At 45.4% G+C, this 101,309-nt stretch overlaps 2 protein-coding genes across 2 annotated transcripts; one reads left to right on the top strand and one right to left on the bottom strand.

Annotated features, from left to right (window-relative positions):
• Positions 1-4,415: 4,415 nt before the first annotated feature.
• Positions 4,416-86,274, bottom strand: SVOP (SV2 related protein). Its single transcript, XM_033956002.1, has 16 exons — positions 86,237-86,274; positions 83,988-84,148; positions 68,092-68,177; positions 66,010-66,108; positions 63,311-63,382; positions 51,628-51,752; positions 41,982-42,045; positions 40,539-40,664; positions 35,531-35,659; positions 32,113-32,186; positions 25,395-25,471; positions 14,915-15,022; positions 14,274-14,385; positions 13,098-13,179; positions 8,585-8,674; positions 4,416-5,142 (listed from the first exon to the last, which is right to left on the bottom strand). The coding sequence occupies exons 1-16, from the start codon at positions 86,272-86,274 to the stop codon at positions 4,936-4,938; spliced, it is 1,650 nt and encodes a 549-aa protein (XP_033811893.1). The 3' UTR covers positions 4,416-4,935.
• Positions 86,275-96,163: 9,889 nt separating this feature from the next.
• On the top strand, positions 96,164-100,917 carry LOC117364649. Its single transcript, XM_033954077.1, has 2 exons — positions 96,164-96,486; positions 98,902-100,917. Exons 1-2 carry the CDS (start codon positions 96,213-96,215, stop codon positions 99,900-99,902), a joined length of 1,275 nt encoding a protein of 424 aa, XP_033809968.1. The 5' UTR covers positions 96,164-96,212; the 3' UTR covers positions 99,903-100,917.
• Positions 100,918-101,309: the final 392 nt, after the last annotated feature.

The raw sequence follows: 101,309 nt of genomic DNA on the forward strand, positions 1-101,309 counted from the left end.
GAGAATTTATTAGCAAGGAAATCTAAAAGGAGAAATTAGGGTCTTACCTGCTAATTTACTTTCTTTTAGACTCTCCAGACTGACATAGGTTAATCTTACAAGTGGGTTATATCTCATCATGACCAGCAGGTGGAGACTGAGACAAAACTTTGGAATGGTACTTAATAGGTTACACCCCCTAATTACCTCAGTCTGCCGAATAGCCAAGCAGAAGTAAGAACTGTAAACAGAAATAAACAAGACTCTGAACAGGAGACAACTAATACACCTAAATGCTGTTGGAAAATGCAAAGGAGAGATCCCAGCAAGAAAATATCGCCACAGCATGCCAGCTATACCAGCCGAGCCACAGCTGCTGTTCTTTAATTCTCCCCGGCCCTAGAAAAATACTAGAACCCGCAGAAAAAACAAAATCTGCACATGCAACAGTCACAAGAACAACATGACAATAGACAGGGTGGGGTCCTATGCCGGTCTGGAGAGGCTAAAATAAAGTAAATTAGCAGGTAAGAACCTAATTTCTCCTTCTTTAGCAACTCTCCAGACTGGCATAGGTTAATCTTACAAGCAGGACGTACCAAAGCAGTCCCCATCATGGGTGGGACCCCTGAAGGGCCGACACCAGAACATGCTCACCGAACATCACGCCCTGATGCGCCTGAATGTTCACACGGTAGTGTCTGACAAAGGAATGCAAGGAAGACCAAACAGCAGCCTTACAAATGTCTACTGGAGGCACTAGCCCATGAAGCCACCTGAACCCGAGTGGAAAGAGTTTTGAGAAATTCCAGAACAGGCTTTTTGTAAAGAAGATATGTGGAAGCAATAGTCTCCTTGAGCCAGCGCGCAATGGTAGCCTTGGAAGCACCATCCCCCATACGAGGACCCGCTAAAAAGACAAAGAAATGATCTGATTTTCTAATCTCCTGAGTCCTTTGGACATATGAGCGAAGAAACATCCAACTTGCACAACTGATTCTGCTCTGACATGAAAAGGAGAAACTATCTTAGGCAGAAAGGAAGGAACAGTCTGCAAACTAACCTGCTCCCTAGAAACCTCCAGGAACGGAGACCAACAAGAGAAAGCCTGCAACTCAGAAACATGTCTAGCTGAAGAAATTGACACAAAAAAAGACCACTTTAAGAATAAGGTCCTTCAATGTGTAGGCCCCCAAAGGCTCGAAAGGTGGGCGCACCAGCACAGACAAGACCAGAGTAAGATCCCAAGAAGGAACAGGCGGTCTAACAGGAGGCTTGAGCAACTTGGCCGCCCGCAAGAAGTGAATGACATCAGGAACGGCAGTCAGATGCTGACCCTGTAACAACTCCCAAAAGGCTGACAAGGCCGCAAGCTGAACCCGAAGAGAAGACCAAGTCAGGTCCCTGTCCAGGCCATCCTGCAAAAACTCTAAGATGTTAGGCAGGGAAGTGTGAAAAGAGACCTCTCCACGTGCAGAATACCACTCCTCAAATATATGCCAAAACCCGCATATAAGCTCGAGAACAGAACTCCAAGATGCTCCAGGCACTGAGATGGGGGGTCAACCAACTTTTGGAAAGGTTGACAACCTAGCCCATCAACTGCAGGAACTCCACCACCCGAGCCGTGACCCGAGTGCTCTCCTGCAACGACTTCGCTTGAAGCAACCAGTCGTCCAGGCAGGGATGAACTAGAATGCCCTCTCTGCACAATGCTGCCGCGATTATCACCATAACCTAAGTGAACATCCTTGGAGCTGTGGCCAGACCTAAAGTAAGCGCACAGTACTGAAAGTGCTGACCCAAGATCGCAAAGCGAAGGAAAACGCTGATGGGAGGCCCTGAATGGACCATGCAAGTAAGCTTTCAGTGTCTCCATGTGAAAAGAAGGAACCCTGAGAGCCTTGTTGACCCCTTTCAAAACTAAGATGGGTCGCTAAGTCCCCTTTTTCTTGGGCACCACAAACTAAACCAAGTATCTGCTGGAGAAACACTCCTGAGTAGGGACTGGAACTACTGCTTTGAGATCTTTGAAAGGTCTGGCAAAAAGCCTGCTTGTTCCACGGTACCTGACAATGCAAAGCTAGAAAAAGATCTGGCAAGGAGTGAGCAAACTCCAGGGCATAACTGTCCCGAATCACCTCCAAGACCCAGTGATCGGATGTGATTTCTGCCCATTTTGGAGGAAAAAAAAAAAAAAAATTGCACAGCCGGGCATCCACCAGAATCAGAGGGGGCGCCGGCAAGGAGTCATTGGGCAGGACAGGGAGCGGGAACAGCGGCAGAGGGATTCTGAGCTCCTTGACGTGTCCCCCGAAAGTACTGCAGGCGCTGAAAGAAAATGACCCCTGGAAAACCCAGAAGAGGGCGGTATCTGCAGAACCCCCGCAAACGTCCCCGAGCAGTGCCAGCCCTAACAGCCGGGCGAGCACGGTCTTCAGGCAGGCGGGGTACTTTACAGTCTGTTAGAGTCTGTGACCAACTTATCGAAAAACCTCTCCAAACAAAAAAGACCTCCCTAAAGAGAAATTTAGTAAGTTTTTAGTCTTGGACGCCGCAACCGCCGACCAAGCGTGAATCCACAAGGTACGATGAGCGGTCACCCCAAAAACCATAGACTTGGAGGACGTCAGCACCAAGTGCTAGAGGGCGTCTGAGAGGAAAGAGGCTGCCATCTGAATCTTTGCCACTTCCTGATCCACGAAGGAACAGTCATCAGACTCATGGTCAAGGACACGCTCGACCCACCGATAAATGGCCCAAGCTATGAGCCCCTCACAAATAGCCGCCTAGACACCCAAGGCAGAGACATTAAAATTGTGCTTAAGAATGGTCTCCATCATATGCTCCCCAGAGTCCTGTAAGGCAGAACAGCACTCTATGGGCTCAGTATGCCACTTAGCAATAGCTGAGACCACCGCGTCCACCACTGGCATCTTCAAGGTAGCCCTATCCCCCTCCTGGATGGGATACAAACGAGGCCTGGAGCTCGCAAACCGAAACGGCTGCTCCGGCGTATTCCACTGCGCCAGAATAATATCCCGAATATCCTGAAACATAGGAAAAGAGCGGGACGCAGAGCAGATCCCCTAAAGAAGAGGGTTCTTCACACGCGAGGTCTCAGGTGGCGCCTACTCAAAGTGCAACACCGAGGAGACCTGAATCAGAACTGGGAGCTCGTCCCTCTGAATAAAAAGGTGCACTACGAACGCCTCCTCGCTGGTAGATGGGAAAAAAACAGAGTCCCCGGTACCAGCGGCTGTCCCTTCGAGAGGATCCTGGAGGTCTCCTCCTCATGCATTGGTTAAAACGCTCCTCAAAATAAGTCCTCGTCCCAGACCAACTGCAGGTGCCTGGATGAGGGAGGAGGAGGGGGGACACAAAAGAGCTAAGGGGTCAAAACAGCGTGGGGTACAGAGAGAACAACCCCCCTCCCAAGACCCCCGGGGCACAAGCAGGACCCCTGGCAGCACCATGGGACTCCCTGCCACAGCAGGGGACCCAGCTGAAACCTATCGCTGTTATACCAAAACAGGGAGAAGGTCACCTGAGGCTACATACAAGATGGAGGGGCTTCCTGACAAAAAAAAACCGTGAAAATTGTGCCAAAAATAACCCCTCCAGGGCCTGTAGCGGCTGGGAAGCCTGAACTGTCCCAGCCGCTGAAGCAGGCAAGACGGCATCAGCCGTGAGAGAAAACAGCTGAGAGGAAATCCCCAGCCACTTCAGTGGTAAGGGAATCCTTTTTACCCTTACTGTCGGCGGCTGAGGAAATCCCTCCGTGGGCAGCAGGGGAAAACCGGGCTTCCCTGCAACCTCTGCTGGATCTCGAGGCATTAGCGGCGGGGAGCCCTGGACGTCAGCACCCACTACCGACGAGGCTTCTCCACCGCACCGGCCTGAACAGCTGTTTTCAGGCCTGCTGCAAGTGCCTTGCATCTGGAGCACAATGAAGACTTTTTCCCTTGCAAAGTGCTTATTGCTCCATGCGCGACCTAGCTAAAAAAAGTGCCAGTTAGTTGAAAAAATACAGTAATTTACAGCATATTTAAAGGAAAAGCAATCTAATCTAATCTAACCCTTCAGACAGACTCCACTGGCTCTCAAAGCAGTATGCCTTGCTTGATTTAGGGGGCAAGGCTTACTGCTGAGGCACCTCTAAAAAATGTTGGGGAGATGGAGGAATGGGGGGAGGGACCCCGCTCGAGACCCGCCGGGTTAGACATCCCTGAGGTCGGATGGATCCCCAAACAGGGCCCACCCAAGCTCAGTCCAGCACAAAAACAGGGACTAGGAGTCCTGAACAAATTCCAACAGCCCTACAGAAGGGAGATGGGTACAACTCACACCTGCTGGAGACTGAGAGAAGACTGAGGTAATTAGGGGGAGTAACCTATTAAGTACCATTCCAAAGTTTTGTCTCAGTCTCCACCTGCTGGTCATGATGAGATATAACCCGCTTGTAAGATTAACCTATGCCGGTCTGGAGAGTTGCTAAAGAACATCTGTTTGCTACTTTCAAAGCTTTTTTTTATGACTGAAAAGTGCAAGGCAGGCATCTAGTAAATATTCCCTTTTTTTTTTTTTTTTTCAGAGGATAGAAACCACCATGTTTAATGGCAGTATATTACACAAGTTCCGTTCACAGCCAGCGCTGAATTTCATTCAGATAACTAGCCGCTTCCGACTGGATATTTTAAGCTGTGAAGCTGACGGTGCACACACAACGAACTATGAAAATGTTTGGTTTCAAACTGGAATAATACCCAGAGCAATTATCCCCCTGTACACAGCTACATTTACATGTGAGAGAGCACATGGTATGGAGGCCACAATTTTCTTAAGTTCATATCAAATGCCCTGATACTTTGATGGGTGGCACTGGCAGTGGGAACGTGGTCAGCATTTTGGGTTTCTATGAAACTTGCCATTCGCTTTTCTATGGTTGCTGTTTTCTCAGTCTTGTGATCCAGAGTTTGAGTGGATTATGCCAGTATTGTGGGTCCCTCTTCCTTCCATTTCCTGCCCCCACTCCCGGTGGCTGGACTCCTGCAGGCCGCGGCCTTTCGTTTCGATGGGGAGGAAGCAGGACGCCATGGCTGCTAACATGCAGCATCCGCTGTAGACCACCAAGGTTAAATACACAGAGGATTCCAGCATCACCTACGGGAAACGAGAAAGAATGGGACAATATTGGGGTATCATGCCCTAAGATTTGTGTGAGTCATTTATGTTTTACTTTGACTGGAAATACACTAGTTTTCTATTCCATCATCTTCCCATATAGGGATCGTCTGTGTTTATCCCCCACCTTTTTTGAATTTCTTCATCATTTTCATCACCACCACCTCCCGCAGAAGAGCATTTCAGGCATCCACCTCCTTCTCCATAAAAAAGTATTTGTTGATGTTACTTTTTTTCTCTCTCCCCCCCCCCCCCCCCCCGTATAGTTACACTTATAGACAGTGCCTTAGCTAGCTATGTGTAGCCGGGGAAGGAAGCCTGGGAGCCAAAATTGCAGCATGTCCATTGGTTCCCCTAGCTGATGACTCAAAAGCGGATGGGGGTCAAAGCGCAACAGAAACATTTGGGGACATGTCACACAGAGCACTTTTGCAGCTTTCTACTTTCCTGCTTACAGATTGCACGTCCAATACCCACTCTGTGCGGTATACAAAACATTTAAAAAATTGCAAACTATACAGAAAAGTCCAAAGTGAAATCAACAGCTCCTAACCTCGCCCACTAGAGAGGGATGTGGAGGACAAAGATTCATCCCCATCCCCTCACTGAACTGCTTTTTTCTCAAATCTATCTGCTTTACCCATGTCTTCCCTTCCTGTCCCATCTATCGATGTGCACCATTTCCTCCCTCCCTCTGCCCTTCCCTTCCCCTGCCCTTCCCATCCCTATGAACCATCTTCTCCCTATTTCTTCTCCCCTAGTCCCATGTATCCATAAACAGCATTTCTTCCATCTCTTTTCCTTTCCCCATCCATTTCTGTGCATCATCTCCTCCCTCTCTCTCTCCCTTTCCCTTCCATTACTGTACACCATCTCTTACCTCTCTTTCCCTGTGTTCTCATATATCTGTCTTCCCCTTTGCCCCCCTTCCCCCCAGTCTGTCATCTTTCTCCTCTCCTGCCTACAGTATGGCATCTCTCGTCCACTTCCCTTCCCTAGTCTGGAAACTCCTCTCCTCTTCCCTTCCTTGGTCTGGTCTGGCATTTCCTGTCCCACCTCTCCCCTCTCCTCTCCTCTGGTCTCACTCCTCTCCTCTCCCCCTAGGTCTTTCTCCTATCCTCCTGCTCTGTCTCCTCTCCTGTTGTCTAGGTCTGGCATCTCTTTTTCTTCTCTCCACTCCCCTCCCCTTGTCTGGTAGCTCTCCTCCCCCTTCCCCACAGGTACTTTAGAAACCTAGTAGCCTCTTCAGGAGCAAGAAAGATCCCCCATTTTTCTTGTCCTCTACCACCGCTGCACCCACCATAATAGAGTTTCAAAATGGCTGCCAAGACTTCATGCAGCAGCCTCACGAGATTCACAGAAGTCTCACAAGGCTGCCGTATGAAGTCTCAGCAGCTATTTTGAAACTATTAACAGAAGGTACAGTGGCAGTAGAGGGCAAGAAAGACTGGGGATCTTTTCTGACCCTGAAGAGCCTACTAGACCACTAGGTTTTTAAGGTACATGTGAGGAGGGTGGCCTGTTCCCCATTACCGTGAGATTGCTGCGGTAATGGTTACCATTCCTACGGCAATACCATGCAACAGTCTACCGATACTATGGTAATACTGGGCATTCTTTGGACACGGTCCTCGTTAAGTGGTAACTATAGTTGTCACCGCAGTAATGGTTCCCATGTCACTCTCTATTGCCCACCCTCTCAAAAGCATATACAGAATAGGTGGGCTTTCAAACCTTCCTTAAAACCACCCAGCTCCCATTCCTTTGTAAAGCCACAAGATCATTCCACCACATTCTGAGAAAGGCCTGTGGCCATGGTAAGATTTCCTCATGAACTCTGTATATCTGAAATAACTAACAGGCAGTCCCCCTGTGAACTCAAAGACCTCCCCCGGATATAAATGGCTAGTCTTGATGGGTGCCTGACCATGCAAAATCTTGAAAACCAACATGAGGACTTCAAATTGAATTCAGAATTGAATGGGCAGTCATAGCATTTTGATTAAAACTTGCAGTAACATTGTCCGATTGTTTTAATCCTGTAATTGGCTTTGCTCTGGTTTTTGGACCGATTGGAGATAGTGCACATGCCTCTGGGGTTAACCAACTTACAGCTGACCAACCACAGTAAAATTAAGGATCTTGCAACCTGCTCTAAGTTTTGTTCCACAACAGGGCGCAACTGCCAAATATGTCACTAAGATAGGAGAGAAGCAAAACAAGAAGACCCGATGTTCCACAGAAAAAGCGGTCAGCTTTTGTTGCGTTCTCCACATCAGATCTTCCAGACTGGGAAATCTACTCCATAATATCCACATCTTATTAACAACCGGACCCTTGAAAAAGGCTTTGTTAGCCGAAATACGGTTGATGTGGATATATTTTTTTTATCACCGATCAAAGATATTTTGAAGAAATAAAGGAAAGTCAAGAACATTGTGCTTCGTCCATCCAAACCTCCAAATCATAATGGGACACTTTGAGAACCAGACCAATACCACGTCCCTAACTGGAGGGGAACTGTGTCTTTAACTATACCATGTTTTGTCATAGCAATGGTTAGGGCAGCGCACGTCAATCTTTCTGTGGCCCCCAACCCCAATTCACACGACTATAGAAAGCATGCGACCTCTCAGGCAGTATAGACTACGAACATACTATGGACTCTCCGTCCAAGTCGCAATACCAAATGTGGATTCAATGACCCCCATCTGGGTCATAATCTACAGTTTGGGAAGATCTGGTTTAAGGGGTCTTTACAGCTAGTGCAGGTTTTACCACACGGTAGACATTAATGCAGACCCATGCTAACGTCTACCATAGGGTTACCAGATTTTACATATGTAAAATCCAGGCCTCTAGACCCGCCCTCAGGCCCACCCAGTTCCACCCCGTTACGCCCATACCATGCCCCAGTCACAGCCTCACCCCTAGCCCCACTCCCCCCTCAGCCTGTTCGTCTTGGTCAGGAAGGCATCCGTGCATGAGCGGATGCTCCTCCCGATACGATTTGCTTTTCAAAACCTGGACAAAGTACTTTGACTTAAAGTGGAATAGAAATTTTTAAAATAAATTAAATAAATAACATCCGTGCTTCCCAAACCTTGTGTGGTCAACCCCATGATTACAGCCAAATAAAACTGGGTGGCTCCCTTGGAGGTGCAGAATAATGTTGCATCATTGGAGAATCCACTTGGACATTCATATTCTGAGGTGGATGTCCTTTCATGACCCCCCCAAATGTGGATTTTGTGATCTCATTTGGGGTCCCGACCAACAGTTTAGGAAGCTCTGGATTAGACATTTGTTATATATTCTTTAGATGTTTTTCTGAATTTTGACCTTTTATGCACTGCATAATGCATTATCTGTTTGTTTGAATCTCATTTTTCTTATGTTTGATAAAGATGGCTCTTTCTACCTGTGCAATGAACGGGGTTATCAAAGCTCCAACCCGAGCCATTCCGCTGCAGGTTCCCAAGCCCAAAGCCCGAGTAGCCGTTGGGTAAACCTGTGAAATGGAGTACAAATGCACCAAGTAAGTATTCTCCAGAACATTCCCGCTTCACCACTGATGGGGGAGGGGCAAGAAAAGCCACTGGCATGAATTCTGCCATCCCGCCCTTTCTGATTTAATCAGGGTTAACCCTACTATTGACCTATGAGTTTATACAAATGAGGCCCTCATGGAGTCTCTAAACATCCCACATGCCACCCCTGGCTTTGATTCAAATTGATCTTGTTGAAGAATGAGCATCCTTTGACTAACTGGCTTGGTGAGTTATCATTAAGAAAATCAAAACAGGTATTGGGAATGCAAGGCAGTACCTACAAGGGGGGGGGGGATTGGATTCTTAAGTTAAGCAAACTGACACAGATGGAATACCTTGCTGCTAAGCATTATAGACATTATAAGAATAGCCTTACTGGGTCAGACCAATGGTCCATCAAGCCCAGTAGCCCGTTCTCACAGTGGCCAATCCAGGTCACTAGTACCTGGCCAAAACCTAAGGCGTAGCATATTCCATGCTACCAATATAGAGCAAGCAGTGGCCTCCCCCATGTCTTTCTCAATAACAGACTATGGACTTTTCCTCCAGGAACTTGTCCAAACCTTTCTTAAAACCAGCTACGCTATCCGCTCTTACCACATCCTCTGGCAACGCGTTCCAGGCTTGGTGAAAAATCTTTGCATTCCTTTGAACTTTTTTGTGAGCTGTTGATGGGGAGCAGAGAAGGGGGGAGGGGGAATAGTGGGCACTCTGAAGAACCACTGAGTGTCTGCCTTAAGGGGACGTGTTGTTGAGTGGGATGGGGAGGGATTGAAAGTGGATGGTCATTCTTACACTAGGGTTTATAAGGCCATGCTGCCTTCTACTTTGTCTATCATTTTATTCTGTTGTATAGAGAGATTTTGTGTATTAGATGAGAGATTTTACAGTGCGAGACTTATGCTTATCTCTGATACTGTGTTCTGCCTTGGTAATTGTTATATGCTTTAAACGACAATAAAAATTTTATTGAGAAGAAAATCAAAATAGAAACACTCTGAAAATGAAAAAAATGGACATGACACAGTAATAAGGATAAATGCAACTTTTATAACATCAACTGGCAAAGTACAAAACAGTTTGTATGTCACTTGTGTGAACAGCGGATCTAAGAGGGAGAATATGGCTCAGGGGTGAGTGCAAGAATGGTTCCAAAACAGCAGAATTTTCATGTAAATTTCACAACGTTTTGGATAGATGGCTTCTGTAAATGTAAATTGTTATTAGTAACACATTTTTTTTAAAAAAAATGACTTGGGAAGACAGTTTTGGTACACCGCAATGTTGCAAAAAAATATGTCTTTCAGTGGTGCACTTTGGGCTCAGACCCCCCCCCTCCCCTCCCCATCAGGCTATGCTACTGATTCTCTGGACTTGGCTTTCACTCTCTGGGCCAGCCAGGGTTAGATATACTGCAAAGTCAGCTTCACAACCCCTGAATGGTGGCAGCTGGGGAAAGAGACAGTGCTCAAGAGTGACTGGAACTAAGGTACACGAGTAGGGTTACTAGATGGCCACGGAAATCCAGACATGTCCTCTTTTTAAAGGACTGTCCGGGTGCCCAGAGGGATTTCCAAAACCCAGAAGTTTGTCCTGAGCTCGGGGCTGTGTCTGAAGGCCCTCTGCACATGCACGGATGTCGATACGATGATGTCATATGCACATGCGCATAGAGTTACCAGATTTTACATCCGTATAATCTGGACCCCTAGACCTGCCCCTAGGCCCGCCCAGTTTCACCCATACCCCGCCCCGTTACGCCCCAGCTCTGCCCCCAGCCTCCCTATCCTCATCTAAAAACATACCTTTTCCTGAAATTAAACTCGGACAAAACAAAATTCCTATTACTTGAAAAGGACAAAACCCCATCCATAACAGAACTAAAAATAAACACCACCAAATACCCCATACAGCCCTCTCTCAAAATCCTTGGAGTGTCGATAGATAGATGCTGCACAATGCAGATCCAAATCAACAAAACCACTCAAAAAGCATTTTTCACCATGCGCAACCTACGAAAAATAAGAAAATTTTTCGAAAAAGATCATTCCAGGATCATAGTCCAATCCCTTGTCCTAGGACTAGTGGACTTTTGCAATATTTATTTAATGGTATAGCACAAAAAGAAATCAGACGTCTTCAGATTATTCAGAATACAGCCATCAGACTTATCACAAAAGCTAAAAAATTCGACCATATAACTCCTCTTCTTAAGGAAGCTCACTGGCTTCCAGTAGCTCACAGAATAACTTACAAACTTTGTCTGCTCACATTTAAATCTCTTCTGTTTAAAACTCCGGCCTTCATTCATAAACTATTAATTCCTTATTCCTCCAATAGAGAACCCTAAGATCAGACCAACAGCACTTATTAATGATTCCATCATTAAAAACAATAAATACGCGCCGTCAGTATATTTTCTCGGTGACGGCTCCCCAAACTTGGAATTCTCTTCCCATCTATTTACGTGAAGAACTTAATCTAGACAAATTTAAAAACAAACTGAAAACTTTTTTATTTAACGATGCATTTGTTATCTGATTTATAGTTTTCTTTTTAACATCATCCAACTACTTTTGTTTCTATTTCTCTTTTCTTCACATATTCAACTATTTTTATCCCATCCTTTTTGTGTTTTCCTTATTTGGTTCCCCACTTTGCTCAATTACATTGTAACTTCTTCCCCTACCTTCCTTTTGTTTCCAGTTTGTTCAGTTATCGTCTAGTCTTGTCAGTTTTTAATTATTTTTAATTATTTTATTTTGTAACTTTATTAATGTGTAAATCGCCTTGAATATTGAAAAGGCGATTAAACAAATAAATAATAAACTTGAAACTTGAAACTTGATATCCTCTACCTTCCTTGTCCCACAATCTTGATAAACCAACTACAGACCATTCAAAACACAGCCCTCAGGCTGATCTATTCACTCGGAAAATTTGACCATATCACCAATGCCTACCTAGACTCACACGGGCTACCGATACGAGCTCGAATCCAATTCAAATTCTATTGTCTCTTATTCAAAGCCACAAACGGAACTGCACCCACCTATCTCAACCACCGTCTAAATCATAACAGCAAATCCAGACCAAGAAGAACCCGGACCCTATTCTTCTACCCACCACTCAAGGGAACTCAGCGCAAAAAAATGTACGACGGCCTCCTAGCGACGCAGGCAGCGAAGCTGGACCCCTCCTTCTTCAACCTGCTGACAACTACAAGTGACTTTAAATCATTCCGAAAAGAAATCAAAACTCTGCTTTTCAAAAAAACTATACAACCTTCTTATCCCGGCCCTCGCTTCCTCCCCCCCTCCACGCAACTACCAGCTAACCTCCTCCCTTCTACTATTATCAGCCCTATGACCCTATCAAGAAACCAACCCTAAACCTCTTCTTCCCTTCTAGTGATCCTAAACTCTCCCCTTTGCCTTACTATTCAACGCCCCCAATCTGTAATTCCCCTGCATCCACTGTATAAGCGTCCCCTAAATGGCAACTTCCTGGAAATGTCCAGCTATCTTATACTGTAATCCTCTTAGAACTGCAAGGTACAGGCAGAATAGAAGTCACTAATGTAATGTAATGTAATGAAGTACCTAGGTAGTTGATCTGCACAAACGCTCCAATCAATCTCTCCCATCTCAATCACTCCCATATCAGCTGATCTCTTAAACTGTTAGCCAATAATCTCCAACTGTGTAATTTCCACTCAATTTGTAGCAGCTTTCTAATCATTGCAAATCGCATAGAACTTCACGGTACTGCGGTATATAAACTGTTATTATTATTATTACTACCTGTTTGTCGGGCGCATGCCATCACCACGTTGCATCCACGCACCTCCCGACGCAACAAAGTGCCGTGTTTTGAAAAGCCGTCCAGACCCCCGGACATGTCCTCAAAAGGAGGACATGTCCGGGGAAATCCGTTCGTCTAGTAACCCTACATGCACGAGATATCATTGCGCTGAAGTTCGCATATGCGCCGATGCCCTCCAGATCTCAGGGAAGGAGACAGGAGGCTCGGAGGGGGGGGGGGGGGCAGGGCTGGGGGGCGGAACGGGATGGAGCTGGAAGTGGAATGGGGTGGGGCCATGTGTCATTTTTTAAAAGAGGCAATCTGTTAACCCTATGAGTACCACATTCTGGAGGGAATGGTAGAATGTGGCTCCCAGCCAAGGATGGCATGGCAGTAATCCAGGCTATGGAAGGCCACAGGAAAGGGGGGCAGTGCCCTAGATACTTGCAAAAAGGACTGCAGTGCCAATAAAAGTCAATACTGGTTGAGCAGAAAGATCAAAGGACCAGGAGAGAACTGCCAGGTCAAAAATACCATTAAAAAACTCCCTAAACTAATCACAAATAAAGCAACTCTTACCTCAGGAGTATACACATAAGCAGCCTGGAATCCTCCGGAGATGAAAGCTCTTGCGATGAATAATAAAACAGTGAGCACATTCCTAAAGGAGAACAGAACCGTTTGTGTCACAAAATGGCTGACAGGAAGCAGGAAAATGCCAGAAGGAGGCTGCCTCCAGGGTCCTAGTGACCTTATCAGAAAGCTTAAATACAAAGGTCATATCTTCAGAACCTCAAGGTGCAAACGTTTTCACGTGAATACAGAAGTTATGGATTTATTTGAGGCCTTTTGCAGCAGCTCAAGGCCATTTACATTCAGATACAGAAGGCACTTGCCCTTCCTTAAAGGAGCAAATCTAATATCTACCCGAGGTAATGGAGATTTATGTGACATGCCCAAGATCACAAGGAATACAATTTATAAAACCATCGATATAAGCCAAAATAACACTGAAGGTGATTGTTTATCTTTTTTTTTTTTTTCTTATTTCATTTATCCTATAAACGGGAACATTCAGGGTTCTTTCAAAGAGAAAGGCAATTCTTTTCTCTTACTCCTATTAACATCACTGGCTTGAACCCATCCTCCCTATCTTAATCCTGACTTATAAATTTAATCTTTTATTTCTTCAATCATAACTCTATAATCTTTAATTAATTTATGTTAAAATACCTAACTGAGTTACTATTACTTTCTGATAAACTCAATATTTTAAAATACTTAATTCCTAAAAACTTAATAATTTATTGATATTTAGGACTATTTAAACCTCACAGTTAATTTCAAAAACTCAGAACTGATCACAAGGAGCCACTGTAGCTTCTCTGGCTCTCAACCCACTGTTCTGTTAGGCTACTACCTTGTTTCCCTGGAAATAAGACAGTGTCTTATAGTAATTTTGGGCCCAAAAATTCACTAGGGCTTATTTTCGGGGTAGGTCTTATTTTCGGGGAAACACGATAGCATAGACACTACTAAACAAAATTTGGGTTCAGTTTCAGCTTCAATGAGTTGTCTAAAATGAGGATGCCAATATAATGCATATAATGGTGACTATTTTATACGGAAAGCCTAAAAATCAGAACCTGTTTGCAGCCCTCGCTGAGAACCTCCATCCTAGCTTTGTTAACTATGGCCAAGTGCACGGATCACCACTGGTTGCAGTATTTGTTATCTCCCAGTTTCTGTGCCCACCTTCCAACACAGAGAAACAGCAGAAGAGCACAGAATGAGAAAACCAGGAAGGACAGGGCCATCGTTTTCTTGCGACCTAGCCGATCGATGATCCATAAAGTCACTAAAACACCTGCCGAAGAAGAGGGAGAAAAATATAGCTGCTCAAAATGAGATAAACTAGGAGAATCAAAAAAAAAAAATAACGGCATGATATCCAGTGACACATATCAGTACAGAGCGGTTGAAAATTCTTACAGAACACCCCAGCTAGGGTTACCAGACTGGATTTTCCCCGGACATGTCCTCCTTTTAAGGACATGTCCGGAGGTCCGGACGGCTTTTCAAATCACGTCGGGCGGGGAGGAAGTCCGTGCACGCGTGGATGCCACTGCCGCGTGACATGTCTGGGGAAATCCGGACGTCTGGTAAACCCTACGCTCGTAGGAACTCTGTGAGTGTTGGGAGCAGCACAAAGATTCAGCACACCGGCCTGCGCTAAAACCCACTTTTGCAGTTTTGTAAAAGGAGGGGGATGTTAAAACAGTACCAAAATAATAGTGTCAGCCTTCAGCAGAGTTCCATTTATAAACTGTTGAAGATATGTAAGGCCCCTGGCTAATTTTGCCTTCCAGCGATGACACCCCAAATGAAGGGCCTACCTGGAAACTCGGATAAGGTGGTCCAGAGAAGATCCGTGTAGTCTTTCTCTGTTAAAAATTCACAAGCAAGGCTACATTTGGCTTTCACCGTCTTCTTCCTATTTGAGACTGTAGGAGGGTAAAAGAAGTGTTACTCTTTGGCTTAGGAAAACTGTCCCTAGTGGGATGTGAGTCTGGAATAAAACTGCCCAATCTGCAAAGAAGTTTCAATCGAAAGCATTAAGGGGTCCTTTTACGAAGGTGCGCTAGCGTTTTTAGCGCATGCTAGAATGCCGCACACTAACCCCACGCTACACGGAAAATACTAACGCCAGCTCTATGGAGGCGTTAACGTGTAGTGCACACGCTAAAACTGCTAGCGCACCTTCGTAAAAGGAGCCCTAAATGATCTACTAGGGGATTTCGATCCTGGATTCTTGTGCATTACGGAATTGTGGATCGCAAAAGATGATTTATTTACACAAAATGAACTCTGTTCCCATGGTTATCAAGGCGTCTTCTCTTCCAGAAATTGCCGGAAAGGAGGAGGCCTGGCACTTCTCTACAAATCATTCTTTGACGTACAGCTCCCCGAAAAGGGTAGCGACACATCACTGGAATATATGCTAGCCACAGTCAACGATGAGCTCCATTACCACCCATTGGGTATTTTGTTACTATAACATCCACCAATCCCTTGTAATAAATCCTCCAAAGTTGTTTTTGAGACCAGAACAAGCGTTTCCTAAAATTTAAAAGATTACTGATTATTGGTGATATTAATTTCCACCTAGACAACAACACTAGTAAGGATGCAATTGAATTCAACAACTTTCTCACCTCTCTGGGCTTTCCCTCTCCTGAGTCCTCTCCAACCCATGAAAAGGGGCACACTCTAGACACCGTCAGTTTCCTTGGCCTTACTGATTACAAAACTTTAGCCGAAGTGTTCATTGGAAAGAAGTCCTTTGGTCCGACTACTTTTTAGGTACCTTCTGTCTCCCCATTTTTATGTCTCACCTTGGGGTTCAACCTCATGCCTCAAAATCTATTACCTTCCACAAAAAAATTGCAAATGAACAGTTCTGGTCCCAATTTCTTAATCAGTTTTCCTTCTATCCTAAGCCTGATGCTCCCAGAAGCCAACTGGCACAACTGGGTAAATCTCTCTGAGACTACCTACTACTCTCTCGCTCCTCTATCTACTAAGACAGTCTCCTACTCCCGTAAGGCCCCCTGGTATTTTCCGTGCCACAGCGAACTGAAGCAAAAATGCCGAGTACTGGAGCGTAAATGGAAAAAATCGAAATCCCCTGCGGATAGACAGTCTTGGAGGGACAGTATTAGTTTCTATAATACAGTATTAAAAAAAGTAAAGAAGAATTTCTAGAGTGATAAAATCATCATATTCACTAACCAAAGCAATACATTGTTTAACATTAGAGAATGACACGGGGAGCGATCCCCGCAGCGAACCGCTGCGTGGCTGCGGTTTGGCTGCGGGTTATGGTGACCTCATTAGCAAATCGCCGCAGACGCGGGGACAAATCCTTTCACCGCCCGCAAAAACGGTGAATAGATTTGTCCCCGCAGGCCAATGTCCCCCCTTCTAGGAACCGCTATTTACCTGTGTTTCACCGTGCTCCTCATTTGTCAGATCAACCCTTCCTGCCAATAGAACCCGCCCCCCCCCCCGACGATCGCCCTCAGCCCTTCATGCCGACAGAACCAGCCCTCCCCAACGATCGCGGCAGGAGGGTACCCATCCCCTCCTGCCTACCCCAACAGCCCCCCCGACGATCGCAGCAGGAGGATATCCAACCCCTCCTGCCAGCTCCCCAACAGCCCCCCTATGATCACTGGTAGGAGGGTGCTCAACCCCTCCTGCCGGCACCCCCAACGGCCCCCTATATCGCCAATAGGAGGGTGCCCAACCCCTCCTGCCGGACCCTCCCCCAACAAACCCCGCCATCCCGAAACACCACCCTTAGTCTTACTTTCCAAGTTGGACCGGACAGCTCCTCGCTCGTCTGGCCAGCAGGCCTGCCTCCGTCCAAATGAGGCGGGCCCGCCCCTCCCCTCCCCTGCCTAACCCACAGGATCCTAGGGCCTGATTGGCCCAAGCACCTAAGGCCTCTCCTATAGCGGGAGTGGCTTTAGGTGCCTAGACCAATCAGGCCCTAGGATCCTGTGGGTTGGGCAGGGTAGGGGCGGGCCCGCCTCATTTGGACGGAGGCAAGCCTGCTGGCCATACGTGTGAGGAGCCGTCCGGTCCAACTTGGAAAGTAAGACTAAGGGGGTTCCGGGGGGGGGGGGTTTGGTGGGGGGGGGGGTCCAGCAGGAGGGGTTGGGTACCCTCCTGCCGGCGATCTTAGGGGAGGCCATTGGGAGGACCGGCAGGAGGGGTTGGGTACCCTTCTGCTGCGATTGTCGGGAGGGCCGTTGGGGGGGGTCTACAGGAGGGGTTGGGTGCCCTCCTGCCGTGATCGCTGGGGGGAGGGGAGACTTGCAGCCGTAGCCGCGGTCACTATGCTAATCACGGCAGGGAGATCTTTGCCGCGATTAGGTACAGCGGCCGCGTCTACTTACCATGTAGGCTAACATTGTAAGCATTTAAAGTACATGTCGTGTTTGTTTTTGCATTGCTAGCCCCAGGGGTGATGGAAGATTAGTGATTGAAAAACTGTATGAAAAATAACTATTTTAAATTTAGTGATCAAAATGTGTCAGTTTTGAGAATTTATATTAATTAATTTTTTCTCTGCGTGTTTTGTTTTTGTATAGTTATCTAATATAATAAAATGGTAGACGCGCATGCGCACTAAAAAAATCGTGTTCCCTGAGCTGTCCCGTTTTTTTTAGTGCGCATGCGCGGGTTGTACGTCACCAGTCAATCCCCTCCACAGGTGCAGTGCTGAGGTCCCGCCTCCGCCCTACACGGCGCCGCCAGACCCGGCCCTATACTGAGATCCGCGATCGGGTTGCCATGGAAACCCCGCCGCAGCCTCGCGGCTAGGTAGGGGGACAACAATCGCGCTTATGTTCAAGCCGCCGCCACGACTCCTCTCTCGAACCGCACCAGGATCGAGAGAGGAGCTGCGGCGGGGGCTTGAGCATAAGCGCCATTGTTATCCCCCTACCTAGCAGGCGGCCTTCCTCACCCGGCCCCACCGTTCCTTCCCTTCAGTTCAGCTCCGCCTATGTTAAAAGGAGCTGCTTTGAAATTGGAGCCCTGCCGCCATCGTAACACGTTCCCTTTGCCGCGGTCCCATATGTCAGAGAAGGAGCGGGACCAAGGCAGAGGGGAAAGTGCTACGGCAGTGGCAGGCCTCCGATTTCGACGCGGCTCCTTTTAACATTGGTGGAGCTGCACTGCACTTGATGGAGGGAGGGAAGGAAAGGTGGTTGTGCGCTGTTGAGCCCCTCTTTGCCCTCAGACTCTCTCCTAACTGCTCCCTCCTGTCTCAGACCACTGGGGGGAGGTGCCTGTCTTCAGCTGCAGGGATGGAGGGAGGGAAGAAGAAAGAAGGGGCCCTGGCAAGCGAGTTATCAAAAGCCAACCATAGCCTGGGACCCCTACATGGTATGAATAATGACCAGACAACAAAAGGTAAGAAAAATAATTTTATTTTCTGTTTTGTGATTACAATATGTCGGATTTGAAATGTGTCTTGAGGGAGGCTGCTGCCACGGCTTTGACCAGAGGGGTACCATTTTCGTGGGAGCCGGTCTTCGGAGAGGCTGGGGACGGATGCGGGAGGGGCTGCCGCTGCGAAGGGCTTTGGTGGGGGAGCCAGCCAGACCGCAAGTGTGGGGACGTTGTAAGCGCGGATTGGTCAAGGAGCCGCCGCTGCTGAGGCTTTGAAATTGCTCTCCCACCGTCACTCCCTCCCGCCCCGGCTCTGCCTCTGCCCCTGCCCAAGTTCAAAAGAAGGAGACATCTAGCACCCGTTAATCTAACGGGCTTAAACACTAGTTAACTAATATTTAACTAAGTTTTAAAGTTTTAAAGTTTTAAAGAATGTTTCCTTTATACGTAAATAAAGAAAAGTATATAAAATCGTACCCGTTTGAGGCTTTTATGTATGCAGCGGTGACGGTGACGGGGCGGTGAATGGGGTTGCAGTGGCGGTGACGGGGCGGTGCAGAGGATGGTGAGACGGGGACGGGGCGGTGACGGGGACCAATTTTTTCACCGTGTCATTCTCTATTTAACATCCTGGCGCTCCTTAACCTCTAAAAATGACTCCTCTATACTCCCCTCCTCTCCAGCTGTGGACGACCTAGCAAAATTTTTAAATGAAAAGGTTGCTACTATAAGAAGCTCTTTTCCATCAGCAGTCACTTACAATTCTCTGGTGCTCAGCGACACTAACCCTATCCTAGTAGACAGATCCTGGACAGTCTTTGAGCATGTATCCGAAGCCCAGGTTTCAAAATTGTGCCACAAATTAAGATCTTGCAAATGTGCCCTGGACTGTTTCCTCCTTACCTATACGAGAAAATTCCCATGCAGGCTACTTCATCTCTTACCAGCCTTATCAACTCTGCCTTACTATCAGGCCTATTTTCTGTAGAAATGGGATACATTGCCCTGATCCCATTACTGAAAAAAGCCGATCTAGACCCATCTTCACCGTCTAGCTATCATCCTATAGCGAATATTCCTCTCCTGACCAAAATGCTAGAGTCTATCATATCTACACAGCTCTCATCTTATTTAGAGAGATTCTCCATTCTCTTACCTTGCCAATATGGCTTCAGAGTGACCCAATTTCAGCACTGAATCCCTACTGGCCTCATTAACTTCAAAGGTTCAACAACTACACTCTTGTAATAAGTTTGCAATTCTATTACAATTTGATCTATCTGCGGCCTTTGATGTTGTCCACCACGATATTCTAATTTACCAACTTTCTGAGAGAGGCATCGATTCCACAGTCTTAGACTGGTTCTTGAAATTCTTACGATCTTGCTCATATACTGTTAATACGAATGGCACCATGTCATCTTCTTGGAAGCTGTTATGTGGAGTCCCGCAGGGATCACTTCTGTCCTCTATTCTTTTCAACATCTATATGTCTACTTTGAAACTTTTCCAACTATCTCCCTTTGAAATATTATATATATATGCAGATGACTTCCTTGTCCTTCTTGAGATAGATTCGAATCTTACAAACCTCACTGAAAATATAATAGCATGCATAACGAAGCTCCAATCCTGGGCCCTCACTGTACAAATGAAGCTGAATGAGTCCAAAACAAAATTACTTTGGCTTGGCCCAAAATTAGATCAGCTACCCACGCTCATTTCATTACCTTCTGGTCCCACACTGCTGATTGAATTCTCAAGTAAAGTTTTGGGCATCTTTATTGACTCTATACTTTCATTTAATGACCATCTCAACTCTCTGGTAAAAAAATATTTTTTTAGTCTCCACATGTTGAGAAAAGTGAGATCCTGCTTCCACCAACAACATTTTGCTGTCCTTGTACAATCAATCATTCTTTCCAGGCTGGACTTTTGTAACTCCATCTATTTAAGTCTAACCACGAAAAGTCTTCAAAGACTTCAGCAGATCCAGAACACTGCGGCTAGGTTGATCTTCGCAAAAAAGTAAATTTGATCATGTTTCCCTGCTTCTGTCAAAACTTCACTGGCTTCCAGTAATTTCTAGGGTTCACTTTAAATGTGCCTGCCTAACATTCAAGATCTTGTATGGCATTCTTCCTCCTCTAATTCCACTATCTTGGAATTCTACGAGACCTGACACTATCAGATCCATTCAAAAACTAAAACTATCTTTCCCCTCGTTAAAAGGCGTTATCTATGCTGGAAAATTAGGGAAATCTCTTTTCTTCAAAATCACTGAGTTTGGAATAATCCTTCCTGCCCTGCTGCGGAATCTGGGCTCCTTCCAATTATTCCGAAAGCATCTGAAAACTTGGCTATTCTCAAAAATGTAAATCTCGCTACCCTCTTTATAATCACTAATTCTTATGTTTTTCCTTGCTTATATTAAAGTTCCTGTAAACCGTGCCGAGCGGTATCTCTACGGAGAGGATGCGGTATATAAACTTAAGGCTTAGGGCTCCTTTTACAAAGGTGCGCTAGCGTTTTTAACGCACGCACCGGATTAGTGCGCGGTAGCTGAAAATCTACTGCCTGCTCAAAAGGAGGCGGTAGCGGCTAGCGCACATGGCAATTTAGCGCGCGCTATTCCACGCGTTAAGGCCCTAGCGCACCTTCATAAAAGGAGCCCTTAGTTTAGTTTAGTTATACTATAACAGAACAACAAGAAAATTGACCCTGGTCCCTCCACAGAAAGTAATGTCGAAGAAACAAAGAAATTGTGGAGAGTCGATGTCCAAGATGAGGGCTTTATTCAAACAAATAAATAAATAATCCACGTAAAAATGTCAAGGGCCTGAACCTCTGGGAAACGTCTGGACCCCACACGGTCCGTGTTTCGACAATGTGGTCTTCTTCAGGGGTCCCTAAGTGGTCCTAAATGCAGGCATGTGGATTAAATAACGAATGTAAATGTATCTCCACAGCATTGAGCATTTATGTTCGTTATTTAATCCACATGCCTGCATTTAGGACCACTTAGGGACCCCTGAAGAAGACCACATTGTCGAAACACGGACCGTGTGGGGTCCAGACATTTCCCAGAGGTTCAGGCCCTTGACATTTTTACGTGGATTATTTATTTATTTGTTTGAATAAAGCTCTCATCTTGGACATCGACTCTCCACGATTTCTTTGTTTCTTCGAGTTAGACTATAAAACGTGTGGAGGGGCATAATAAAAAAAACGTCCAAGTCCCCTTTTGGCCTAAGGCCTTAAACGTTGAAAGTAGAAGCAAGGAAAATGTCCATTATCTAAAAAAAACTCAAAAAGGAGGTTTTTAAAAATAATGGCCTGCCTCTATGTTCAGCTGTTTAAACGCCCAGACCACCACTACGTCTAAACTTTATACCATATAATCAACCTAAAAAAAGCCTAAGTCCCAAATGCTCAAAAAAAGGACTTTTAGGTGAAGGAGGAGCCAGTCCTTTGCCTAAAAGCTGGATTCTGTAACCGGTGTCTGTCAAAAACAACGCCGGTTACAGAATCCATTTCCCCCCCCTCCCCCTTTACAACGATCCGGGCAGGAGAGAGTTCAAGCCCTCCTGCCCCGTCGAACCATGACACCCTCCCCAACAACGATCGGGGCACAAGGGAACCCAAGCCCTCTTGCCCCGGTGAGCCGCGACCCCCCCCCCCACCGCCGACATCAGGCCAGGAGGGAGCCCAAGCCCTCCTGGCCCTGCAACACCCCGCCGACATCGGGCCAGGAGGGAGCCCAACCCCTCCTGCTCAGGTGACCACCCATTCCCCCACCCCCACTAAGATCCGGGCAGGAGGGATCCCAGGCTCTCCTGCCCCGACGCAACCCCCTTATGACCGCTCCCCCGAACCCCTGATCGGCCCGCCAAAAACCTCCCCCACCCTCCAACCCCGCAACCCCCCTGACCCCCCTGACCCCCCGTACCTGAAAATCGTTGGCCGGACAGACAGGTGCCAAGTCCGTCTGTCCGGCAGGCCAGCCATCCTTTGAATGGATAACCTTAGGGCCTGATTGGCGCAGGTGGCTCAAACCCCACCCACAGGTGGGGCCTGAGACGCCTGGGCCAACTGGAATAGACCCAGTAGCCTTAGGCCCCTCCTGTGGGTGGGGCCTTAGGCACATGGCTCCCTCCTGGCCCGATGTCGGCGGGGGGGGGGGTTTGTGGCTCACTGGACCAAGAGGGCTTGGGCTCCCTCCTGGCCAGATCAGATCAGGGGAGGGGTGGATTGCTGCAGGAGAGATGGGTCATCTCTCCTGCTGCTTTAGCGATCCCAAGTGCCTGTTTTGACACAATCTAAGTCAAAACGTATAAGTGCCGACTAGGCAACCTGCCCAAACTTTTGGTTATACCTGCTGTACGCCTAGGTGTAGATCGGCCCACCTCCCGCCCTTTCCCCTCCTCTAAAAATGCCTCTTTTTGCTCTATGCATTTAAAGGCAGGGGAAAGGCCTAAGCTGGTTTTAGATACGTCTAAAACCAGCTTTGATTATGGGTACTTGGACGATCAGGCTTTTTGATCGTCCAAGTACCCATTTAGGCCACTTTTTAGACTTTTTTTTAAATTATGAGCCCCCTAGTACATGAAGGGGCATAATCAGAAAAGTGCGTAAGTCTGAGATTGGACATTTTATGCAAAAGAACAACAAACTTAACAGGAAAAATGTCCATTTTCAAAGCTGCCAAACGTCTATCTTTTATTTTTGAAAATGAGCAAGGTATAAGTTTTGGTCCTTAGGATGTCTACCTTTTGTGCCCATTTTCAAAAATAAAAATGTCCACGCAAAAAACGTACAAAAGCAAGTTTGGTAGACGTACCCACCAACTACCTTGGAAGGAATCAGCATCAGCTGAGCCGGTTTGGGGGGATTCCTGGCAGCTCATCTGATGGGGATTCCCCCTGTCAGGATCAGCTGAGCCACGGAGCCCTATACCTCTCCCCCTGATATCCCCACATCCCCCCTCACACCCCGACATCCCCATAATATCCCTGACATCCCCCTGATATCCTGTACCTCCCCCAACATCTCTGCTCCCCTCCCACATCCCCCTACATTCCTGGACCCCCCTCCCACATCCAATCAGGGCCTTCGTCCCCTCCCACTACATCCCAAGATTCAATGGGAGGGGGGATGCCCTTCATTGTAGCACATGGCCCTGTAGGCAGGAGGGAGTGAGCTTCCCTCCTGCCTTTTGCACTTCCAAAGGTACGGGGGGAGGGTTCCGGGGATGTGGGAGGGGGGCCTAGGAATGTTGGGGGGGATGTGGGAGGGGCGGGGATGTCGGGGGAGGTACGGGATAGGGGGATGTCGGAATGTGAGGGGGAATGTGGGGGATGTCAAGATGTGAGGGGCAGGCCTGACGGCACTCTACTGCCATGCAGGGGCACCTGGGTTTGATTCATAGCTCAGATCTTCCTATTCACAGCCCCTGCAAGAAGCGAGCCTCACTCATCAGGGTAAATGGTCCCCATCCAAGGACCATGCAGGGCCATACATCCAGGTTTCGGAGGCTCCAAATATGGTAACCATAGGGTTACCAGATGGCCGGTAAAACCCAGACACGCCCTCTTTTAGAGAATTGTCTGGGTGCCTGGACTGATTTCCAAAACCCGGCAGTTTGTCCGCATTTTGGAAGGTCCCACGCTCGGGGGCCACGTCTGGAGATCCTCCGAGCAAGCACAGATGTTTGGAGGCCCTCCAGACGCAGCCCGGACTTGAGGAAGAAGAGATAAGGTTGGGGCGGGGCCAGGGGCAGAACAGGGTGGGCCATGTGTCCTCTTTTTTTTTTTCATTAAGAAATCTGGTAACCCCCAAAGGGACTGATTCGGTGGTTCCCAAACCTGTCCTGGGGGACCCCCAGCCAGTCAGGTTTTCAAGATATCCCTAATGAATATGTATGAGAGAGATTTGCATATAATGGAAGTGACAGGTATGCAAATCTCTCTCATGCATATTCATTAGGGATATCTTGAAAACCCGACTGGCTGGGGGTCCCCCTGGACAGGGTTTGGGAACCACTGGACTGATTTGAAACGTGTTAAAAAAAGAAAACCAACTCTTGCAGATCTGTGAATATACTGTAAGCTCATTTCTCTGTGAAAATCCAGGACCAGCAGGGACTGTGGAACCAACAGGGCATGGGTGGCCTGCGACTGCTTTGTAGCAGATACACAGCACACGTGGTACAGTAAAAAGAATCCAGTTTAGCTTGGTTTATTCAAATACCTGATGCACTGCCTTTCCAAATATGGCAAGCTAGTCTATATAAAATCAAAGGACAAATCACATACAATCAACACACAAACACAGGGGTCCTTTTATTAAGGCCCGCTAACCGATTGAGCGTGCGCTAAAAATTAGCGGGCGCTAAATCAGTTAACGCGCCTTAGTAAAAGGACCCCACAGTTAACTAAACATAGGGCTCCTTTTATCAAGCCGCGCTAGCGGGGTTAACGCGCGCGACGTTTCATCAGGTGTTAACCCCCGCGCTGGCCTAAAAACTACCGCCTGCTCAGGGGAGGCGGTTGCGGCAAGCGTGGCCGGCGGTTTAGCGCGCGGTATTACCCGCGTTAAACCGCTAACGCGGCTTGATAAAAGGAGCCCATAATACATAATTTGATAAAAATGTGTCCCTTCCTCAGCCCCGTTCCTGTTCCCCACAGCTAAAAGTTTCCCAGTGTGCAAACTCTTGGCAGAGTGGGGTGTGGGCGGGGGTGGGGTGGGGGTGGAATCACCATTTTCAACTTACTGAATTTACCCAAGTAACGACTCTTATCATCTGGGCATATTAATTTGAAAAAATGCTTTTTCCATACCAAAAATAAAATAAAGTTACTTTCCAATGTAAGCCAAGGTGTTTACTGATGAAACAAAAGATATTGTACTCACTGCTACACACATCACCCGCTTGAAACAACTCTGTAGTTAATAGAACTAGTCCATAATAAGAAAATGCATTGGAAAACCTGGAACAGAGCAGACACATGTAAGCGGAATGAGACATGAAGCTAGAACAAGTGACATACCGTAAGTCAGGAGTGTCCAATGTCGGTCCTCGAGGGCTGCAGTCCAGTCGGATTTTCAGGATTTCCTCAGTGAATATACATGAGGTCTATTTGCATGCACTGCTTTCATTGTATGCTAATAGATCTCATGCATATTCATTGGGGAAATCCTGAAAACCCGACTGGATTGCGGCCCTCGAGGACCGACATTGGACACCCCTGCTGTAAGTGAAACCCCTCTAGGAAGCGGTTTTCAACAGGAGGATATGATTTGTGCGTTAAACTGGCTGGCCTTTTGGTTTGTGCAATTTCTCTAAGTTTTGATGAGACACTCTGCAAATAGGCTGTCAGTGAAATGTTTGTTTTTTTTCTCTTCTCCATAGTGACCTGCGCTCGAGAGGAGGGGGAAGGGCTTTCCTGAGGACAGAGTAAATAGTGAGCGATTTCTCCACTCAAGGGAAGAATTCTGTGAAACCAGGATGAAGGCCACAGATAGCGTTACCATATTTGCTAAGTCAAAAAAATGAGGACACCTGGCCTGCCCACCCTATTCCATTCCACTCCTGCCTTCCACTAGTCTCGCCTCTAAACTGCCCTCCCCCCCCCCCCAAGCACAGCCTCTCTCTCTCCAGCCCCTCACTCGGGCCACCCTGGAGTTGGGTATGGCTTTTGTGAGTCTCCCCGCCCCCAGTACCTTCTCCAGTGCTTCAATTTTAAAACTTTGAGTGGCAGGCAGTGTTAGCCATGTGATCCTTTTGCCATCGGCCTGCACCGGAAGCCTTCAATCTGCAGCATTTCCTGTTCCCGCCTAGGTGGGACGCTGCAGAGTGAAGGTTTCCAGGACAGGCCTATGGCAGAAAGATCACATCGCTAATGCTGCCGGCTGCCCAAAGTTTTTAAATAAGTTAGCTATCTTATTCCTGTAGAATAGCTTGCACAGATCGGAAATTTATTAATAAAATAGTAAAATTTTTAACTATAGTGTATCCTCAGTGTGACTGTGAAAGCTATAATTCTGAAGCTCTAGGCTTATATCGATCAGCAGGCTTTATTACAAACCATGCCTCACACCATCATAGTGAAATTAACACAAAAGTGTTCTCAATGTGAAAAAAATATTTTTGTTTATATATTATTTCCAATATGTCAAGCCATTATAAGCTCAAAAACGGAATCAAAATCTGTACTTAGGTCAGTCTGTGCCCCATTAAAGTTCCTCGTTGTTTTCACAATAAGTCTTTTATGAGATTAAATGCTCGGGTAGGTCCCAAAAGTTAACTGGAATTTTTCTGGCTCAACCAAGCCTAGTTTCAGGGAAACGTCTCTTCCTCAGGAGCCTTCCACCTGTCAACAATTTGACCTTGAGCCCCACCCCCTAAAGGCCCTGATGGCACTACTCTGAATCTGGTTGGTTAAGCAGGCAACAGACAGACGCTGCTCAGCCAATCAAATTCAGATCAGTACTATCAGGGCCTTCAGGGGGTTTGGAGAATCCCCAGCCTAAGAGCCCTGCTTTGGTTTTCTTTTTGTCTGTTACAGTTTGACTGGTTGAGCAGGCTGCCTACTCAACAAATCAAACTGCATCAATCAAAAAGTAAACAAACAAACAAAAAAAAGCAGGGCTGTAGAGCTGAGAATTCACTGCACACCACTGTCCCAAACCCAGGGATGCTCCTGAGGGGGCATTATCTAAGCTAAAGGAACTCTTATTGTCTACTCCAGTGTTTTTCAACCGCTGTTCCGCGGCACACTAGTGTGCCGCGAGATGTTGCCTGGTGTGCCGCAGGGCCGCCGGGCCCGGAGCTGACAGGGGGCCCGAGGCAGGGGCGCCAGTAGCTCGCCAAGGCAAAGTGAGTCGATCACCCAGGACTCACTTTGTCTTGGCGATCTAATCTATCGAGCCGATAAGTCTTCTTCTCCCCGACGTCAATTCTACAGTCGGAGAGGAAGTTCGGGCCAGCCAATCGCTGCCTGGCTGGGCGGAACTTCCTTTCCGATTGTAGAATTGACGTCAGGGAGAGCATGCGTCGGCGTCGGCTTTGGGGCCTGTTATCCATTGGTGGGTCCTGTTCCCCGATGGCAGCAGCAGTGGCAGTGGCTTGGGGAACGGCAGGGAGAAAGAAAGAAAGGGGGCAGGCAGGGAAACAGAAGGAAAGAAGAGAAACAGAAAAAAAGAAAGAAAGGTCAGGGAGAGAGGAAGAAAAAGTTGGGGGAGGGAATGAGGTGTGGAGGAGAGAAAGCATACAGGCTGATAGAAGGGAAGAAAGATTGGATGCACAGTCAGAAGAAGAAAGTGCAACCAGAAATCACCAGACAAGGTAGGAAAAATGATTTTATTTTAAATTTAGCAAAGTGGAGGCAGTTTTCAAAGGAATTTGCCCAAATAACTTAATAGTTAACTGGGTAAATTCCCAGAGATGAAAACTTCCCTTCACTTACTATGCACAGTTCTGAATTTATATCTGCTGTCTATATTTTACAATATGGTCACCTTTTACTAAACCGCAATAGTGGTTTTTAGCGCAGGGAGCCTATGAGCGTCAAGAGCAGCGCTGGGCATTCAGCGCAGCTCCCTGCGCTAAAAACTGCTATTGTGGTTTAATAAAAAGGATGGAGGGTATATTTGTCTATTTTTGTATGCTATAAAAACCAAATACAGAGAGAGACTGAGAGCTGTTGACGAAGAGCTACGTGTGTGTCTTTCTTCGATTCCAGCCAGAATATCAGCTTTGTGTTCAGCCAAACAGGCCCAGGTTTCGCACTGAATAAAGTATTTTATAATTTTTATTTCGTAATAAAGTAATTATAAAATACTTTCTTTGTGTTTATTTGATTCCTATTCAAGAGAATTACTTTATATATAGTCAATATAGGCAGAGAGTTAAATTTTTTAACATTTTCTAATGGTGGTGTGCCTCGTGATTTTTTTCATGAAACAAGTGTGCCTTTGCCCAAAAAAGGTTGAAAAACACTGGTCTACTCATCCTTCAAACTAGTAACCATGGTAATTATAAAATGTATTTTTCAACATATATATTTAGAGGAAAAGTTATCAAGCTGCTTTAGGCCTTTAAGTTGCATTATTTGCCCCTTATATGGAAACATGAGCTCTAGACAATACCAGTCAGGGCAGGAGCAATTGTGGATCACTCCTGCCTGATGGCCACTGGACCACCAATGAAAATAATGGTAGGCCCTCTGAGGAGTGGGAGGCCTTGGATTAAGGTTGCCAGATTTCCTCCATTAAAAAAGAAGACGCCTGGTCCTGCCCCGTTCCAACCCCTAGACCCGCCCCGCCCCCACACGAACGTCCCCGGGCTCGGGACCACATCTGGAGGGCGTCTGTGCATGTGTGGATGTTGACAAAATGACATCACGGCTGTGCGCGCATGTGTATGATGTCATTGTGCCGATGTCCATGCGTGCTCAGATGTCCTCCAGATGTGGCCCTAAGGTCGGGGACTTCCAAAACCGGGACAAACTGCCAGGTTTTGGAAATCCCTCTGGGCGTCAGGACGGTCCTCTAAAAAGAGGACACGTCCGGGTTTTCTCAGTCATCTGGTAACCCTAGCTTGGATGTAAGATTTGTAACACAGGAGCATTAGGTACCTATATAATATAGCGCAGTAGAATCGGGTCGCAGGTTTGATACCCAGCGCTCCTGGACCACTGGAATAATGCTGCACGCAACCGTTATTCATTTGCCATGGTAGTCAACAACCTGTGGGACTGTTATATGCAGGTTGCTGACTCCCACTGCACCGTGATAACTCCCTCCCTTAGTGTGTAATGAAAACACATTACAAGCAGAGAAACGTTTTGGTTTGGTTTAGGGCAGTGGTTCCCAAGCCCTGTCCTGGGGGACCCCCAGCCAGTCGGGTTTTCAAGATATCCCTAATGAATATGCATGAGAGAGATTTGCATATAATAGAAGCGACAGGTATTCAAATCTCTCTCATGCATATTCATTAGGGATATCTTGAAAACCCGACTGGCTGGGGGTCCCCCAGGACAGGGTTTGGGAACCACTGGTTTAGGGGTTGAGAAGGCAACATCACAGCCTCTAAGCCACAGGTGTCAAAGTCGGTCCTCGAGGGCCGGAATCCAGTCGGGTTTTCAGGATTTCCCCAATGAATATGCATGAGATCTATGTGCATGCACTGCTTTCAATGCATATTCATTGGGGAAATCCTGAAAACCCGACTGGATTCCGGCCCTCGAGGAGGGACTTTGACACCTCTGCTCTAAGCCAATCAGATGATATTAGCCAATGCCAGCTTAATAGATTCAGTACTTAAAGTGTTGGAAATGATGGAAAAGAACCTGCCCAATATGGATTATAGTTTATTTGAGATGTGCGTTTCATGGTTTGAATTTTTTCAGCTCATTGTAATTGTTATCCTATGTCCTGTGCTTCATCTTGAGTCTATCTGGATAGAAAGATGATTATTCCAAATTAAGAAATTACTTTATTCTTTGGCCACCCTGGGAATGTCATGTGTCACATCTCAGGCCAGGGGAGAATTACTATCTGTCAGGTTAGGCCACACTTAATTAAAATAATATTTAGGAAACCTTTTCACTTGCATGGCCAAGAATCTAATCTAATCTTCTATTTCTGTGTCGCACATACCTAAGCAGAATGCGGTCCACAGGGATTTCTGCACCTGGGCAGTTTTACTTTGTACATGGGTACAAAAGTAACCACATATTTTGCCCTGTGTTGTATCTGTGGGCAACAGAATAGGTCCAAAAACAGAGGAACAAAACTCCACAGAAAAAGCAGAACAAAAATGACTCAAAATGTCGCATAAAATAATTTATTAATTCTTGTACTTCTTATTGACTCAACACGGGCCTGTGTTTTGGCACAACTGCCTACATCGGGAGTCTACCACATTTCAGAATAAAAAGAAAGAGGAGAAACCAAATATAATAATTATTATATAATAATATAAAATAATTTTATAATCAATTCTGAAAATTAATAAAACATAAAAGAAAATGCAATAACACTCTTATTAAACTAATAAATAACGCAAATATAACCCCCTCTTTTATGAAACCATAGTGCTGTTTTTAATTCCTGTGAGCATTGGAGCTGTTACCACCGCAGCCGTCACTAAAAAAACATGCTACCGTTTTATAAAATGGGAGGGGGGAGGGGTTAAATTAATAACCATCTATAAATAAAAACCTCATACATGAATGATCTGAGGAAACTGTGATGGATATAGATTTGAAAATTCATAGCTGCCTTTTCTTGAAGAGATTCACCCAAAGCAGGCTCCTTTCACTAAGGTGCGTTAGGGCCTTAAAGCACAGAATAGCACATGCTAAATTGCTGCGTGCGCTAGACCTTAACGTCAGCAATGAGCTGGCGTTATTCTAGAAGCGTACTGCGTGGTGTAGCGTGCGGTAATTTTGTGCGTGCGCTAAAAACGCTATCGCAGCTTAGTAAAAGGATCTCTCAATTGATATATTGGACAGAAGAAGTCTTGAAAAACAGTTTATGAAATGAAAGATTGACTGCAATAATATATATATATATGGAGTTTTTTTCGGACCAGTGATGATACAAGTGGCTTAGGATACTGTTTAGTCCCGGCTACTCGTGGATAAGGCCCGTTTTCTATATTTATTATTATTTTGGTTTTCTGTCTGCTGTTTGATGATTGAGTGTGAGTGGGTTTTTCTGGTAAACGAATACACGCTATGTTTCTATAACCATAAAGCTCTATGACATCACAATGCAGGTGTAAAGGGCCTTAGCCAATAGGGAGAGGAGGAGATAGTGGATGCTGGGGCTGGCCCATTTGGCCCTTATCTGCCATCATGTTTCTATGTTTCTGTTACCATAAAGCTCTATGACATCACAATGCAGGTGTAAAGAGCCTTAGCCAATAGGGAGAGGAGGAGATAGTGGATGCTGGGGATGGCTCATTTGGCCTTTATCTGCCATCATGTTTCTGTGTTTCTGTATCTACCAACTCCAGTGGTAATGCAGAATGTCTTATTTTAGTGTTTCCTTCTGTTAAGGATCTGAAATAAGGTGTTTCACGGTAGCTGTTTTGCTTATCAGACAGTTAAGATTTGGATCTCCTTACCCTTATATAATAATAATAATTTTTTATATAATAATTTATATTCCGCATATCCTACAATTCCTTAACTATCCCAGCAGGCTCCCACTCTATCTAATGTACCTGGGGCAATGGGGATTAAGTGACTTGCCCAAGGAGAAATGTGGGATTTGAACCCACAACCTCAGGGTGCCGAGGCTGTAGCTCTAACCACTGCACCACACACTCCCATTAGATATCCATTCTAGCTCTTCCTATTTACAATTTTGTGAACAATTCATTTGGGGTTTTTTTTAGAGGGGAGGGGGGGTTTGGTTTGAGAATGTTATTAGGATCTTAGTTTGTTAACTAAGTTGTACAGTATTTCCTGTAATCAGCTTCTTTTTGTTATCTTGCCCTGAACCTGTGTATAGGGATAAAGTTGGCTACAAAAACATAACATAACATAGTAATATTCATTCCCTACAGATCTAACTGGGAAACAAGGCTGAAAATTCTTACACTCTGTCACCTACTTACCATATAAACCAAAGTAACAATGTTGTTCTTCTAAACTGAGGTGTGAAAAGGTCCCTTATTTTTCCTCGATCTTCCTATTTCAAGTGAAAAATAGAGAAAGAAAAATATTCCATTTGTTTGGTCATTTCTATGGAAAATTAGCACTAGACTAGAGCGAGACTTTCAGGATGGGTCTAAGCCAGGAGTAGGCAATTCTGGTCCTCGAGAGCCGGAGCCAGGTCAGGTTTTCAGGATATCCAAAATAAATATCCATGAAATAGATTTGCATCTCAAGGAGGTAGTGAATACAGATCCATCTCATACATATTCATTGTGGATATCCTGAAAATCTGACCTGGCTATGGCTCTTGAGGACCGGAATTGCCTACCCCTGGTCTATGTAGACTCTACTGGCCAAAATTGTAAAGGTTTGTGGAGGAAATGATGGACTGAGTCAAACACCAACACTTTGCAGACCTGATTCTGTTTCCGATCTAAAGTTAGAATGTAATGGCTCTCAAAAGCTTAGTTCTGGTGAAAATAGCCAAAATAAACAAATAAAATCAAGAACAGAATAAACACTTTAGAGCTAATAAGTCTAGAACTGCCTGGTATCAGCGAAAAGTGTGTTTTATGACTCCAGGGTGAATCTGTTGCTTGTTACAGGTTTCTCACTGCATCTTGTTAAGTAAAAACAGACATTTCAGCCATCATGCTGTGGCTTTTTTCAGGGTATGAACATAAGAACATAAGAATAGCCTTACTGGATCAGACCAATGGTCCATCAAGCCCAGTAGCCCGTTCTCACAGTGGCCAATCCAGGTCAATAGTACCTGGTCAAAACCCAAGGAGTAGCAATATTCCTTGCTACCAAACCAGGGCAAGCAATAGCTTCCCCCATGTAGCAACATTCCGGAACCCCAAAGAGTATCAAGATTCCATTCAGAATTTCAAAGAATAGCAAGATTCCAGAATCCCACACAATAGCAACATTCCATGTTACCAATCCAGGGCAAGCAGTAGCTTTCCTCTTGTTTTTCTCAATAACAGGCTATGGACTTTTCCTCCAGGAACTTGTCCAAACCTTTCTTGAAACCAGCTATGTTATCCGCTCTTACCACATCCTCTGGCAACGCATACCAGAGCTTAACTAGTCTCTGAGTGTATGGGTGAAGGGATGTTTAGAGGCATATGGGGGAGCATAGGATCCAGCTCTGTGGGTGCTCGAGCACCCACAATATTAAGCAAACATTTTGACTGTGTTCAGGAAGAAATCATTTCCATTGGGTTTAGCATCCCCAATCATTCTGAAAAGTTGGCTCCTGTGTGGGGAAGAGTTATGCCCAGTGGTGTAATGATAGTGAGGGGCACTCCTCCGAGCCCTTTTCTCCGACCTCCCCACTGCTTGCCCTGGATCGGTAGCATGGAATGTTGCTACTCTTTGGGTTTTTGCCAGGTACTAGTGACCTGGATTGGCCACCGTGAGAACGGGCTACTGGGCTTGATGGACCATTGGTCTGACCCAGTAAGGCTATTCTTATGATCTTATGTGAGCCAAGTATAGGATAATTAAGTCATTGTAACATCACTGATGAAGTTGGCTATGAGGCATTATGACGTCATAATCTCAGCTCTGGAATGTTGCCCTCATTGGGGTTCCAGAATCTTGCTATTCTTTGAGATGCTGGAATGTTGCTACTCCTTGGGTTTTGGCCAGGTACTAATGACCTGGATTGGCTACCGTGAGAACGGGCTACTGGGCTTGATGGACCGTTGGTCTAGCTCAGTAAAGCTATTCTTATGTTCCTGACCCCCCCCCCCCCCCACCCATGCCACGCGAACACTCCTTCACTTTCCCTGTACCTCTTTAACTTTTCCGGCACAAGAAGAATCACGGACTTGCTGCCCATGTTGGCTCTCTTGCCGACATCACTTCCTAGGCACATGCGGCAGGGAGAGGAGTGGGAAGGAACGGGGGCGGAGACGAGGGCGGGTGAAGATAAGAACAGAGCTTACAAGGACAGGTGGTAACAGGGACAGAGCTCACCGGGATGGGGTGGGGATGGAGTCAACTCTGTGGGGACGGAGACAAGTTTGACCCTATGTCATTCTCTACATCAATCCCCCTGAAGGCCCTGACAGTACTAATCTGAATTTGATTGGCTGAGCAGCATCTGCTTGTTGTCGGCTCAACCAATCAAATTCAAAGCAGTTCCTTCAGGGCCTTTAGGGGGTGGGGGTGAATCCCCCTAAGGCCCTCATCACATGCCACTGCTTCAAACCCTGCTAAAATTTCAGAAAAATGTTTTGAAGTCCATTTTTTTATTTTATAAAAGCCTTTTGAAATATGCTGCTCAGCTTGTTTTCCTAATTTATTTCTGTGAGTCATGAAGCCTTAGAAAATTGTTGTCATATCCATTCATTGTCATTTCTTATCTTTGGTTTAATCTATGGAGCATTTTTTTTAAATTGTCACTTATACAATTAATGTTGCCTGCAATGCAGCAAGATCAAGCGCTAAAGACAAACAGCCTCTGATCTATTCAAATCCAGACTGAAAGCCCATTTATTCAATGCTGCTCTAAATTTATTTTTATTTTATTTTTTCAATTTTCTATACCATTCTCTCAGAACGGTTTACATGGGTTTATTCAGGTAGTCAAGCATTTTCCCTGTCTCTCCTGGCAGGCTCACAATCTACCTAATGTACATGGGGCAATGGGGGGATTAAGTGACTTGCCCAGGGTCACAAGGAGCAGCGTGGGTTTGGACCCATAACCTCAGGATGCTGAGGCTGTAGCTTTAACCATTGTGCCACTCTAGAAATCAAAATGTAGTATAAAAGAACCAAGTATAGGACAATCAAGCCATTGTGACATCACTGCTGAGGTTGGCTCTTAGGCACTGGTGGAATGAGGCATTATGATGTCAGAATACCAGCTCTGGTTATCTGAGGCTGAAACTTTTCACACTATTTATTCATTCAATTTTCTATACTATTCTCCCAAGGGAGCTCAGAACAGTTACATTAATTTATTCAGGTACTCAAGTATTTTTCCCAGTCTGTCCTGGTGGGTTCACAATCTATCTAATGTACCTGGGGCAATGGGGGGGATTAAGTGACTTGCCCAGGGTCACAAAGAGCCGTGTGGGTTTGAACCCACAACCCTAGGGTGTTGAGGCTGTAGGTTTAACCACTGTGCCACACTCTCCCTAAATCCTACCCCTACCAACATAATCTATTTGTCATCCCCTCAATATCCCCTGCCACCTCTCCAGCCCCCTCCAATTCCCTTCATGTTCTGACTCCTATGGGTCTGTCATAATTAGATTGGAAGCTCTTCTGAGCAGGGACCGTCCCTTACATGCACAATAATAAATTGTGGTGGCTGCACTTGATAATTCAGCGTCAGTGTGGTAAAACTGCGAGGTCACTTACCTGTCTGGAAACAATCAATTTTCCCAGAGGCATCGGCGCTCCATTTTCTGTAGCTATGCGCTTTAAGGTAGCAATGGCCTTTTCTTGGTTACCAGATAATACATCGTATCTTGCGCTTTCAGGCAACCACTACAAGAACGAGAGCAATAAATGCGCATGGTAAAGTGAGTAGGCCTTTGTGTGCAATGCAGTCAGCTACACCGACCTCTGTGTTGCCTTTAGTGCTGGGCTTTAGGGCCTCCCCTATCCTCAAACATGAACACTAATCTAATCTAATTTCCATCTTATATACCGGAGCATTCCAGCAAGGACTCGAGCCGGTTAACAAAGTTTAATAGAACATAATCTAAAACAATAATGAGGCAAAAAGAAGTAACTCCCAAGTCCGGTCCTCGAGATCTACTGGCAGGCCAGGTTTTCAGGATATCCACAGTGAATATGCATGAGAGAGATATTTGCATACCAAGTAGGCGAGTGCAGGCAAATCTCTCTCATGCATATTCATGGATATCCTGAAAACCTGGCTTGCCAGTAGATCCCAAGGACTGGACTTGGGCAGCCCTGCCATAGGGTTTCTTTTGCCATTTTCTCAGCAACCACTTTGAATTTCAACAATAAATTTTACACATTTATTTAGTCATCACACTTACATATTACTATTAATATAGCATACAGCGCGAGCTAAATCGATTAGTGCGCCTTAGTAAAAGGACCCCTTAATTATCTTAAGCTATGCTGATGTTATTGACAGTGGCATAGCGAGGGTGACCAGCGCCCCTCTCCTGCCCTCTTCCCCGCTTCACCTCCTGTCACGCACGCCCCTTCCCCGTACCTCATTAACTTGGGCGCGAACAGCGATGAACTTGCTGCTCGCGCCGGCTTCAGAGCTCTCGGAAGTGACGTCAGTGAAAGTGCCAAAGCCGGTAACACATTTGTTGCTGTTCGCGCCGAAGTTAATAAGGTACGGGGAAGGGGCGCGGGCGCCCGCACTCGGCAGGGGGAGGCGTGGGAAGGGCGGAGAGGAGGAAGGTGCCGGCGCCTCGAGGAAGACCGCGTCTGGGGCGGACCGCACTCCTTCTTACTACGCCACTGGTTACTGACATTTTAGCGATTTTGGGTGTGTTAAAAATGTTCAAGCTAAAACACAGTAAAATAATATCACCCAAATGATAGAATTAACAATCCCCCCCCCCTCCTTTCATCAAGCCGCGCTAGAGCTTTTGAGTGCAGGCTGGCGAGGTAAGTGCTCTGACCATCACAGGTATTGTTTAAACGTCGGAGCATTTACCACGCTGGCTCACGCTAGAAGCCTCTAGCGCTGCCTGATAACAGGGGCCCAAAGCGTCCGAATTTTTCAATCACTGTGAATGCTCAAAACGTCCACCCTCCCCCAGCCTTAATTGAAAGAGGGAGGGGCTAAGTAGAATTGAAGGGAAGAGGAGAGGGATGTGTGAGGTAGACCGGTCCCCGTCAGATCAGCTGCTGTGCTCGAGTTCGGCAATAGTTTACGGATTTGGGTAGAGTTTGTGATAGGCCTTCAACATTGCTCCCCAGACAAATGTATAAGTCACTGTGTCATCATTAACAGAAAGCTGGTACCCCCCCCCTTTTTTTTTTTTTTTTTTTAAATAATGGTTTTAAAGTTAAGCCTTACGAGATCATTGCATTTCCCAACAGAGCGGCCATGCTCTTATGAGTGATTACGATCATCTATTTTGCCCAATCTGATAACTGGTTTGAACATTTTAACTATAAGAAGACAGTTGTGATAGGGCGCTCTACATTGAGAATCAGACTCCTGAGGCAGGCCTTACGGCCGAAACACATACGTTTCGGGTCTTGATTTTGAATAAAGACTTTGAGCACCACAGGTCGCCCTCTCTGTTTTCTTTGCTTTTACAGCGCAAACATTTTTGAATGCATGAAAACTGCTGGCTTTAGTCATGCTAAAAAGTCTGCAACTTCGCCGTGTTTTAAGATAATCCCATTCCACTCGGTATAGAGAGTTGCAGCAAATAAAGCTGTAAAATGTCATTAACGCTTCAAGTGGTTGCTGAGAAAACTGCACACAAAAAAAAAAACCTCTAGGAGGTTTCTTTTTTATTACCTCACCCTGTAGACATGTGCAGGGTGAGGCAAAGAGAAGGCAGCCATTTCTGAGTTTTCCATGGAGGAGTTTTCCATGGAAGAAGCAGCGAAACAGAATGCTCTGTCGGGCAGTGGATATGTTTGCATAATAATGAGATAAGTGGATTTCTTTTACACTTGTACGCATGTAAAAAAAAATCTACAATGTCTTATATTACATAGTCCTAGAAAATTTATTTGAATCACTGGCGAGTCTTCAGAGAGATTGTTTTGAAACTTATGGAATAACTTTATGAACAATTTAACTGAACAATTTAAAGAATTTATACTTCCCTTTTTTTTTGGGTTACTATTTTAAGGATCTATTTGGGTTTGGGCACACAGAATGAAATGTGATGTAAAGGAGAGGTCAGTGGGCGGAACCCTGTTTGGGACAACCCAAAGGAAGACTGTAGGGTGGAGCCAGAATTCATGGTTGAATTCACTCCTTATTTTTCTGTGTAAATATTTTTTTTCCACAGATTTTAAACGCACTGTTGTGAATAAGTGTTTATTAGTGGTAATTCCAATTGTGAATAACAATCTATTGAGAGGGTTTTTGAAGTTGAGGTTTAGTGCATATCCTCCCTGAAGCTTTTGTAGGGTATTTATGGTACATGATAATTTTATAACAGGGTGCCTGGGCAGAAAACTGACACAGACCCTTATACTTAAAGCTGCCTATGTGTTGATGCCCCATTTAGAATATTGTGTACAATTCTGGAGGGTGCACCTTCAAAAAGATATAAATAGGATGGAGTCGGTCCAGAGGAAGGCTACTAAAATGGTGTGTGGTCTTCGTCATAAGGGGTATGGGGGACAGACTTCAAGGTCTCAGTTGGGTGCAGATCCCAGAGCTTCCTTTATAGCAGTGTGTCGCAAACTTTATGAAGCCACAGCACACTAAACCGGTGGCCGTAGTGTGAGGGCATCTGGAAGTGCGCAGACACTGATGCGATGATGTCATTCACACGCATGACATTATCATGTCGACATTCGCACGAAGGTCCTCCAGACGGGGCCCTGAGCTGCTGGTGGGGAGGTGCTGGAAGGGAACAAATCTTCTCGTTCTCTAAGATCCTCTTCATCACAATTGCTCTCAGTCCCTTCGTTAAAAGTCATAGGCACAAGGCGAAATGATATATTTTCTGTAAAAGCCCCTACATTGTGGAACTCCCTCCCAAATTTCATTAAAAACGAAACTGACCTTGTTGCGTTTAAGAAAATCTTAAAAACGTACTTATTTCAAGACGCGTTTGACATATGAAATATCACTTTTTAAGTTCCAATATTCTTCCCATCTCATCCTAACCCATTATTACCCAATGTGTTTTCCCTTTGATGTCAATTTCTAACAAAGAACAACATTGTAACTTTTCCCCTTTCCTCCCACCCCCTCCTGTTCGTCTAATTTTGTCTGTCTTCTGAATGACTATTGTAAATTAAATGTATTACCACATTCTGATGGTTTTTAACACTGTACATTGCTTAGATATTGTTATAAGCGATTCATCAAATAAAGGTCAAACTTGAAACTTGAAACTTGAAGAGGCGCGGAGAGGCGCTGGCTGACTGCCTACAGGACGTGCCTCTCACCATGAGATTTAACAGTAATAAGTATTGATGTTACAAATTACAATCCTCAAAAATGCAATCTAAATGCTGCCAAAGTGCCTTCGGGACAGTAAGGGAATTTTTTAAGTACCTTCTTACTTCTCATTTATAATCTTAATGTATATTTTCTTCAAACCGCTTAGAACCTAACGAATGTAGCGGTATATAAGAAATAAATTACATTACATTACATTACATGAAAAAAATATAGCATATGATTGCTAGTGAATCACCTCAGGGTCTTCAAAATGCCAGCTGGGTCACAAGACTCCCCATTAATCCCATTGGTTTATTATTTATCCTAAACGCTACCTATGTCTTGTTTCGTTTTTTCATTATTGTTCGCTTTTGCATTTTTTTATTTTTTGTATACATATAAACTGCTAAATACACTCCAATTCGTCAAGAACATGCACTTAAGCTTGCTTTGCAGCAACACCTCTTCAGTTTAACAACAATCTGAATAATGAGTGATATATTTATGCAAAAAAAATACAAAAACTAAGAATAATGAAAAAACGAAATAAGACGTGGGTACTGTTTAGGATAAATAATAAACCAAAGGGACTAATGAGGAGTCTTGGGACCCAGCTGGCATTCTGAAGACCCCGAGGGGATTCACTAGCAATCATATGCTATATTTTTACATGCACTTTGGTGGCATTTAGATCGTCTCACCATGAGAGGCACGTTCTGTAGGCAGTCAGCCAGCGTTGGCGCCTCTCCTAATCCCTGGCGTCTCGTGACACACCTGGAATTTTGGGCGGCACACAGTTTGCGATACACTTCTTTATAGAATACCATAGATATCAAAACCAGTTCAAAAGTATCCAGTATAAAGGGCTCTATTTCAGAAGCTTTAGGACAAATTCGTTTCTGGATAGAAAAGGGGGAAAATCACCTGCAAGTCTGAAAGGAAAACTCGCCCTCAGGTTAGAAGAGCAAGACGATCCGAAAAGAAGAGCAATTAGCTCTACGGGTCAACAGACTAAGGGCGCCTTTTACTAAGCTGCGCTAGCGGTTTTAGCGCGCACTTAGCACACGCTGCATTGCCGCGCGGGCTAGACGCTAACGCCACCATTGAGCTGGTGTTAGTTTTTACGCATAGCACGGGGGGGGGGCAGCGCGCGCAAACCTGCAGCGCGCCCTAAAAACCCTAGCGTACCTTAGTAAAAGGAACCCTGAGTGAAAATCGACACCGTTTTATGTAAAAGTATGGCTCTGAATGGAATGCAAGACTGCGCCGGCAGACACAAAGAATACCTACAAAGCATAACACTGCAAAGACCATGAGTGGCAGAGCTGACAGGACGAGCAACCAGCGCCAGCCAAGAGTGGGCATCACGAAGATAGCAAGGAGCACCTCGAACACCGTGCCAATCGCCCAAAAGACCTGCCGAAACAAAACAGATAGTTTTAGATAGCTCTCTCAAGCCGCAAACAACAGGTGCCTATAGCATACCTATATTTCTGGCATTTAGGGTCTTTGTAGAAATGCACCCAGCAGCGCTTAGTGACATGGAAGTCCAGCGCTGCCCCTAAACATTCCCCTTTCTGGGCTTCACTGTCACTAGGTGCAGCTAGGCACCATGGACCCAGATGCAGGTTCAGAGGTCGCCAAGTGTTTTTAATTAGTATTTAATGGTGCAAAGCAATACCTCTCAGAATAGGGTTACCAGATGTCCGGGAAAACCTGGACATTTCCTTTTTTTTTAGAAAACCCGGTAGTTTGTCCGGTTTTGGAAAGCCCCGACCTCCTGGCCACGTAAAAAGGGCCTCTGAACATGGGCGGCTAAATATATGAATAAATAAATAAATAAAAACCTTCAGCTCAGCTCAGCTCAGCCAGAAGGGGTAATTCTTAATAATAATAATAATTCTATTTTTATATTCCGCCTAACCAGCAGTTCATAGCGGTTTACACAATTAGGTACTCAGCATACAATATAATAATAACATCATACATAATAAAATTCTAAGTAACTAACACAGGCATTAAAACTAATGAATATGGAAAACACAATATAAACTAAAATAAGTATGGATAAAATGATAAAAAGTACATTCTAACTACATAATAATATGAAAATCAATAATGTATATTATATTGTTGAAATAAGTGGGTTTTAAGATCTTTTCGAAATTGATAGTAAGTAAGAAATGGAGAAACAAGAAGATTCAAACATGAATTCATTAATCCTGCTTGGAATGCTAAGGTCCTATCTTAAAAAATTTTTGTAACGACATGCATTTGCTGAAGGAAAATAAAACCAACCAGATCTACGAATATCTTTCTTAGAAATAAATAAAAATACTAAAATGAGAAACAAGGTAAGCCGGTGCTAAGCCAAATAAAACTTTAAAACAAATGCATCCAGATTTAAATAACACTCTAGCCTCAAACGGTAGCCAATGAAGCTTTTGATAATATATACTGATATGAACGTGTTTTTTCACATTAAACATCATATTTTGTATGATTTTTAGTCGGCTAGTGGTTATTTTATACAATCCCAGATAAATAACATTACAATAATCCATGCTCTCCAGACCTCAAAACCAGAATAAGATCATCCAAAAAGGCTTGGACAAAAAGCCATGTCTAGAACGCAATTCCCTAGGGAGCTCGTTCCAAAGAGGACCGCCCATCATCGTCTCACACTTTGCCATCTCTGGGACAAACCGATCAGACGTGCTCCTTCCCCCTTACCTCTATTAATAAAATGCATTTTGCTCTGGCTTTCATTGGAAGGAATTCAGCATATAAGGTTACCCTGTAAAGAATTAACATTGAGTGTTAGCACGCCAAGAAAATGTTAGTATGTTAGTTGAGAAAATGATTAATACAGAAGAACCATGCTTAACAATTCGGGGCTGATTCTACAAACTGCGCTTCATGTTAGGCGGTAGGTGTTGCACCACCATCTAATAGAGAATGACACGGTGACAAAATCTGTCACCGTTTCCGTCCCCGCGGATAACCGCGGGAAATAATCCCATGTCATTTTCTAGTGTCTATTTCAACCTCAGTCCTTCTACACCAGCATTCTTCAAAGCAAAGCTTGTGGGTCAGTGGTTGTGCTTATGTGAGCCAAGGATAATGAAGCCATTGTGATATCACTGATGTGATTGGCTCTTAGGCACTGGTGGAATGAGGCATTATGACATCACAATATCTGCTCTGGATACCAGAGACTGTCATTATGTAGTGTCTGTCTCAACCTCAGTCCTTCTACACCAGCATTCTTCAGAGCAAAGCTTGTGGGTCAGTGGTGCCCATTCATACTCTGATTCTTATGTGAGCCAAGGATAATGAAGCCATTGTGACATCACTGATGTGATTGGCTCTTAGGCACTGGTGGAAAGGGGCATTATGACATCCCAATATCTGCTCTGGATACTAGAGACTGTCATTCTGTAGTGTCTATCTCAACCTCAGTCCTTCTACACCAGCATTCTTCAAAGCAAAGCTTGCGGGTCAGTGGTTGTGGCCATTCATACTCTGATTCTTCCCTCTCTCCTTAAAGAATGACATGAAGATGGTTTCCCGCGGTTATCCGCGGGGACGGGAACGGTGATGAATTTTGTCACCGTGTCATTCTCTACCATCTAACTTAAGTGACCAAACCTACCTTAAAAGCCACGAAAACAAAAAAATTTAGCTGTCTGCCGGCGCCTCCCAAACCGGCGCCCTAATCGCAGCTACGGAGGCGCCTAAGGACTCCTAAGATCAAAGAAGGCGTGGCTAACACCAGAAATTACTTTGCCCATCCTTAGCTGCCTCCGTAGCTGCAATTTGCAGCAAACCCAGGCGCCAGAAATGGAGGTCTTCGATACCCTGTCCTACATTTCTTGCACCTAAGGTTGACGTGGCCACGCCAGTTGCAGAATCCGGCCCTTTGTTCCGAACTTGTGAGCTTGTATTCAGCAACTCCAAAAACCTTGGATGATAGCAAGAAAAAACATCAAGCCATTCGGGGGTCATAAGAACATAAGCAGTGCCTCTGCTGGGTCAGACCAGAGGTCCATCATGCCCAGCAGGCCACTCACACGGCGGCCCATCAGGTCCAGGACCTGTATAGCAATACTCTATCTATACCCTTCTACCCTGCTCCTGATTGGTGAGGCCCGACTTTAGTGCAGGAAGAGGCGGTCGGAGCATACCGCGAGTGATTTCCGGGTCTTTTTACCAAGCTGTGCTAAGCAGTAGACTGTGCTTACTGTCGCTTCTAAAGACTTACCACGGGTGCACTTTGGCATCCTCTGGTAAGTTCCAGATTATCACACACAGACCACACGCTCTAAATTATTTTCATTTTTACCACGGAGGGGGCATTTCTGCGAGAATCAGCACAGCCACATTGCCACATGATAACTGAATAGTGCGTGACTAGAACACGAGCCTTTACTGTCTACAAAACAGGTGGCGGTAAGGGCTCATGAGCTAATTTTTTTAATTTAATGGCCATGCACCAATGGTAACATTAGCAAATGGCCTTTAGCACAAAAATTCAAAAATCAGCCATTTTACTGCTGTGTTAAAAATGGCCTTGTAACGACATGCCAAGGCCACCTTTTAGCGCTCCTTTATCAAAGGACCCCTTAGGGGGGGGAATTCGTCAATGGGCGCTAAGAGGGAAATTCTATAAACGGCAGCTTAGTTTAGGCTAGGGTTACCAGTCGTCCGGATTTCCCCGGACATGTCTTCCTTTTGAGGACATGTCCGGGGGTACGGATGGCTTTTCAAAACCCGGGTTTGAAAAGCCTTCCCTAAATCATGTCGGGCAGCAGGAAATCCACACATGCGCAAATGCCGTGCATGTGATATCATTGCATGGCATCTGCACATGCACGGATTTCCTCCTATCCGACAAGAGCAGGTAGTGGGGGGGGGCAGGGCAGGGGCGGGGCTAGGGCAGGATTGGGGGCAGGACTGGGGCGTAACGGGGCATGGATGGGTGGAACTGGGCGGGCCTGGGGGGCAGGTCTTGGGGGTCCGGATTTTACTAGAGTAAAAATCTGGCAACCCTACCGGTGCCTAAGTTAAAAGGAAAATGTTGTGTCAAATGAAACTTAGATAAAATTTTAAGGAGCCTAAACAAAGAGCACCAGAATCGCACCTAATGCCATTGTAGGCGTGGCTAATGCCAGACGTGGCATCAGGCTCCGGTAGGCACCTCCAGAGGCGCGATTCACATCAAAAGGAGGCCTTGAAAACCCTGGCCTACATTTTCAGTGCCTACCTTTGCCGGAGGAGTGATTCTCTAAGTAGGGCCGTTGCATGATTGACACATGGTCAGCGACTGCTTTTAAGGTGGCCGCCGACATCGGCACCATGTAGAGAATCCAGGCCTAAGTGATTTAACGCATACCATGCTAGCACGGTCTAAATGCTAAGATGTTCATTATATTCCAATGGGCGTCTTAGCATTTAGCAAGCGCTAACTTGAATAGCACACACTAAATCGCTTAGCGCTCATTGATTAATTCCCCCCTTAAGTCTGCAAAGTAGAAGCTATGGTTAGTGCATTTCAATTGAAGACTGAAGATTACTCCTGTGTCAGAACCAAAATAACAAGAAACTTACACTTCCCCCTCCCCATTCGTGGTTTCCGCACTCGTGATTTCACATAATGGCGATTTTTTTAGGGGGAGGGGGGAAAAAAACCAAACCCATATTTTTGCCTTTCCCCCGGCATCCCGGCCTTACCTGATGGTTTAGCGGGCTTTTGGGGCAGGAGCGATCTTCCTACGCTCCTGCCCCGTGTAGATCGCCAATAGGAAATGGCTGTGGGGAGTTCCCGTCGTAGTCCCACAGCCATTTCCTATTGGCGATCTGCACGGGGCAGGAGCATAGGAAGATCGCTCCTGCCCCAAAAGCTATCTAGACCACCAGGTAAGGCCGGGATGCCGGGGGAAGGCGGGAGGGAGGCGAGGGTGGGTCAGAGCCGGATATTCGCGGTATTTCCCTATTCGTGGTCCGGCTCTGCCCCTATCCCCTGCGAATAACGAGGGAGATGTGTACATTATTTCAAAAGAAAACATAACAGCTCTTTGTCTACTGACATTTGAGAATTTAAGAACATAGACACTCGTACATGAAGACACTAGACTTCCACCTCTCCAATCTACTGATCGCAACACCAGACTGCAAAGCCTTCAGAAGAGAAGTGAAAACCCTGTTATTCAAGAAATTTATCAAGTCAAGAAAACAAATCGATTCAAAATGATTCACTAAAGTAAGTCGGTGAATCGATTCGAATCAGCGGATTGGGCAGCACTAATTAGCACTAGAGCATATCTGAATACTGATTATGAATATTTGGGTGTGTCTAGATGCCATGACTACTCCAGGTGCCAGCTAATATTCAGACCATCATCCAGATAAGTGTCAGATACAATTAGGACAACCGTGGCGCTGTCCTAACTTTATTCGGGCCCTTGCTCTGTTAGTGAACTGAATATCACTGCTCAGTGTGTAAGTTCCAGCACTGCCCTATGATTTACTGACAGTTTGGCTAGATATCCAGTGATATTATCTGCTAAGTGCTTTAGGGATCCTTTTAGGTGAGCTAATAGATTTAGGGCACGCTATCAAATGAGTGCATTAAGGCTCAGATTCTATAAATGAAGCTCTACTGGTCACTAATAGCAACTTTTGTCGAGGTCTTCCTTTTCTCTTGTTCTTATCAATAGGCCCTGTCTAGTGTGTCCCCATGTCTTTGTAAGTCTTGATGCAGTAAAAAAATCAATCCACTTGGACCCATTCTACACCACTCAGGATCTTGTAGACTTTGATCATATCTCCCCTCAGCCGTCTCTTTTTCCAACCAGAACCAAGGAAGTTATCCTCCCGCTGTACAGGGCGATGGTGTGACCGCATCTGGAGTACTGCGTCCAGTACTGGTCGCCGTACCTAAAGAAAGATATGGCGATACTCGAGAGGGTCCAGAGAAGAGCAACAAAAATGATAAAGGGCATGGAAAACCTCTCGTATGCTGAGAGGCTGGAGAAGCTGGGGCTCTTTTCCCTGGAAAAGCGGAGACTTAGAGGGGATATGATAGAAACTTATAAGATCATGAAGGGTATAGTGAAGGTAGAGAGAGACAGATTCTTCAGACTGGCGGGGGCAACAAAAACTAGAGGGCACTCAAAAAAATTGAAGGGAGACAGGTTCAGAACAAATGTTAGGAAGTTCTTCTTCACCCAGAGGGTGGTGGACACCTGGAGGGCGCTTCCAGAGGGGGTAGTTGAGCAGAGTACGGTTTTGGGTTTCAAAAAGGGATTGGACGAGTTCCTAAAGGGTAAGGGAATCCAGGGGTACAATTAGAGGGTTACTATACAAGACAAAATGCTCTTGAGTAATAGATCACTACAGGTCATTGACCTGGGGGGGCCGCCGAGGGAGCGGACTGCTGGGCATGATGGACCTATGGTCTGACTCGGCAGAGGCCATGCTTATGTGCTTATATGTGCTTTCCTCCTACGAAAGGAGTTCCATCCCCTTTTGAACCTTTTCTAGTGCCGCTATATCTTTTTTGAGAGAAGGAGACCAGAACTGAATGCAATACTCAAGGTGAGGTCGCACCATTGAGCGATACAGAGGCATTATAACATTCTTAGTCTTGTTAGCCATCCCTTTTCTAATAATTCTTAGCATCCCGTTTGCCTTCTTGGCTGCCGCCGCACATTGGGCGGAAGACTTCAACGTATTGTCTATGATGCCACCCTGATCCTTTTCTTAAGCACTGACTCCCCCAAGGTGGTCCCCAGCATCCGATAACTATGATTTGGTTTATTCTTCCCAATGTGCATCACTTTGCATTTGTTCCCATTAAATTTCATCTGCCGTTCGGACTCTCAGTCTTCCAGCAGTTTTTCACAGTCTGCATTACAATTGAGAAATACAGGACCATAAAGTAAACTCCAAAAAGTGAAGAGGAAGGAAGGCCCTGGGGGTCCAGTTACCTGTGCAGAACAGACTGGCATTTACCGGCAATATGGGCCGAGTCGTAGTGCTTGCCCTGCCTCAGCTGCAAGGCAAAAGACTTCATTACGTTAATCTTTTCCATCTGGGCTTTCAAGGCTTTTTCAAACAATTCATGCTTCTGTTGGAGACTCTCCACACTAGCCAGGGAATCCCCCAGGTCTTCGTTGGCGAGGAAAGCTTCCTTGCTGCTCAGCCAGCTCTCATTCTGTTCTACATAGCCAAGGCAGGTCTGCAAATCCCGAGCCTTAGCCAGTCTGAGATTTTGTTCCTGCCAGACGTGGACCAAGTTTGACCAGGCCTGTTCCAGTTTGGAGAGCAACTGTTGTATTTCAGGAGCTGCGTAGTGGCCAGAATCAGCAAGTTTCTGCCCGGTGCACTCAAGTGAGTTGAATCTTTCTCTTCGGGCATCAGTCTCTGCCTTGTGTGTTTTGATTGTCTTTTTTGTTCTTTGTTCATTTTAATGGATGTAATTTTTATATTGTAAACCAACTTGTTGAAAGATGGAATATTATATTATACGGCAGGCGAGATACCCAATATCTCAATATAACACTGCAACTTTGGTATTAAAATTTTAATAAACAGTCCCATTGGTTGAACTTTTGGATATCTCGCTTGCCTTTTTTGCTTGGTTGACATATAATGAGGCAAGAACTCTTCACTTTCCGTGTTTGATATTATATTATATGAAAATAAAAAAATAAACTATCCCAGTAAAAAGGACATTGTCCTGACCTGTCCAGACAGTTATCGAGGCGGAGGCACACATGATAAATATCATCAGCAGCAGGATAACATCCGACAGCTGCATTTTAGTCAGCACTGGTATCTGGGTACAGCCTAGCACTGAACATCTGGGTATTCATTTTTTAAAGCAATACCAACTGTAGGCTTTAAACATTGAGGGGGGGAGGGGAGAGGAAGATTTACAGAGGCCACATACATAGAATCCAGGCCCCTATAACTGTCTCCGTTCCATCAAGAGGGGGGGAGGGGAGAGGAAGATTTACACAAGCCACATATATAGAATCCAGGCCCTATAACTGTCTCCATTCCATCAAGTGTTAAATTATTAAGAAGAGTAATGAATCTTCCACAGATACCATTTGGCTTGTAACAGTCTTCAGTAATATGCCCTTTAACTGTAAACCACCTAATGACTTTCATACCGAGCCACTGGAATCAATTGCCCCCACAGATCCAGGGCAGGATTAACCAATAGGCCAAGTAGGCACGTGCCTAGGGCCCGAAATGGTCAGGGGGGCCCCGATGAAGGAGGGTATCAACATTGTTTTTTCCAAACGGTGATGGGCCCCTCCAGCATCGATCGGCAATGCGGGCCCCCCCTGATCGGCAACGCAGCCCCCCCCCCCCCCATTGACGGAAAGTAAGACAAGCAAGCAACGCGGGTAAGAAAGGCAACGGGAACTGTAAATGTGTAAGTGATGCTGCTTGCCCAAAGCTTCCCTCTGACGCAGCTTCCTGTTTCTGCCTGGGCGCATGGTGGGGTGAAGGGGGCAGGGGGCCCAGTGTACTTGTGTGCCTAGGGGCCCTCAACAAATTAATCCTGCCCTGCACAGATCAGGTCCCTTGAAGGTTTCCTCAACTTTAGGAAAGCAATAAAAACATACCTCTTCACCCAACTCCCCTGCCCATGACCAAAGGATTACAAAGAAATGTATATTAGTACTGGATCCCAGTACGTTAGGAAAACTTATACTGAAAAATCTTGCACTGTAACTATGGCAAATTTAACCTATAAACTGTACATTTGGTATTTGATCTCTAATATATGTTGAGTTAGGATAAAAATTTGTACTGGGAAAAAAACTTGTACTACACTTCCCCCTATCCATATCTATGGATTCACTTTTTTGTGGTTTTAAACCACAAAACTCATTTTCATTTTTCAGGCTATTTTAAGCCCTGTATGCCCCCCCCCCCTTAAGCCTTACCTGGTGGTCTAGAGGGTTTTCAGGGCAGAAGCGATCTTCCCACTCTCCTGCCCCGTGCGGATTGCTCACAGGAAATAGCTCGAGACTACGGGAGCTCAAGGAGGGAGACTCGTAATTTCAAACCGTTCTTCAGATATGTTAAAGGGAAACAGCCAGCTAGGGAGGAGGTGGGACCGCTGAATGATGGAGTCAGGAAGGGAGTAGTGAAGGAGAAGAAAGAAGTCGCGGAAAGACTGAACATGTTCTTTTCGTCTGTATTTACAAATGAAGACACAACCAACATACCGGAACCTGAGCAATTCTTCAATAGAAATCAAGCAGAAAAATTAACATTCATGGAAGTGAGCCTTGAAGATGTGCGCAGGCAGATAGATAAACTAAAAATAGACAAATCTCCAGGTCCGGACGGAATCCATCCAAGGGTTCTGAAGGAACTAAAGGAGGAGATAGCAGAACTACTGCAGCAAATATGCAATCTATCCCTGAAAACAGGCGTGATCCCGGAGGATTGGAAGATGGCCAACATCACGCCCATCTTTAAAAAGGGATCAAGAGGTGACCCGGGAAACTACAGACCAGTGAGTCTGATCTCGGTTCCCGGAAAAATGGCTGAAGCACTGATAAAAGAAAGCATCGATGATCACTTGGAAAGAAACAAACTTCTTATAACCAGCCAACATGGTTTCTGCAGGGGGAGATCGTGCCTAACCAACTTACTACACTTCTTCGAAGGAATTAACAAACAGATGGACAGAGGTGACCCCATAGACATCATATACCTTGATTTCCAAAAAGCCTTTGACAAGGTGCCCCATGAACGATTACTCCGGAAACTGAAGAACCATGGGGTGGACGGAGACGTACATAGATGGATCAGAAACTGGTTGGCAGGTAGGAAACAAAGGGTAGGGTTGAAGGGACACTACTCTGACTGGAGGAGGGTCACGAGTGGTGTTCCGCAGGGCTCGGTGCTCGGGCCGCTGTTATTTAATATATTCATAAATGATCTAGAAACAGGGATGAAGTGTGAGATAATAAAATTTGCAGATGACACCAAACTATTTAGGGAAGCTCGGACTAAAGAGGACTGTGAGGAATTGCAAAGGGACTTGAACAAACTAGGAGAATGGGCTACAAAATGGCAAATGAAGTTCAACGTTGAGAAATGTAAAGTATTGCATGTGGGAAGCAGAAACCCGAGGTACAACTATACGATGGGAGGGATGACATTGAATGAGAGTACCCAAGAGAGGGACTTGGGGGTAATGGTGGACAGGTCAATGAAGCCGACTGCACAGTGCACAGCGGCCGCTAAGAGAGCGAATAGAATGCTAGGTATAATCAAGAAGGGTATTACAGCCAGGACGAAAGAAGTTATCCTGCCGCTGTATCGGGCGATGGTGCGCCCACACCTGGAATACTGTGTCCAGTTTTGGTCGCCATACCTTAAGAAGGATATGGCGTTACTCGAGAGAGTTCAGAGAAGAGCGACACGTCTGATAAAAGAGATGGAAAACCTTTCATACGCTGAGAGATTGGAGAAACTGGGTCTCTTTTCCCTGGAGAAGAGGAGACTTAGAGGGGATATGATAGAGACTTATAAGATCATGAGGGGCATAGAGAGAGTAGAGAGGGACAGATTCTTCAAACTTTCAAAAAATAAAAGAACAAGAGGCCATTCGGAAAAGTTGAAAGGGGACAGATTCAATACAAATGCCAGGAAGTTCTTCTTTACCCAACGTGTGGTGGACACTTGGAATGCGCTTCCAGAGGATGTTATAGGGCAGAATACAGTACTGGGATTTAAGAGAGGATTGGACATTTTTCTGCTGGAAAAGGGAATAGAAGGGTATAAATAGAGGATTACTGCTCAGGTCCTGGACCTGTTGGGCCGCCGCGTGAGCGGACTGCTGGGCAAGATGGACCTCAGGTCTGACCCAGCAGAGGCATTGCTTATGTTCTTATGTTCAAGGCAGCCATTTCCTGTGAGCGATCTGCACAGGGCAGGAGCACAGGAAGATCGCTCCTACCTGAAAACCTGCTAGACCATCAGGTAAGGCTTAAGGAGAGGGGGCTTTCAGGGCTTAAAATAATCGGGGGAAGCGGGGGTTAAGGGCAGAACCGGCCTGAATATTATTTGTGGTTTTTTAATATTTGCGGGCCAGTTCTGCCTCTAACCCCCGCGAATACGGAGGGGGGGAGTGTATAACTATGACAAATTGTAACCTGTTAACGGTATATCATGTATGTTGGCCTGTAACCTGTTCTGAGCTCTTTGGGAAGGACGGAATAGACAATGAAATAACGAAAGAAGTCTGCTGTATTTAGGCGTATGAATTCAGTATCGGACAATGCACACCATTTCTCCTCTCACAACAAAAATATCAAACTCTGTTTCAATATTTACTTACGACTGAGGGACACCGCCAATCCCAAAGCCCACCAGCCCTCGAAGCAGAAGGATCCAGGTATACACTGGGGCAAAAGCACTGAGTATGCCGTAGTACAACGTCCACAGCGCGCTAATCTTTAGCCCCTGTATAAAACAAAGAGAAAAGAGAGCAAGGCCTTAAAAATAGTCTAAAGCTCCTGTTATTTCCACCAAAGTTTTTTGGGGGGAGCTTTTGGAACATCTCAGAGTCTGAAGGATTGCACAGTTCTGGAGAAAGCAGAGCTGGGCATCGCCTACTGGTCAACCAAGAAAGAAACAGTATAACATCTATAAGAGTAGGGTTACAAGATTTTACGTCGGTAAAATCCAGACCCCCTAGACTTGCCCCCAGGCTCACCCAGTTCCATCCATCCCCCCCCCCCCCCCCCACTGCCTGTTCATTAGGCAGGAAGGCATTTGCACATGTGCAGATGTGACATGATGACATCGCGCGCATGCACATGAAGTCACCGCGTTGCATCTCTGGTTAAAGTTATCTGGAGAAAACAAAAAAAACTCTGTGGAGTGACGATGTTCCTAAATGGACTTTATTTGAAAGTGTCAAAGTTCCAAAGGCCCACTGAAATCATCCACATAAAATAATTCCATCCACATAAAAGTAAATCATCCACATAAGAGCCTTAAAGGACCTAGTCCGCTAGGGATACAGGACCCAACACGGCCCACGTTTCGACAAAAAGTCTTCTGCAAGCAGTGTCTGACTTCCGGCTCACCACACAATTGTTTCCCACGTACTCATCTTTATAGGACCCCCAGGGACCCCTGAAGAAGACTCTTTGTCAAAACGCGGACCGTGCTGGGTCCTGTATCCCTAGCGGACTAGGTCCTTTAAGGCTCTTATGTGGCTGATTTATTTTTATGTGGATGGAATTTTATGTGGATGATTTCAGTGTACCTTTGGAACTTTGACACTTTCAAATAAAGTCCATTTAGGAACATTGTCACTCCACAGAGTTTTTTTGGGTTTTCTCTGGATTTTCTTCTTTGTGGATATTTCGGGGTCAATTCCTTTTTTTTTTTTTTAAGTTATCTGGATAAATCAGCTGCAGATAAAGCAGGAAAAGATATCCAGATACCTTTCCTTGGCTATTTTCCATAGCACAGGCTTGTCCAATAGCTTTTTAAGTTTCTGGTTAAAGATATCCCAATAAGCTGGATTTCATCTGGCAAATACTGGCCCCCTAGTTGCTCTTCTGAAGGTATTTTAATACACATCGGACATTATTTTACAAATCTATAAATGTAGAAATAGCAGCATTTACATATGTACATCTCATACAAGTTTAAATATGCCTCGGGTTACTTCCCGGTCACAGCAATATCCTTGCCCGGTCACAACAATATCCTTGCCGTGTAGGCACAAAAAGAAAAATGTAATAATGCACAGAAATTAATTAGTCAAACATTTGGAGTGTGCGTGCGTGCGTGTGTGTGTGTGTGAGTGAGTGAGTAGGGGGGGAGGGGAAGTTTTCTTTAATGTGTAGATCTAATAATCAATAACGCACAGTTCAGGCAAACAAAGCAGGCCCCGCCTGCCTGGCCTTATTAGACACCATCTCATACAAGTTTAAATACTGATTTCAGACAGCCACTAATTTATACTTGGAGATTCACAATATGCAGAAATGTCGAGGGGACATGGTTTCCACGGCACTAAAATCTACATATATTTCCCATTTTTCAAAGGATAGAGACTTATACGGCAGTGACTCACCCAGTTTTGGCTCAGACTCATCCCACAGAAGCACACAATGTAGCTGGCGGTGATCCCAAGACCTGCCAGCTGAAGAGTTCCCTCTGAAGCCCCGCTTGAGCTGTCTGAACCTCCAGGCAGTCAATGACATGCTTCCAGCTGATGATGCCAGCACCCCCGATGCATGTTCAGTTCAACCGGCATTCTCCCCCACCTGTATGCATGCACGTGGGGCGAAGCCAGTTGTAGTGTATGTGTGGATGCTGGTGTTGCAACTGGAAATGCACCTTTGACTTTCCTAGGGTTTAGACAGCTTTGGGTGGGTGGGGAAAGATCTGGAGATGACTCTTCAGCTGGGAGGGCTTGGGGAACCCCACTAGCCAAGGGTTACCAGATGGTTACCTAGGGTTACCTAGGGTTACCAGATGGTTTTACCTAGGGTTACCAGATGGCTTCAGAAGAAGATCTCCCATTATACTCCTTAAGGTTAAAAGAATTTTCCTATTTGCCTTGCCCTGGATCAGTAGCATGGAATGCTGATACTCCTTGGGTTTTGGCCAGGCACTAGGGACTTGGATTGGCCATCGTAAGAATGGGCTACTGGGCTTGATGGACCTATTCTTATGTTCAGAGCCAGAGAATGGCTCAGGCAAAGACAAGCAGTTAATAGCCGAGTTTAGGCGCCACCCCAGAGGATCCTTAGTAGATTCAAGAGGGGATGCTGGGATGCCAGAAGGCATTCTTACCATTTCAGTGGCTAGGAGTCCTACCTCTATATGGATCCGTGTACAGACACATGAGTTTTGATATCAGCGTCTTATGGGTGATGCGTCAATCTGAAGTTCTCTCTAATGCAATGTATTGTTGAGTTCTTGTTTTAAAGGATTGCGTTGGCCACGAGCAAGATTTACTACTAAGCTGATCCCCGGACTGGACTGTGCTTAGCCCAAGAAAGTAAGAATTTGCAAACTAGACTGCTGTATTTATAAATTTCAAGCCTGACAATGGAATCAATCTAAAATGAAAGCAGCAGCTGTGATGTTTCACTGCACACGAATAATGCAGTCAACGATTGAACCGTATGCCACACCTGCAACACTGGCCACGCACACGCTCTGCCACAGGGATGGATAAATATTTCCTGCGGGTGAGCTGGCAGACTTCCTGTTCAGAGCCATCTTCACATAGCACTTTAGCTTGGGGGCCAATGAGTTCAGAGCTGTGATCGGTGGTCCATCAGTAGCCCTTCTTTACTGGTTGATTTCCCGCTGTTCAACAGCTGTTTCAGAATCGGGCCATGACTCTGCGGAAAAATCAATCAGGGCTTGTAGACAGTGTCTGGTTCAGTAGAGTTCACACTCTAACCAAAGCATTTCTCCCAGCCCAGCAAATCAATAACGATGCTCATCTTTCCATTATAAAGCCAGGACGGAAATGCACTCTGAGAAATAAAAGGGCACGAAAACTGCACGGTGGGCTCTAGACGCTCTCTGGATTAATGATGCGAAAAAAGGATTTGGCCAGTGAAACATTTTGTCACTCCACGAAAGCAGACTTTTAGTTATTTTATTTTTATTTTTTTTATAATTTTTATTGCAAAACAGACAATACAAACACAGGAATTAAAATCAAGCAAGCAGACCTGACTACGAGAAAGGGCCGTCTGTTTGAACACTGTTGGACTCTTTTTTGCATGACACTGACCCCTTTCATTCGGAAACAGCTCGACATCTGAGCAGTTTGATATTCTCCCGGGTGCCTGGAATAGGCACGTGGGAGACATTTATCTACTGAAATGTTTTTCTGTATCTATGTATCTTGAAGGGGAGATCCTTCCCCCCTGTACATGTATTTGCTGCTGTTGCTGCTGCTGTTCCCTGGGTGGGAAGGGAGGGAGGTGAGCGGGAGAAGGGAGGGAGGGGGGTGGGGTTGGTTGCTGTTAAGTTTGAACAGTTGCTTGTATTTGTGAAAAGCGCATATTGTATCTGTTTGCTGTTGAATTTGGGAACTTTAACAAAAAAGATTTAAACATAAAATCAAGCAAGCATAGGACATAGCTACAATTCCAACATTTCTGATAACAATGGAAATGGGGCTTTGGCTTTGCTGATATTCTTCTGTTGCGCCTTTCCATTGTTATCGGAAATGTTGGACTTGAAAGCAGACTTTGAAAGAGGTCAGGGAGAAGTTATAACAAGGAAAGGACAATTTTCAAAACAGCTGAATATTATGGGCTCCTTTTACGAAACTGCGTTAGCGCGTTAAAGCCCTAACGCGGCTCAGTAAAAGGAGTCCTATGTTCTCTTAGGGCTCCTTTTGCGAAGCCGCGGTAGCAGTTTAACGCCCAGGTGACGTTTACAGCGAACTGACAAGACTCAAGGTGACCAAAGCCATGGGACCGGACAATCTGCACCCAAGAGTGCTCAAAGAGTTGTGCGATGTCCTGGCGGAACCGCTAGCCGTGCTCTTCAATCTCTCCCTATGTACAGGGAGAGTACCCTTGGACTGGAAAACAGCCAACGTTATTCCTCTGCACAAAAAGGGTTGCAGGACAGAGGCTGCGAATTACAGACCAGTGAGTCTCACATCAATAGTGTGTAAACTCATGGAAACATTAATTAAACGCAAATTAGACATGATCTTGAATGAGGGGAATCTACGGGATCCCAGTCAACATGGATTCACCAAGGGTAGGTCCTGCCAATCCAATCTCATCAGCTTCTTTGACTGGTTGACAAGGAAGATGGACTTGGGAGAGTCTATGGATGTAGTGTACCTGGACTTCAGTAAAGCTTTTGACAGCGTCCCACACCGCAGGCTGTTGAGCAAGATGAAATCGATGGGGTTAGGAGGGACACTAACTGCATGGGTCAATGATTGGCTAAGTGGAAGACTTCAAAGGGTGGTGGTTAACTGTACCCTCTCTAAAACATCAGAGGTGACCAGCGGAGTACCGCAGGGCTCAGTCCTGGGTCCACTCCTTTTCAACATATTCATAGGGGATCTGACTCAGGGGCTTCAGGGTAACATAACTTTATTCGCCAATGACGCCAAACTATGTAATATAGTCAGTGGATGCAAATTGCAGGATAGTATGGCACAGGACCTGCTTACATTGGAAAGACGGTCCTCAACCTGGCAGCTGGGCTTCAACGCTAAGAAATGTAAGGTTATGCACCTTGGAAACGGTAATCCATCCTTGAATGGAGAAACTTTAACTAGGACTTCAGCAGAACGAGATTTAGGTGTAATCATCAGTGCAGACATGAAAACTACCAATCAAGTAAAGAAGGCTTCGTCTAAGGCAAGGCAGATGATGGGATGTATCAAGAGAAGTTTCGTCAGCAGGAAACCTGAAGTCATAATGCCATTGTACAGAATCATGGTGAGACCTCATCTGGAGTACTGTGTACAATTCTGGAGGCCACATTACCGTAAAGATGTGCTCAGAGTCGAATCGGTTCAGCGGATGGCCACCAGGATGATCTCGGGGCTCAAGGGTCTCTCATACGAGGAGAGACTAAACAAATTGCAGCTCTACACTCTAGAGCAGTGTTTTTCAACCGCTGTTCCGCGGCACACTAGTGTGCCGCGAGATGTTGCCTGGTGTGCCGTACGGTCAGGGCCGCCATCAGGGCAGTACCACCAGTCTAGGGAGAGGGGCGGTCCGCCCCACGTGGACAGGAGAGAGCTGGACGGGGGACCCGCGGAGTACAATACATCTCGAGCCGCGAGGCTCGTCTTCTGTTCCTGCCTGCCCTGCAGCTAACATATAGCCGATCGCAAGCGTTCCCCGATGTCAGCGCTGACGTCGGAGGGAGGGCTTAAGCAAAGCCTGCCCTCCGACGTCAGCGCTGACGTCGGAGAATACTTCCGTTCGGCTATTTGTGCGTGGCAGGGCAGGCAGGAAGCAGAAGACAAGCCTTGCGGCTTGAGCTTCGTTTTGCTGAGAAAGTTGCAAAGATGGGCTGGGAGGCAAACACGGAACACAAAAGGGGGGAGGGAGTGCGTTTTGGAAACAAGGCATGAACTTTGGAGAGAGGAAGGGAGGGAAAGAGATGCTGAGGTGGGGGAGGGAATGGGTTTTTGGACACAGAAGGCATGGACTTGGGAGAGAGGAAGGGAGGGAAAGAGATGCTGAGGTGGGGGAGGGAATGCGTTTTTGGACACAGAAGAAATGGACTTGGGAGAGAGGAAGGGAGGGAAAGAGATGCTGAGGTGGGGGAGGGAATGCGTTTTTGGACACAGAAGAAATGGACTTGGGAGAGAGGAAGGGAGGGAATGAGTGTTTGGACACAGAAGGCATGGACTTTGGAGAGAGGAAGGGAGGGAAAGAGATGGTTGTGTACACGGGGAATAGAAGAAAGGAGAATTTTTGGTCATAGGGAGGGAGTGAGGTATAGATAGTGGCATACCAGGGTGGGGGGGGGCGGTCTGCCCCACCCCGGGTTTACGTCCCAAGGGGGTGCACAGCTGGCCACCCTCCAGTGTTGTCCCTAGGCCGGCAAACTGCGGCTCTTTAGCCACTTGAGTGCCACCGCCGTCAACGGTGTTGTTGGCGGTGGCAGCATTATAAAATACTTTCTTTGTGTTTATTTGATTCCTATTCAAGAGAATTACTTTATATATAGTCAATATAGGCACAGAGTTAAATTTTTTAACATTTTCTAATGGTGGTGTGCCTCGTGATTTTTTTCATGAAACAAGTGTGCCTTTGCCCAAAAAAGGTTGAAAAACACTGCTCTAGAGGAACGTAGGTGTCAGTTTGAAAGTGGCCCCCACAATATTAGGTGGTAGGGGTTAAGTGAAAGGCGTACTGACAAACGCCAGGTCCCAGGTTCAGTTCCCTCACATATGACTCACCAGGAAGTAGAATAATAGACACGACCAGAGGTGATTGCATAAAGAATATATTATAGAAATAGTCTTACAGAAAAGTAATATTCATAAGCATTACAATTAAGCAGAGAGCATTACACTAGTGTTCAAGTCAGTATTATCTTGTCTTAGGCTAGTAATTCCCCTACATAGGCCCTGAATGAAAAGGCATTTGCGTTTATCTGTTTTCTTTCTAAACTCCTGAGAATGAGAAACCATTTGTTTCTGAATATCGTGCCATGTGTTTTCTGGAAAATTACCCTCATATGGACCCCCTTTCTTGTCAAAATATTTGTGTACAATATCTGTGAGTTCTTGAAAATCAAAAGGGTTCATATTTGAGGCTGCAGAAGTCTGCCTTGGTTCGTGGGCCTTGCTCATATATTTCATGAGAGAGAATGGGCTTCTAAATGTCCCTGTCTGTGTGTAGCCTTTGAGATTGAAATGCTCCCACTTATGAAGGAGGGAGACTTTAGTTAATAGGTAGAAAATCGAGGTAAAGCGTGTTAGGCAAGAGTCATTGGCATAAAATAATACACTTATGCCCACACTTGCCCACACTGGTTACTACCTGAAATTTACAGGCAGAAGTTTAGCAGGATAAAATATAGAAGAGGAGAGGTGTCAGCTGCCAGTTCCAGTCCAGTGTGCACTGGGCCTTTCACCAGGGCAGAGACTGACAAGAAATAGAATTAAAAGCACAAGGTAAAAAAGTTAAAGTTAGTACAGATGTGGCATGTCTTAATTGAGTGACTGTTTTCACTTTGAACCCTGCTTTTCTTCAGAGCAGCTCAAATATTCTTACATGCAACACCCTAGCAAGCATATAATAGCAAATCATACAATGCAAACTGGCACAGGTAAACTACAAAGACTTTTGATAGTAAAATCTCACCAAATATAAAACCCAAAATATTACTGAAACTTTTCACAATTGTGTCATCCAGTCTAAAACAATTTAAGGGTTCCAAAAGGACTTTTGATTTCTATCTCACTCTGTCTATCAATCAAAATTGAAATAAAATCTCACCAAGTATAAAACCCCACAATATTACTGGAACTTTTCAACAGTGTGTCATCCAGTCTAACGTACAATCAATCTAAGGGTTTTCCAAGGACTTTTGATTTCTATCTCACTCTGTAATCCTATTGCACAGTGCATAAAAAAAAAAAACTTAAATTCTACTTACCCAGATGAAATCATCAGGAAGGACCGAGACAGAGCCCCCAAAATGTCAGTTTGAAAGTGGCCCCCACAATATTAGGTGGTAGGGGTTAAGTGAAAGGCGTACTGACAAACGCCAGGTCCCAGGTTCAGTTCCCTCACATATGACTCACCAGGAAGTAGAATAATAGACACGACCAGAGGTGATTGCATAAAGAATATATTATAGAAATAGTCTTACAGAAAAGTAATATTCATAAGCATTACAATTAAGCAGAGAGCATTACACTTAAGCAGAGAGCAAGCAATCTCACTGCCTTACAGAGGTCAGAGGTAGAGAGGGACATAGAAGGTTGCAGTTCTAGGAAGCTTCGTGTTTCATAGATAAAGGGCAGGATAGACAGAGAGAGGGAGAGCCAAGACAGAACCAGAGTGCCAAGCAAAGAGCCAAGAGGTAGTTAGATAGAAAGAGAGAGAGGTGTGTTGCAGAGAGCAGGCTTTTATACCTTGGAATCTTATTCTGAATAGAGAAAATATTGTATCTCCCAGTATCTTTCTGTTTAGAACTTGCAAACTGTTTGAGACAATGGTCAATTTAATAGACAAAGGAGGGTGAGAAACCTGATGGGATTAAGTCTCTGGCTTGATCTGTGCACCATTATCCTAAGCACCCTCTTAATCAGGCATTAACACCTTTTAGCTAGCCATGATTCAATCAGGGCAATCAGGGCTACTTAAAACAGTTTCCCTGCACACAGAGTCTATCTGCATTCCCATGCCAGAGTTAGATCGATATAATCTCCCAGAGGCCTCTAGGCTGACAGTAGGAAGAGGGGAGATATGATTGAGACATTTAAATACATCACAGGATGTATCGGGGTGGAAGATGATATCTTCTTTCTCAAAGGACCCTCGGCCACAAGAGGGCATCCGCTCAAACTCAGGGGCGGGAAATTTCATGGCGACATCAGAAAGTATTTCTTCACAGAAAGAGTAGTTGACCGTTGGAATAAGCTTCCAGTATAGGTGATCGAGGCAAGCAGCGTGCTGGACTTTAAGAATAAATGGGATGCTTATGTTGGATCCCTGCGAGGGTCGAACTGAAGAAATGGTCACTAGGTACTTAAGAGGATGGGTCAGTAGAGTGGGCAGACTTGAGGGGCTATAGCCCTTTTCTGCCGTCTTCTTTCTATGTTTCTATGTAATAGCGCGCGCTAAACCGCCGGCCGCGCTAGCCGCTACCGCCTCCCCTTGAGCGGGCGGTAGTTTTTCGGGTAGCGCGTGATTGAAAGTCACGCGCATTAAAACCGCGACCGCCGCTTCGTAAAAGGAGCCCTTAGGCTCCTGCGGCTGTCATGGTGATTTTTACAGTCATAAGGTGGCACCTATATGGCAGTAGAGTAGGGTTGGGGGGGGGGGGTTGGAGGGTGCACATGTTCCACCATACATGGAGTGGTCTGAGTGACTTATGGGCCTGGGTCCTCCTCTCTATGGTTCACTAACCCCCCCCCCCCTTCCGGGCTATTTAAGACACCTGTGTGCAGCTCTACTAGGCTTTCCTGTACCAGGTGCTGATGTTCTGGAGACAGGTATGTACTTTTTTATTCTGATGTTTGTGGGGGGTGTGAGGGGGGTCAGTGAACACTGGGAGAATGTGTGGGGGTCTTTACTTTGTCTTTGCAATGGTTATATGGTCACTTTGGATACCTTCTTGGCACTTATACCTGTTTATACATTGTCTAACTTACAACGTTTAAGTTTCATCCAGGATGTCTAGTAAAACATTCAGTTATCCCTGCAGGACAACTACCAATCCAAAGCAAGCAGTGGTTTCCCTCATGTCTTTCTCAATAACAGACTATGGACTTTTCCTCCAGGGAATTGTCCAAACCTTTCTTAAAACCAGCTACGCTATCTGCACAACCTCTGGCAATGCGTTCCAGAGATTAACTATTCTCTGAGTGAAAAAAAATTTCCTCCTATTGGTTTTAAAAGTATTTCCCTGTAACTTCATCAAGTGTCCCCCCTAGTCTTTGTAATTTTTGACGGAGTGAAAAATTGATCCATATGTACCCGTTCTACTCCACTCAGAATTTTGTGGTGCAGGAGTCAGGTCTTGGCCACAGAAGCACCAACACAGCGGGGAGAGGATTGGCGGAGGGAACCAGGACCCTTCTACCAGAAGATCTAGAGGTGCTAGCCCTGTCCCTGGAAGACCAGGAGGAGATAAGAAGCTGGGGGGATGAGAGAAAGATGGAAAGGAGGGAAGAGATTGCAAGGGTGACATCTCGTGAGACTACACTGCACCTTTGGGAAGAGATGGCAGTGCGAGGAAGGGTTGATTGTTGGATCGTTTCTGCCACGGGCCACGGGTCTCAAAGTACTGTTGGTAGCTGTGGTATGTTGTGTTGGACTGGCGTTTGGAAGTGGTGAAAAGCGTGTCCTGCTGCCAGATTGGATTTGCAGGTGGAGTTGTGGATTCTGTAGAGTGGAACTTACCGATAGAACTGTTGCCTGTTACAGCCCTTTGGGAGAGTGCGCTCCAACCATTTCCAGCCAAGTACTTGGCCTGTTTGGGTTGATTTTCACGTTTTTTGTTTTGTCGTGTTTTGTTATTTTGTATTACCACGCTTTGCCACACTATGTTGTGTAGAAGTGCAGAGGGATTTTTTGCTCTGCAACCTGGACCAGTACAGGTTTTTCTCAAGATTTGAGTTTTTTATTCCCGGCTGCAAGAGAAGCTTATGACTAATTTGCCTGAGCCTCGTGGCTGATTTAGGCTGGTGTGTGCTTGGTCTGCCTCACCAAAGTTTCTGAGGCTCGTTTTCAGTAAAATAGTATTTAGGTGTATGTGCCTCTCTCAACGGTGTGGGAAGTTTGTCAAGATTTTTATTGATAAGTGCGAGTTTCTCTCCACATTCGGTTGGCTACATCTGCTTTCGGACCCCTGAGGAAGGTGGTTTGCCGAAACACGGCCCATACCACATTCATGTGGATAGAGGTTTATGCTTTTGGATAAATAAAAAGAAGATTTGGAACATTGCTTGGTTTCCACATTTTCATTTTGTTTGGTGTTGCCGTCACCCACTGTGGAAACTTGGGTCATCCTCTTTTTGTTTCCCTTTGGGAAGAGACAAAGTAAAATTTAAAACATTCCTATTCAAGAACGCTTATGATATGTAATCCTTAACTTCAGAACAATACAAAAGAAGGAAGAGCATACTCCCCACCAATTGTGTTGACCTTGTGTTCTTTCCTATTGTAAATTGTATTTCTCCCCCCTTTCTCTCCTGTTCCAATGTCCTATATGATTGTTTTGTCTTAATTATGTCTCCCCAATGATTTTAAAATTTAATGTTAAGATTCTGTACAGCGTTTAGACAACTTTTTAGGCAATATATCAAATTTTAAATAAAACTTGCCCCCTCTTTTACGAAACTGCAATAGCTGTTTCTAGCGCAGAGATTAATGCTGAATGGCCCGCGCTGCTCATAGGATCTCAGTGAGCGTTGGGAGCAGCGTGGGCCATTCAGCGCGGCTCCCTGCGCTAGAAACTGCTATTGCAGTTTTGTAAAAGGAGGCCTTGGAAAACTTGGATACAGTGGGAACTCGTGGCAGCCATTTTGGTTTGCGGCTCTGCACAGGGCAGGAGCGCACAAAGGTCGCTCCTGCCCTGCTTCACCGCTAGACCACCAGGCTTTAAAAAGTAAGTTGTGGAGGGGTCGGGGAGGCGGGAGGGAAGTGGGGGGGTGAGTCAGAGTCAGCCCTATAGTTATTCGTGATTTTTTGTTATTCACGAGCCGACTTTGCCCCTAACCTCCTCGAAAATCTGAAGTATTATTAATGCTGAAGCTCTGGCAATAATGAAAGGCGTTATTTTAATTTGAAATAGACTTGCAAGCTCACCGTTTTTCGGCCATATTGGTCAGACATGTTTCCCCACAGCGAAGAGCTTGACATCATCCCGACAAATACCACCTGCAGAAACATTAGACAGAGTAATTCTAATTACCAGTGGGTGCGGAGAAGAGTTCAACATGAGACTAAGGTAAAAAAGCAACATTTCTTTACATTTGTTAATCCGATTTATTACCAGCTCAAGGTGATTAACAAACATAAATTGCACAAATCATAAAACAGCACTGAAATTCATTAACAAGACAACTATCAAATCATACCTGCACTAGTTAAATAAATCTGATCATAATGCTAACACATATTCACATAATTAAAAACATCAAAACGATAACAAACTTGTACATCATTCCTGCCTGCTCCCATATATCATACTGCAAGCTGGATGCACAAAATATCAAATCCCCATTGATCAATGAATGAGCTTTACAGGCTTCCATCTGAGGCAGGCACTCTCAGTCCAGTCCTCAGGATGCAGCCAGCCTGCCTGGCTTTCAGGATATCCACAATGAATATGCATGAGGTCAGTTTTCATGCATTGTCTCCCTTGTATGTAAATCTATCTTGTGTATATTTACTGTGGGTATCCTGACCTGCTGAGTGCAAGGCCAGAATGTACGGGCAAATACACCTATAGCTCAAAAGTTTAGGAAGGCAAAGTCAGATATACTCAAGACTCGGAAGTAGGGTTACAAGAGGTCCATATTTCCCCGGACATGTTCTCCTTTTGAGGACACGTCCGAGGATCCGGATGGTTTTTCAAAAACCCGGCACTTTCTCCGGGTTTTAGAAAGCTTCCCGTCAAAATCACGTCAGGAAGGGGCATCCACACTTGTGCGGACGCAACGCAGTGACCTCGCGCGCGCATGCACGTGACGTCATTGCATCATGTCAGCGCAGCAAGGGAGGTTGGCGTAGGGCAGTGGTCTCAAACTCGCGGCCCGGGGGCCACATGAGGCCCGCCAGGTACTATTTTGAGGCCCTCGGTATGTTTATCATAATCACAAAAGTAAAATAAAACAGTTTCTTGATCAAATGTCTCTTTAGCTATAAATGACAATATTATTATTAAGACTTAGCCAAAAGGAAAGATTTATAAACTATAAAAAGTTTTGCCTCATGCTAAATTGTCATTTCTTTAATAAGACATTAACTATTTTTTCTGAGGCCCTCCAAGGACCTACAAATCCCAAATGTGGCCCTGCAAAGGGTTTGAGTTTGAGACCACTGGCGTAGGGTTACCAGATTTTTGCTTTAGTAAAAGCTGGATCCCCTAGACCCGCCCCCCAGGCCCGCCCACTTCCACCCATCCCTACTCCAGGACTGGGTCATATAAATAGAACTTGCCCTTGAAAATTTGGGCTAGTACAAACGTACCTGTGTGCATGCTAAGTGGAAGGACATTTTCTCTGGGAATTTACCCAGGGAATTAGAGTGGAGGAGTGGCTGAGTGATTAGAACTGTTGCCTCAGCACCCTGAGATTGCAAGTTCAATCCCAGTACCACTCCCTGTGACCCTGGGCAAGTCATTTAACCCTCCGTTCCCCAGATACTATAGTTAGATGGTGAGCCCACCCAGACAGATAGAGAAACACTTAGGGCTGCGGTAGTGTTTTTAGCGTGCGCTGCAGATTATCATGCGCTAACCCCCCGTGCTACGTGGAGAAACTAACGCCAGCTCAATGGAGGCGTTAGCATCTAGCGTGCGCGCCAAAACCGCTAACACAGCTTAGTAAAAGGAGCCCTTAGCCTATCTGATCACCATTCAATGTAAGCCGTCTAGATAAGCCTTGAACTGTGCCTAGGCGGTATATCAAAATTTTTTTAATAAACTTGAAACTTGTATAAAAAGAAATAAAAACAATATCTGGGGAAATTCCTTTGAAAACCGTCCTAATACTGCCTCGACTCTTTATAGATCCCTTTAGAGGCACTAAAAAAAAACCAGATATCATTTTGTGCTATTTCATCCATTTGCGAAGCCCTTTTGAAATTTAAATCTTTCTAGATTTCTACCTCGCGCACATTGCCTATGAATCTTTTTTCTTATCTTTAATCTCAGGTGATCCATTCTTGGAATCTCTGGCTTGTACCAGAGGCCACAGAGGGTAAAATTGACTTGCCCAGCTTTCTTGGATCAGTTTGTACAAATAAAGGATGGCAAATGTAGATTAAAATGGGACTACACTCCTCCCTCAATATTCGCGGGGGTTAGGGGCAGAGCCGGCCCGCGAATATTGACAATTCGCGAATAACTTTTGGGCCAACTCTGACCCACCCTCGCCTCCCTCCAGCATCCCGGATCTCACCTGGTGGTCTAGCGGTCTTTCAGGGCAGGAGCGATCTTCCTACGCTCCTGCCCCGTGCAGATCACTCATCCAAAATGGCTGCCGTGAGTTCCCGTAGTCTCTCGAGACTACGACGAGAACTCTCGGCAGCCCTTGTGGATGAGTGATCAGCATGGGGCAGGAGCGTAGGAAGATCGCTCCTGCCCCGAAAGACCGCTAGACCACCAGGTAAGGTCCGGGGAGGACCGAGAGGCGGGAGGCAGGTGGGGGTGATTCCGGTTTTAGGAAATCGCGAATAATTGAAATCGTGAATCCTAAAACTGCGAATTGGGAAGGGGAAGTGTACTTGAAAATATGTGCAACGGTAGAAGCTCTCCCCGTGTAAATGAGGCATTTTCCTACCGATGTGAGCAATGCCACCTGCCAGCTTGGTAACCTCCACTCGCAATGAAGCTGGGGAGCCAGGATGCTCAGAATCATCATTTCCATAGCATCTGCCATCTGAAGAGGCAAAAAAGGAGGAGCATTATTTACTTCCCAGTCATTAGATTGACCCTGACATACACAACGTACAATCTCATTAATAACACTGCGCAACAGAGGTTTGGGGGTATGAATTGTAGTGGGTGTTTTATAGGGATTTGGGGGTCGCTGAAATAAAAACTGACCTTAATTTTTCAGTATAACCCTCTGAGTTTTGGCAAAAGAGCATTTTCGCTATATTTTCTAATGCTTGGAGTAAATACTATAACAATCTTTGAAATATTAAAACGGTTTGCCTCAAATTAGATTTTAAAGCTAAAGTATTCATTGTAATGATGATGTACTAATGTGCTATATAATTAAATTATTATGGGGGAAGAGGCGGAGCTGGAATATGCCGTTCTCTGTAGGCCTATTGCATCATCAGCAATTTTCAAGCTTCATCAGCACAGTTGAGATTAAATCGTCAATTTTGCATCAGGGTTTTGCTTCTTAGTTAAATCGGCGCAATGCATTACATTATGACTTCTCATGCTCTAAATATTTGCGCTTTGCTCAAAAACTATATGTGATAGGAAAAAACTGGGGCTATTTTCATACATAGTATCAGAAAATAATATTAGAATCAGAAAATAATATTAAATATTGAACTAGGCCTGTTACTGGGCAGACTTGAACGGTCTGTGTCTGTATATGGCCGTTTGGTGGAGGATGGGCTGGGGAGGGCTTCAATGGCTGGGAGGGTGTAGATGGGCTGGAGTAAGTCTTAACAGAGATTTCGGCAGTTGGAACCCAAGCACAGTACCGGGTAAAGCTTTGGATTCTTGCCCAGAAATAGCTAAGAAGAAAAAATTAAAAAAAAAAAAAAAAATTAAATTGAATCAGGTTGGGCAGACTGGATGAACCATTCGGGTCTTTATCTGCCGTCATCTACTATGTTACTATGTTACTATAGGAGGTCAAATTCTATAAAGTAGTCCTCATTTTCTTCTTGACCCAGAAAAAAGTTAAAATTTGTCACGCAGTGTATAATTTAAGCCTGCAGATGTAGCACTGAATATTTCCAGCATGATTTTTTTCGTATGAATTTTCTTAGAGCATCTTAGCATGAACTTTTTTTAGAGCACTTGCACTTTAAGGACCTCATGTACTATGACGATTTTGGGAGTTTATTGATGATTTTGTTTCTCTATTTTTTCTTTATTATTTTCCATTTTGTCTTCTCCCTTGATGGTGGGAAGGGGTAAAACGCGGACCTCGCGGATCTAAACCCGTACCGCCTTAAAAATCTGAGGTCCGTGTCCGTGGCGCTTGTAGTTTCTGTCGCTGACAGACCTTGATGAGATTTTTGCACTGACGGATCCGTCTCAGCATAGGGAGGGAAAAGTGTTAGGATCCGTCAGCGCTAAAAATCTCTTCCAGGTCTGTCAGAGTGCTGGAGTTTGGAGACTTCTTTTCCATAACACACGTCCAAAACCTATGTCCCCGCTCTCTTGGCTTCTGCTCTGCCGCTCCAGCACTAGTCTCTGGCTCTGACAGACCTGGAAGAGATTTTTAGCGCTGACGGATCCTAACACTTTTCCCTCCCTATGCTGAGACGGATCCGTCAGTGCAAAAATCTCATCAAGGTCTGTCAGCAACAGCAATTACAAACGCCACAGACACGGACCGACACGGACCTCAGATTTTTAAGGCGGTACGGGTTTAGATCCGCGAGGTCCACGTTTTACCCCTTCCCCTTGATGGTGATGTTAAAAAAGCATTCATTCTATATTCACACTGGTTATAGAGGTTATATTGAAAAGGACTAAATGATATATGGGACAATTCTTATTTACACTTATGTCTGGTGCTGGTCACCTATGAGTTATTGCCCGAGCCCATAACCTCTCGTTTACTTTCAAATTGCTCATACTAATGTCCATTATTTAATAGATTGGTTTCCATCTTTCACATCTCCCTCAAGGGACGAAGACTGTTAGCCAATTCCTATTTACGTACCCATGCCAGACCAGTAAGAATAGAGAGCTTCCACTGGAACTTCCCAAATCCAATGGCTTCCACCGCATCTTCCACCATAAAAGTGTCTGCAAAGGAAATAAGACTTTAGCCACAGCGTCTTTTCTTTGTCATGTGACAGACTTCTGTTTCAAATGCAAGAGTCGATCACTCAGCAGCGGGCCTGTCCAGAATACACGCTATCAATTAGCAGCACAATGTGAACCTGTAGACTTGACACTGCCTTTGTCAAGAGTCTCCAAATGCCGATCTATGTTTGTGTAGTGCAGGGGGTGCCCACACTTTTTTGGCTTGCGAGCTACTTTTAAAATGGCCGTCAAAATGATCTACCAACAATAAAAATTTTTAAAAACTCAAAGCACACTGTACGCAGAAAAAATTTTAATTATCATTTGTATTTGGGTTTTTTTTTTCCAGAGGTCAAGGCAAATGACTTTAAAATATGCAATGTCACCTCAGTAACAACTATACAAAAATAGACAAATATACCCCCCTTTTACTAAACCGCAATATCGGTTTTTAGCACAGGGAGCTGTGCTGAATGCCCCTCGCAGCTCCCTGTGCTAAAAATCACTATCACAGTTTAGTAAAAGGGGGCCATAGTGCAAAATACAGACCGCAGATATAAATTCTCAAAATGGACACATTTTGATCACTAAATTGAAAATAAAATCATTTTTCCTACCTTTTTGTCTGGTGATTTCATGAGTCTCTGGTTGCACTTCCTTCTTCTATAAATCCAATATTTTTTTCTGCCCCTCCCCTTTTCTTTCTGCCTGTCTTTCTTTCTCTCTCCCCCTGCCCCCCAAGCCATCATGCCGATTTCTCCATTTCCCAGATTCTTTCTCTCTCCCTGCCCCCCCCAAAAGCCACCATGCCGATTTTTCCCTGCTTCCCCGAGCCAGGCCTGGTGCATACAAGCGCCAGACCCACAAGCCTTCACCTCCGACGTCAATTCTGACGTTGGACAGGAAGTTCCAGGCCAGCCAGGCAGCAATTGGCTGGTCCAGACCTTCCTCTCCGACGTCAGAATTGACGTCGGAGGTGAAGTCTTGTGGGTCCAGCGCTTCTACGTGCCTGGCCTGGCTCGAGGAGGCAGGAAGAGCAAGATCGCAAAGGCAACGCGATCGAATCGCGATCAACCATTTTTGCACTCCTGGTGTAGTGCTATGGCTTAAGCTGCAATTGGTATATAAGGATTGTAATCAAGGTACCTATGGGAATCATCTCTTCCTTCTTCTGGTTATCACATCGATACTGGAGAAGAGTAGATTCTGGGCAGGTTGTCTGATCTTTTATTGGATCAAGATATGATGTCGCTGTATGCGAGCTTCCAGCTATCACATAGATCCCAAATGAAAGTTAAATGTGTCCATAATCAGGTAAACCTCCATAGGCCATTACTACCCCACCGGTGTTTGCTTTATTATTTTGTCCTCTGTTTTATATCCCTTCCCAAGTAATTTTAGTCTAATCATTATCGTAACAATCTGGGGCTAGGAGCCACGTATCCATCTAGAACTCTGCAATCAAGGTCCGTAAATCCGGTCACCATGTGTTACTTCCTCCCTTTTTCAGGGGGGGGGGCTCTATATGCTGCCCCCACAGCTTCGCCAGCCCCGGCTGACCAAGGGAGCAAAAAACCTAAATCAAGGCTAAGATTCAGGTTCTTTCAAGAGTAAGGATGTATCTGACTGGAGCTACATGGACATCTAATCTAATCTAATCTTCTATTTGTGTATCGCGCAAACCTGTGCAGGTTCTAGGCGACTTACAGTGAGAAGGAGGGAGGGGACAGGGGAAGAACTTGGAGGAGGGGCCTAAATAGTGGGAGAAGAGATAGAAGGAAGCATAGAGCATCAGTTGTCGAAGAAATTCGTTTTCAGCTTTTTCCAAAATAGAGTGTAGTTGGCTTCCTTCCTGATTGCTTCTGAATTACTATTAATAAATCATAAAGGGAATTAACTCTGAAAAGCCCCTACAGTCTTTCCCAGATGAAGAAGGGACCTGTATAGTGTCACAAGCTTATGTAATTCACCTTCTTCTTTTTAAAGTTATCACAACCAACGACTTTAGTATCCCCCCAGGACCAAAACAGCTACTAGAACTGCACAAGAAGACATTTATGTGAGCTACTTTTTGATTACTTGACTTAAACTTTCATTACCAACCCTTTAAAATCTCAGAGAATTTACTACTACTATTGATTATTTCTAGCGCATTACCAGACGTACAGTGCTGTACAGAATTAGAGAATGACATGGAGACAAAATTTTCCCTGAACCCTTGGGAACTCATTTTGCCATCCCATCTTGGCAAGTTCTTTTCCTATCCCTGCCCCAATCCTGAAAGCTCTGTCCTCATCTGCACAAGCCTCAAACACTTTAAAAACAAAAGTAGCAACATTCTAAAGCTCAGATTGTGATGTCATAATGCCTCATTCCACCAATGCCTAAGCTCCGTCCTCATCTGCACAAGCCTCAAACACTTTAAAAACAAAAGTAGCAACATTCTAAAGCTCAGATTGTGATGTCATAATGCCTCATTCCACCAATGCCTAAGCTCCGTCCTCATCTGCACAAGCCTCAAACACTTTAAAACCATAAGCACCAACATTCTAGAGCTCAGATTGTGATGTCATAATGCCTCATTCCACTAACGCCTAAGCTCCGTCCTCATCTGCACAAGCCTCAAACACTTTAAAATCATAAGTGTTCAAGGCTCGTCCAGTTAAGGCGGAGCTTACAGGAATGGGGTAGGAGCAGTGACAGTGACAAAACTCTTGGGGAGGGGGAAATTGAGTTCCTGCGGGGATAGGGAAAATTTGTCCCCCATGTCATTCTTTATACAGAATCATAAAGAATTTCCAATAATGACTGCATGTAAAATACAAGAAGAGCAAATTGATCTATGCAACCAATATTTTACATTTTTACAACCCCTGATTTAAAAAAAATATAACTTAATTCAGGGTCACTGTGAGTGCACTAGCCAAATGAAATGAAAGGGTGGCTATAAGTGCACTTACAATCAATCCAAGTTTCCAAGGTTAATCAAATCTTACTATCCCGCACCAAGGGCGAATCTTCTGGGCAGCTTTCAATCTTTAAAAATTCAGCGGGGAAAGGACAGGAGTTGATTAGTGCAGTGGTTCCCAACCCTGTCCTGGAGGACCACCAGGCCAATCGGGTTTTCAGGCTAGCCTTAATGAATATGCATGGAGCAGATTTGCATGCCTCTCACTTCCATTACATGCAAATCTCTCTCATGCATATTCATTAGGGCTAGCCTGAAAACCCGATTGGCCTGGTGGTCCTCCAGGACAGGGTTGGGAACCACTGGATTAGTGACACGAATATATCACATAGGACATGAAAGTGAGGTTAGGAGGGTGAACTACAATTTTTGGAAGGACAGAGGGGAGGGTAAACACATTCCGTAAACTTTGTATTTAGCACAACTTATGCAGTGTAGTTAAGTATGCATCTAGAAAGAGAAATGTTTTAAAATTAGTTTTAAATTTGTCAGTGGAAGTCAATAAGTGAAAAGAAAAAGGTAGCGTTTCAGAGCTGAGGGCCATTTACAGGTAGGTCATTGCACCGAGTTGTGATTAAAACCACAATGGAGGATGGTGTGGGTTGCTAATGGTGCTCCAAAGGAATACAATGGAAATCAATGATGGCCAACTGGAAGTGATTCCATCAAGGCAATTCTACAACTTAAGCATGCAATTACCCTAAGTGCTATTCTCTAAGAGTGCTCGTAAGTGGTATGAAAGGGCATTTTCAATACGATGTCTAAATTTCAATTTGGACGTTTTGCGAAAAACATCCAAAAACCCAGCAACAAACATGACCATTTTCAACGCAAGAAAACATCTATCTTTTCATTTCAAAAATTGTCATTTATTAGATGTGTTTGAGCATAGTGTGTTTATCTTTTGGAAACATATTAAAAAAAACCAAAACAACCCATCCAAAAGAAAACCACACAAAATAAGACATTGGGACGTAGGAGGGGCCTGTATTCTCAGCAGACTGTCCACATAGACATCCCAGTAGAGGATCCAGGTTCAATTCCCACTTCAACTCTATTTTTTTTCCTTTAAATTGTGAGCCCTCCAGAAATAGACACCTGTAAGCCTGAAGGCTATTGAGGTTATGTACAGTAGGTATTCCCCTGTTCCTGGAGGGCTCAGCATTTAAAATAAAACAGTTATCGGGAGATACGAATCTGGATGCCAAGGTTTACAGTCCACCGCACTGACTGGTATGCTGTCCCTCGGTTCTGCAAGAATATCTACGAGCACGTCAAAAGGTGGAAATGTCCAAGAAAGACTGGTGGACTCAAATGTACTTGACAAATATCCTTTATTTCTTCAGACAAATAACTCATTGACTCGACATGTACATGTTTCGGCCAAAATGGCCTGCCTCAGGAGTCTTGCAAGTCACATAGCGAATTGAAAAACAGGTCCACATAAAGGAATTTGCTCAAGTACGGAGCTTTCAATTTTTTTACAGCTGTGTGTGGTCGATTTGAGCAAATTCCTTTATGTGGACCTGTTTTTCAATTCGCTACATGATTTGCAAGATTCCTGAGGCAGGCCATTTTGGCTGGAACAAGTCGAGTCAATGAATTATTTGTCTGAAGAATTTGTGAAGTACATCCGAGTCCACCAGTCTTTCCTGGTTGGACATTTCCACCTTCTGACATGCACCTTCGTGTCTGTGGATTTGACTCTCCTGTCGTTGTACTACTAAGAATATCTATGAAGCCATTTCTGTAAAAATGCTGCCAGACAGACATCCTTGCCCCTGAATTTTTCTGTGCTCATAATTTGGATGTTTCTAAATGCAAAATGGCTGTTCATTTTAGATGTTCTCACATTTTTTTTCAAACAGAAATCCCCCCAATGCATTTCCTGTTTAAAAATAGCTGTGAGAGGAACATTTTTCTTGATGTTACGAGCATGACGTCCTTTCAAAAAGGCCCCTCTGTTGTACAAAGACAAATAGGCATCTATGTTGCCTTTATAAAAATACCTTTTAAACAGGTTATCCTGTTATGAAATCAGGTGCTTGGTGTATTCCTGAACATATTCAGCACTGCAGTGATTATAAAAGTTTCAAAGGAAGACGGAGGGGGAGCAGCTAGTTATTTTAGGCTAAAAATAAATGCTGAATTTCTGCACTGCTAATTATCCCTGAGCACACTGATCTCTTGGTGATCAGCACAGACTAATACTAGTGACAAGGAGGTTTTATTTTGTAGGATAATTTTGCATCTGTTAAATGGCGGAAAACAACCTGTCAGTATCATTGATAACTCTGTGCTCCATAGAAACAACCACATGTAACATATCAAAATGCCAGCGTCCTTAAAGCTCAGTCTGTCCTCCTGCTACACATCGATCTAATAAAGTGAACTCCTTTCTTGAAGGCCATTGGAACGCCTTGCCAGAGGTTGTGGTAAGAGTGGATAGCGTAGCTGGTTTTAAGAACAGTTTGGACAATTTCTTAGAGGAAAAGTCCATAGTCTGTTATTGAGAAAGACATGGGGGAAGCCACTGCTTGCCCTGGATCGGTAGCATGGAATGTTGCTACTCCTTGGGTTTTGGCCAGGTACTAGTGACCTGGATTGGCCACTGTGAGGGCTTGATGACCTAGTATGGCTGTTCTTATGCGAGCCAAGTACAGGACAATTAAGCCATTGTAACATCACTGATGAGGTTGGCTTTGAGGCACTGTGGAATGAGGCATTATGACATCACAATCTCAGCTCTGGAATGTTGCTCTCATTGGGGTTTCGGAATCTTGCTATTCTTTGAGATGCTGGAATTTTGCTACTCCTTGGGTTTTGGCCAGGTACTAGGGACCTGGATTGGCCATCATGGGAACGGGCTACTGGGCATGATGGACCATTGGTCTGACCCAGTAAGGCTATTCTTATGTTCTTATGGTATGTACTTAGACTCCCTTTCTTCATTGTTCTCAGTGGTGTGAGGTGAGGATTTTCAGGGGATTCAGTAAATTCCCAGCACCACAGCCCTGCTTTTTTATTTTTGTTTACTTTTTTGCTTAATGCAGTTTGAATTGTTGAGTAGGCAGCCTGCCTAACCAGTCAAACTGCATCAAACTCATCCTATGCCATCTCATTCTAGAGCTTCCTTTCTATGTCACTATCTACCTTGGCATGCTGATGTATAATATAAAAGTGTCATAGCAGCAGCAGGAAACATTTTGCATGACAAGTTGTTCACAATGCATTTGAGTCTGAAAGTTGTGGCATTTTAACAGGCCAACAATGAGCTACTTTCAAGGCGAGCCTGGCATTCCTCTTTAAGGACAAGAATTATGTGATCCTTTCCATCACAATGTATCTAAATCAGTGACTTTACAGCACAGGGACTCAGAACAGTTAAATATGAGGAATTGCAGGATTTATTATTTTTCATATACTCTGCAAGGGTGGGAGGAGGGAATGCCTGTGTACCAGTAGAAACAACAGACACAATTCAATGTTCTCTCAAACGAATTCCAAAAGAATGCAGCAAAACTCAGAAACACCAGCATGTCTGAAAATCACAAGTTCGTTGAAATGTTTTATTGAAAAAATAAAGGATGTTTGTGAAATACAGTCTCCTTTGGACCATTCCACTCCTTTGCAGTTTGTGAAAATCACAAGGAATACCTTTTATACTCATTTGGGAGTCGAGCTCTTGGACGAAACGGAAGTATTTATGGATTGTAATAACCTGTAAAAACAAACAATAAATATGGTCGTCGATGCGAGCAGCAGGTCAGAGATGTTGTTCGCTGCCAGCAATCATTTGAAGAGGTACGTTGGGTGGGGGAGGGGTTTGTGGCAGGGGAGGAATGTTTGGAGATATAGTTGTGGAGAGGAAGAGTGGGGGGGATACACAGTGCAGTGATGCTGGGTGCCCACCACACTAGGTGCCTTCTTACCTCGCTACACCGCTGTGTCTGGGCCTCTCCACAAATTTAAAAGCTGCTAGTTGCATGTGGCTACCAAAGAGCCACCGAATCTTCTATACGTGGAATGTGTGTTGACCGGATGCACGTGACTACCATAAAACTACCGCATTTTCTATATGTGCACTGTGTGTTGACCGATTGCACGTGGCTACCATATAACCACTGCATTTTCTATACGTGCACTGTGTGTTGACCGGTTGCACGTGGCTACCATATAACCACCACATTTTCTATATGTGCATTGTGTGTTGACCAGTTACATGTGGCTACCATAAAACCACCGCATTTTCTATACGTGCACTGTGTGTTGACCGGATGCACGTGGCTACCATATAACCACCACATTTTCTATACGTGCACTGTGTGTTGACCGGATGCACGTGGCTATCATATAACCACCACATTTTCTATACGTGCACTGTGTGTTGACCGGATGCACGTGGCTACCATAAAACCACCGCATTTTCTATACGTGCACTGTGTGTTGACCGGATGCACGTGGCTACCATATAACCACCACATTTTCTATACGTGCACTGTGTGTTGACCGGTTGCACGTGGCTACCATATAACCACCACATTTTCTATACATGCACTGTGTGTTGACCGGATGCAAGTGGCTACCATATAACCACCACATTTTCTATACGTGCACTGTGTGTTGACCGGTTGCACGTGGCTACCATATAACCAGTGGCGTACCTAGGGTATGTGGCACCCGGGGCCCATCATTTTTTGACACCCCCCCCCCCCCTCATGTAAAATTTTTTTTTTTTTTTTTTTTTTTTGCAATAACCATGAAATGGAATAAATGGTCAGAATAGAAACAGGCAGTGAAAATTTTCTTTTTTTTTTTTTTTCCAAAGTATTTTTATTGAGAATGGCAAAAGGTCCAGACAAGCAACCACGGTCTGTACAGAAACTTATACATTATCAAAAAGAACACAGAATGAGAGTAACAGCAACAACAAGCATGAACAAGCCTCTCCCAAGAGAAAATTGCCAATGAGAGGCATAGCAATACACAACAAAAGGCCAAAACTTGGGGCAAGCAAACAAATCCCACCCCAGAACCCACAAGAATAATAAGCCGGACTAGACCCTCAGCCATATTTTATAATGAAAAAACCCCCCACAAGCAACAACACCCAGACCGCTCACCAGACACACCAATCCGCACAACAAGCACCCAAGAAACACCCAGCCACCACCCAGACAAAACTACCAGACACACCTACCCCACCAAGCCCAGACCCAACCCCCCCTCCCCAGAGAGTGCAAGCGCAAAGTGGACCGTGAAAAGGGCAGCTGCAGAAGTGGAAAGCCCCAGATAAGTAGGTTAGCTAAAGAAAGCCCACAGATAGAAGAAATCAGGATAACAGAAGTTCCAACAAATGCTCCCACAGAAAATTTTCTTTTATTGAACCTCATTTATGTAACCATTATTCCAAACATAACATAACATAAATTATGTCTGAATTGTCATGACATCAGAAGTACATATGGAGTAGTTGCAGGTGATGCTTGGGACAGTTCTGATTATGTTAGTTTGGTTTTATGTGTTTTTTTTAATAGAAGGGTTTTTATTTCTTTTTTTAAGGTTTTGTAGTTTGTGGTCGAGGTCAATAGGTTGTAGAGTTGGGGGTCAAGTGTTGCAGCTCGAATGGCTAGGAGGTTGTCGAACAGTTTTTTTCTTTTGACGTTTTTGGTTGGAGGGTGTGTGAATGGTGCGTGAGTTCTCCTATGTCTGTTTGAAGTGGATTGAATTATTTAGCTGAATAAATTAGTTACCCCCCCCCCATTCCACACACATTAATTCTCTTCCATTTTTGTTCCCATTATAAAAAAACACTGATAAGTTCCCAGGAAAAAAATACATTAAAATAAGAAGTGAAAACAAAGGCCCCTACAGATGAGAACATAACATAAGAATAGCCTAACTGGGTCACACCAATGGTCCATCATGCCCAGTAGCCCATTCTCATGGTAGCCAATAGTGCTGCCCGATTCAGAGAAAAATATTTCATTCGATCCGATTCACCCTGTTGAATCGATTTTTCGATTAGATTCACTGTTAATGACACCGCTTTTTAAGTTTAAACAAAGTATAACAATAAATTTCACAACAACAATAAATTTCACAAAGTACTTAAAAAAAAAAAAATCACATTTTTCCATTAAAGCAGTTCTGGAGACATTTGCTTGAACAGTCTTTTTTCCCAGTCCATAAGCAAGCAATATGAAAAAGATTTCCTTAATTATCTACTCAAACATTTTTGCTATTTACTTTCATTGTACCTATACTATTATTCAGTAGAAAAAATGGACTTAACTGTGCAGGAAATGAATCTCCTCATACACCCACCATATAGTGCAAAAATGTGCAAAGGTCTGTTTTTTTTCTTTCGATCACTACATAGCCTAATGCAACACAAGCAGCGCTGTTACAAACATATTCTGAAGGTCAATGCTAAGGTTGACAAAGTTTCCTTCCTTGGACCAGAAGGAGATACTGACAAACCACTGGAAGAGATTCTAAAACAACTACCCAGAAATAACACCCAAAGACCCACTCAGTGTGTGAACCAGTTGAGTGGAGTGGACTAACTGGGGGTGGAAATGGGCCCAGAGTTTGCTCAGCAGAATTTCCCAGACTACCTCTTCCTCTCAACACACTGACATGCTACCACCACCACCAACACTAGGAACACCTCACCGAGTATGCCAGCAATGCTTATAAACTTTATAAAACACATTATTATATTTTCTTATAAAGCATATATTTTAACTGAACTCAGCCTTGCCATTCACAAAAATAGAAAAGTTCCCATTTCAAGCTGTCTCATGTACACTTTTCAAATCTAACATATTGTAATCACAAAACAGAAAATAAAATTATTTTTTCTACCTTTTGTTCTCTGATCAATATTCAAATCTTGTTGGTCCCAGGCTCTTGTTGTCTTGCTTGCCAGGGTCTCCTTTCTCCGTGCTAACCATCCGTCTGCCATCTCTGTTCTCCCCTTCCGTTTCCCTTCCCTCTCCCGGAGATCTGGCATCTTTCCTTTTTTTTGTCTCCATCCACAGATTCACCTTTTCTCAACTCCCCACCACCCCAGGATCCACCATCTCTCCCTTTCTGTTCCCAACTATCCTCCTATCCAGTATCTCTATCCCCCCTCCACACCATCCCCTGTTTCCAAGTTCTCTCCCTTTCTGTTCCTTCCCTCCCTAAATCCCATTATGCACCATCTCTCTCCCACTCCTCTGTTTTTAGACCCATTATTTCTAACCCCCAAAGTCTGGCATATGCATGTATCTTTGAACCCCCCCTTCCCTCTCTCCCTCTGTGTACTTTTACACCAGGACCCCCCTCCCCCGAAGGTCTGTCCCCCCTCCGAAGGGCTACACCCCACCCCTGAAGACCTGCACCCCCCGAAGGACTTTACCTCCCACCCGAAGGTCTGTCCCCCCCTGAAGGCCTAAACCCCCCCCCTGAAGGACTGCCCCCCCCCCCCCCGAAGGCCTGCACTCCCTTGAAGGTCTGCACCCCCCCGAAGGCCTGTCCCCCCCCTTGAAGGCCTGTCCCACCCCCTTGTAGGCCTGTCCCCCCTTTAAGGCCTGCCTGCCTGCCTTTCCCCCCCTTGAAGGCCTGTCTCCCCCTTGAAGGCCTGCACCCCCCTTGAAGGCCTGCACCCCCCCTTGAAGGCCTGCACCCCCCCTTGAAGGCCTGTCCCCCCCCTTGTAGGCCTGTCCCCCCCCCTTGTAGGCCTGTCCCCCCCTTGAAGGCCTGCCTGCCTTTCCCCCCTTGAAGGCCTGCACCCCCTTGAAGGTCTGCACCCCCCCAAAGGCCTACACCCCCCCCCCGAAGGTCTGCACCCCCCTGAAGGCCTGCCTGCCCCCCTTGAAGGCCTGCACCCCTTGAATGTCTGCACCCCCCCCCCCGAAGGCCTGTCCCCCCTTGAAGGCCTGCCTGCCTGCCTGTCACCCCCTCCCCCTTGAAAGCCTGCTTGCCTGCCCGCCCGCCCCACCCTGAAGGCCTGATGCCCCGACCCACCCCGAAGGACCGCTCGCCCCCCTGGCCTCCCCGCACCACCTATGAACAGCCGCAGCAGGATCGCGAAGTCAGCGTCGGGTACCAGCCCTAAGGGGGTGTTCCCGGCCTTGCCGTTCAGTCCCCCGCCACCCCCGAAGGACCGCTCGCCCCCCTGGCCTCCCCGCACCACCTATGAACAGCCGCAGCAGGATCGCGAAATCAGCGTCAGCGATCCCTGCTGCTTCCTGCGCCACGGTCCCGCCCCTCCTCTGACGTCAGAGGAGGGGCGGGATCGCGTCGTAGGAAGCAGCGCAGGGATGCTGACGCTGACTTCGCGATCCTGCTGCGGCTGTTCATAGGTGGTGCGGGGAGGCCAGGGGGGCGAGCGGTCCTTCGGGGGTGGCGGGGGACTGAACGGCAAGGCCGGGAACACCCCCTTAGGGCTGGTACCCGGGGCGGCCCGCCCCCCCCCCCCCCCCCCCCCTAGGTACGCCACTGCATATAACCACCACATTTTCTATACGTGCACTGTGTGTTGACCAGTTGCATGTGGCTACCATAAAACCACCACATTTTCTATTCGTGCACTGTGTGTTGACCAGTTGCATGTGGCTAGCATAAAACCACCGCATTTTCTATATGTGCATTGTGTGTTGACCGGTTGCACGTGGCTACCATATAACCACAAAACAAGAGAGCAATAATTCCACAACCAAATATCAAATACACAAAAAAAGTGGAATGAAACAAATATTAACTTTGCCAATTCAATTGCACTGATAGATTATAAATGGAAGAAGGCAAAACCTCAGACCGTATTGCTGCATCTCATAACAGCCAAAGGCTATTGACAAATGCAATGCTATTGTTTCAATCATTGGTCCGCCTCCATCTTTTTTATGTGAATGCAATAATTCATTAAGTGCTATAATTGATGTTTAAAATTTTTTTCCAATAGATTTTATAATTTAATATAAATAAAGTTACTGTGATTGTCAAAGTTAATAATAAAGTTGTATGAAGTCATATAAAAAGTTCTGTGCAAAATGGCAATTCTGTGCAAAAATAGCAGTTTTATCATAAATAGATAAAGATTTCAAAATTTGTCATTGAAACTGACTCTGTAACTATCAAAAAATTCATGAAACATAGAAACCACTTATCTTGGTGGCACAAAAACTGACTCTGACGGATCCGTTTCGTTAGTACTTCTTCAGAGAATCAGTTAGAAAAGCCATAGTGCTGACTGAGCCATGAAGATAGCTTTCCTGAAAAAAGTTAAATGGCGATACTTGAAAGGGCAACACAAATAAACAGATAGAGGAACCAGTTCAAAAAATACTTTCCACTTTCAACGGTGCTCAGAATCCAAGATGGAATGTAAGAACTCAGAGTGGGGGATTAACCCCTACCAGAACTCTTGTGGTATCTATCATTGCACCATGACTGCTGTGAAAAGTTGTTTTGAAACATTGAATAGAATAAGTGATACTTTGTAACTTGCACACTTTCAAATTGCTTATAATGTATGAATGGTTCAAAGGTTAAGTAACTTAGCTGAAGATTGCTGCTAGCGTTAGTTTGGCTGGGTCCTGACGCGTTTCGCCTTACTGGCCTCCTCAGAGAACCCGCATACAATCTTGCATATTGTTATTTATCCTGGTTTGAAATCAGTCAAATTTTCTTTTCCTGTCTGAAAGGGTCCAGAGAAGAGCGACGAAAATGATAACAGGTATGGAAAACCTTTCATACGCAGTCAGGTTGGGAAGGCTGGGGCTCTTCTCCCTTGAAAAGAGGAGACTCAGAGGAGACATGATAGAGACTTTCAAGATCATGAAGGGCATAGAGAGGGTGGAAAGGGACAGGTTCTTCAGATTATTGGGAACCAAAAGCACAAGGGGGTACTCAGAGAAGCTGAAAGGGGACAATTTTAGAACCAATGCTAGGAAGTTCTTCTTTACACAGAGGGTGGTGGACACCTGGAATGCGCTTCCGGAGGTTGTGATAGGACAGAGTACACTACGGGGGTTCAAGGAAGGATTGGATAAATTCCTGAACGATAGGGGGATTGAAAGATACAGATAGAGGTAGAGATAGGTTTTAGACAGAGTATAAAAGGGATTAGAGAAGGATCACATTACAGGTCATGGGCCTGATGGGCCGCCGCGGGTGCGGACTGCTGGGCACGATGGACCTCGGGTCTGACCCAGCGGAGGCAACTTCTTATGTTCTTATGTCTGTATCAGACCTGAATAATGGTTGCACGTGGCTACCTTAGAGCCACATATGCATTAAAAAAAGAGTGGAATTGTCTAAATCGGAATGATGTGCACAAACAAAGTGTCCTTCAACTCATCTGATGGTTCAAATAGTTGGACTATTGAGTTATTGGATGAATAAAGACATTTGAACCACCAGATGAGTTGAAGGACACTTTGTGCACATCATTCCGATTTAGACAATTCCACACTGTTTTTGCATATTTGAATTTCTGGTTTTGTTTCCCCTGTTTTATTCCTATCATAGAGCCACCCATTTTCTATACGTGCGTTGTGTGTTGACCGGCTGCACATGGCTTCAATATAGCCACCATATTTTCTATACGTTCATATGTGCATTGTGTGTTGACCAGTTTTCACAAGCTCTGTTTCTATATATATATATATATACAACATTTTTTGGCCCTGATTCTATAAACAAGGCCTACAAATAGGCACTGATGAATGTAGCGCCTAGTAGCTTTCACTCTTCAGGCGCCATTTATAGAATCACACCTAGTGGCACCTAAATTGAACTTAGGTACCAGTAGGCATTAAGATCTTAGGTGCCCCCTATTTATGCCAGGGTTTTCTAGGCCTAGGTTTTCTAGGGTTACCAGATTTTCCTGAAGGAAAATCCGGACCCATGGCCATGCCCACAGGCCCGCCGCCCCGTTCTGATTGTGTCATACCCCATTCCACCCCCCAGCCCCACCCCCTAGATGGCATGAGCACATGCCCCCTCACTCCCCCCCCCCCGCCCATCGACCCAATTTTTACAGGAAGCTTTTCAAAATCCGGACTTGTTGGGTTTTGAAAAGTTGTCCGGACCCCCAGACATGTCCTCGAAAAGGAGGACATGTCCAGGGAAATCCGGTGCCTAGGTGCCTACATGGAAAACACACCTAAGATCCACCTACAATCTGCCCTAAGCCACACCCGCTTTCTGGTAGGCACCTCAGGCTAGGTGCCTATCCAAAATTGGTTGACACCTAACTAGCAATTAATTTTAAGCCTATTATTGAGCCAATGAAGCTTGTTATCAGAGCTGCTTAATATAATTAACCCCTCCCCCCATTTTACAAAACTGTAATGCGGTTTTTAGCACCAGTCACGGCGGTAACAACTCTGATACTCATAATGTGCCTATGAGTGTTGGAGCTGTTACCACCGCGGCTGACGCTAAAAACTGTGCTACAGATTTATAAAAAGGGGGGTGGGAGGATAAAATAATTAGCCACCCCTTTTACTAAGCCACAGTAGAGGTTTCCACTGTGGCCTGGAGCACTAAATGTTCCGATGCAGCTCCATCGTTCTATGAGTATTGGAGCAGCGTCGGAGCGTTTATGGGCAAATTCTATAAGAAGCGCCCAAACGTTTGGCGCCTATATAGGCACTGTTCAGGGCGATTCAAGTAAAATTGGGTGCTGTTTAGTGAATCGCGCTGAGCGGCATCTATTTTGGAGGCGCCCATTAAATAGGCCAGCTCTAGGCACAACTGAAAGTTAGGTGCCCATGCGAACGCTTAAGCACCCTCAAGAGCAGTGATTCTGGAAGAAGGCACCTAACACGTAGCCACGCCCACACCTAACATGCATAGCGCCTAGTTTTTTCAAGGCCGCCTAAATTTTTAGAGGCACTTCCGAAATAGGTGCCTAACTTTAGGCGCTGATTTTAGAATTTGGGCCTTAGTGCTCTGGCCCCACAGTAGAAACCTCTACTGTGATCATTAGCGAGGACATGAAGGTTGCCAATCAAGTGGAGAAGGCTTCCTCCAGGGCAAGACAAATGATGGGGTGTATCCGCAGAGGTTTCGTCAGCAGGAGACCTGAAGTTATGATGCCGTTGTACAGAGCCATGGTGAGGCCTCACTTGGTGTACTGTGTTCAGTTTTGGAGACCACACTACCGAAAGGACGTGCTGAGGATCGAGTCGGTTCAGCGAACGGCCACCAGGATGGTCTTGGGGCTCAAGGATCTCACGTATGAAGAAAGATTTAAAAAATTGCGGCTGTACTCACTTGAGGAAAGAAGAGAACGGGGAGATATGATTGAAACGTATAAGTACATCACGGGACACATCGAGTCAGAAGATGATATCTTCGGGCTCGTGAGACCCTCGACCACCAGAGGGCATCCGCTGAAAATCAGGGGAGGGAAGTTTCATGGCGACCTCAGGAAGTACTTCTTCACCGAAAGAGTGGTGGATCATTGGAATAGACTCCCACCTCAGGTGATAAAGGCCAGCAGCGTGACGGATTTTAAGAAAAAATGGGATACTCACGTGGGATCTTTAAGGGAGTAAATTCAGGGGGGGAGGATACTTGGAATGGGCAGACTTGGTGGGCTATAGCCCTTTTCTGCCGCTTTTTCTATGTTTCTATGTTTACTGCGGCTTAGTAAAAGTGTGTGTGTTTGGGGGGGAGGCGGGTAAGTTAGGTGCCTAAATTAGATAGGCGTGCTGATGTAGGGCCTAACTTTAGGCATCTTTTAGAGAATCTTGGCCTTTATGCATAGAAATGCCTTTGAAAATTATCTTCATCCAACAAGGCCAAAATTCTATTTGGTTTCAATGTGCAATTCTGCTTACCATCTGTAGGATTGGCAAATTCCTTTGGAACTGCGGCTCCATCCTCTAGTTCTACTGGCTCTAGGTCAGCCCGAACACTTTCAATCTGAACCTCATGCTCTCCAGAAATGGCATCATCATCTGACCTGGAGCTTTCCCCTGTGCGGCGGAACTTGACCACACTGCAAAACATGAAAGGATCGGTTACGCCACAGCTGCAAAAGCAGGATGCTGCTCTCTATAGAGCTCCTTTTATTGTTGATTTTGGCTGGGGATTGTGAGGACTATTTCAACAGCACTCCTAAGTCCAGGAGTCAGGACTTTATCCAGGTTTCTCTCTGTTCCAAATGGGTTATTTTTGCACATACCATGACAGTTATGAACCTTACCCCTAAGCCAGGGTATGTGGAGTATAGTCTCAATTATAGAATGACATGGGGACAAATTTTTCCCCGTCCCCATGGGAAATCATTTTCCCTTCTCCGCAAGCTCTGGCCCTGTCCCTGCCCCATTCCTGCAAGCTCTGTCCTCATCTGCACAAGCCTAAAATGCTTTAAAATCATAAGTAGCAACATTCTAGAGCTCAGATTGTGATGTCATAATGCCTCATTCCACCAATGCCTAAGCTCTGTCCTCATCTGCACAAGCCTCAAACCCTTTAAAATCATAAGTAGCAACATTCTAGAGCTCAGATTGTGATGTCATAATGCCTCATTCCACCAATGCCTAAGCTCCGTCCTTATCTGCACAAGCCTCAAACACTTTAAAATCATAAATGTCCAAGGTTAAGATAGAGCTTACAGGAATGGAGCAGGCACAGGGACAATGACAAAACTCATGGGGACGGGGAAATTGAGTTCCTGCAAGATCAGGGGAAAATTTGTCTCTGTGTCATTCTCTAAGGGAAACTTGAAAGCAACTTCAGAAAAAACTTTTTCACAGAGAGTGTGATGGATGCCTGTAATGCTCTTCTGGCAAGAGGTTTTCCTGTTGACATAATTCTCTATCACATACTAGTTTTAGTCTTTTAAATCATGATGGCATGTTTTATTAGTCCAATTTTTTGGGCTTACAGGGCTTTCCCAGCATTGAGGTTTGCACGCTGCCTTTTCTCAAGGTATTGTTCTCTTCCATTCTGCTTCCGTTTCATTTTGTTCAAGTATATATTTTCTACATGGTACTTATGGTTCCATGCTCACCATCTTCATGACCCACCCACTCACCATGTTTTATTTCCATGTTATTGTTCCATGTATTTTTACTTATATATACTTTTTCCCTTCTTCTCCTTCATTATTTCAAATTCTTCCATTCTTTTTCTGCACTTTTTCAGTTTCTTGCTCTTTGACTTTTTTGGTTCACCATATCATGTTTACAATCATCAGCAGTTTTGATCTATTGTTCTATTATTATCCTTTCTATATACATACATACATACGGAGGGAGAAGTGTGTATATATACACTTCTCCCTCCGTATTCGCGGTTTCCGTATCTGCGGTTTCGCTTATTCGCAATTTTTCAGTCGCTGACTCCGCCCCCCAAAAATGTCATCACTAAAGTTTTTTCCTTTTACTGTACAGTACTGATAAAAAAGTTTATCACTTACCATTACTGTACTGTAACTCTGAAAATTGCTGCTTCCATGTTTCCCCAATGTGCACTGAGAAAAACGCTGCTTCCCAGCATCCCTAGAGAGAAAGGCTTCTTCCCAGCATACATGAAATCGCTGGTTGGCGGCCTGTCCTGAAATCGCTGGTTTCAATAGTTATTCGTGGTTTCAATAGTAAAAACGATGGCGCTTTTCCAAAACCGCGAATAACATGTAAAAAAGTTATTCGCGGTTTTTCCATTTTCGTGCCTACTGGCTGCCCGCATCCACCACAAATATGGAGGGAGAAGTGTATATATATATAAATAATGTGAACTATGGGCCCATAACCTTTTATATATATAAATGTCCAGAATGATGTACGTTAGTATAAGTTTCCATGCACAAATACCGTGCTATGGGAATTGTGCTGCTATCTGGACTACACTTACTTTTTCCACTATTCTTTAAAGGAAGCCTCAGCCCCACCACTCCACTGCAAAATTGTTATTTTGTTGCGAGAAGATTTGTGTGGCTCTTCATCATTGGCCGTCCTTCTTATATAGTATTCTAAGGTGTTTTGTTTATATTTCCCATTCACAAAAGTGCTTCAATAAATAATTCAATAAATAGTGCTAAATGTTTCTATTTTGTAATGGTACTTAGCTTGCGTTATCCAACTTGAACACAGCCAAAAGCTCAGGAGTCTGACCCGACATGTTTCGCATAAAAATGCTTTGTCAAGGGTCCCCTGAGTGTGCTGCTGTCATCCGACTCCAAAAAAGTAAGAGAAAGACAAAGCATTTTTATGCGAAACATGTCGGGTCAGACTCCTGAGCTTTTGGCTGTGTTCAAGTTGGATAACGCAAGCTAAGTACCATTACAAAATAGAAACATTTAGCACTATTTATTGAATTATTTATTGAAGCACTTTTGTGAATGGGAAATATAAACAAAACACCTTAGAATACTATATAACAAGGACGGCCAATGATGAAGAGCCACACAAATCTTCTCGCAACAAAATAACAATTTTGCAGTGGAGTGGTGGGGCTGAGGCTTCCTTTAAGAATAGTGGAAAAAGTAAGTGTAGTCCAGATAGCAGCACAATTCCCATAGCACGGTATTTGTGCATGGAAACTTATATATATAAATAAGACATTTCTATTCCATTTTATGAGGATCCTTATATATCCTTATGCTTTCTTAAGTTTTATTGCACTGCATTTTAAATATATGTGTCCGGTTATTTTATACTTATTATGTTATACGTTATTTTATACATATTGTTGATATTTTTATATATGTTTTTTATGTGTTGTATATTTCCAATAGTGTCCCCTGAGGAAGGCGTCATCTATACGCTGAAACAGGGATCCTTGTTAGGACTAATTGTTTCTGAATAAAGATTGAATCATTGGTTGAAAAGACACCGCCTTTGCCTTTCTCGTTTGTCTACTCAAGAAGAAGACCAAGGACCAGGGGTGGGCCCCTTCACCACCCAACATCCTTTTAGATCAACTCCCATGGTACTCAGAAGCTGCCAGTGCTTGAAGCACAGGAGTCTTGTGGAGGACGAAGTAGATACTGGACATAAAGTGAAGGAAGCAAAATTATGAGATATTTGAAACTTGAAAAGAATTTAGCAAGGTACATGATGGTGCATCATTCATCATCTGGCACGTACTCATGTATATGAAGTCTATACCTCTGTATCATTTCTAATATTACATAAGCCGCAATGATTCCTAGTCGACATTTGTGGGATACAAGAATCAGTATGGTATATCCAGATGCATCTGTGGGTCTGACAAAATTGCTGAATTTATGTATTTGCTTATTGTATTTATTGCTCAGCTAATTGCACAAAGTACTTTAAGCCAGGAAAAACATGGTGAAATCAATACAATCAAACAGTTTCTTTTGCTTACCTTTGTACTGACAAGACATTTTGGATAAATCTCTGTCTCACCAGTTAATAGGATAAAAAAATACACTAGAGCTAATTTGATTTTTAAAAAAATAGCAGGTCTCCTTATATAATACTTTTACTAAACTGCAGTAAAATTTAACACTTAGGATTTTACTAAGCAGTAGTGGCAAATTTAACACTGCACCCACTGGGGACATTCCCACTATTTTTTTAAATTACAGGTTGTGCATTAACATTCAGATTAATGTGTGGTACATGTTCTCACACAGTTAACATGGAAGTGCTTTTTGGCAAATTCTATATAGTTCACCTAAAGTTAGCTGCCTACATCAGCACGTCTAGTACTACTCGAAAGGGTCCAGAGAAGAGCGACTAAAATGGTTAAGGGGCTGGAGGAGTTGCCGTACAATGAAAGGCTAGAGAAACTGGGCCTCTTCTCCCTTGAAAAGAGGAGACTGAGAGGGGACATGATCGAAACATTCAAGATATTGAAGGGAATTGACTTAGTAGAGAAAGAGAGATTGTTCACCCTCTCCAAGGTGAAGAGAATGAGAGGGCAGTCTCTGAAGTTAGAAGGGAAAAGATTCCGTACAAACGTACAAATGAAACTATAAATAACCTCTCGCACACAATGACAGAAATTGAAAAATGGACCACCAGCTTCAAACTAAAACTAAACGCAGAGAAAACAAAAGTCTTTTTGGCAAGCCCCAACAACAAAATAATGAAAACATCGTTAAAAATAAACGGCCATGAATATCCAATCGCCAAAACCATAAAAATACTGGGCATCACTCTAGATACTCACTTAACCATGACTGACCACACAAACCTACTGGTGAAGAAATGCTTTTACATGCTATGGAAGCTAAGGACTATTAAAAAATACTTTGACACAACATCATTCAGATTACTGGCGCAATCGCTGATCCTATCTACCCTAGATTACTGCAACATCGCCTACCTGGGTATCCCCAAAAAAACAGTACAAAAATTAAGATTAGTGCAAAACACTGCAGTTTGCTTGATCTTCGGACTGAGAAAAAAAGACCACATTAGCCCCTATTACAAGAAGTTACACTGGCTACCTGTGGAGGCGCGAATACTGTTCAAATTTGCTTGTATCTGCTTCAAACAAGTCTGGGGCCTAGTACCTTCCTACCTGCATAACAACATAAGCATTGCCTCTGCTGGGTCAGACCAGGGGTCCATCGTGCCCGGCAGTCCGCTCCCGCGGCGGCCCCCCAGGTCCATGACCTGGAAGTGTTCCCTACCTAACCTAAAATATCCATACCCTATTCGCTCAATGTCCTGTAAGGTAACTCTATCTGTAATCCCTGTAATCCCCTTCGCTTCCAGGAAGTCATCCAGTCCCTTTTTGAACCCCAGAATTGTACTCTGTCTTATCACCTCTCCGGGAAGCGCGTTCCAGGTGTCCACCACCCTCCAAGGTACAAACACACTTCACTCTACACAACCCCACACGGACAACCAGAAACAAAAACATCTTTGCATACCCAAAGATCACAGGCTGCAAATACAAATCCTTCCTAGACAGAACCTTCCTGTTCCAAACAAACAGACAGCAATCCTGGCTGGGAAACCCCATAAATAAAGCCAGACAGGCCTATAACACATTCCAAAAATCAATTAAAACTGTTCTATTTGGCAAATTCCTTGCTTAATCAGATCACCTCTCTCAGGTATTTTTTTTTTTCTCCCCCTTATAACCCCATTGTATTATGTAACATTTTTCTTCTCTCATGTATTCTTTCCCCATGCTTCTCCAATTCATGATGTAACTTCCTTCTTCTTGCATTTTGTAATTCGCTGATTGTCCAGCCTTCTTTCTATGTGAACCGCCTAGAAGTCAGTTTGACTATGGCGGTATAGAAAAATAAAGTTATTATTATGATGATTATGATTCACCCAGAAAGTGGTAGAAATCTGGAATGCTCTTCCAGAGGCTGTTATAGGGAATCAAGAAAAGGTTGGATTAGTTCCTGCTGGAACAGAACATACGCAGGTAAGGCTAGACTCAAATAGGGCAATGATCTTTGACCTAAGGGCTGCCGCGTGAGCGGACCCCTGGGCACGATGGACCACTGGTCTGATCCAGCAGTGGCAAATCTTATGTTCTTATGTAGGCGCTTAGTAGGTTGATAGGCTTAATTGGTGCTGATAATTGGCACTTAACATATCATAATTGCTGTTAATTGGACTTAATTGAAAGATAAGCACCTAACTCAAAAACCGTGATTCTAAAGTAGGTGCCGAGTCCAAAGCGCCTACCTAAAAATGAGCATAGTTAGGAGCGCATCATGAGCGTGTTTTTGAGTTAGGCGCCTCTTTTTGAATTAAACGCAGTATTTAGGTGAAGAAAACCCTGGCATAAATGTGATGCTAAGCATAATTCTATACAGTGATCATAACTTTTATAGAATCATACTTAGCACCGCACTAGTCGTTGCAGATTTTTTTGGGTGACCTATATATAGATCCGGGCCCTTAGTGCTTCCTATGTGTGCAAGAACTTTTTACATATGCAAATTGATTGTGCATGCATTAATACACAGGTATAACCCACATACAACTGATTTGCATACAGGAACTGAATGTGGGCTAATGCACATCTCTATTAACCTTAGTAAATAGGCTGCTTGAACAGAAGAACATAAGATTTGCCGCTGCTGGGTCAGACCAGTAGTCCATTGTGCCCAGCAGTCCTCTCACGCGGTGGCCCTTAGGTCAAAGACCAGTGCCCTATTTGAGTCTAGCCTTACTTGCGTATGTTCTCTTCCAGTAGGAACTTATCCAACCTTGTCTTGAATCCCTGAAGGGTGCTCTCCCCTATAACAGCCTCCGGGAGAGCGTTCCAGACCTCCACCACTTTCTGGGTGAAGAACTTCCTTAGGTTTGTACGGAATCTTTTCCCTTCTAGCTTTAGCTAGTGCCCTCTCGTCTTCTTCACCTGTGTACTCTTCTTGTGGGTATAACAATGTGGTGTTGGTTTTTTAATCCCCCTTTTACAAAACTGTGCAAGAGGTTTTTAGCACCAGCTGGCACGTTGAATGCCATGAACTACTCCAATGGTCATAGAGTTCTTATGAGCATCGGAGCAGCGCAGAGCATTCAGTGCATTGGCCGGTGCTATAAACCTCTTGTACGGTTTTGTAAAAAGGGAGGGGGGATGTCTGGCTAATGGGACCTATTGTTTGATTTGACTGCAATTGCTTTTCACTTTTCATCAGAAATTGCTTGCCCTAGGCCAGTGTTTCTCAGCCCAGTGCTGGAGTACCCCCTTGCCAATCGGGTTTTTAGGATTTGCATACACTGCCTCCATTATATGCAAATTTCTTTCATGCATATTCATGTTTCCTCTGTCTTAGGTTCCGAGAAATTAAAAACAAAAAAACCTTTTAATTTTCCTTTTTAATCTTGATTATACTTTTAAAATTTGTACCCTCCTTTTGTACTTACCTTTCATGTTCTCTTTACTAGGCCTAGTGTAGTTCTCCCCACTTCTCTTATGCATCAGTCTGCAATGTTCATATGTCTATTGTAGTTAATAACTAAGACCCTGTTTTTAATTGTAAATCGCTTTGAATTCACGATATTGCGATACATCAAATTTTAATATAACTTGGAACTTGGGGCTCCTTTTACTAAGCTGCGGTTGCATTTTTCGCATGGGCTGCAGATTAGCGTGCACTAACCCCCGTGCTACGCGGGGAACTATCGCCAGCTCAAGGGAAGCATTAGTGTCTAGTGCGTGCGCTAGTAAAAGGAGCCCTCGGTACTCCAGGACCAAGTTGAGAAACACTGCCCTAGGCAACCACTTACTATTTCTAATGTTCATGCCAGCCCCGTTTTTCAATATATTAGATTCAGAAGGTCAATTTAGAAGGATTAGGTGACATTCGCATACCAAGTAGTGGGTTTACAAGTGGCCCCGTGTGTCTAAGTAGAAATTTTAGAAAAGCTACAGTTTTGAAGTGAGTGCATTCTGAGCAGGATTTCATCGGGTCTGTAAGTATGTGTGGGTTTCCTGGTCTGCAACAGCAATATAAGCATACTTTAAAAAAATAAATACAGTAAAACCTTGGATTGCAAGAAACTTGGTTTGCAAGTGTTTTGCAAGACAAGCAAAACATTTTATTAAATTTTAACTTGATATCCAAGCAATGTTTTGCAATACAAGTACATACAGTATACACACATCACAACTGAGCCGATGATTCTCTCTCTGACGCTGCAAGAGTGTAGTGACTGTTCTAAACAAGCAAAGTTTTGCAATACGGGAAGAGTGTGGGGCAGTGGTTAAAGCTTCAGCCTCAGCACCCTGAGGATGTGTGTTTAAACCCATGCTGCTCCTTGTGACCCTGGACAAGTCACTTAATCCCCCCATTGCCCCAGGTACATTAGATAGACTGTGAGCCCATCGGGACAGACAGGGAAAATGCTTGAAGACCTGTTCTGAGCTCCCTTGGGAGAACGGTATAGAAAATTGAATAAATAAATAAACATATAGTATACAAGCGTCACATCCACCATAACTGAGCCGATAGTTCTCTCTCTGACGCTGCAAGTGTGGTTGCTTCTAAATGAGCAATGTCTTGCAATACGAATACATACAGTATACACGCGTCACACCATCACAACTGAGTCAATGGTTCTTCTCTCTCTGACGCTATAGGAGTGCAGTGAGCGAGGTCTTGCAATACAAGTACGTATAGTATACGCACATCACGTCATCACAACTAAGCCGATGGTTCTTCTCTCTCTGACACTGTGGGAGTGTAGTGACTGTTCTAAATGAGCGAGGTCTTGCAATACAAGTACGTATAGTATTTTGTATTAAAGTGTTTGGGTTGTGGAACGAATCGTCTGAGTTTCCACTATTTCTTATGGGGAAATTCGCTTTGATATTACAAGCAGGCTTCCGGAACGAATTATGCTCTGAGTCACGATACTGTAGGTCAACTAACTGCTCATTTTGGACTTAGGCACAGAAAGAGAGAATATGCTGTCCTCTTTCTTATCCAAACCACCTCACAAAGTTTAAAAACTAGATTTTTTTGGGGAGTGCAGCTCACTAATTGGTTCCCCCGGATGACCAGTTTTGTAAATAATAATAAGAACAATTTATTTATATACCACAAAACCGTGAAGTTCTATGCGGTTTACAGCATTTACAAATACATCGTGTAAAATACAATAGAACTGAAGAGAATTAAAAAGACACGCTCCATTGCAAGATTGCCCCATCAAAGAACAATGTGCAGTAATGCGCTATCTCATAAATAGGCCCCGTCAAAGTAGCATTGTTAATTTTCACTCAGTTTGTAAAAATGGCACACCACCTGTCAAAGGGCCAGTTTATAGGAGACTGAAAAATAAATCATGCCAAATATGCTTTGGTCTCTATGCCAGTTGCAGTGACCGGTATTTGTTATGTCTGTTGCCTAGTTAATTGCTATGTAAGAATAAAATGTCTTTTTCAATATATCTGCTAAATGTAGTTACCCTTGTATATATAGGTTCAAAATCAGCTGCTTAAAGATACTAGGGCAGTTAATTAAATGTTGGGACCCCCAGATGAAACTGCTGCTCTTCCTGGACATGTTTCTTTGAAAATATGAATGTTCCTTTGTACCTGCTGCCAAATAGATGTGTATTTCCTGTGGCCTTTTAAGTATTTTTTTTAAAATACTGTGCAAGTTGTGAACCTCCAGATTTGGACGACTCTTTTTCTACCAAGACAACCTATTCGGCCTCACCTGTAATCGACTCATTAAGCAAACACATTGGATCATTATAGAAGTCAAACTTCCAATAATTATATGCAACCCATAAAGGAGATGTGCATGTAAGTTCAGGAAAAAATCAGTCTGGAGTCAAAGTTAACACAGTGCATTTTTACTTATCAGTTTAATCAAAATTGTTCAGAGCCAGAATTGGAATGCACAGGCACTGGGCTCTTTGCTATTTTTAGTCTGCTGAAACCTGTGTTTCTTATGACATTTCCAAGCAGAGCCCATTGTAAGCATATTGCTATTTTTAAGTTATATAAAAGCACAGCATTTGGAAACACCAATAAAACAAAGAATAGTATATTATTCCTTTGCATTTAACGAGATTATAGGGGGACAACTTTTACTGTTCTATCTTCAGTATTTTTTTATTTCTAGACTACAAACTTAATCACACGAATTATATAACATTGTGAATGAACATTCAATTCTCCACTAGTGTGTGTTATAATAGGGCTCTGAATCACCCACACAGGAGAAGGTTGAAAAGGCCTGCTTTCAAGGGTGTAAAGATATTCATGCACAGGTTTTTTTAAATTATATTTTGTTTAAATTCTTAGGCGGCATCTCTGTGTGGTACTTACGGCAACTGTCTCAGCTGAAATAAATCATCCTCCATTGCAATGCTGCGTTTGGCGGTCCGATGCTCGATTCTCATTGCTGTTACATTGTGTTAAAGGGGGGAGCTGGCCTTTCAGGACCTTGGAGTGCTGGACAGCTCCCTACAGCTCGGGTAAACGCCGAGGCAGCAAAAATGCGCCCCCTGACAAGTGTCTTAAAAGCGGAACCGATTTCACGCCAGAAAAAGATATGGAAGCCAGTTCCTGTAGCCCAGTTGTAAGCCACTTTTTGATTGGTCTCTGTCGCAGGCTCTCAATTGGCCACTGCATATTTCCTTTTTAATTGGTCAATGTTTTATATATTTTTTGTGGTACTACATGTGGAAAAGGCATTCTAGCTGTGGTGTTTTATCATCTCTAAAGATTCATGGTTTAGTGTTGTTAGTTCCACATTTTTATGTTTTAATCTCTTCCTAGATGCTACGTACAGTAACCAATCCCATATCAATTTAATCAGAAACATGACAACTAAAACTCACGAAGCAGGAAAGCAAAAGCAGACTGAACTAATTTGATAATGCTGCGATTCGAATCCTGTATATGAGGGTGTTATGAGGGTGGTTTTTTTTGTTGTTTTTTTTTAAACAGTTTATTAAATGATAAAGACCAAACAGATCAAGTACAATAACATTTTTCCGGCTACAGAATACAATAACAAAACAACAACAGCAAACCACCCAACGGGCTCGGTAGAGTCCAGGTTGGGTTCTTAAACCCAGACTCGGCCAAGTTCCACCCAACAAGAGAAGCCACCCCACCCCTCCCCCCCCTACCGCCCCCCACCCCGTTAACCTACTGGCAACACAGGCACCACTGGCTTCCGCAACCGGTTGAGAACTTGGCTTTTAATCAGAGGGGAAAGAGTGTCCAAATAAGGCGCCCAAACGGACAATAAAAGCTTACTTCGAGGACGAGAAAACACATGAGCAGATGGAATTTATTGCGCCAATACCAAAAGGTGGGTGGGGAGTCCTGGAGCCAATGATTGAGAAAACATTTGTTTTAAAGATTTTTTTTGTACAAATTCAAAATGTTAATATCAGTTTAGCATATTTATATTTAAAGTAAAGCTCTGTATATTTTTGTTTTGTTAACTTACTGTATCTCAGGAGATTACAACTTTGGAAACACCTATTTAAAATTGGTTCTTTCTTCTTTGTATATTTTTTTTAAAGTACTGTCAATGACTGAACTCAAGGTATCTTGAGTATATGAAAGCCCGAGACCTTGTGTCAAAGGGCAAAAACGTAACACGGGGCTGGTGTGCCTCCGTGTCGATCGGCTTAGGGGGGTCAGGGGGGGCGGAGAAATCGGGTGCGGGCTGATTGGGCCTTCAAAGGCTGAGGGACAACTTTTAAATTGATTGGTCGGTGGGGGTTTTGCGTGGGAAGCGAGGGGATAAAGAGGAGCAGGCATTGGAGGACTCAGCCGTTTTGGGTCCTCCAGGAAAAATTTCTTCGACCTACCGCGTTTGTTTTGGTGGCGGTGCGGTCGTGGGGGCTGCGATGGCTGGCGCGAGACGGTCGGATGTGGCGGAGATCTCTTTTAGGGCCGGCGATTCCCTGCTTGAAGATCCCGACGAGCAGGTGGGTACTGTTGTTGAGGCGGCTCGTGGTAGGCCGGAGCGCAGATCCAAGCGTGATGCGCTTTCGGCCCTCGCGGTAGCTGGGATCGCGGGCCGCGTGGGTGGTCGGTCTTCGATGTCGGGGGCGGCTCAGCTTGCGGCGGGGCCGCGTGAAGCGGCTGGGAAAGCTAAATCTGGTGGGCGGGGCAAGTCGGGCGGGCGGCTTCCCGTTCGGCAAGAGAGCAGCAGCTCAGTGGCTTCTGTTTCTGTTCCCGGGGCTGGGGGTTTGGCTTCCGTTTCTTGTGCGGCTTCAGGGGATTTGCCTGCACCTTTAGTTCTTCCATTGCCTCCTGCCGGGAGCAGTGCGGCGGAGGTGCAGGCGGCTCTGGTTTCGGGCACAGAGGGGTCTGCTCGTGGAGAGGGGGGCCTGTTACAAGCGTCGCCCCTGCCTTCCACTTCCTGGGGCGCTGGTGCCTGGGGTACTGGGGCTGGGGGGCCTATGGGGTTGCCTTTCGGGTCCTTCCCGGGGGGTCCTGTGCAGCAGGGGTGGTGTTCTGGGCAGCCAGGCTGGGGGCCCGGTTGGTTCTCTCCTTACTGGGGTGGGGGGGTGCCTCTAGGATGGATGGGTGCTCCGTCGCCGAATGGGGCTGGGGGTGCTGGTTGGGGGGCGCCTGGGGTTGGTTTCCTGGGCTCTGTTCCTGGTTTCGGTTTTTCTTCACAGAGTCCGATGCCTGTGCAGGAGTCTCCTTGTGGTGTGAGTGACAGAGTTCCAGGACCTTCATCTGGCAGTGTCGGTGGAGCGGCGGAGCAGCAGCACAGCGAAAGAGCTTCGGTTGTTTCTGCGTCGGAGCCAGTGGCTGTTGGCGGGGGCGCTACTGGTACCTCGGCTGATGTGGTGGTTGCTGGTCGAGGCGTCACTGTCGTGGAGCGTCCGGCGGTGGCGTCCTTGGAGGTTGTTTCCGGTGGCATCTCCGTTCCTGTGGAGGGACCTCCTGTTTCGGGTAAGGCGGCACCTGCTGGGGTTGCTGGGGGTAAGACACGTACTAGGAAGGGTAAAGGGAAGCGTAGGCGCAGGCGTGCGTCCTCTTCATCGAGTCGGTCTTCGTCCTCGTCCTCCTCTTCTTCGTCGGCCTCTTCTTCTTCGGTTCCTGGGTCGGGGGAGGGGGCGGGTCTTGTCGGAAGTAGTAGCGTCCCCCCGCAGAGTGAGGGTCGGGGCGTGCCTGCGCTGGTGGCCCTGACGGAACTTTGGGAGCGGGTGCCGCGTGCTTTGCGGCGTAAGATTAGAAGGCGTTCTTGCGTTGATATTTTTCGCCTTATGGAAGGCAGGGTGCATCGGCGGGGTCGTAAGAAGTCGAAGCGGGAGGCAGGGGCTTTGAAGATTTTCCCAGTTGCCCGGTCCATTATCAATTGGATCCGTGCTTTTATGCGACTGGCCAGTGTTTGGGGGCGAGCTCATCCTAGTGATTATGGTTTGCTGTTGGCGTATGCTGACTCTGTGCTTGATGCGTACCAGCGCTTCGGTGGCTGGACGTGGTTAAATTATGATGAGGCTTTTAGGGATAAGATGGAGGAGAACTCTCATATGTCGTGGGGGACGCAGGATGTTAACCTGTGGCTTACGCATATGTCCTCCAAGTCTGGGCAGGCTTCTGGGAGTGGTGGGCGAGTGTCGGTGGGTGTTCCGGGCGGCGGGCGGCCCTTTCGGTCCGGGGCGGGGGCGGGATCGGGCGGGGGAGCGGTCAGTGACGTTTGTTGGAGATTCAACAAGTCTGGCTGCTCTTTCTCCGACTGCAGGTTCCGCCACGCGTGCTCCCAATGTGGGCAGCCACATTCCCTGCTTAAGTGCCCTAAGAAGCCGGCCGGGGTGCCCGCGGGGGCTGGTAAATAGGGGTAGTTCGGGTGTAGTTCCCACGCCTGTTTTGGTAGGCGCCCTGGTGCCGTGGCTGCGTCGTTACCGGCCTGTGCGCGTAGCTGCTCTGTTGGAGCGTGGGTTTTCAGTTGGTTTCGAGATTCCGTTTCAGGGAGAGTTGTCGGGGGCGCGGTCGCGCAATGCGTCGTCTGTTGTTCATTTGAGTGCGGTGGTCCAGAGGAAATTGGATGAGGAATTGCGGCTGGGGCGGATTGCTGGTCCCTTCCGGGATCGACCATTTCCGGTCATGATGGTTTCCCCACTGGCCATCGTCCCTAAGAAGGACCGTGGCAAGTTCCGCCTCATTCACAATTTATCCCGTCCGGTGGGGTTTTCCGTTAATGATGGTATTCCGCGGGATCTGTGTACTGTGCGGTATTCCTCGGTGGACTGCGCATTGCGGCTCGTTCTCAGGGCTGGTCGCGGTGCACTGCTGGCGAAGGTGGACATTCAGTCGGCCTTCAGGTTGTTGCCTGTGCATCCTCACTCTTACCCTTTGTTAGGGTTTCGTTTCGGTGGGGCTTACTTTTACGATCGTTGTCTTCCGATGGGTTGTTCTATCTCGTGTGCCTATTTCGAGATGTTCAGCACGTTCCTTCATTGGGTGGTGGTTCAGCGTTCAGGGTTGGACGCTGTGGTACACTATCTGGATGATTTTTTGTTTGTTGGTCCTGGGGATTCGGATGACTGCGGGCGTCTTAAAGGAAGTTTTGAAGCGATGGCCGCTGAATTTGGTATACCACTAGCGCTCGACAAGTCTGAAGGCCCGGTTACGTCCCTGGTTTTTCTGGGGATTGAATTGGATTCTGTTGCGTTGGTGACTCGCTTGCCTGTGGCTAAGGTCCGGCAGTTGCTCGATCTTATTGGGCGTGTCTTAGCTGCTCCAAAGACTACTTTGCATGTGGTTCAGTCCTTGATTGGCTCACTTAATTTTGCTTGCCGGGTTTTGCCCATGGGTCGCGCTTTTTCACGTCGGTTGGCTGCTTCCACGGCTGGGGTCCGGGACAAGCGCCATTTTTTGCGTCTGTCGGCTGGGGTTCGGGCGGATCTTCGCATGTGGGCTAGTTTTTTGCAGGATTTTAACGGGTGCCTGCCCATGCAGGCGCCGGAGATTGCTAATGGGGACTTAGAGCTCTTTTCTGACGCAGCAGGAGGGGTGGGTTTTGGCCTTTACTTTCAGGGCGCCTGGTGTGCTGAGCGGTGGCCTCCGGCTTGGGTGGCTCGGGGTATCACGCGTAACATCACGCTTTTGGAGTTGTTCCCCTTGGTTGTTGCCTTTGAGCTGTGGCCCGATAAATTGAGGGATAGGCGTGTGATGTTCTGGTGCGATAACTTGGGGGTGGTGGAGGTGGTTAACCGTCAGACGGCGCACTGTCTGTCGGTGAACGTGCTGGTTAGGGCGTTGGTCTTGCGCTGTCTGCGTCTTAACGTGTTCCTCAGGGCTCGGCATGTTCCCGGTTGTCAGAATGGCATTGCTGATGCTCTCTCTCGTTTCCATTTTCCGCAGTTTCGTCGGCTGGCGCCAGAGGCTCACGAGGAAGGTTCAGTGATGCCGGAGCATTTGTGGAACCTGGTCGAGAAGGAGTGTGGGAAATGCTCCGCCTGTCGGTAGCGCCTGCTACCTGGTCGCACTATTCCACGGGGTTTCGGGTGGTTTCTGCCTTTTTGTTCAGCAGGGGTTGGGTTCCGGGGGATGTGGCCGAGTCCTTTCTTGAGGATTTCGTGCTGGATTCAAGCAGAGCGGGGGTCTCAAAACGGGTGGTGCAGGGACGGTTGGCGGGATTTGCCTTTTTCTGTCGGGCGTTGGGCTGGAATTGTCCTTCTTCGGGTTTCATTGTCCGACGGTTGCTTCGTGCTATGGGGAGGGTTGTACCTGCTAGGCCGGATTCTCGTTTGCCTATTCATCATGATTTGCTCATTCAGCTTCTGTCGGTTCTGCCTGACTTGGCCCACTCCCCTTACGAGTCCGCTCTTTTTCAGGCGGCTTTTTCCCTGGCCTTTTTCGGGGCTTTGCGAGTGGGGGAGTTGTTGGTCAGCGCTTCCGACAGGGCGAGAGGGCGCGGGTTGTTAGTTCATCACGTGTTGTTGGGTGACAGCGAGGTTCGGATTTGTGTGGCTAGTTCTAAGACGGATCAGGCCGGTCGGGGCCAGTGGTTGGTCCTTCACCAGGTTGTGGGTTGTGTTTCTTGCCCTGTGGCTCGTCTGTCCGAGTATTTGTCGGTTCGAGTGGCGGTTTCTTCTGAATTTTTTGTTCACGCGGACGGGGCTCCTCTCTCCCGGTTTCAGTTTTTAGCTGTGCTACGTTTGGCATTGGTGCGTTGCGGAGAGGAGCCCCGGAGCTACGGCACGCACTCCTTTCGGATTGGTGCTGCCACCTGTGCTAGTGCGGCAGGTATGTCGGAAGCGGGCATTCGACGGTTGGGTCGCTGGGTGTCTGGGGCCTTCCGCGGGTACATTAGACCTTCTGGGGCATCTCGGGGGCGTGGGGGCAGTTCGATGGGTTTGTAATTGTTGGGGGGTAACAGGGGATTGTTTTGCTTTGTTCTGTTTTGTGCTGTTTGTGCCAATTTGTTTTGCTTTGCAGGTGCTGGTCGGAGCAGATACGTGTGGATTATCGGCCATTCTTTTGTACATTGGGCTGGCGAGCGGGCTTTGGTGCGCCCTGGAGGTCGTCATCTGGGACTTGGCCATCTGGGTGTAAGGGTATCTTGGTGGGGTCAGCGCGGCATGAGATGGCATCAGCTCCTCCCCTTTTTGTCGCATTTGCGGTCTTGCCCTCGGCCTCCGGTTGTGCTCATTATCCATTTGGGGGGTAATGATGTTGATTCACTGTCGGCCAGACAGTTAGTCAACGTTATTAAGGATGATTTGCGAGTTCTGTTTGCTTGGTTTCCGGGTACACGTCTTTTATGGTCGGATGTTATTCCGCGCCCGCGGTGTCTTGCGTCTCGGCGGTGGACCCGGGGTTTGGCGAAGTTCAACCGGCAGGTTGGGAAGTGGGTGGAGTCTCAGGGCGGTACACAGTTGTTGCACGGGTGGGTTGAGGTAGGTTGTGGCGGTCTTTTTCATACCGATGGGGTGCATTTGTCTGACATTGGTTGGGATTTGCTTTTAGACGATTTCGCGGTGGGTTGTGAGCGTGTGCTAGGTTTGGGTTAGCCGCTGCTCGGTTGTTGGGGGGGTGGCCTGTGGGGACCTCAGGCCTGTGGCGGATCTCCCGAGCTACTAGGTCATTGGGGCTCATCGGGTGATGAGCGGTGGGCCGGCAGGGTGCCGTGCCTGGTGGGTCAGGTGACCCGGATAAAGGGGCATGAGGGTCATGCCACCCCTCTGACCCTTGTTGAAGTGGCAGGGTCGAGGGCACTGAATGTTTGTTTTCGTAGCTCGGGAGGAGCTGTTGAACTTATTGTTAATTAAAGTTGATATGGAAATATAATATGTTAATTTATTATTAATAAACTGAGCTGCGGCTAATTACCAAAATTTAGAGTTGGTGTTTTGTTGTTTATTAAACGGGAATGGTAATGGGGTGGGTGGAGGGATCTAGGGATTGGGTCATGAGGACAAAGGAGCCCATCCAGATCCCGTTGTTAATAAAACGGCCCTATTGCTACCTTAGGGCTGCACCCTCATTTATGGAATTGGCAATGATGCCATTACAAACTGCCAGTGACTTCTTTCCAAAATCACAGTTTTCTATAATAAGTGATTACAGCCTCATTTAATATATATCCTCTATAATAAAACCCTAAGCGCGCATGCACACTTAGGAGGCCGTGATCCCTGCCACCATGATGTGTGCTTCCGTGCCGTGTTCCATTTGCGGCACGTGCGTGGCGGTGGAGCCTGTGGCAGTTTGATTTGCGGCGGTAAGAGGAGCATTGCCATCACCGACGTCGCTTCCAGCCTAGGGCA

Source organism: Geotrypetes seraphini, chromosome 8 (genome assembly GCF_902459505.1).
Source record: "Geotrypetes seraphini chromosome 8, aGeoSer1.1, whole genome shotgun sequence".
In the NCBI taxonomy this organism is placed as follows: domain Eukaryota; kingdom Metazoa; phylum Chordata; class Amphibia; order Gymnophiona; family Dermophiidae; genus Geotrypetes; species Geotrypetes seraphini.

Excerpts from the sequence above, each read along its gene's own strand:
- SVOP (XM_033956002.1), bottom strand. The coding sequence starts at position 86,274 with ATGTCGGGTCAGACTCCTGAGCTTTTGGCTGTGTTCAA. Across the intron at positions 40,665-41,981 it reads AATGCATTTTATTAATAGAG|GTCTTTTGGGCGATTGGCAC; the intron begins GTAAGGGGGAAG and ends TTGTTTCGGCAG. Across the intron at positions 5,143-8,584 it reads TAACCCCGTTCATTGCACAG|GTGATGCTGGAATCCTCTGT; the intron begins GTAGAAAGAGCC and ends CGTTTCCCGTAG.
- LOC117364649 (XM_033954077.1), top strand. The coding sequence starts at position 96,213 with ATGCCTGTGCAGGAGTCTCCTTGTGGTGTGAGTGACAGAGTTCCAGGA. Across the intron at positions 96,487-98,901 it reads GGAGGGACCTCCTGTTTCGG|TTTCGTCGGCTGGCGCCAGA; the intron begins GTAAGGCGGCAC and ends CATTTTCCGCAG.